Raw genomic sequence first — 127,279 nt, forward strand, 5'->3', positions numbered from 1 at the left:
TACGCGGAATATTATTTTAGTTCATTCTATAACTTTTTAGATCGATCTAATAATATAAAATATATATAACCTGCATCTCTACTCCTGAAGTTGGACACCTAGTCAGATCTTTCTGGCCGTCCGGACCCAAAAACAATAGGACCCATGGATTCTTCTTCTTAATCCCGACACCGATCAAAGCACACGACACAAAATTGTTGCTTCTGAGGAGATAGATCACCCACCTGCAGCACAACTACTCGGAAATCCGAATGAGTAGATCAAACATTCCTACTCCTATACCTGGATTAAACAACTGAGCAAGTTATCTCGATTAAGAATTGGGGATGATCCATATTTGCACGAAACTAAACTGGCTCTAATCATTAATACGTTATGATCGGGATGCAACTGTTGCAGGGACAAAGAGCAGTGTTAAGGACAATACGTATGTGTGTGTGTGTTATCATATGTTGCTTACACTGATTGATTCTCAGATATTCAAACAGCATCAGGGGCGGAGCTCAAGCTCGCCGTTGGTGTCCGCCAACCCCAGCGACTTCGAAAGATTTCAATAAAAAACATTATTTATTAATGTTAATAGTGTTAATGACTCTGTCCTCATTTATACTTAGATCCCGGTGGTTTCACGGTCTGGCTTCACCCCCGAACAGCATCCTGTCGTGATGAACTAATCTTCTTCGAAATACTACTCCTCTGCATCATAGTTGGCTTCCCTGGACCAAAGGTCATCCAGCACCTCGTCATTATCGATCTCAGAGTAGTCCATGTGCTCGGTGTCTTCACCGGACACAGGAACTTCTGTTGCATCAGAAACGTGAATTGTTCCAGCTGCTCCTGCATTTCTTATTGGGAGCGCTTGCGAGCGGCGCAAATCTGGGTCAATTTGCCGCTGGGTTTGGGCACAGCGGAAAAATTTGGCACTGGTTTGGCAACTATTGAAGGTAGTGTTTTTATATTTATTTCCAAAACTTATTTTTGGAAGTATATTTTGGGTATTTTTGGAGATATATGCTCTAAAGGCTCTAAAAGTTTGGATCGGATTCGAAAAAAAATCATGCTCATATCTTATATAACTTTAAGCTAAAAAAACTAAGCATCGAGTTGGGTTACGTACCCATATCAAATATGTGTGACATGTACGTACGTACCAACGCTATCTTAAGCTAGCGTTTCGATAATAAATGTACAGACAATATACGTACGTGGATATTCTGGACATACAACGAATTTATTTTTAAATAAAATTTGGAAATTTCGGACCGGGATTCGGTGGTTTGGCCAGTCAACGAATTTACTTTTAAATAAAATTTGGATACAACTTGATGGAAATTTTGGCCTATACTAGATGGTGGGAAGAATTGGGGAGATATGGTTAGAAACTAAGAAGAAAGACGGTGAAATTATACTGTTTCAGGATTTGATAACTATCATCAAGTGAGAGTGATAGAGGCACACAAGAGGTGTATAATTAAAATTTATTCATATTTTTATATCTAGAAAAGTATATGAATTTGTATGGACCATAGTTGTGGTATAAAAATTTAACTTCGATCAAATTTTTGGACAATTCGGTTTCGTTTCGGTCCTAACCGAAATGGACGAATTTCGATAAAATTTGATCCTTTCGGACCGAATCCCAAAACCTTGGGTGCGCGTGACGGCTCTCCATCCGGTGGGGGCGACGCCGCAGCAGCAGCGATACTCCATCTCCACGAGCGTGATCGCGTCCCCTCTCCCGACGACGTCCCGGAGGGAGCACGGGTCGGCGGCGGAGTCGAGGAGCTCCCTGTTGTTGTGATTGCTCAGCGTCTCCGGCAGCGGGACGTAGTGCGCGACGGGGTCGTCGGCGAGCGCGTCGAGGGGGAGGACGGCGCGCCGGAGGTCGGCCAGGCGACGGTGGAGCCGCGGAGCGCGACCGCCTTGGTGAACTCGAGGGCCTCGTTCTCCGGAGCCGAGGAGGAGCGGGTGCCGGTGCCGGTGCCGAGGAGTATGAGGTTGCCCTGGGACGCAACGACCCGGGGCTCCGAGGCGAACGCGGCGTCGGGGCAGTGGATGCAGAGGTAGGAGAGCGCCGGCGGCCTGGCGGCGAAGAAGGTGGCCAGGATGGCGGTGACCCTCGCTCGTGAAGGCGGACGCGCTGGTCTCGTTCGTGCGGTCGGCGATGTAGGCCCGCGCTGTGAGGAGGACGTGATCGGAGCAGGAGGCGCCAACGTCGGGCTCGGCCGGTGGGTGGAACGACTGCTGCTGCGGCAAGATGATCATGGCGGATGCGGCGGCGGCGGATCGGAGGGCGGTTGGGTGCACGGCGAGCCGGCGAGTGCTCGATCAAGCCGATCTACTACTCTGCTTTTCATACAGTGTCCCGGAGTTGGAAACCTCCACCCAATCGGACTCTGCTACCTCCGGACCTTTCCAGGCCGTCCTAGGCTTCTGGCCCAAACAATACGGCCCATAGCTTCTGTAATGTGACAACTTATCAAGCCTGACACCGTTCAAAGCACACGACACAAAACTGCTGTTTCTGAATGTCTCGTTCACCGGCAGAACAACTACTCAGAAATCTGAATGAGGAGATCATACATTCTTACTCCTATACCTCGATTAAACAACTGACATAAGTTATCTCGATTAAGAATTGGGGATGATCCATATTTGCACGAAACTAAACTGGCTCTGATCATTATTAAGTTATGAGATGCAACTGCTGCAGGGACAAGACACAAGAGGCAAGAGCAGTGACAAAGACAAATACATATATGTACATGCTAACAGGTTTCCCACATGAACAGCACAGATGTTGCTACACTGATTCTCAGATATTGAAACAGCATCCTGTCGTGAACTAATCTTCTTCGAAATACTTCTCCTCTGCATCATAGTTGGCTTCCCTGGACCAATGGTCATCCAGCATCTCGTCATTATCGATCTGAGAGTAGTCCATGTGCTCAGTGTCTTCACCGGACAGGAACTTCTGTTGCATCAGAAATGTGAATTGTTCCAGCTGATCCTGCATTTCTTCAGAAGATAATGTTTGGTTGAAAGTCCCTGCAGCAGAACCTCCCCCATTGTTGGAGTCCACAGCTGCAGCCCCGTTTGCAACCACCTGTGATTATGTGAAGGGAAAAAAAACTCAATTTCCTGCAAGGGCAATGCATTAAAAGGAAGATTTACACAAATAACGCTCAACCAAAATTCAGAGGCACTCCAGATTTCCTTGTAGGTGAAATAACAAGAAAGCATGGCAAGCGTCACAGAGGTCGTAAAATGAAATGGACCATATACCAAATAGCGCTTTAATTATGAACTACATTGATCTAGTCTCTACGTCACCTGAACAGTTTCTAAACAAGTACCATCATGCTCCTTATTGAAAAAAAAGAACCATCACGAAATTGAGCATTGAGCATTGAGCAAGACCTGAGCATTGAGCACACATACTAGGCAACAAAACATGAAATTGCATCTGAAACTGTGCCCTCAGACCTCAGGCTATGTTTCCCATACGCAAGAAAATTTAAACTACTGTGTATGTCTCCTTTAAGCCAGAAAGCCCAGCACCATTGCACAAAACTATAAAGTTACTGCAGAGTTCGGGGGCAAAAGGAATTCAGAGGTCGAAGTTTGGATCACGAAACCTGAGGCTAAAGAAAGAATATGTGAATGATCATCCAACACAAAAACTGGATCTCTAAGTTTGATTATTATTACAGAGTTCAAAAAAAGGCAGATTATAGACTTCCTCGTTCCTCCTCTATCACATGAATCATAGTGTATAACGGGCATCTAGTAGTACAACCAGTTCTTAGATACATAATAGCTTCTGTTTCAAGGAAATTTCAGAGCAACTTGCCTACCGAAACAATAAATTATTGTTACCACATATAACTGATGGTGAAAGTTAAAGCCTTTGGTCTAAAACTAATAGCGAAAAATTATGAAATTCAGCCATAACTTCCATCCTGATTTGTTGCATGTAGCCTCTCTAAATTAATTCTCCAGATATTGCTACCCCAAATGGTCTAAAATTGCAAATGAAAACTATTATCTTGATCTACATATCATAAATTGCAAAGCAAGACTAGGTTTCAAGTCCTGCAAGGATAACCACGACTGGTTGAATAGGTTGCTTGTCAAGATGATTAGTTAGCTTCTGGCCTCCTAGTCCTAGATAAAACGTATAAGTAACACTTGTACATCCTCTAAAACTATTCCAATTCGAATTAATGTACACAAGAATGTGAGTCACTGGATCAAGTACAAACAATTAGAGAACCAATAAAACAAGCACAATCAAGACAGAAAATGTAGACAAAAACAATATTCAGCAGGAAAGAAACCTCAGTCGCAATGGGCTTGTCGACCTCTGACCCCTTTTCTTCCGAAATATCTTCTTCTTTTTCCTCTTCCTCTTCCTCCTCCTCCTCCTCGTCTTCCTCTTCTTCTTCTTCCTCCTGCTCCTCCATCGCCTCCTCAGGGCCACCACCCACCCACTCGCTGGGGTCAACCCCTCTCCTAATCTGCTCCCCTCGTATCTTCTCCACGATGACGGCCTCCTCCGCCCTGCGCATCAGCGTCTCGGACCACCTCTCCCCAGGCCGCGCCATGGCCCTGCCGAGCGGGTCCTGGAAGCGGCCCAGGTACTCGTGGTGCAGGTAGGGCTCCCGCTCCCGCATGGCCTCCTCGGAGAAGTACTCCCCCTCGCGGACGAGGCGGTCGAGGTAGGCGCGGCGGCGGTTCCGCACCCGCACCGCGGGCGGCGGCGCCCCCGCCGCGGCGGCGCGGAGGCGGCGGAGGTGCCAGTCGACCTCGTAGTCCGGGCTGAGCGCGTCGAAGGCGGCGAGCTCGCCCGCGGAGAGCGCGGAACCGTACCGCTCGAGGAAGAGCGGCGCGTCGCGGGCCAGGAGGGCGCGGAGCTCCGCCCGGCGCCGCGGCGGGGAGGGAGGGCCCGCCGCGGGGGAGGAGGAGAGGAAGGAGGAGGGGAAGTAGAGGCCCTCGACGGCGGAGAGGCGGGTGGCGATGCGGTCCATAGCCGCAGGCTCCATGGCCGGCTGCTGGCTGCCGAGTGGCGGGGGGATGCGTGGCGTGGCGTCGCGTGGCGTCGCGTCCCGGCGAGGGGCTCGCCTCGAGAGGGTTTGGCACCGCCGGTGGCCGGTGGATTAGGCGGTGGCCGGGGACTGTGTTGGGCCTGGTTATGCTGCGGTTTGAGTGGGCTTCGGCTACCGTAATATAGGTCGGTTCCGCGTGTCAGCCTCAGCCCAACCCAGATAAGGCTTGATCTAGGGTTGATCCATCGTGTCTCTTTTTCACATTTTTATCTGCTGGACCACAGAATATCCAATATGTAAATACGGAATGGATGGTTCTCTCTTGCTATCGCGAACAAAGGCACGTGAAAACAAAACTAGTGTTGTCATGTTTGGCTACCGATCTACCTAAGTTGATCTCCCATGGATCATGAATCGCTAAAAGACAATTCCTTCGCAAGTTCGTACCAACCTTTAGTTTTCATCAAATCAAATATCATCTTAAACTCTATCTGTTTATTAAAAGAAAAGAATAGTTGTCCAAACACATTATGGGTTGACGTTGAGATTAGAGTGATGATGCCAACCTCCATCTCAAATGGGTTTTACCTTCTCGAAGACGTCACCTTTTTCCCTGCTCCCTCCTCTCCGGTGAGCATTTTGGATGAAAACTAAATCACGTTGGTCGGACGACGACGGCGCCTGTAGCTTCACTCCCTCCCTAGAGGTGTCATCTTGGAAGCTCTCGCTGGTGATGATCGTCGGCTCTCCTCGGAGATTTTCCACTTATACGCCTATCGTCGCTTAGTTTCCTCTACATCGTCCAGGTTGCGTTGGTCATCGGTTAGCGGACGCTTTGCCGCTCCTCTCTTCGCTGACGGATACTTTGTCACCGTTCTGCTCTGGCGGATGCTTTGCTGCCGCTATCATGTTGGTTGAAGATCGCTTCGGGCGGATGCTTTGCCGCCGTGGTTGGTTGGTCGGGTGGATACTTTGCCACATTTATTGTATTGTAGACCTTCGCACCTTTGATGTTGTAGTTTCGTCTAGCAGGTTCAGTTGTTTGTTTTAGCTAGGTTTGTGGTCTAGACGAGTCTCTTGTCCCGTTTTTCCTGCTGTTCTTGTTTGTTATTAAGATCATCCGCCGCTTCTACATATTAAGGTTTATAATGGCTGTATTGCTTTTCTACGTGCTCAGGCACGTTTCTGAAAAATACTGGTGCGCTACATATCTCAAAAAAAAAATAGAGGGGGAGCTCTTGCTTGAGGCGGTCAGCATGTGATCTAATCCTTTTTGGTACAAACCTTATCAACAGTGCCTTTAATTCCTTTAAATTTTCGCATGTAACATAATTGGAGGCATCCGTGTGCCTGGTTGCCTGCATCGCTCAACGTCAGGTTAAAGACTACCTAATCAGGTTGCCTATCTTATAGAATTTGTAGTTTGTAGTTTTATTGATAAAACAATGTATGAACTTTGCATTTCATTATGAGATGGTTTTCTTCAAGGTAAAATGTAGTAAGATCGCAGAAGAACACGGTTATACAGAAAACTACCAAAAGAAAATCCAAGACTTGCGAATTTAGAATCGGCATAGTGATCTGACTCAGGAATCCTAAGTTTAGTCGTGTTTGGCAGGAAGTACGGCCGTACAAAACAGCTGATTAAACTAACCACCCTTCTGCTAAACCGGATGTTGGGCACGGGATTACGGGCCGCAGCCTCGCAATCGCAAGTCGCAATCCTAGAACCGACAAGCCCCTCCACACCTCCTCCGTCGCAATCCCCAGCTCGCACACTCCCCCCTGCTCCAGCTCCACTCCCCGAGCAGAAAACCAACGCACGCGGCGAACCCGAACCCCCCTCGGGCCCCGCCCCCGAGACCGAGATCCCAGCCCGCCCGCCGCGCCGGCGAAGTCCGCGGCCCTCCCCTCTGGCCCGCGCCGCGAACCCGGCGGTGTCCCCCCTCCCTGCGCGCCCGGACCGCGGCGGCGCGGCGTGGGGCGCCGCGCCATGGGGTCGGTGTCGCTGAACGTGGCGTCCTCCCGGCGCGGCGGGCGGCGCGGCCTGGCGTGCCTCTGCTCGCCCGCGCTGCTCAACCTCTTCGTGCTCCTCTCCCTCCTCTCCACCAACCTCCTCGCGCTCCTCGCCTTCCTCTCCCCCCGCGCCCGCGGCCCCGTCCCCGTCCCCGTCCCCGCCACCGCCGACCGCTCCGCCTCCTCATCCTCCGCCATCTCCGCGCAGGTGGCCGCCATCGCGCGGGAGATCGACGCCACCCGCCTCGTCCCGCACCGCGCCGCCCTGCCGCCGGAGCTGCTCCTCTTCCTCTCCCCGCACGCGCTCCCGCTGGGCCGCGACGCGCGCACGGGGCTCACCCACATGCCGGCCTCCGTCGCGCACACCTGCTTCCGCTCCCCGCCCACGCTCGCGCTCCTGTCGGCGTTCGCGTCGTACGAGCCGCGCGCCGCGTGCCCGCGCAACGCCACCCTCCCGCCCCGCCTCCTCTACAAGGGATGCGAGCCGCTGCCCCGGCGCCGGTGCCTCTCCCGGGGTCCCCGCGCGCCGCTCCCGTCCTCCAACATGGGCGTGGACAGCCGGCGCTGGGTGAAGCCGCGCCACGACCACGAGTTCCTCATCGACGACGTCCTGCGGCTCGCCGCCGCCGCCTCCACCAAGATCCGGATCGGCTTCGACGTCGCCGGCGGCGCCGCCAACTTCGCCGCCCGGATGAGGGAGCGCGGGGTGACCGTCGTCACCACGGTGCTCGACAACGCCGGGAAGCCCATGAACGAGTTCGTGGCCGCGAGGGGCCTGTTCCCGCTGCTGCTCTCGCCGGCGCACCGCTTCCCGTTCTACGACGGGGTGTTTGACCTCGTGCACGTCGGGACCGCCGCGCTGGACGAAGGCGGGGCGCCGGCGCTGGGGCAGGCGGGGACGGGGGAGGCGCTGGAATTCCTCATGTTCGATGTCGACCGGGTGCTGCGCGCCGGTGGGCTGCTCTGGATTGACAGCTACATGTGCCACAGCGAGGAGCGGAGGCAGGTGGTTGTGAGGCTAATTCGAAGGTTTGGCTACAAGAAGCTCAAGTGGGTAGCATGGGAGAAGGCCGGCACGGGGAGCTCAAAGACGGCAATGTACATCTCTGCGGTTTTGCAGAAGCCGGGCAGGGGTTGAAATCGAATGGATGGCTTGTTTTCTTCATGATCTGATCTGAGGTATGAATGTACCATTTCCTTTTAATGAAATACCTTCTGATTGTTCATCAGCTCAGGCACGTTCGCCAAAAAAGGTATGAATGTACCTTCTGATCGTTCATCAGTTCAGGGGATTTGACTTGAGAAATGCATGCTGAATAGATACCACGGATTTTAGGTTGATTGTATTGTTTGGTCAGATAGTAACAATTGTTCATCTTTTGTTACCATGTAATGTAATAGTCTGCTGTTTGGTGGGAAACATATGAGGTACGATTTGGTGCTCAACTGGGGGACTGCAAAGTAGTCCCTTGATGTGTATTTCGCATTCCAGGCAGAAAAGTTGTTTGTCTGTCTGAAGCTATTTTTGTATCAGTTTAGTCTATAGTGTATTCTGGAGCTTAATTCAAATTTCAACGGATTTGATCATTTGCATAATTGAGTATCTACATTGGTTTCACTCTTTACCTTTCATCCAGTGCAAGCCAACTGAATTTTTGATCTGTCAGAGCTGGGAACCAATAAATGAACTTTTTGGAAAAAAAAACACTCCTAGAACTGTTCCTTCTCCGGATGCTTATACTTGACTATTAACAGTTTTGGTCAATCTAACTGGCGAGCAAAAGAGCCCAAGTGCAGTGAACACCATTGCAGGACTTGCAGTACATCAACCTCAAACTCGATTTGAAGTGGCATAAGCCAAATGCATATCGACCATGTCACCATTCTGACAAAAAACAAACAAGACAGAGGTAACTAATTGGTTTCTGGTCTAAAAGCAACATTGTTTAACTCTGTCCGCGAAAAACAAAGGGGCGATGGAGGGAGGGATTATCGGAAAGCTACCTTTAATTACTTCAATGCCACTAGAAATAGAAATTATAGTGATTCCTTGAGGGTCGCTAAAATTCTTCATTTTCCTTCACTGCAACTATTTTAAATTTACGTGTTCTTAGGGTGCGTTTGGTTGGGAGCCAACTTAAATGGAATGGCTCCCTTCTAATTTCTGAGAATAGAGCCGCTCCATTCTACGTTTGATAAGGAGAACGAAGCCGCTCCATTTTTTTTGTTTGGTTAGAGAGTGCGCTAAAGTAGAAACATTCCATTTTATATTTGGTAGGAGAGTCAGGTGAGTGTGGTTACCTCCTCCTTTGTTGGGGTGAACTTACCACCATATTTCAGTTAAAATGCACCGTAATTAACTGAGTTTCGACATTAACATAATACTCACCCAGTCACCAATTCGGACCAACCAAATGTGCCGTTACACCAAGTCCTAGGTCTGAAGGAAAGCAGCGCAGGTCATCATACTAGCATTGGGACCAATCGCGAATGGCCGCATCTGTGAGATGCTTGAAATGGTCACTGCAAGCATTACAATGGCCAAGTGCAAGGACAAGACAAGCGAGCAAGGATCCAAACAAGCCCCAAATGAGTAATCATCTTGAAAACAGAGATTCAAATATCAAGCTACAGCAAGGCAGGCGAAGATCAAGTGGAAGCAAAACTAACAATGGCCAGCATATTTCACCAAGGAAAGAGTACGCATTTTCATCACGCAGTTGATCAGCTACATTGTACTTAGATGACAATAGATGTGCGATACATCAAATTCTGGTAACTTCTGGGCATAACATGTTCACTTTCGCTAATCTAGGCCTTGATAGCATACTTCCTCATGGGGAAATACTTTTCACGCTTCTTCTCCCTCTCGGTCTTCAAAGAGAGCTGCAGGACAAAAGAAACCCATGTCAACAAACTGAAAGGAACAAAGTAGTTGCCCTACAGATGATGCAGTGCATCTCCATCTTACTGCAAAGAAAATGAATATATATCTAACTGACCAATTAGTTCAGTGGACATTATAGCAATAACTGAAGACCCCAAGCATGTAAGCCCACAATAATCAAGAACTTTAGTATCAGTTCAACATGCAATGGTGAATTGCATTTTCACACAGTTGATCGCTTCAAGAATTCAAAATTCTTACAGCTAATTTCAAAAGGAAAGACAACCACTAGATTGAAGCATACAGACTACTTTATGGAGGCTTTGGACATGCCATTTTGGGCAAACCATACAGTGACTAGGACCTATGACACTATCCAATCACAAAAACAAGAGAAAATGGTCTTTATGCATACCAGTTCACTAAGAACAGGAATTTTAGTTAATACCAAGACAGGAAGCCCCAATAATCATATAACCATGTATAGAAGTAATGGTAATGCTAGTTTGCCTCCATTCTGAAGCAAACGATCTGCTTTTAAACTGGTGTTGAAAGGTAAAGGTTGGTTTAAGGGTTGAACCTTACAATTGCACTAAGTTCACACCAAGAAAATATTCAAGCTACCTATCATTTCACCATATCATATAATTAAGAACATTTAACACATCAGTGCTAGAACAACACAATCAGTGCTATAATATCACAACCCTAACCGCAGTCAATTTGGAGACAGCAGGAACACAACCGCGGAACTAAATCACTGGGAAATAACTAGCAAATACGCCACACATAAATTCAGCATGTTGCTTTAAGCTTGATTCAATCTTTACACAGACTAAACACCGAATTTCCAAACAACACTTGCATCAACATACTTCCCTAAAGGATGTCCGCTCCATCTTTATACAGCGACGACAATTTTTACCTACATTTGCATCATTCAACGATTTCACGAAACAGAACATCCAGCAATGAGTAACTGAGCTAATCGCACCGCATCAACTTATCCAGATCGAAGTTTCAACAAGCAAAACAGTACGTGTAGGAGATGCGGGAAGGAGAGGTGGGCACGGCGTATACACCTGGTGCTTGGTGAGGCGCCTGCGGATGGCGCGGGTCTTCTTGGGGCGGAGGTCGAGCGGGAGCAGATTCTTCTTCTTGTACGCCTCCCGCAGCGCCGCCTTCTGCTTCATCTTAGAGATATATTCCTCTGCTAGAGCCGCTCCGTCCCACCGTTCCTCAACCAAACACCGATAAAAATGAAGCCGCTCCATTCCATCTCCATCCAACCAAAACAGTCCTAGTACTATATATAGGCCATCTGCAGACCGAGCCTGGCTCGGTTGGTAGAGTCTCCCGGTGGGGAGCTCACCAGCCCGGGCTCGAACCCGGATGTGCACGCGCATTAAGCCTCCGTGAGGCCGGGGCAGTAGCGAGCCCCTCTTTTTTAAAAAATAAAATTATAGGCTACTTCCGTCTTTATGCTGTAGTGCGATTATGTTGGTATGGCACCACGCTGCCAGCTGGTCCATGGACGCACCGAGCTGCACGACGATCTTCTTGGCCAAGGCAAGGCACACGGGGCGTGGTCGTGGTGACGTGGTGTGGCGTCTCGTGCTCCGTGCGCGCCGCGAGGTCAAGCTCCATTAGCCGTGGGGTCTACAGGCGGCGGCGCCGGCTCCCAGTGACGCGCTCGGCGTGACGACGTCCGGACGGAGGGTGCACGAGGTCTGCTCAAGCAGGCGGCGCGCCGAGGAATTCGAGCTGGAGCGGGCTGAAGGCGACCTTCGAGAAGAGAATTCTTCCGCTGCTAGCCGGCCATACGTCGCGCGCCCATGCTTACCGTAGTGGAATTTATTTCATTAACAAACTTCCCCGTCCTGAAATATAAGGTATTAAAAAAAATATAATGTATTAAAAGGTTTAAAACTTATATCCAAATATAAAGCAGCCGGTCATGAAACCATGGATACGCGTCATTTTCTCATCTCTTTAATCTGTCATAAAATTGCTAAAATACCTTATAGGACGGAGGGAGTAGTTACATTGACATCAACTTTACACATCAAGGTACATTTATTTTATTTATGCTATATATGAATACATAGGAGCCTATGTTATTAATCGGTAGAAGCCTGAATCAAATCAAATGGTTGGAGTCCTTTGCTTTGCTTCGAGGGTGGTCTTCCGGTTTTGGTTTCTGCGTGGAGAAATCGCAACCGGAAGGGATTGGATATTAACGTCATGATTCTAAATTGGGATTAGTTGTGAGGCAAATACAGTTTGTAGTTTGTATATTTCTTTTTTAAGATGCATTTATTTGAGGTAGGGTATGTTTCCTGACAAAAGAATTTGGAAGAAAAAAATTATAGTAAAGATAGTGTGCATCAGAGCTGAGAAGATTGGAAAAATAACTTGAATTAGCATTTTTTTTACCATACAAATTGAAGAACATACCTCTGATTCTGTTGATGATGAATAAATGTGGGTAGGATATTTTTGTCTACAGCTGATCGATACTGCGATTTTTAATTGTTGATGAAAGATTTGATCGCGCCCCAAGGTTTTTTAAAAATTCTAGCAAAGTACAGTGCCTACGGTGCTAGCAGATGATATAAGAATGAGTTATGAGTTCTGAAACTAAATGAGTTTCTTAAGGCAGGCATGCATATCCATAATGCTACTGTCTATATTGTTGTTGGTGATAATAGTGCGGCAAGTAACGGGTATGAAAGTATGCGCAGGAAGTGTTCAGCTTTTTTTCCTTAAGGGTATTGGCTGCCAAGATGATGGAGCACTGAATAGGTATTCCCTGTCTCTGTTTGGCCCCCTTTCGCGTGGCCCGTTGACTCTGCGGCGTTGAGCAAGAACTCCAGATCCTCCTTGACGTCCACAGTGCCCCTCGGGCTGAAGCTGAGGAGCAAGACCTTGTCGTTCTCCTGCCTGAGGTACGCCGGCTTCCAAGAGTGTACAAACATATAGTGCAACACTGCTACTATAATGGAACGCAGAGCAATTGTATGTAAATTATTATCGCAGAAAATGGCAGCGAAAGTGCACCTGGTAGTCTTCGCCGAACTCGTGGATGACGGCAGCCTTAACGGCCTCGGCGGACGCTCGGTGATTCGGCCTGCGCCGCGGCCTCCTCCACCTTGCCTACCGCATCCACATCCCATCTGCCCCCTCCGCCTTCGCCCCCGCCGAAGCCCAGCCCGAGGGACGCGAACCCGAGCGGCGCGATTTGGTTTCCGTGCAGGTGCACGAACCGTACGAACTCGACACACATCCGGTGGAGGCGCGACACGATGGAAGACGCAGAGCTCGGGGCTGACACGGCGGATGAGAGCGCGCGGGCGCGGGAGAAAGGAGGCATGGTGGGGAGGCGGAGACGACGGCGCCGGGGAGGGGCGCAGAGAGGAGTGGGTACGGGACGCAGAGGAAGGCGCCCGGGAGCGCCGGCTTGGAGGTCGGCTTGGGCATCGCAGGTGCGGGCGGCAGCGCAACGAAGATATAAGATTCACCGGCGCACAGTAAAGAACCGAGAAGGTTCCAACCACTCGAATGATGCCACGTACCCATCGTCCCCATCCGTCTCGCGACCAGCTAGCCACCGTAGGATGCAGATCAAACGGTTGAAATCATTTTCGCTGATGTGGATGGCCTGGTTGGCCACGGAGTCCGTATCTCCAGAACGAGGGGACACGGCGAGGCCCATGTCGTCGCAGTTCCTGCTCTCGGGTCGGTTGGATCCATCACGAATCGTCATATCAAGCAACAAGAGGACGACATTGACGGCTGTCCCAGATTGCAGGAACAGGCCGTGGCGTCCCCTGGTGTGCAGCCTGTACAGTCAGCGAGGTCGCACAGCTCAGCTTGTGTCTGCCGGACTCGCCCATGCAGCCGTTCGTCGACCACGTCCTCCGCCAGGCGCGCGTTTGCCCACGGGAGAGCATCCAATCGTCAGGATGGTCAAGCATGCTCCCACCCAGGGGCACATGAGCTGCAAGCAATGCGTCAGGACTCAAGTTAACTTGATTGGATCTGCACCCTCGTTCCTCTCTATTTCTGTTCTTATTTCTTCTGGATTGTTGCTTCGTTTGAGACTGAATGAGGATGGAAGGCAGGAGAGGATAATGTTGGAATATTTTCCTTTTATTTTCTTTAGGGGCATTCTGGTCATTTAATGTTTATATCCTGTCGCTATACCCACCCCAATCCAAACATAGCAAAAGAATTAAATTTTATATCCTCATCCCTAACCCACCATTTTATAACCCAATGCATTTCCCTTTCCCAAACCCAAGCCTCATCCAAACGCCACCTAAGTAGATGAGTTTCCAGTGGGACCGCCTTGACTGTGGGGCTACGAGGTCAGTGGCATAATGGGACGGTAGCACAAAAGGAATTGAAAATTTAAAACAATGGCAAGCGAGTTCGATTTTTTCAGTGGCATATAAGAGAGAGGGGTATAATTTCCAATGGCATTCAAAAAATTTTCTCAAAAAATCTTTACCCCGCAAAGAAAATTTCCTATTGTTATTTAAATCAAATAGGTATATCATTCTTACAAGATAGTATATTTAAATATCATTACTTTTATAGATATTTCTAGATAAAAGATTTTATACACAAAAGATATTTTCATTACTACGTGAAATGAGATAGTGTACATGTTTGATTGTGGTTATATGAAAGATATTTTTTATGCTTTGTTAGGAGAACTACAATGTGATTGGTTTTAAATATCCATAGAAACCCACTGATCAATAACTTGCTCATGGCTAAAGTCTTGGAGTAAGCACAACATATGTTGAGATACACATGTAAAGAAAGAACGGAGTTAGAAAGCTCAAAGAAAAATTCTATGAATGCTCACAACTTCCAAAGTATATGAAGATTGTATGCTCCTATGTGTTTATGATTTTTAGTTTTTTCATTGAATAGTTGATAAACCTTTATTTTCATTTAAAACAACTATTCACTTGCTAGGACCAACAGCACCAAGCAATGTACATCTCATCTTACCACAAGACAAACCTATAAATGTGGCCACCATGTATGACATAACAGTTTAATGTAGAGCATTTAGATCACGAGGGGGGTTGAGGTTCTTAGCACTTTCCTTGATAAAGTTGATGGGTCCTAAATGGAGTTCTAAAAGATAAGAATCCAGAGAAAAGAGGACAGGATGGATATTTTAAATTTATATTAGCTTCCGCCAGTAATAGATTCAATGATAAAGAACACCATGGAATTAAAAAGATAGCGGACAAATAAATAGGGTGCAAGAGACAAAACATCAACTATATTTATATAAGTATAAAAAAATAACACACAATATAAATATGGACATTGTACCCCACGTCTTAACTCTTAAGTTAGGAAGCTTGAACAACATACCTTCAGATGGTCTACACCATGCATTACGAAGTTTCTTTGATACCTCAGCAGTTCCATTCCAGAAATATTATAAAAACTCCCAAAATTCCTCGACCTCCCCTTCGCTAGGCGATTCTGGTATACATCATAAAAAACCTTAAGCATAAGCACCTTTTTTCTCCGGTCGGTCTGTTGTTGAGTTGGAGGATTATATTGATCAACACAGGTCACAAATTTGGCTTGTTCATTGGGACTTAGCGCCCTGTACACTCTCATTAGGTTGTTAATGAGATTGGAGCGGTTAAGTGCAGGAAGAAAAGCAATGTGGTTGCAATAAATGTGCTGAATCTCTCCACGGACTTCAAGTTAGCAGGAACGTCAGCAGAGATATTACGCAAAGGCATTGCAAAGGTTCAAAATGAATGGCGGGTCATTCTTGTTGCTATTGGTAGCAAGAGTATATCCATGTAGAAAAATATCAGCAAGGCGCTTGAAGTCTTTGGTCATAGTGTCATGATTCAGACCTGGAGAAGGTTTTTTTTAGAATTTGATATTCATGATGCCCATTTACAGTAAGCACAACCAGATCCGTCGCTTGGGAATTCCCAGCCAAAATGAGCCTCCTCTTGTGCATTGTTAGCACAAAAGCAACAAAGCCTTGGAAAAGGTTACATCCCTCTGCTGTGCACACAGGTGTGGCAACATTGGTATGCAGTATGAAAGCAACCACTTGCGGGTTGTTCACCAGAAATTCAAACAGCATCTCTTTCCTGAAATTATTATTAACGGTCAAATACTCACATATTGAGGGAACAGTAGACACATTTTCACTGCGAGTAAAGTAATTTTACTTTTCAAAAATAGGAAAATTGTAGCAGTTGACAGTAATTTCTGTCCCATGAAGGTAACTGTCAGCGGGAATATACCTTTTGAATGCATTGACAATGACACTTTTTGTCCTGACAAACAAAATAAATAAGATAATTAGCCACACCAAACTCTTAAGAGAATGCCAAGTCAGCGACGGTACCGATTACCGAAGCAGAGCAAGCACATGATCTTGTGCGGCTTTCGTGTGGAAGTTTGTCGTGTGGTCATCTGTGGGGGTTTTGGTGGGGTTTTGAGGACAGCCGATGCCTACGCCCAGTGGGCGTTCGATGAAACGCCGCAATGACTTCCGACCCTCAACAGCATATGGAGGTTTGGGATGGTGGTGGGGCAGCGGTAGCGAAACTATGCCCATGGCGGCACCTTTACTACTGCTGCAACCGGCGGGCTCAGGATAGTGACATCATGCTCTACCTACTGGGGTTCATACACACAGGCAGCGAGAAGACCACGTCCTGGGCAGCAGGGTAGGCAGGCTCGTCAGGGTGTACGGCCACGGCGGTCTCCTCCCTCTTTTCCTCCTCTACCCCACTTAGCGGCTAGGGCTGGCCCCAAATTTGAGCTGGGCGGGCGACGGTGATCATCGGCGTCTGTGCCAGCGATGCGTGTCGAGCATCCGACGGCCCGCCTCGGCCGGCGAAAAAATTGAGGAGCGCGAGCTATGCGAATTAGGATACATGTGTGATTCAGATTGATGTTTATGTAATGCAATAGTGTTAGTATCTGACAGTAGTTAGTAGAAGCAAAAAAATTGTTAGGTCGTCACCTGTGCCTATTACCGAATCAGTTGTTGCTCTAGTTTTTTGAGAGTTCATGTTATAGTCGATAAAAACACACATAAGACCATATGCATACAAAGAAAGTAAAACGAGACTCTTTAATCAATCCAACTTCCTAACAATAATTTGTATTTCCTCCGTTCCAAATTATAGGTCGTTTTGATATTTCTAGATGCATAATTTTTACTATGTATCTAAATATATACCATATCTAAATACATAGCAAGAAATATCAAAATGACCTATAATTTGAATCTACAATTTTAATTTGGACCTATAATTTGGAACAAAAGGAGTACAAATTAGCATGCCTGCAGTACAAACTACACTAATCCCAGTAGCTACAAGCTACGCTAAGTCTACGATGGTGCCGGCGTGCGAGAGCACGCTGCTGTTCCTGAAGAACCGGTCCACCATCGCCAGGAGCACGTCGATGGTGAGCAGGCTGTCGGAGCCGGCGCAGTGCGCGCGGCCGGCGGCGCGCTTGACGCCGAGCGCGGCGGCCACCTGCTCCAGCCCCCCGCGGATGCCGCCGTGGCCGCAGCACCTCGCGAGGTGCTTCACGTCGAGCACCTTGGGCCCGAAGAGCCCCTGGACCAGGGCGTGGAACCCGTCCAGCGTGTCCGGCAGCGGGCGGCCGCCGGTGAGCACCTTGGCGACGTACGCGAAGTCGTAGGCGCCGGCGAACGCCGCCCAGGTGAGCTGCCCGCAGCCGAGGCCGCAGCGGTAGAACCCGGCGGCAAAGTCGTCCGGGCGGACGCCGAACTCGCGCAGCGTGGCGAAGTCCATGCCCTGCGCGCGGAGCATGGCGATGGAGGCCGGCGCGTGCGGGTCGCGCGCGGGGTCGAAGCCCCGGACGTTGAACTGCCACGCGACGGGGCAGCGGCCGGCGGCGCCCGACAGCGCGAACCCCACCTGGAGCAGCTTGAGGTCGTCGACGTTCCTCTTCACCAGCGCGTAGCTCTCGCGCGGGCCGCGGAGGTAGCGCGGCGTGCCCGAGTCGTGCACGGCGCCGGGGAACTCCGTGTCCACGCACACGCAGGGGTAGTAGGGCAGCAGCGCCGCGATGTTGGAGAGCTCCTCCTCGAAGTTCCCGGCCCACACGTCCCGGACCTCGGCCTTGGCGGCGGCGGCGGCGCTCGAGGGCGAGTACACCAGCTGCGCGGGCTGCGGCGCGTACGGCACCATGGCGGGGTGGTACTGGGGAACGAAGTGCGCGAAGCTGGACGACGGCAGAGGCGGCGGCGGCGGAGGCGGCGGTTGAGGGTGGATGACGGCAGGGCCGCCATCGCGGGAGGGCATCGTCGTGGCTCAAGAGCACAGGTGATTCGCCCGAGTTCGCTTCGTGGTGTTGAATCGTGGCCGCCTCCTGGTTTTATGGTGGCGGCGCAAGATACGGGGAGGCGTGCCGACCTCGGATTGCCGAAGCGGACCAGGGCTAAGACTCCAACTCGGCTCCAACCCTGATATTTTTCCCATCCTGAAACCACAAACCGCAACCCGACGAGCAATCGGACTCCAAATCAGCAACGATCGGACTCGTCTAGGGTTTCCACCCTGCGACGGTCACCAATGGCACAATCATGATTCCATTGTACTATCAAATTGTTGAGCAGTCATCAATCACCAATGCACAGTCAAAATTACAACATCCGGTAGAGACACTTTTATCTACAAAAGAGCAGGAGCCTGTTATCTTGCAACAAACTTTGTTCCTAGTCCATTCAATACACGTCTACCACGAGAAGTTCTACGCTATCTTTTGGTGCTTCCGTATCACCCAATGCAATATACAAATTAAATATCCTTTCAGATGTCCAGGGCTCTTTCCACAAAAGATTTCGCAGGCATGATCATGGCTCAATCATCCAGGCCTACTCTGGTCCTCCTTGGCTTGTTATACAAGGTTCGCACGCTAGCACGAGCCTGGTCAACTGATTCACGGCTTGTGATTGAAAGGGGATCCATGTCATCGTTAATTGTTCGGTTTATCAACGAGATCTGTCTATGCTCCACCCGCGGTCTCCTTTCCCCAGATTCCGCACCATCTTCACTGGAATTAGTGCCATTGCCATACCGTCTCTCTTGTGCCAACCGACGTGGCCACTCTCTGATATCATCCACCTTAGCCTGCATGCCAAGAGCATTAGATTGATATCTTGGTTCTCTTGACCAGCCGCCAGAGTTCCTTTCTCTCTCAGCACTTGACGCAGAGACAGGGCGCTGGTCATGCAGACCTTGCCGTGACAGAACTTCTACTGCAGGGGCTTCATCATGCCCAGGAGGTTGGTCTCCAAGAATGCCACTTCCAACTTTCCCAGCAGATGTTCTTCCTTTAGACCTCTTGCCTCTGGATACTTTGCTCAGATTTGTTGTTTGGACATCAGGTAGCTTGCTCTTGCCTTCATTTGATGATCTGCCAGCTTCTTGCACAACTGTCCCTAGAGGTGTAAGGTTAAGCAGTTCCGGATCATCTTTAAAATTGAATGGACACTTTGCTGGGTCCATTTTTCTGAAGGTAATGGATATCCTGTTTTTAGAAAGTAGTGCATCAGATTTTGAATGCGAAGGTCCAATAAGTTCTGAAAAAATACAACAGATGAGCGCAAACCTTTTGGTCGGGACTGCTGGAACACAATGCTTTGCTACATCAGCACCATTGCCATTCAAGACAAGCACAGACCTGTGAATGTTCATATTTAGTAAGCTGCACATTTAAACTGATGGCCTTATGATTTATAAATACTAGTTTTGTGAACTGTACCACTAGAAAACAAAGATACTACTTTGAATATAATGTTAAATTACAGATATAACTGGCTCTGGTAATTTAAATAGAAACAAGATACACAAACAAAAATGAACTGTTAAAAATAGACCTTTGCAGCAAACCGCAGCAAAACAAGATCCGTAAAAACAAATCACTAGAAAATAGACCTTGGAACAAAAACTTCTGAAAAGCTACAGACCCAAAGAAAACAATTTTATTAAAAACTGTACCGTGCAGCAACAAATCATTCATAGAAGTCAAATGAGCTACTAAAGTCTTCAAAATCGTATATATTCACAACTTTCAAATGCAAAGAAATAAAATCAATTTTCCAACTATCCAAATAGTATATAATTATAAATAAGTGCAACTACCGTAATAAGAAATCAACTAGCAGAAGGAAAGAACATGGCAAGATATGTACCCGACAGGGAGAGGGATCGCGATTGAACCAGTGAATTCTCCAGGGGCAGAAGCTCTCAGGTTAGATCCAAAAAGAATGTTGCATTCGCTGAGGAAAGAAACGGTACAAAATGGCCGAACAAAATCATGGCTATCTATATGTGGTGGGATGCAATCTGCAGGTTCATATATATTTACAATGCAGCTGTCTGGTACACAAGTCGGCGGCAGAACCTGCCATCGTACCAGTCTTTTAATCATAGTTTTAAAGAGATCAGGCATTGGATCAGAAACAATGGTTTGTATAATGCCTGGTGGATTTCCATTCTTATCCTGCCACGAAGATTTCATTTAGATTCACAGATGAGGCTCAACAATGTTACATGTAGTTTACAAGATGATGGAATTCTCAGAGGAAAGTACCGTAGCATAATTGTAACAGCATCCAAATTGGATTGTTACCCGGCCTTTACCACGCATCCATTTTTGGGGTTCAGTGTATGTGCGATCTGACATGAAAGGAAACATAACTGGATTCAGACACAGAATAGAAAGCTAAATATGGCAAACAAACAACTGCAACTTAACAGTTTCATACAATCTACAATAATACTACATTAATATTTGAGTATCAATAGAAGAAAACATTATGAGCGTAATACTCTAACATTATTATACAGTTTGAGATTAGGAAGTATAACAATCGTAAAATTGCATTAGAATTAGGAGTCCGATTTATTTATTTTCTATTTCTGCTTTCACCTAAAATATTAATTAAGTTAAAACAACAACAGCAATCATTTGATAAAATTGGATTAATTTGATTAAGACATCATGCCACCCCACGAAGGAGGAACAGAAATAAATATAATGTGATTCAGTAAAAGACGAATTTATAACATCCACTAGCTTGACTTGTCACTGAGAAGTTTGTATGATTGTCTTCTCAAAGCTTGCCATGCAAAGTCAAGCTGTAATTACATGCCTGTTCATGGTGAATGTGTGGAGTCACGAAAGTCATCTCAATCTTATAAATACACAGTCTAGCACTGTAATAATATATTGGCTTCAGTTTGCACACTATTCTATATATGTAAAAATGTCCTTGGTGCCCCACGCTCCACGGAGTCAGATACACAAAAATATGGCATGTGCAATCAGCTCACACTAAGAGAAACAGGGTCGCATGAATGTGGACATTCCATTATACATAATGCATTTCTGTATGGTTCCAACAAAATATCTCATTTTCTGAAATATGAAGAACAAAGTGCATTTAGGGATTTATCTGAACCAAAGTTGAGGACAGCCCACTGCCCCACTCCACTACTAATATACTGCACTCCTGGTAAAAGTTGGATCCAGGGCTGGCAGAAATACAGTAAGGTGGGCATGTTTGTTTGCTTGCAAATGCCAATGTGAAAAACTACAATTGATCTACAAGCACGTGAGATAAGGAAAGCAGAAAAATGCGTGGACAATACTAAATGGTGCTGAATTAGTTATGCTAGAATGCTAAGGCTTATGGTTTGTACAAACAGGCAAGCACTGGTGTAGCAGTCTCATGCATGGTTTTTGAGGCGTCCTAGGTGTCAAGGTGTATCCCCAATGCCACAGGATGACAGGACACACAAAAAGTCCTAACTACACCTTGTCACCTAGGGGGTCCAATGGCAATGGACGCCACAACACGTCAAAAACCATGTTCATGAGTCATGTGTGTAATAAAACAAATATATAGGTTGCATTTGAAAAGAGAAATGATTTTCAATATTATTATCAGTTAGGTTTTTCGATAATAGTCATAGTCAAGGGGATAGTTCTGGTACAATATAGTTGACCTCATATGGTAACATATAACTGTGGAACTTTGAATTGATGAATTTTGTCACTAGCCCTGAGCTAAAGTTAACTTTATCCAAACATTTCTCCAATGCCTAGTCATTATGAAAATCCAATGACTTCAACCCCCGATTTCCGGGTCAAACCAAATCAGGCCAAATAGAAGAATCAAGTGACACTCACCTCCGAGCTCCCCACGCCTGCCTCTCTCCTGGAGGTCATACACGCATTCAACAATGCGCCGCTGCTCAGCTGAGCTGAACACACCAGCATGAAGCTCAAGGCCCTCAAGGATGTTGACGAGGCGGCCATTAACTCTCTCGAGGCAGATGAAATCCTTCTTCCGCACCACGTTCTTGAACCTCCTCTGTTCCCGCTGGTCCCTCGTCAGCTGCACCTTGGGCCTCCCAACCTCGCCCCCCTCCTCCCCGTCATCAGCCGCCGCGGCCGCCGCGTCCTCCTCCGCCGCCGCGGCGAGCTCGTCCTCCTGAGCCATGTCCGCCCACGACATCCTCGGTTTCTCCGCCGGCGCCGGCGCCGGCTGCTGCTGCGGCGGCGGGGGCGGGTGCGGGGGCGGATCCGAATCCCATCCGCTGGGCTCGAAAGGCGGATGCTTCTGGGGAGCGGGATCCGAGTCCCACCCGGTCGGCTCAATCTGATCGATCTGAAGCGTCGGCGTCGGCGTCGGCGGCGATTCCTCCTCTGCGCGGGGTTGGTTGGGCGTCAGGCACAAGAACTAACCAAAAAACCCTAGTAACACAAGTGTACGGCTACACAGAATCCCAAACATGGCGGCCGGCGGTTACCTCGCGGAAGCAAGGAGTCGACGCGGCCGCGGAGCGACTCGACGCAGGAGGGGCAGAGGCCCGCGGAGAGGAAGGGGAGCCAGGTGGTGAGGAACTCCCCCGCGATGGCCAGCTCCTCGGCCGTGTACCCCTGCACGAGCGCCATCGGATCGGCGCCGCCACCGCCGCCGCCGGAGGAGGAGGAGGAGGACGCCATGGCCGTCGCCCGCCGGTGGTGAGGAATTCCCCCGCTCTGTCTCTGACGCGTGGGCCCCTCGCCGCCACTCCCCTTTCGCCGCCGCCTCGCTGGCCTCGATTTCGATTCGACGCTTCGCCTTTCGGCAAAGGTTTGGGTGCGCTTCCGTATAGATAGCCTACCGGTTTTGCCGTACAGAGCCAACGCCTCGGCAGCCGCGTTAGGCTCTGGCGGGTGGGACCCAGAAATCGTAGCCGCCGGTGGCAGGATCGGACGGTTAGGATCTGAAGCTTTGACGGGGAGAGGAAACAGAACGTGACGGGGCTGACGGCTTCGGGACTGGCTGGCACTGAGTCACTTCGTCTGGTCTGCCAAGTATGGTGGCTTCGGCGGCGCTGCGCCGGCTCCGCTCCTCGCCGCGGCTCCGGCTTGCCGCCGCCGGCGCCTACCGTAGCGCGAGTGCCTCCGCCGTTGCCGTGGGGCTGGAGCGCATGGAGGACCCGAGCCGCCGCATCGTGGAGCTGGCCGCGGAGGGGCGCGTGTGGGACGCGCGCAGGCTGTTCGACGGGATGCCCGACCGGGACGTGGTGGCCTGGACGGCGATGGTGTCGGCGTACGCGCGGCGGGGGATGCTGCGCGACGCGCGGGCGCTGTTCGACCGCCCCGACGCGCGCCGGAACGTGGTCACCTGGACGGCGCTCCTCTCCGGGTACGCGCGCGCCCGCCACGTCGACGAGGCTGAGGCGCTGTTCGAGCGGATGCCCCAGCGGAACGTCGTCTCCTGGAACACGATGTTGGAGGCGTACGTCGCGGCGGGCCGGGTGGATGATGCTCGCGCGCTGTTTGACCGCATGCCGGTGAGGGATGCTGGCTCGTGGAACATTCTGCTGGCCGGACTGGTGCGGTCAGGGAGCGTGGATAATGCGCGAGAGCTGTTTGCAAGAATGCCAGATAGGGATGTGATGGCTTATACGACCATGGTTACCGGCATTGCGCGGTACGGTAATGTTGATGAAGCTCGAGTGTTGTTCGATGTCATGCCAAACAGGAATGTGGTTTCTTGGAATGCCATGATCTCTGGGTACTTAAGTAATGACAGGATTGATGAAGCGCTGGATTTGTTCATGAAGATGCACAGGAGGGATGTTGCTTCTTGGAACATTATGATTAACGGTTTTATCCAGAGAAAAGATTTGAGGAGGGCACGGGAGCTATTTGATGAGGCGCCTGAAAGGAATGTTGTCACGTGGACTACCATGATGAACGGTTACTTGCAGGGCATGCAAAGTGAAATGGCATTGGGTTTCTTTAACGGTATGCTTACGGCAGGTATCAGACCAAACAAGGTGACATTTTTGGGTGCTCTTGATGCATGCAGCAACCTTGCGGCACTCTGTGAAGGGCAGCAGGTGCATCAAATGATATGCAAAACAGCAGTTCAGTTTGATACTTTTGTCGAGTCCGCCCTGATGAATGTATATTCCAAGTGTGGTGAAATTGGGTTGGCAAGAAAGTTGTTTGATCTTTCTAGGGAGAAGGACTTGATCTCTTGGAATGGAATCATTGCGGCATATGCGCATCATGGTGTTGGCATAGAAGCTATACTCCTGTATGACAAGATGCAAGAAAATGGATATAAGCCTAATGATGTCACATATGTGGTGTTGCTCTCAGCATGTAGCCACTCTGGTTTGGTTGATGAAGGGCTTAAGATCTTTGAATCAATGGTTAAAGATAGGTCAGTTGCAGTGCGTGATGAACATTATACTAGCTTGATTGATCTTTGTAGCCGAGCAGGACGGCTTGATGATGCCAAAAGGTTAATTCACTGCCTTAAGATTAAGCCTGCATCAGGTTCTGTCTGGAGTGCCCTTCTAGGTGGGTGTAATGCACATGGAAATGTGAGCATTGGCAATTTGGCAGCTAGAAGTCTCTTAGAAGCAGAACCTGACAATGCTGGAACCTATACTCTCCTGTCTAACATCTATGCTTCTGCTGGTAAGTGGAAAGAAGCAGCACAGATTAGGTCAGAGATGAACAACCGTGGACTAAAGAAACAACCAGGATGCAGTTGGATTGAGGTGGCAAATAAGGTTCATGTATTTGTATCACGTGATAAGTCCCACAGTGAATCTGACTTGATCAATGGTCTGGTACAAGATATCCATCACATGATGAGGATTGCTGGAACTGTTCCCACTGACAATATGCTAGTTGATGAGGAGGTAGTGGCTATTTAGTTACAATCGGAAGTCGTTTCATTTGAATTGCAAGGATTCAGTCAAACAAAGTAACCTCCAGCATTCAATCCAGCCTTCTAGAGTTTGTTTGGCGTCCATAAAGCGGCTGTCTTGTCATCTGAATCTTGACTCCTCGGGTTCTGGATCATGCCTTGCCAACTTTGCTAATTTCTTTAGCACCTTCTGTCTCAGGTTATGGTTCTTCCGAACTCAAATTTTACTGCTAACAGATTAAATTTTCCTCTTTTGCCCATTCCATTATTTTGATTGTTTAGATTGTTATCACAGACGACAGATAACTAATAATCGTTTTTGCACTTCTCACACTAGTTTGGAGAATGGCCTTGTTACTTTTTTGATTCAGATTAATGGTACCAGTATCTTACAACAATAGAAGTATTTAGTGGTGACAGTCAGGAATTAGAGTTTATCACACTGGCATATAAGGAATTATATAATCCTAACTTATTGTTTAACACTGGTGCTCTCCTGCAGGTTGTCTGATTCACCTCCAAGAAACTTTTCTTTATCCTTATCCATGGATTTCAACCTCAGACTCATCTTTGCCGTGAAGTCCTTGGAAACAAGTTCAGCTGCTAAGGTGCTTACAATCATGGCATCATACCATGCTTACCAATCCTTCAGCATGCAGATGAAAGGCCATGCTTAGCTTGGACTTCCAGTCTCAGGCTCCAGTTGACAAAAGAAGTTTGGACACACCAAAAAGCAAAAACTTTCATGCAGATCTCCTGGTGGCAATGAACACAGTACTAGCAATAACTTCAGAAACTAGCTACCTTGAGCAGGTGAGGAGAAACTAGCTAACTTGTGCAGGTGAGGAGAACTTGCCAATCTCAAACATGCAGCAAAGAGTTCCGGAGCACTGGTCTTGTTGTTTTGGAAGAGAAAGGCGGTTTCATGTGCCAGAGTAATAACAATGGATATGGATATGTTTGCTCTGCTGCTGGTTCTTCAATTGATGTGCTGGAGATTTTTGACGTACGCACGCAAGGTGCCAAACAAATAATCCGCTATTCTTTGCCTTAGAAGGTATACTGTATACCTGCTTGTAATTGTAAATATTGCATGGACACATTTCAATGCTGCTTCTCATGTGATTTTGTCTTCAGCCACTCACTCATCTGGGCTCAGACGTGATCCTCAGGCCCATTCATTAGTGGGTGGATCACTGTCCGGCCCAACTGCCACATCAGCCCACCACCACCAACCCCCGTCCAACAACCTCTTCGAATAGTCAGTCCCACACAGACGAGCAACCACCCAGCCCACCCGCCGGTTGGTCACGCTCGTCCCCGATCCCGATCTCCGGCCGACGCCATGGCCGCCGCCGCAGGCATCGCGGCGGTAGTAGGGGTGCTCGTCCTCCTCGTCGCCGGGGTCTCGGGCGCGCGCCTCCCGGCCCGCGGCGCCGCCGTCCGCGGACCGGCGTTGCCGCGCGGGGGAGCGCCGGCCACCGCGGTGTTCGCGCTGGGCAGCTTCTGGAGGTCGGAGGCGGCTTTTGGCTGCCTTCCCGGCGTGATCCGCACCTCCGTTGGTTATGCTGGCGGCTCCAAGGCCAAACCCGAGTACCGCAACCTCGCCGACCACGCCGAGTGCGTCAAGGTGCAAAACCCACCCATTATTATAGTAGCCTATTTAGCCCTCTACTACTTCGCCTATGCATCGAAATGGTTCATTCAGTTCATGTGCAACCGTGTGATTAAAGAAATTGACGCTTGCTTTGTCTTGCGTGTTGACATGCTAGATCCTGCTCCGGTTTTTTTAATTGATTTAGTTGGTTCCGTTTTAAGTTTGGAAGTACTAAGCACTGAAGCGTTATGTGAGCAATGATAATTGGCAATGATAGGTTTCCGCTCTTGAATCATGTAGGTCGAGTATGATCCCCGGTTGATTCACTACAAGCAGCTTTTGGACGTGTTTTGGGCAAGTCATGATCCACGGGAGGTGTTTGGGCAAGGGCCAGATGTTGGCAACCAGTACAGGTAATTGAGTTATCGTCTCTTTCTGGTAAAAGTAATGCTTTTTTGCATGACTTGTCATGGACGTTTCGTCTATTGAGTTTGTGATCATCTTTGCTTGGTGTCCAGTGCCCATTCCATGGTAGATAATTTTTTGTTGCGCTACTTAGCTGATGCTATTGTCAGACTAAAGCCATCAATTTTTCCCTTTAATTTTGTTGTTGTGAAACTGATAGTAAATTTCATTGACCAACGTCCTGTGCTAAGTTTGTGGTAAGTGAATTTTTGTTACAATGCTTGCATGATGCTTCTATCAGATTAAAGCCACCATTTTTCCTTTAAATCATGGTATTCTGAAATTGATAGTGATTGGGTTGACAAGCATCTTTTTGTGTTATGTTGTATCAGGGCACTAGTATCCTAAGCAAATAATTTTCATGAAACATGAATGAACATTATGGTTGTTTTGTGATTGGATATGTCCAAAAGACATTACGACTAATTGTGGAGTCACTGATATGGCTGCAGATCTGTCATCTTCACTAATGGAACCATTGAGGCCGGATTGGCTGCTCTTAGCAAAGAAAAAGAACAAGCTAAAGATCGCAGCAGCGTTATTACCACACAGATCCAACCATTGGGGGCGTTTCATCCTGCTGAACCAGAACATCAGGTAACAATTCCACTATGCTTCCCTTTGAGGATCCAGATACATTGTATTCTGGTTTTGTTTATATTTTATGAGCTGAATTTCTATGCTAGAAATTTGAACTGAAGCGCAAGCCGTTCCTCCTGCAATTGATTGGGAATTTGCCAGAGGAGGAGCTCCTGACATCAACACTAGCTGCAAAGCTGAATGCATATGCTGCTGAGCTCTGCCCTGCGAATACCCAAAAGAGAATTAGCTCCAAGATTGATGAGATTGCAAAGAAAGGATGGCCCATCTTAAGGGAAATTTAGTTGATACTAGATCCTGGACTCAAATCGCTTGTTGCAACACAAGAGAGGTGCATGATTTTGCAGAAAACAATTTTAGGAATATTTCTTCTGTGCACCATTGCCATGATGGCCTCAGTCATCCATTCTTCACTTTGCTCACAAAGATTATATAGTTGTGCATAGCATGTGCATTGAAATTGTGACTATAGAAGCTGTTTGTGTTACCCCATTTGTAACCCAAATTCATGGTCCAAGCTTACTGAACCGACAGTAGTTGTCCGTTGTAATTTTGGTTGTTCATTTGTGAAAATATAGATATTTCGTTCTTATTCAGCAGAGCTTGTGCTGGTCGTGATTGAGGTGCATGTGAATATGACCATGAAATATTGGTTTATTGATGGGGAAGATTCCATGTATTCAATTTTTCTCCAGAAATTATATGACAGGGTTAAGTATATGTGTCTACAGAAAAGAAGAGCCTCTATTTTTGCTGAAAAAGCAGCTTCAATTGCATTTATCTGCCTCAATCTTAACTAGACAGTTCAAAAAAGAATTACAACAGCTAAAATGGTGCGACCTGTAATGGAAAAAATTGTTGCAGAAAACTAGATTTTGTAGAGCCGACGTCAAACTTCCAAAACAAACCCAAATGACGCGCACCCGTTTAACTTCCACATCATTGGAGTACTAGACATGCAAATAAATCCAGATCATGTGGCAATCCAAAAATGTACATCAATAACATCCAATTTCAGTTCCCTCTAAAATCTCAAATAACACTCGTGGTGTACGTTTGTTTTGAGACCAAATGAAATAGGAACGCAAGATCGTTGGGGGCAGAATTGCATCTCATGTCCTGATCAAAGTAACAAGTAGGTTATATAATAAGCCAAATACCAAAAATTCAGTTAGTTAGCAGCAAAATCTAAATCGTAATATAACTCATGAATAATAGGGTTGATTAGCATGCCAACCAAATAACAAGAGCGTGACTTTCCACAGAAGTAAAGTTCAAAGAGTGTGAAAAAATTGCAGCAAACCAGGGACCCCAGTTTCAGACTTTCAGTTGAAGCAACACTACATCAGGTGTGATGTTGGATGGTGGAACTCATGAGCAATGCCATACAACTGGTTGATTTGGTACTACCTCCTTTGCACCATCATGTCAGTACATGGAAGACATGGAACCAGTCTTCCCTGAGATCCTGCAAATGCGATTTTTCCAAATGCAGTACTGAATTACTGACTTGAAAAGCGAATAATAAATCCTAGAACCAAGCTCATCATTATAGCTGCTGCTATTTTATCTCTTTAGGTATGACACATTGCATTATGTTCATTCATTACAATCTGAAGCTTGCCATGTTTTTCCTAAAACCACAATTCAACGTTCACTTTAATTTTTAAGCCAAAAAGTTTTGTGAAACTAGCACTCATCACAGACATCATTTGTTTGCTTGAACTACCTGCTCTTGATTCTCACATGAAGCTGTCCGGTGCATGTTCATCAAATCTACAGCAACCACAAAAATTTCAGAGTTCAGAACGAAAGAAAGTTCAGGTTTCAGACCAAGAGACAGTTCAGAGTTCAGAACAAGCGCCAACATAAAAACGCACCCGTCCCCAAAATTATGAATCCTTATGTCGTAATAGGATAATTTAACATGATCTCACACCTTCCATCTTTCTCATGGTTATGAAGCCGATAAGCAGCTTCTGAAACTATGTTATATCTACACTGAAAAAATGAGCAGCATACCATACGTTTTTTCTCTGACTTGTGAAGATTTTAGAATCCTGACGTAGTTGCTCGTCGTTCTGCCGTTTGGGTGGCGGCTCTAGCTGGGAGCAGCATCCAGGAGCTGCCGGGCCGGCGAACGCTGTCGATCTCAACCATATACATACCGCCGCGTTTGATCATGTCAGACAGACAGAGGATGGTTGCGCCGAGAGGAAGACATGGAAGCGTGCGGTTTGTACGGGGTCTCCCACCGGGACTCCCGGGAGGCGGCGATGGAGGCGAGACTGCGCGAGAGAGGAGCGCGCCCTTCACTCGACGCGCCGGCGCCGCACCAATCCTGCGCCACGCCGCGCGGCGGTGCCGCTCCAGCTACGCCAGGCGCGCCCGCCCCCTTCCGGAGCCTAGCAGTGCCAGGCAGGCTGGCACATCCCGCGCCGCGCCGCGCGGCTGTGCTGGTTCCTCCCAGGTACGGTACGCCAGGCGCGCCGCTGCGTGTGGCGCAGCCTTGCAGCAACCACGGTGTGTGTTCACGAGATGAAAGTGATTAAGATATAATCCGTCCGTCCGATCGAAAGTTTTCAAACACTCAATAAACTCAATGGATAACCATTTATCAAAATCAGGTATTTGTATCCAAATACGATTGCTTAAAGTCGAATATGCAAATGAGATAGATATCAATATTTGACACATCCCACTATTCATATTTGAATTCGAATTCAAGACAAAATAGCTATCTGTATTCGTATTGGTATATATCCGATCCATTTTCATCTCTACTGTTGAGACTAAGAGCGTTAACATCAATCCTTCTATAAACGCTTCCACATCGGACGCACAAGAATGGACGAGGAAGTTGACAGTGGCGATGTGGCCATTGTATTGGGAGAAGCTTTAAGGTGGGGACCAATATTTGTTAGCCCCTTTAACTTCACTTACAAGAGGAGAAAGAAACCTGTGAAAACAGAGAAGAAGAGATGAAAATTCAGAACAAAGGGCCTCCAAAAGAGAAGGAAGAATAAGATGATTATAGAGGAGATCTTGCATGAAAGTAAGAGAATTTCGTTATTTTTCCCCTCAAGAGTTGTGTATCTTTATATGAGAGAGAAAGAGATTTCCCAGTCACTTAAATCAGCAATAATGTTTTATGTAGAAGAACAAAATGATTGTGATACAAAAACAATACAAAACAAGGGGTTTCATTCTCAAGATCCATAACAGTTTCCAAGGAGAACTTCATCTATTCCCGATGCTACCCTAAGCTATCTTATTTCCAGTGGAGTCGGTTTCCAGTTTCCTCTAAGTTCTCAATTTATCGTAATTTTTATGACTGGATAAGGTAGAGTTGTATCGCATGTCTTCCATAGGACAACCACAAAATGTAGATAAATTCTACAGCAATCTGGGGTTATATAACAAACCAGGGACCCAAAACTTCAGTTAATCACCATAAGAACAGTGGTATAAATAGTGTATGATATATAACCGTAGGCAATAGGGTTGCCTAGCATGACTATCGAGTAAGAAGTGTGTGACTTTCAAGAAAAAAGGATGAAGAGGGTGAGAAAATTACAGTGGACCAGGTACCAAATTTCAGCTGAACTAATAGTACAACAGGTATGTTGCTGAATGGGTAGAACTCATGAACAGGTTGTGAGCAGTTCCATCAATTTGCATGACCATAAAGTAACAAGTCAAATGTTAATTTCTTGTATGATGCTGAATGATACTCTCTCCATTGCAAATTAGTAGGAGGAGCGTGCCCTTCCCGCCGGGAAGCAGAGCCGGCGTCGCCGCTTCTACAGATCGCATCCACGTCGGACGCGGCAGAATGGACGGAGAAGTCGACGGTGGTGAACGTTCGAGAGACCGGCGGACGGTGGCTGCCGGGAGTTGCGTGGGGGCCAGGAGGCCGACGGTGATGTCCATCAGTCCATGAATGCATCCGCTCCATGCCTGCGTCAAGGCTGTTTCTGAAAGGCCAACTGAAATATTGTTTTCTGAATAAGGCAGGAACAAATTACAAATGTAGTGGTTTGAATTGAAATCTGGATTACTGGACTGGGATGCAGGGGTGGTGCTCTGTCTGTGTCATCAACAGGGCAGCCTTGCATTTGCACACTCGCACCTCTTATGCTTTCTACTCGATGTCTGGATGCAATAAACTAACTAAAAACAGTGGTTCAGCTCACATACTTCTTGCTTTGCCGTTTTTTTTTTTGAGAATAGGGCACGGATTCAGACTTCAGAACATTAACACCTAACCACAACTGTCCAAACGGGAAAAATGCTCTGTTACGACTTTCGCTAACGTGCGTCCAGTGCTGAAAAGAGCACGGAACGTTAGTTGGAGCTTCATTTGATTGGCTGATGGCCTGCCTGCAAGTTCTGAAAAAATATTCAGACTTTCTGCTTTCTCTAGCAGGGAGCGGGAGCATCCAGCAGGTGCCGGTGCCGGACCGGCGAACGCTGTCGATCTCGATCGTTTACATACCGCCACGTCTGATTCATGTCAAAGTGAGAACAAATTCAGACGAGACGGAGAGACCTGCTGAGAGAGAGAGAGAGAGAGAGAGAGAGAGAGAGCATGGCCGGTACTTTCGCTCCATGGCAACGAATCAAAGCGTCGGATCGGCCATGGACGGGGAAACGAGAAGCGTCTCAACGTGGTAATACTGTCAACTTTGTGCACGCACGCAGAACTAGGGAGCTCGCCGGAGGGCGGCGGCGAGCCGGCGAGGCCGGGGGAGGCAAAGTGGTGCGACGGGAGCGCTCGGCTCCTGCGGAAGAGGCATCCAAGGGGTGTCGATTGGATGGGTCTTGCTTAATCTCGACTGCGGGATGTTGATTGGACGGCTCTCAGGCACCCGTGGGGTGGACCTCGGCTTCAATCCGCCGCCGCTGCTTCTTCAATCCGCCGACGAACACCACGACCCAGACGAGGGACCTATATGTAAAAATATGGATAAATATTTACACACAGACCCCTGAATCGGATCGCGATTACTAATTGCGATCCAAATAAGGGGGTATATGAAAATATCAGGAGCTATTTTGCGAAATAGAAATCAGTTTTAGGGGTCGATTTGCAAAACATGTTGACCGTCATCCACGCCGATTCCGGCGCGGCGCCGGAGAGACGACAAGGCTTCCCTTGCGCCGCCCGTGCCCGGCCGGCGACGTCCTCCCGAGAAAGGCCGCCACGCCATGAGAAGCTCACGCCTATTCGCCGCCGCCGGCCTCGCTGTTGACGCCCAACCCACTCGCCGGTGCGCTGACTCCTCCGCGATCAGCCAACGCCACGTCGGCACGTCGCCACCGTCGGAGCGCCGCGCCACCGCAGGTAGGAGAGGGAAGCGACGAAGAGAGAAGCGCAGCCTTCAATCTACGCGGAGGCACCGGCACCATACGTCGCAGTTTCTTTCCCGGCGAGGCGCGGCGAAGAGTGCCGGCCGACGGCCGCTGGCGTTGCCGCTGAAACGGGACAGGACCACGTCCACCTCGGACGTACTAGGATGGATTCAGAGGTCGATGGTTGTGGACGCTCAAGGAGCCACCGGACGGTGGCTGCCGGGTGTTCATGGAACATGACAGGCGTCAGGCGGACGCATGGTGACTGTCTGATGTGTGAAGCTCAGTGTGTTTTCTGAAGAAGGCAGGAAGAAAGGGATGGTTCACAAGCCTACAGGTGGTGCTGTCAATGGGCTCAGGGTTGCATTGTGCATTGCGCCACTGTTAGAACTCAAATCAAAAACTTTCACAAACATCTAGAAATGTTATATTAGTAGATCAAAGCCTGCAATGTGGGCAACAAGATAACAGAAAGCAAATTAGCATTCATCTTGATCTGCAAAACTATTACACTAGAAGTGGAAACAAAACTTACCCATTTAGACATGAGAAGTTCAGATATATATGAAGTGTTTCATTTTCACACATGAAAATATGACGAAAGTCTGAATATTTAATTTTCAGCCCCCCGAAAACAGGCCACAAATCGTCAAGTGAGCTCCTGCTGAGATTTCTTTGGTTTTAACAATGACAGAAAAACAATTTTCATTTATGACTTACGACTGTTGTGAGCTCACACTTATGGTGTAAGTGAAATGAAACCGTAACTCCAGATGGTTGACTACCGGATAGAGTTTGCGCCGCATGTCCTGATGGAAGTAAGCAATACAAAACACAAAAAACTGTTGCAGTGGAATGGGGCTGTATATATAACAAGCTAGGGACCAAAATTTGACTTAATCAACAGCACAATATGTATGAAACAAATCATGAGTGTGATATAACCATGGAAAATAGAGTTTCAAGCAACGTGACCACTGAGTAATAAGAAAAGCATGATGTTTCACAAATAGTGAATCAGGGAAAATGCATGAACATACAATCCGAATGATAGAACTCATGAGCAAGCTGTGAGAAATTCCATAAACTAGCATGGCCATTACAGAACAATAACACTATGAAAATGGTACAATCGTATCACGGTTACGGGGCTCTAAATATTAGATTACGTGGCATGAACACCGTCGTCCTCGCCGTAAATGGAATACCGTCCTCCCCTGGTCGTGGCCAACGCCACCCGCCGGAGCGCCCAGCTTCCCGGCCGCACCACGCGGCGGCGCGGCTCCGGGAACTCCAGGTGCTCTGAATCCGAGCAGCGCGCGGCGCTTCCCGGGACGCGTGCAAAGCGGCAGGCGCCGTCGGGGCTGCATAGATGGACGGAGAAGTGGTGGTCTGGTGGGCGTTCGATCAGCCGGCGGACGGTGGTTGCCGGGTGTTCGAATGGGAGGAGGCAGGCGGCTGCACGGTGACGATGCGAATGGCGACTGCGTGCGCGGCATTAAGTGTTTCCTTAAGCGCTTGGTATTCTGCCAGGTCTACATGGCTGCAAGCTGCTTTGTTGCTTGGTCGAGGCTACAAAACATTTTATGAAAGACATGGTTGAATTTTGATAAACTAACCGTGAACAGAGACTGAATTTTGACAATTGATTTGGAAAGTTGTACAGTAGGAATGGTAACAAAAGCTACCAAGTTAGGCACGGAGTTTGATTGCCATACACCTTTAGAACATAGAAGAAAACAACCGATACTTAAAAATTCTCCACCACTTCACACGTGATCATTCAGAGCAAGTACTGCAAGGGGGGTGAAGCGCTTCCAGTGTGAGGCAGCCACACAAAAGAAGAAAAACAGATCAAATTATCTCAGAGCCGTGCCATCAGCTCCACCACCTACCAACTTCCCTCCGGTTTCGGACGGTTTTAGGGCCCTCATATTTTTTTGACGAAATTTCACATGTTACCATGTCAATTATACAGTTAGCCCTAACTTCCAATGTTCTCACGAAAGCAGAGTTGTTTTCAAGATCTTCTTGAGCCAGAATTTGGAGCATTTTGGGGTTGGAAACAAATCATATTTGAACAACTGCTCCGCGTTGAAGGACAATGGATCCTGCTCTGCTCTCCACGATGACAACAACGAGAGCCCATGGCATCCAATTTGTGGAGGGGTCGAAGGCGGTTTCTCATCTACCCTGCTTAATCATGACCGACGGACGCATCATGTAGAGCGAGGATTTTGAACAAAAGGCGGCATTTCAGTACCGACTACAAAGCCAGCCAATCATGTAGTATATCTTTGCAAGACATAGTACCCAGCAAGAGCAAACAAAAAAATTTCATAGATGCTGAGTGAGTGCTTTCCTGTGAGCTTAATTAGCAACCTGATCACCTCCTTTGGTGCACCAAATAATCATATTACCCTGGGATAGAAGAAACCCAAGTGTCTGATAGTCCATCAGGTTGATTGGCAGCGTCCATCTTCAGCAGCTCATAATCATAGTATACATTTGTTTAAAGGGCAAATGAAATAGTAGCAGGAGATGATTGTTTTGGGGAGAGAGCTGCATCTCATGTCTTAAGGGAAGTACAAAAACACATAAAAGAAAGGTTGCCATGCTACTGGAACTCCGGTTATATCAAATCAACAATGTAGTAGGTATAAATCATAAGCGATATAATACATGAACAATAAGCCATTAGGGTTCAACTAGCATGACCATCTAAGAAGAGCATGACTTTTTCTAGTCAAAAAGCAAGTAAGAAGAGGGTGAAGAAATTGTGCTATGATGAAAGGACCAAATTTCAGTTGAACTCATGAGCAAGCTGTGAACACAGATCAGTGCCATTACAAGCACGACTAAAGAAACAATGGCATGAAGAAAACAGTTCCCTCTACAGGTTATGGGGCCGTGCCATCAGCTCCACCACATGCCATCTTCCCTTCACTTTCAGACATTTTTAGGAACTAATATTTTGTCTTTTCTTTGATGTAATTTCCGACTTGCCGCAGGAACAAAGGAAGGTTCTCATCACGTAGAGTGAGGATTTTGAACAAAGGGTGACATTTCAGTGAGACACTAGCCACCGTTTGCCTTGTCAGTGACCTAATGAGAGAGCGTCTCAGGTTTCCGGACAGAAAACACTAGGTTCTTGAATACAGTCTCAAGGTTAAAGGCGACGGTGGTGAGCAGGGCCATGGCAGGAAGGATGGTGGGCTTGTCCTTGTCGTCACCGGTGGTCGTGAACAGTGTGTGGTGGCAGTGGAGGATAGTTGTAGGCTGTAGCTTAGATTTGAGCGATCAGAACTCATATACGATGTCTCAAGGTGGCTCCATGCTGTGCGTGTTGACGAGTCATTGTGACTAAAGTGTTTGTATTATTATATTATAGGGCTGGAATCCCTAAAAGATTTTTTAAAAAATAACTGCTTGAACTGGGTCACCCTTGGCTAACCGTTTCTTGCGAAATTCTTGTGGTTTATGTCAACATGCCCTGCAACAAAAGTTTGCTGAAGGGACATTCCTTTCCGAGTCGCAGCTCCACAACAGGGAGTAATAAAACTCAGGAACCTTGACGTCATGTCTTCTGCAAGCAGGGTTCAGAGACACGAGAGGAAGCAATCACCAGACATTTTGCAATTTCGAAACACTCACGAGTTACAGACCAATGCATACTATGTACACGACGACTGCACACGAAAGGGCAAAAATTGTTTCACCAAGGCTACTCCTACTTCAAAAACATTCTGAACAATCAGTGGCAGTCAAAGAAAGGTCTGGACTGCTAGGGCTGCTTCTTGATTCGTTTTGAAGCAGTTTTGGCCAGGGCATTGCATATCTCTCTCTTCCTCTTGGCGTTCTCGTCCATCTTCCCAGAGGCAACGTTGGCCTGTCGTTCCAGCGCTTCCCGCACAAAGAATTTCAGCCTCCATAGTGTTGTCTCGCTCTGCATCAGGGAGCACGGTTAAAGTGGACCAGAAGAAATAACCAAAATGGTTTGAGGGAACTCTCAAGTTGAAACGCATGGGGTGGTATTATTTCCTTAATTTCGAGCCACGATGAAAGAAACCAGTTATGGTCTATGGTCATTGAACAGAAAGAAAAGAGGGGGGGGGGGGGTGGTCAGTGTTAGGGAAACAAACAAAACATGACCTGAGCATCCATGTCGAGATCCACTTCTTGTGCAACAATTTCTAGTGCCTTGTTAAGATCGTCTGGAGACAAGTGGCAGAGACCTGCACCCAGTTTCCTCTTCTCATCTGTGGTCATTTTCCTACGATATCAATATATTAGCAACCATGTGATTCAGCTACGCAGGTATGATGGCATCGTAACATAAAAAATCAAAGCAACGGAAAAGGAAATTGAGCATTATAGCATATACCTGCATCTGTGGACCAACATTTTCCGGAGTTCCTCCAGCTGTTTATTGATCTGATTCAGCTGCAGATAAAGAAGAGGAAGTCTTGAATATCCATGGGCAAATAGGATAAGATCCTTGAAATCTAATACTGAGGCAATGAAGATTTGTCAACATTTATACATACTGCTTCTAACACTACATAATTGAACTGATATTAACCATCCCAACAACAAACAATGGATCGAAACATCATACCTCATCATCAGTATCTTTTGCTAACTTTGCAATTGCTGCTTCTCGAGAAGTATTGGAGGCTAGAACACCCTTTGATTCCTCTTCCTTTTGTCTTTTTTCCTACAAGCATATGTAGACAAATATGATGCACAGAACAAAAGATTCTGACATGCTTTTATCAAAGGCAAGGCAACTCATGTCCATAACAAAACAAAATAAGAAAGAAAAATGTATGACTAGAAAACTTTACCTCACTCTCAACTTTAGGAAGAAATTGCCGCCACTTCTCTTCAAATTTCTCAAGCAATGATTTAGCGAGCAAGTGGACAATATTCTCATCATCATTGTACTTCATTGCGTTTGCAAAAATTAATCTAACATCTGCATATATTTCTCGAACATTTTTGTAAGTAGTAACATCCTTCCCTTCCATTTTATTTTGAATAGTAGAGAAGTCCATAGCTTTGGTAATAATCTGTGAAGAAGATAAAGTAAATACATGAAAAGTACTGCAAATAAGTTTCAGGAAAACATAATTAAATAAATATTAATTGTCCCTATTAAGATTGTTTGGTAAGCATACAATGGTAAGCAAGCCAAAGAAGCAGCTCTAACTCAGGTCAGCTAACCAGCTGCAAAGAAGAAACTAAATATAGAGACATACATGCTAAATTTCAAGGATTCCACAATTTGAACTAAGCAATAAAGGGAACACTATAAGTGATCCGACCATTTAACAGATAGTATAGGTCAAAGACACAATTTCATATCTCATAAAACTGAACGTTAGCTGGTATATTAATTCCATTGATGGAATTCTGAATAGGAAAAAAAAAGCACTAGTGCTGAAGGAAAAACCACACACTACAATCGCTTGCTTCTAAGGTGTTATATTTATATAACACGAATATGGATGTGTATTGGTATCAGACAGATATGGATACATGGATACACAGTTTTCCAAAAACCAAAACATATTTTATTCTACAAAAAATAAATAATAAGGCATATATAAACATATGTAGGAGAGAATATGTACAATAGAGAATAAGAGGAAAATACAAGCACTAATGGGCCACAATAACTCCGAGCAGCCATCCCACTCAGTAGAGCCCAATCCACCCAAAAGCCGATAAAGCAAGCCCCTCCCCTCTCCCCTCAAACCCTAATCTATAGATTCCTTACTGGATGCCGCCTCCTTCATTCCTTCCCGACTACACCTGCAATGGAGCAACGCAGCAGCAGCAACTCTGGCCGCCCCCAGGAGCAAGGACCTTCCAGATCGAGCTCTATTTGTATGCAGCTCGAGTGCCAGCAAACCCCCCCCCCCCCCACCCCCCAACATATCGAGCTCTGCAATTAACCGGTGAAGAAAGCTGCTATGGCCACAGGTGCCGGACCAGCACAGCAAGAATAGCAGTGAGGGCAGGTGCAGGCATACAGCCTAGCCTGTTTCTCCTGCTTATCCTCTCTTCTCCCTCCCACTCTGGTAGCGATTGGCTCAGGTGAGCTGGGACATAGCCACGAAGTGACCAGTACATATCGGCTCACAAATCGAATTATCTCATATTTATTTGTCTTGATACTCCATGGATACTTATCGGTCAATATCCAGCGCATAACAGTATCGCATACGTGTACAATACTGATATGTATCCGATACGATCTGCTCAGCATAGATTTATATATACTTGTGCTTGCAGTAGAACATAAACGATGGCCAAAGTGGACCCTAATCAAGGTCGAGTCCGTATACCTCTACAAGATTTTGTATTGCGGGTGAATATCCAGGATTACACTAAATACATAACATCAATAGATTCACATTTTTACTAACCTACAACAATATCCCCTTGTAATCAAAATTACTATCGCAATATGAATTAACTACAGCAATAAGGGATAAAAATGCATGATCAGGCTTAGTCACTACCTTGTAATAGTCATGAAGGTGCAGTCCTACAACATCCACTTGTCGGGTTTTGTCCGGCTGCCCACCGAAGGGTATACCCAAGGTGGTAGATTTTGGGTTGGGGTGCGCCGAGATCAGGAACTCGAAGGTACAGACAACACAAGATTTAGACAGGTTCAGGCCGCAATATGCGTAATGCCCTACGTCCTGTATGATGGTTTGTATTGCCTTGATGTTGATCTGGTGATCTTATGTTTCAAAGGGGTCCCTGCCCGCCCTTATATATCCGGGGGGACAGGGTTACATGAATCCTAGTCTGATACTAACTTAGGAATCGTACTCGAGTACAACTCGAGTAGTTTCCTTCTGTATCGATTAGTTCTACTCCGCATGCGGGTAGAATACAACATAAATAAGGTACAGGACACGTCCTATCCCCTAGCCCAATACGGACTCCTTGATGTACACAGCCCCGTGGCCCCGGGTCTGATAAGCCCCCGAGCTCTTCTTAGCTGAGTACTGCGGACTCTTTGAGTACTTCTGAAGCTGTCCTCGACTTCTTTCAAAGCTCCGTCTTGAAATTTCTCTTCGAGTACTCTTCTGACTGCATCGAAGCTATAAGGTGCTCATGCCCCGAATCCTTTCTTTTATATGGGGTGCGATGAATAATCGCACGCCATATGGAGTAGCCCCCGAGCCTTAGGTTGAATCAAAGAATCAAGCTGAGGGTCAAACTAGCTTTGAATCTTTCCTTCTTATCCTTCGAGTACTTTCGAAAAATAAGTAGTCGATGCCACGTGTCCCACAGCCCCCGAGCCTTGAGTCCAAATCGTTTGGAAAAAAGGATCCCAAAGGACGTGGCAAAAAAGTTCCTTTTGAAAAAATAAAGTCTAAGAAGAGACAATTAGCAGAAATTAGATTCGAAACCCGAAAAACCTCTTTTTTCAGGACAACCAACCCAGAAAAAATGGTGAATCGGGTAACGGCCCAACAAATCTGCCAAAAAACTGCCAGTATCCAATTAATTCTATTGCGCGACGCTTCATCTTACACACAATAAACCACTGCCTGAACGCTGGTTATTTAACCCCGCGGTCGGTTAGGGTTTTTCCTGTGCCCTCAGATCTGACGCCGCCACCAGAGAAAAACAAAACCCCAATTAGAGTCTGACCTGCCCGAGCCCCTCCGCCGCCCAGCATAGTCGAAGATCTTTGAGCCCGCCGCCACAGCCCCTGAGCGCTTGTGAAAACAACTCGTGGCTGAAAAGATTCGAAATGGCTCCGAAGAAAAACAACCAAAAGGACTTGAAAGAGGCGCAAGCAACAACCGGAGAATGGTCAATTAGTAAGTGTTCTCGCCATAATTTAGCAAATTTGGTATTGGGGGGTCTGCTTCAGGAAAGGGATCTCATCCATTGGCGCCTTCCTCTTCGCGATCCATTTCCCATGGAAAACGTCGATGAGATCGTTTCTTTCTGCTCTTTCTCTGAACGGGGATTCGCCCTCCCCACTTGCTCCTTCTTCCGTGGTCTTCTCTACTTCTATGGGATTGAGCTGCAACACCTCAACCCCAATTCGATCTGCCATATCTCCATTTTCATCCATTTTTGTGAAGCTTTCCTCGGAATTGAACCACATTGGGCTCTGTTCCGCTATCTTTTCCGCGTGAAGCTCCAGCCCACCTCAAAAAATCCTTCTGCAATAGAGGGCGCTGGAATCCAACTTAGGCAACACGCTAGTGACAAATATATATCATACAAATTTCCGTCAAATGTCCCCGGGTGGAAACAACACTGGTTCTACATTGCGAACCATGCCCCCCAACTCCCTATGCGGTCTGGCAGGCCCCCTGTTCAGCGTGGCGAATGGACATTGGAGCCAAATGAAGCCGAGATGGACCAAGTAAAAGAACTGCTCGAGTTGATTGCCGCGCACAAAGAGACAGGGGTAACCGGAGCATCAGTGATGCTATCATTTTTCAAACGCCGAGTCCAACCCATTCAGCAGCGCCATACCTTAGGATTCGAGTACCTGAGTACTGAAGACCCATCCCGTATGTGCGCAGAAGAGCTTGAGGACGATGCTGCCCTTGTGCGCGTCAGGCGAATTCTACTAGATGTGGATGCCGTCCCATATGTTCCAGCAGGATTTACAGCCCAGAATCGACCACCAGCAGTAAGTGTTCGACTTCTCGACTTCTTCCTTTGATCTGAAGAGTTAATACTAACCGATTGTCTTGACACAGGATTCAACAGCGTTGTATCGGAGTTACCCACCACAACCCGATCTGCCCCGGCCTTACCATATGCTGCCCAGCGCCGCCGCCAAAGCACGGAGGGAACAAATTGCTGGCAGCGAATCAGCCACGGGCAGCCAGGTAGTTGGGGAGAGGGTGCAAGCCGACGACTCCTCCGGATCATCCGTGGAATGGTCCGACGACGCACCTCTAGTTCCCCGGTGGCGCCGGGAGATGCGGAAACGTAAAGCCAGCGCCGCTGACCTCGCCAGGTAAGTATCTGTTGAACAATAGTGGCGAGTTGCTTTGCTGAACACCAATGACAACTTTGTCTTGCAGTCCCTCGTCTTCCTTGCCCGGCTCCCAGCGCCAGAGGGTAGCCGAAATGCCCCCCACCAGAAAAGATGCACCAGAAGCCGAACCCAGAGAGGTTGATAAGGCCGATCCGTCTCCTTCTGTCGCAGACGATGGAACTATCGCCGTGGCAGGCACAATGTCGGGGCAGCTCACGCCCTCGACTGAAACGGCGCCGCCGCCGGCAATAGGTGCCACAGACATCGCCGTGCCAGAGCTGCCAGCCTCCTCATCCTGTACGCCAACTCCTCCAGCCACGAGTACCGTGGTAAAGAAGCCGTTGAAGCTGGTGTGGAGGAAGCCGACAATGATCCGATCCCAGAGGTAAGTAATGCCTTGGACCTTGCCTTTAGCTACGTGTAAGAGTCACAGTAAAAATGTTGTGCTTTTGACTTAAGCAGATCAACAGCTGCGGTGACGCCAGAACTCGAGTTGGCGCCACCAGCCCCCCAGCTGTCGCCTGGACAACCCGACGTGTTAGAGCCAGCAGGGAGGGTAGATGTAATCATGCTTGATTCGCCACTACCCGAGCCCCAGCACACAGAACCCGAAGCCCCCAGCAATCAGCAAGTCGAAACGACCACTGCCGTGCCCGTCGACGGTGCAGGTAAATGATCCCACTGCCTTCTGCCACAATCATTGCTATATGAACACTTGCCTGTTGCAGGGACCCTGTAGCCGTCAGCCTTGGAGGGTGCGGGTGCTTCTTGCGAGGCACCCGGGTTGCCAACCCCTGTAGGGGAGAACACCGATATGCTCCAAGGGATGCAGCTCCCAGGGGATGATCTGAGCCGCCTGCGCCAAATGATCAAGGCGATCGACTCATTTGCTCTGGTAAATCTTGTCTAAACCGCTGGTAACTGTATGCTTAAATCAATTTTCTCTGACGCCCAGGAACACGTAGGACATGAACCAAAAATCTTCAACGAAGCTGGAAGAGTCCACCAGGCGTATCGACGAGCTGATGCAGGAGCGAGCCGGCTTCGAGCAGAATATCATCGAGCTCCAAAGCCGACTCAAGGAGCAGCAGAAAACCCATAAAGGTATATTGAATTCAATTCTTGAATTCATACCCATAGTCGATGGCTTTGTGACCTGAAACCTGCCTATCATCGCAGAACTTAAACAACTCTTAAATTATAAAGAGGGATTGCTTACTGATTTGAAGAACATGCTATATCGCCGCGCAGATGAAGTCGAGGGTCTGCGGAAGATGAAGGCCGACATGGAGAAGCAACTCGTCGGCTGCCTCCAGCAGATCAAGACTTTGGGCGAGGAGAAAGAGCAGCGCCAGAAGGAACTCAATGATTTGAAGGTGGCAGCTCAAGAACTCGTAGAGATGGTGGATCCCCGGGAAGACGGTGCTGAAGATGGGCCACCACTACTTGATCGACTTCGCGGGGCGCCACAGAAGATCCTCAACTTTGTCACCGAGGCTGCCACATCTTACGTGGGCCATGCCCTAGGCCTTGTAAAGTCCTTCTGGCCAAAGGCTCGGCTAGAAGTACTCGCAGAGGGTGCAGCTGCTGATTGTACCGATGAAAGCTTCCGCGAGTATTTGCTAGAGGTCCGGCCTGTGGCTGAAAAAATTGTAGGAAGCATGGTCGAGGATTGAACCGTTAGTGCTTAAGACTTTTGTAATATAAGAAACCATGTTTGTTCCTTTGTAGCCTTATTGTGCAGACTAAGAGTCCCATATGCTTTGGAGCATAGGCGTGCTACCTCTGAGTGCAGCAACTCAGAGAGTAGCCGATTTAGCCCTTCGCGAGAGCTCATCGGGTGAGCTAGATAAAATCCCGCCAAAAGGGATCCACTCGGGCCCGGAACGTGCAGTCTATAGCGCAATGACTAGGATGCTCATGGCAAACAGTCGAAAACTACCCTGAGGTGTAACCACCGCAGGAGTAGCCAAACGAGTTAGATGGAACCCGAGCCAGACGGGCCTAACCAGTTTGAAAGAACACGATTAGCATCGCGACGACCCATGTACCACCGGCAAGTAGTCGATTTTATATAGAATTTGAACGTGGTCAGAAACCGTATTCAAGAATTTGCATTTCGGGTTGTGTGGCACAAAGCCGCCAAATCGACCCAGAAAAGGAAAACTTGTCATTGACGCGTACAGAAATTGGACACGAGACTGCTTAGGGGTAGAACCGTCGCAGGTGCTGGATGTTCCATGAGTTGGGTACATCCTGACCATCGGGGTGCCGAAGTTGATAAGATCCCGGTCTTGTAACCCTCTTGACGATGAAAGGCCCTTCCCATCTCGAGTTAAGCTTGTGCAAACCCGACTCGTCCTGAACGCGACGAAGGACAAGGTCGCCAATGCTAAACGACCTTTCCTTAATGTTGCGATCATGATATCGCCGGATTCCCTGTAGGTAACGGGCTGACTGAACGAGAGCAGAGCAGCAAGCCTCTTCGACAGAGTCCAACTCCAGCTGTCGTGCTTCGTCCGCCTCGCCCTCTTTATACATCTCAACCCTTGGGGATTTCCACATGATATCTGCCGGGAGAATTGCCTCGGAGCCGTAGACAAGAAAGAACGGGGTCTGCCCTGTGGCTTTTGAAGGTTCAGTCCTCAGCCCCCAGACTACGTGTGGCAACTCGTGAATCCACTTCCCGCCCTTTTTGCTGTTAGCATCGAAAAGTCTCTTCTTGAGGCCGTCGATGATCAAACCATTCGCCCGCTCGACTTGCCCATTTGCCCTTGGGTGAGCCACCGAAACGTATTTAACCTCGATGGATGAGTTTTCACAGAATTCCCAGAATTGGTTGGCCGTGAAATTTGAACCCAAGTCAGTGATAATAGTGTTGGGGAAGCCGAAACGATGTAAGATGTCGGAGATGAAGTCGACCACCCTGTCTGGAGTAAGCTTGGCAATCGGCTTAAACTCGATCCACTTGGTGAACTTATCGATAGCCACCAGAACATGAGTAAAACCTCCTGGCGCCATTGTGAAGGGCCCAATCATGTCGAGGCTCCAACAAGCGAAAGGCCAGGAAGGCGGTATAGTGATGAGGGTGTGGGCCGGGACATGAGTTTGCTTACCGAAGAACTGGCAGTTCTGACATCGTCGCACCAGATCTTCGGCGTCGGACACGGCGGTAGGCCACCAGAAACCAGCTCTGTATGCTTTGCCGACCAGAGACTTTGACGCGGCATGGTTACCACACACGCCCTCGTGTATCTCCCTCAATATGTCTAGACCGTCTTCTGTTGTGACGCACTTCATGAGTACTCCGGATCGTGCGCCGCGCCGATAAAGTTTGTCTTCGACTAGGACAAACCCCTTGCTCCGTCGCATGAGGCGGGCGGCGGCAGCGCTTTTGGGGTCCGTCCCGGCCGGTAAGATGAGATCTCGGATGAAGTCGACGAAAGGTCCTCTCCAGTCCTCACCGACCAGCAGAACCTCCCGTTCTGGCTGTACAGAGCCAGTGACGGTGGAAACCGGCAGTGAAGGGCTGATGGATGGGTGCGTCAGCTCCTGAACGAATACCCCTGCTGGGACTTGTGCTCGGGTTGATCCCAGCTTAGATAAGGCATCGGCAGCGACATTGTGTTCCCGTAGCACATGATGAACTTCTAGGCCAGAAAATTTGTTTTCTAGCTTGCGTACTTCTTGAACATAGGCTTCCATGGTCTCCTTGTTGCAGTCCCACTCCTTGTTGACTTGCTGAACGACCAAGAGTGAATCGCCATATACAAGTAGTCGCTTGATCCCTAGTGATATCGCCAAACGGAGCCCGTGAAGCAACGCTTCATACTCGGCTTCATTGTTGGATACCTCCCAGAGAATTTGGAGGACGTATTTGAGTTGTTCGCCTCTTGGGAAAATGAATAAAACCCCAGCGCCGCCGCCATCGAGCTTGAGAGAACCATCGAAGTACATGGTCCAATGCTCTGGCTTGTCAACTGGTTTTGGAACTTGATTTTCCCTCCACTCTGCCATGAAGTCGACTAGAGCTTGGGACTTGATTGCAGTGCGTGGCTTGAAGTCGATCGACAGAGCCCCCAGTTCCACTGCCCATTTTGAAATACGACCCGTGGCATCTTGGTTGTGTAGGATATCCGCCAACGGGTAGTCTGTGATCACGATGATCTGGTACCCTTCAAAGTAATGGCGTAATGTCCTTGAAGTAATCAATATGCCATAGAGAAGCTTTTGGACCGCCGGGTAGCGCACCTTAGACTCCGAGAGTATTTCACTGACAAAGTACACGGGCCGCTGCACGCCAAAAGCATGGCCTTCCTCGGAGCGTTCGACAACAATAGCACTGCTAATAACGTGGGTAGTTGCCGCAATGTAAAGTAAAAGGGTCTCACCCGGCAATGGTGCTGTGAGGATCGGGGGCGACTGTAGGTGTTGCTTGAGATCCTGCAGAGCCCGCTCGGCTTCCTCTGTCCAGTGAAACTTGTCTTGGCACTTTAAGAGTTTGAAAAAGGGTAATCCTCTCTCCCCGAGCCGGGAGATGAATCTGTTGAGAGCTGCCATGCACCCTGTAAGTTTTTGCACATCTTTGATTGTGGCTGGTGCCTCCAAATCAGTGATGGCGGTGATCTTGTCAGGGTTGGCCTCGATGCCCCTGTTACTAACTATGAACCCGAGCAATTTGCCTGACGGAACACCGAAAACGCACTTGGTCGGATTAAGCTTCCATCGGTACTTCCTTAGGCTGGCAAAAGTTTCCTCCAGATCCGTGATGAGGCCCTCGGGACTTCGGGTTTTTACGACCACGTCATCCACGTAGGCCTCCACGTTCCGGTGTAACTGATCAACAAAGCACATCTGAATTGCCCGCTGATAGGTGGCACCAGCGTTCTTCAACCCGAAGGACATCGTCTTGTAGGCATAAGTCCCAAACGGGGTGATGAACGCGGTCTTAATCTGGTCTTCTTCCTCGAGAGCGATCTGGTGGTAACCTGAATAACAATCAAGGAAACATAACAGTACGCAACCTGCAGTTGAGTCGACTACCTGATCAATGCGAGGGAGCCCAAAGTGATCCTTTGGACAATGCTTGTTGAGATCGGTATAATCGACACACATTCTCCATTCTTTGTTCTTTTTTAATACAAAGACAGGGTTAGCAACCCACTCTGGGTGGATTACTTCTTTAATGAATCCAGCCGCGAGGAGTTTGGCTATTTCCCGTTTGATAGCCTCCCGTTTATCAGGGGCAAAACGACGAAGTCGTTGCTTCTTTGGTATAGCTTGTAGGTAAACATTAAGACTATGCTCGATCAGCTCCTTGGGTACCCCTGGCATATCCGATGGCTTCCATGCAAATATGTCTCGGTTAGCCCGCAGGAAACTGACGAGCGCGAGTTCCTATTTGTCACCCAAGCCTGCGCCGATGATGGCTGTCTTGGATGAATCGCCTTCCTGGAGCTGGATCGTCTTAAGAGCCACCTCGCCCGTCGACTTGACGCCTGATTGACTCGACTTCTTCGTCGGGATGTCCAGCTCGGCTTGAGAGAGTTGCTGTGCGGCCGCGAGTACTTCAGCGGAAGCATCTGGCATGCGGGAAGTCGATGCATACTGGATGGCCTCTTGGTTGCAATCATAGGACTTCTTCAAGTCGCCTCGGAGCGTGAGAACACCGTTGCGTCCTGGCATCTTGAGAAGCAAGTAGACATAATGCGGCACCGCCATGAACTTGGCGAGCGCCGGCCTCCCCAGTATAGCGTGGTAGGAAGATTCGAAGTTGGCCACCTCGAACTTGATGAACTCAGTACGGTAATTCTCCCTCGTCCCGAAAGTGACTGGGAGAACGACTGTTCCAAGCGGATGCGCGGCATTGCCAGGAACAATACCGTAGAAAGGAGCCTTGCTCGGAGTGAGCTTGTTGGTAAGGTCCAGACCCATCTTCTTCAGCGTACTGGCAAAGATAAGATTGAGTCCGCTCCCACCATCGATAAGAACCCGAGTAAGCTTGACTTCTGCGACCACGGGATCCAGTACCAATGGAAACTTCCCAGGCTCGGAAAAACTGGTCCATTGATCATCGTGGGAAAACGATATGGGGACCTCCGACCATCGTAGTGGTCGTGGTACCGCCGGTTCAACCGATAGGATCTCTCGTAGCAGCAACTTCTGTTCCCGCTTGGAGCAAAAATCTTCGTCACCGCCAAAGATGACATTGACGGTTTTGGAAGCATCCTGGAACTTAGGCGTCTCTGATTTGTCTTCCTGTTCCTCGTCTTCGGGCTCTTTGCCCGTCGACTTGTTTTTCTTGCCGTTCCCAGGAGAGCCAAAGGTGCGCTTGAGCTGAAAGCAGTCGATCGCTGCGTGTTTGGAGTTGACACACCACGGGCACTTCTTCTGCAGGAGTTTTTCAAACTGCTCCTGCGTGGTCAACTTCTTGCCCCGCGAAGGACGTTCCACAGCCGCGACGAGATCGTCTGGCTTGCGTTTTCGGGAAGAACCCGAAAAGTCCCGCTGGCCTTTGTCAGCCCGGTTATCGTTGTTGCGCTTCTGGTTGAGATCGGTACGTCTTGGAAACCTCTCGCGCATCTTCTCTTCTTGTTCAGACCAGTCGTGCATCATGTCGCGTAGACCTGCAACCGTCTTCGGCCTGTTACGCCCAAAATCACGATATATACCTGGGTCAGTGAGGCCGTAGTAGAAGCAGTCGATAATGTCCTCTTCCGAGATGTTGGCGATGGTGGCCCGCACATCGAAGAAACGGCGGGTGTAGGATCGGAGGAGTTCATTGCGCTCTTGCTTGCACTGGGCGAGGTCGTGCCGAGTTCCTGCTCGAGATATCGCCCCCTGGAAGTTGTCGATGAATACCTTCTTGAGGCCTTCCCAGGAGTCGATGGAGTCGTTAGGGAGACTTTCCAGCCAAGTCAACAGTGCAGGCTCCAAAGCCATCGGAAAGTAGACGACTTTGGTAGTGTTGGAGCCGCCAGCCACCTCAATGGCAGTAGAATAACAGCGGAGCCATTGTTGGGGGGCCTGCTTGCCGTCGTACTTGGTAATACCAATTGGCTTAAAACCCTCCGGGTACTTGTACTTGTTGAATCTCGCAGTGAACGCAGGGAAACGATCACTGCAGTCAGCGTCGTCTCGCTCGGCTACCTCGCGTTCCCGTCGCCTCGAGTCGAGGACTGACCGGGCATCGCGCCCCCCGTTGATCTTCTGACGAAGATCAGGTTGTTGACGTGGAGGGTTGGGCTGCCTCGGGTTGTTTGCCGGAGGTGGCTGCCGCCTCCCACCGGTGAGCTGGCTTCCACCCACGCCATCATTGTTGTTGCTGCGTTGGGGTCGCGGAAGATTACCCGTTGTTCGACTTGGGGCCTGGCTTCGGCTGTCTCCGACGTGCTCGTGCTTGACGAGCGATGCCGGAGCCTGCTGGTCCAACTGGACCCACGCCCGTTGGGCATAGATGAGTGCTTGTCGGACGTTGGGGTCGTTGCTTCGCTCGAGTAGTGCTGTTACCCGAGCAATGTTGGCCACAGGAGTCCTGAAGCCACGTTCATCCGCCGCGGCGAATTCGGCGTCGAGTTCGCGCTGTGCAGAACGTATGCGCTCGTTGGCGCGCCTTCTGCGAACCGCACGAGCTCTATTCCTTGCACGTCGCGCGTCACGCTCAGCGTCGTTCTCGTTCTCGGCTTCAGCGGTGTCTTCATCCTCTGATATGCCATCAAGTGCGCCAATGGGGATGAGGGCATCATCGTCCCCTTCTTCCGCCATCAGGACTTGGCGAGTTGCGAGTTCTTCAGAGGGGGCTTCGACTAGCTCAGTCGAGCCCTCGGATATGGCAGCCAACGCCCTGCCCTCCTGAAAAGGCAAAGGCTCAAGATGGGCTACCAATCGGTCTTCATGTCCGAGTAAATCGGACAGGTTCATCCCCCTCCAATGAACAATTCATCCTTCGGAGGTGGTGGTGATCATCAGCCCGCAAGTGGCCAGGTGATCCTCAGCCTCCCGACATGCGGTGGCCTCGGAACCTCCATCCTGAAGCAAAGAGTCTAAGTCCTTTTCCAACATGGAAAAAGGAACAGTAGAGACAGACGCTGCCTCGGTTTCCCTGGCAGGGTCAGAAAACGGCAACTCATCGAGATTATCGACAAAGTCGTCGAGCCTTGCGGCAAGTGTTTTTAGCTTGAAGGTGTCGTCGATGATGTGCCGACGGAAGCCGCCTGCGCCGTTAGCAACGCAAACCCACGAGCCAAAAACAAAGGTTGTGCCCTCAGGGAGCACGGGACTGGGGAACTTGAAAAGAACCATGGAGTTCTCCAGCGGATCTCTGATGCGCCCCCCTACCTGGCGCGCCAGCTGTCGGGTTTTGTCCGGCTGCCCACCGAAGGGTATACCCAAGGTGGTAGATTTTGGGTTGGGGTGCGCCGAGATCAGGAACTCGAAGGTGCAGACAACACAAGATTTAGACAGGTTCAGGCCGCAATATGCGTAATGCCCTACGTCCTGTATGATGGTTTGTATTGCCTTGATGTTGATCTGGTGATCTTATGTTTCGAAGGGGTCCCTGTCCGCCCTTATATATCCGGGGGGACAGGGTTACATGAATCCTAGTCTGATACTAACTTAGGAATCGTACTCGAGTACAACTCGAGTAGTTTCCTTCTGTATCGACTAGTTCTAATCCGCATGCGGGTAGAATACAACATAAATAAGGTACAGGACACGTCCTATCCCCTAGCCCAATACGGACTCCTTGATGTACACAGCCCCGTGGCCCCGGGTCTGACACCACTGGCTCCCGAAATGGCCATGCATCATTATCATCGGTGATCTGTAAGGATGAAAATAAAGAAGATTGAGTGCGAATTACAGACTCATGCAGCAAACTATTCTCATGTCAAAACTTTTTCCTTAAAGAGAAAGCCATAAACTTTGTCAAAGTATCTGCAAGCTCGATATATGAGGTATTTTAACTTAATGCACGTAATGGACCTTGAATACAATCAATCAACAACAAAGATGTGTTTATGCCTCAATAGAATATGTATTTTAATTGCCCAAAAAATCTTATCAATAGCACTTCCAAAAGCTGCAATCGCATACCACCTTCACTACTTAAGAACCTCAAGTAGAATTAGAAGAACCTCATTAGTATGTGCCAAGAGTATTATTCGCAAGTTCACCCAAAGACCGTAGAAGTAAACCTATAATCTAAAACATAGGCGATCACAATGATAATAATCTAGGTCCTCACATGTTTCATTAGGAATTAGGATGGTCTGATCTATCAGGCATTCAGGCCGTTTACAGTTCTAATTGATCAGATTTCTAGAGCTTCCTTCATGATGCAAGAATACTGAGCTACACCAACAAGCACTAAGATAAACAAAAGTGCAATGAACCAATTCGAGAAATATGACCTCTCGTAAAATCACGCCCAACTGGCGCATAAGGTCGGGCATCCCCCTCCCGTATGCCCTGTGCCTGCCGCCCTTACGCCCGCCGCTGCCGTGCTTCTTGCCATCGTAGAAGTCCACCACCTCGTTCACCCGCCTCTCTAGCTGCAGCACACATCGCAATAACCCCCAATCTCAGAACGGCTGCGCCCAATTCTTCTTGCGCGCAAAAGAAACTCACAAATTTCCCCGAATTCCCCCAAAAGCACATTCCGATCGACGCTTCCCCCACGGCCGGATCGCCGCTTCGACGCTAGGCGGGACGGGGCTAGGGGACGAGGAAAAGGGGGTTACCACGTCGGTCTTGGAGACGAGGTCGTCGACCTGGCGCTGGAACGCGTCGACCTCGGACTCCACCTCGGGGGCCAGCGCTGCCTCCGCCACCACTTCTGGCGCTGCTGCACCGTTCGTCGGCGTCATCTAGGGTTCACGGCCGGGCACGTGGCCGGCGGCCGCCTGCGACTACAGCCGACTGCGCCGCTCTGACGGGACTCTATTTTCTTTTCGTTCTTTTTTGTGACGGCGCATGATGTCGATGATGATGAGCATATGGGCCAGCTGAAGCGGTGAAATGGGCCGTGTATGGGCCATAGAGTGGGCTGGACACGACAAGATGGCTTTGGCACCTGATTTTCGCACCTCTATATTTACAACCAATTTATATTGGAGATATTTTTTTTAGATAAATGGAGATATGGTTGTTAAGTTATATTAGAGTTATAGGGATTTTTTGAGTAATTTCTAAATATATATTGTGTAACTAAAAAAATCATGCGTTAAACTTCTCTCGAATACTTTTGCTACACTATGGTCTGAGTGTTAAACATCTAGAAAATATTAAAATTCTTTCTAAACAAATCTTTGTGAAAAGGGAGTAGCCTGCATGCTCACAAAATCGAGTGCTAGAATGTAGGAAAATATCTATGTGTTGGCTGTCAACCGGATACCTTGGTATTCTTTTCGTCATATAGGATTTGTGTATTTCTCTAGGTGTATTGTGATCATGGATGCTATACTTTTTTAGAAAGGATTTGTGTATTTCTCTAGCATCCCCGTTTGGAACCTTAGAATTGAATTTTATTATAACAATCATAATTTAGACACAAATCTATTAAGTTTATATGATTATAAACAGAATATATTTGTATACTATTGTTGGCCATACGAGAGAGATACTTATGTGCTATATTTCTACTATAGATGAGTGAGCTAAAGAGCGTGCTATAAGTTTGTTGGTGTATTGAAAAGTGGTTGCAAAGTAGCGGCATGTCAAATTCTAAACCAAACAGCCCCTGCCAAACTAGAAGCTAAATAGTCCGAATTAACATTTGTTGGGAATATTATTTTGGCCAGAACAATTGATGGCCCATGAAAATTATTAGACGTCATGTGCATAGTCTATTTTGGAGAGCATCCTTGAATTAAAGAATGAGGTGCATCCAGTTCTGTACACTGGCAGCATCAATCGAATACATGAAAGGTACATTTGTATAAATACTTTTTTGCATGGATATGCTTTTTATTTCAATTAATCGAATGCAATTAGCACGATAACTATTTTAATAAATAATAATGGAGCTAATCTCTGGCCTCCACACTAAATAAGGATGCACATAACTATTTTATTTTTTAAAATATAGGATTTGAATGATATTGGACCTAGTCATGCATCCACAACTCCATAACTGCAACAAATGTGTTGGTTCTAAAGAATTGCAGAGACTTCTTGTAAAGTAGTAATGGTACCAAGGCCCATATACTGTATGCATCACGACTACAGGAAAAATTGCGGTCCATAAAAATTATTGGGCGTGTGGTAGCATGTTGACAGTCCATTTTGGACAGCAAGCTGAATTAAGGATGAGGTACATTCCGTACCTGCACAATAGCACTAGCATGTTGCCATATTATCGAATGGTACAAGAAGAAAAGAACATTGCCGATAGACACATTACATGGATGTGGCAGACCTGCATGCAGATACTGCACTACATAACCCAGTCAAGCCTCGGCGGGCTTAACGTAACTCCACTTATGCAATAGAGTATTTCAGATAAACTCACAGAATAATCCAGTTGCCAAATGACTGAAGCTATGTGCCAAAAGCCTAAAAGTGTCACACAATAGTCAGGCCTGAAATGCTACGCAGACTAAATTTTGAGACAAACTCGCCAAAAAGAAAAACAATCAAGCAACACTGGTGTTGAAAAATTACACCAAAGATATGGTAAGAGGCTATAGCAGAATGTCCTTCATAAATCATAAGTAACTGAAAACCCAGGACACAGAATACATCATGGGATGATCAAAACATTTTCTTCTATTTACACTGGAAATGAACTTGCACAGATATTTAGCACCATACTTTCAGAAAATGAAAACAAATTATGCTTCTTCGCCGATATTTATAGATATCTAAGCAGCTGGATGACCAAAAGGTAATACAACACTCAGTGCTTGTCATGAAGCCCATTGTGCTAAGAGCATATATGAACTCTCTTGGCTTTATCAAAAAGAAACATATACAGCGGTATTGTTGATTTGTTATTGGTTTCAGATCAGGAAAAATACTCCGGTTCCAATGCTGACAAGTAAGAAGACTGGGTGCTAAACTGGAGAAGACTTTACCATTGATGAAGTCATGAGATAGGAGCATGAGGATGGCGGTTCATATTGAACCTCAGACCAGAGCAGTGGAGATTCACTTTCCTGCAGGCTAAAGTTCATGTGCTGAAGTAGCTGATGTAGAACAATACAAAATTGAAGCATTATCAGAATGACAATTTTGCTCCCAAAATCAGCAGCAGAAATCAAGCACCCATATGATCCTCCAAGAATTGCATGGATTCATTCATTTTGTTAAAGGCTTAAAGAGCATAACATAATCAGAAGAAAATGCAAATGAAGATACTGTGAGATCAAAGTGCAAGCATTCTTATTTCTGACCCAAGAAAAATAACAATAGTAACCTCAGTCAACCTCTACTTTGAGAATCACAATGATGAGCTACAAGGCAACAATCCCAAAATTCAAGCTCCAACAGAGCAACAGGGCATTTGTGCTGTTTCTAAGGCTGCTGCTTGGGATCACGGTAACCAGCATCCACCAGCACCTTCTCCTTCTTGGCAAGCTCAATGTCGTGATCAACCATCATCTCAACGAGCTGCTGGAACCCAACCTTGGGCTTCCATTTGAGCTCCCTCCTCGCCTTGGTCGAGTCCCCTTTAAGGCTGTCGACTTCCGCCGGCCGGAAGTACTTCTTGTCAATGACCACATGGTCCTTCCAGTTGAGCCCGGCATACCCAAATGCAGCCTGCAAGAACTCCTCTACGGTGTGTGACTCCTCTGTGGCGACGACGTAGTCACCTGGCTGATCCTGCTGCAGCATGAGCCACATTGCCTCGACGTAGTCCCCAGCGAATCCCCAGTCCCTGGCGGCGGAGAGGTTGCCGAGGAAGACCTTGGTCTGCAGGCCGACCTTGATGCGGCCGACGGCGCGCGTGATCTTGCGCGTGACGAAGTTCTCCCCGCGGCGTGGGGACTCGTGGTTGAAGAGCACGCCGTTGCAGGCAAATAGCCCGTAGGCCTCGCGGTAGTTGACGGTGTACCAGTGCGCGGCGACTTTGGCGGCCGCGTAGGGCGAGCGCGGGTGGAACGGCGTGTCCTCGCTCTGCGGCGGCGGCGTGGAGCCGAACATCTCCGAGGAGCCGGCCTGGTAGTAGCGCATGGGCTTGCGCGCGAGGCGGACGGCCTCGAGGAGGCGGAGCGCGCCCGTGGCGGTGACGTCGGCGGTGTAGTCCGGGATCTCGAAGGAGACGGCGACGTGCGACTGCGCGGCGAGGTTGTAGACCTCGTCGGGGGCGATGGCGTCGAGCGCGCGGCGGAGCGAGGAGGAGTCGGAGAGGTCGGCGTAGTGGAGGCGCATCGGCGGGCGCGGGGATGAGGGCACGGCGTGCGGGTCGTGGTAGATGTGGTCCAGCCGCTGCGTGTTGAAGTTGGAGGAGCGGCGGATGAGGCCGTGCACCTCGTACCCCTTGGAGAGGAGCAGCTCCGTCAGGTAGCTCCCGTCCTGCCCCGTGATGCCCGTGATCAGCGCCACCTTCCGCGCCGGCGCGAGGGGGCGCGGAACCGGGGCGGGCTCGCCGTCGCCGGCGGCGGCGGCGTCGCCGTTGGAGTGCGCCATTTGGGAGGGAGGGAGGTGGGTTTGGCCTCGGGTTGGGTGGGTGGGGGGGGGGGGGGGGGTCAGATCTGAGCGGAGAGATGGGAAGCAAATTTAGGGAGGCAGGGAGTATTTGTAGGGCCCGCGTGCAGAGCCGAAGGACGGGGGTCTTGGTCCACTCTGATGCGCAACATGGGAAGAGGATGGATGGTTTTTTAATTCTCTTTTCCATTTTGACGACTTGTCAACGAATCATGGGAATTCGTAGATACTAGCGGCCTGTTTAGATCGGGGCGCGTAAACATAAAAAAGATTTTTCAAAAAAATCTTATCAATTTGAAATACTAAATGAAGTCTATTTACAAAACTTTTTGCACAGATGGGTTGTAAATCGCGAGACGAATCTAATGATGCTAATTAATCCATGATTAAGCAATAATTAGCGGATGGTTACTGTAGCATCACTGTTGCAAAATATGGATTAAGTAGGCTCATTAGATTCGTCTCGCGATTTACAGCTCATCCATGCAAAAAGTTTTGTAAATAGACTTCATTTAGTACTTCAAATTAGCAATATTTTTTCGAAAATTTTGCGTTTACAGCTTTTTTGCGTTTTTGCGCTGGGAACTAAACATACCTTAGGATTCAGGGTCCGTTCATTTCACCTCTCTAAAATCCGAAATATCTAAAATTTAGAGACCCGGCACCGAACAGCCCTCTAATCCAGCATGTAATAAGACCGCGATTCTTTAGAGCGAGTGAGCACTCTAGAATTTTTAGACCTCTCTAAAAGAAAACGAACACATCCTTAAACTTTGATGGCTGGCCCTCGTATCTCTGTCTCCACCCACCACAGTAATGGTGGCTCTTCAATCATAACACTTGACGTTATGGCAAAGCAAAACGGCAGTCGGCAGTCGAGAGCAGCTGAAGTTTGCAAGAGAAAAAAAGGAAGCAGCTGAAGTTGCGACATGCAGCGAGCCGTGGAGGGGGCAGGGGAGGAGGGGAGGTGAGGCGAGGCGAGGCGCCTCGATTTGACCGGCCGCCTGGAGCGACGCTCTAGGACTTGGCTTCCGTTCCGTTCTGCCATCGTCCCAATGAATGGACCCGTTGCCAGAGGATTCTACTAGTACTTTTCTACTGCCACGAATTAGCCAAGGCCAGGGCACACGGATACTACGAGTGGAATCTGTAAATTGCAGACGGGGCCGATCAGATCTGCCCACGGTTAAACTAAACAGTGGTGCAGGGCGCAGGATCCTAGATGTCCAGAACGCCGGTTGCAGAAACCAAGAAGGGCTCTCCGCTCTCCCTCTCGCCTTCAACTTTCATGAGACAGCGTTGCCAAGGCACATGCCATGTCAAAGGTTCAGAGCAACAAGCTGAGTGCTGAGATGACGAAGTGGAAAAAAAAAAGAGAGGCTGGACTAGGCAGTGTCATTCTCCAGGCACGTGCCATGTCGGAAGGCTCGAAGCAAAGCCATTAGCCATGGCCAGTGGCCTCCATTGATCCAACGTCGGTGGCTCGGTGCCAAAGGTCGGTGCGATGCAAGCGGCCACCTGTTCACAAAGTTCACAGCCATCATGGTTCAGAGCTCAGAAGCTCATCATATGTACAGTGTTTCTAACGGCACGGCAGAGTTTCGTTCCCCGGCAGCTCCAACCGTCGGTGGCTCGAGCGGTAATCAATCCATGAATCAATTCCAATTTCTTATTGTACTTATTATAATTCTATTTTATTATATTTAGTTCTCGGTGGAATGAATTTCGATGTTTTGTTTTGTTTTGTTGTAGCTATCATAATTTTTTTATTATATCAATCATTTTCAATCCAGAATAAATGCACGTGTAACCGAACGAATCTAAGGGTATGTTCGTTTCACCCCTCTAAAATCCGAAATATCTAAATTTTAGAGATTCGGCACCGAACAGAGAATTCCATTTACTCTTATCTTATCCTTGCTCTAATCCGGCCTCTAATAAAACTGCGATTCTTCAGAGAGTGACCGAGCCCTCTAAAAATTTTTAGAGGTGTATAATGGGAACCAACGCACCCTAAACCGTAAAGAATCACTAGAGTGCATAGACGAGGCGCTGAAAAGCAAGGTCTTGACGGTCAGTCGGTCACCTCACCTGAACAAACCACGGCACCTCATTTTCCAGATCATTTCTTTTCTTTTATTGCTGTCTAACCCACTCGGACCGTCCATCCATTCGATCGACGGCCCAGGCTCATCCCCTTCCTCGAAATCCTATCCTCCGCCGCAATCCTCCCAGGCGCGCACGCGCGCAACTCGCCCGGCGGCCGCCGCCACCGCCGCGCCGCCGGTGCGACCTTCCAGGGACTAGAGCTCGCACCCGCCCTAGCCCCTCCACCGACCTCAGCCATCTCATTTTCCAACTCTGGTGATCTTCTTCGTCACGCCTTCGCCCCCGCCCTCCTTCCTCGTCCCCGGCCGCACCCGCCGCCTGCTCCCCCCGTGTCCCGGAGTTGTCGTCGGGATGGCGGCGTGGCCTCCTCGTGCCGTTATAACAGTTTTTGCTCCCAGTCCCAAACTCTAGCAGCAGCCCCTTGTGTGTTCGCTCCTGGTCCTTTGCCACTCGCCGGAGATGGCGCTGCAGGCCCAGCAGCTGCCTTCCTTCTCCTTCACCTCCCCATCTCTCTGGACCCTCCGCCTTAGCTGCACTCCCAAATCCCCCCAGTTTTCCTCCAGATGCTTCGTTCACTCCCATTCCCAATTCCACACCCCGCGGCCGCGAAGGTACCCCGTCGCCTACCCTCCGCATCTTTCCTTGGAAGGACAGGGAAACGAAGGCGGCGACGACGATGACGGGGAGGGGTCGGTGGAAAGCTGGGGCGGACCTGCCAGCCCCTTCCGAGATGATATTGATGGGGAGGGCGGCGACGCCTCGGAGGACGAAGAAGGGCTCCAAGAATCCGACGAGGATGAGAAGGAAGGCGGAGAGGGGGTTGGCGAGTGGGACCCGCCTGTCAGCCCCTTTCGAACGCAGCGCGAGGAACCGCACTACCAAGAAGAAGAGGGGGAGGAGGACGATGCAGGAGGATGCCAATGGTTGGATCCGACCTCCTTCTTGCCAAGCCAAGAAGGGGTGGGCGGCGTTTGCACCACCACGACGGCAGCCATGGAAGAAATCCTCACCTTCGCGAGGACGGCGGCGGGGGACTCAGTATTCACCGAGTTCTTGGCCGGTTACAGCCACGAGGACCTCAGCGAGGGGGCCTGCGTGGAACTGATGAGAAGGATGTCTGAAGAGGGGCTGGCATTGGGCTGTGTGCACCTGTTCCAGTGGTTGCGGGGGAAGCAGCCGGTGCCGGTGTCACCACAGGTGTGGTTGGCAGGTATTGTTGCGCTTGGGCGGTGCCAGATGGCTGATGAGGTCTTGGAGATTGTGGCAAGGTTACCTCCTGAGAGCGAGTTCCGCGAGGCAGTTGTTTACAATGCCGCGATATCTGCTGTTGCCTGCTGTGAGAGGTGAGCATTCTCTTGAATCTTGATTGGTGTCAAGGACTTATAGTGCTATTCTCTATGCATTATTCATACCATTCAAAAATGATTAGTTTAAGGTTTGTTAGCACATGTTCTGTGGATTTAGATAATCACTTAGATGAAGATTTGTGGACCTACATGACAGCTGACTAGTCAGTACTGTTGAATGTTAGGAAAGAAAATTTTGATAGGTAATAACTAGGACTATCTCTACACTTGTTGCACAAATTTTTCTTCCTTTTTTAATTGGTTTATATAGTCAGATACATATGAATGAGATTCTAAGTAGACAGTTGCGTTCAAGTTTTCGAAAAAGTTTTGGAAGTGGAGGATGAATTTGTGTATCAGGTTGAAAGTTTAAGAGATGAAGAGAAACTTGCTCATGAAAAATTGGGCAGAATCTCCGTCCAGATTGAGGAAAAAAATGGGCAGAAATATACGTGCATGGTCGATGAGCTCAAAATTTAAAGATTAGTAAAGCTAGATCTGAGAAAGCATATATAAGCCAATGGTCAGTGAAAAAAGATAATAGGGTTATACTTAATTTAAAAACTGCCTTTCTCTTGCTTGATAAGTCCATTAAGGAGGATCAATGTTTTAGGTGTTTTTGTGTATTATTTAATCAAGCCTTTCTTTTAGGAAGATTCTTGATTACTTCAAGCATTATGTATTAGTAATTGCTGGTGAATTTGTGCCTGTTGGATGGCTTGAAAAAATGTGATAATGAATTCCAGGTTGGTGTTGTTAGGTAATCAACAGGATATGCAAGTCAATTCGATTTATCTCACTATTTCCATTTTTATAGAATCTGAGCAACATATATGGAATAATATATAACTGGAGATAACAGACTGCATGCAGAAACATTGTTTAGTAACTACTTTATAATGATGCGAGCACTCTTCAGATCAAGTAGGTGACTACATTTGTAACTAATGATGAATAGGTGTGGCAGAAAATGTGCTGCATTTCTTCTTTGTATTCGTTATTTAATGTTCAATATGATAAGCATGTTTCTACTTTTCTTCAGATATGATGGTGCCTGGAAAATTTTTGAGCTCATGGAAAAGAACAATGTCCAACCTGATCACAGGACATCCTCAATCATGCTTAATATTATGAAGAAGACTAAGGCATCTGCTAAGGATGCATGGGAGTTTTTGCAACGGATGAACAGAAAAGGAGTTAACTGGAGCTTGGATATTGCTGCTGCTTTGGTCAATATCTTTTGTTGTGAGGGGCTCAGAAAGGAAGCTTTAATCATCCAGTCAGAAATGGAAAAGAGAGGAATTGCATCAAACACAAGCATATATAACATGTTATTGAAGGCATTCTGCAAATCTAACCAAATTGAAGAAGGTGAGGGGCTCTTTGTTGAGATGAAAGAAAAAGGTTTGCAACCAACAATAGCAACTTATAATATCCTTATGGATGCTTACAGTAGAAGATTGCAGCCAGAAGTTGTTGAGTTGTTACTTCTGGAGATGCAAGATTTGAGTATAACACCAAATGCTGGATCATACAATTGTCTCATAAGAGCCTATGGTCGGCAAAAGAAAATGTGTGAAAAGGCTGAAGATGCTTTCTTGAGGATGAAAGCGGATGGCATTAAGCCATTATCTTCTTCATACACGGCACTACTCTGTGCATATGCTGTTAATGGACTACATGAAAAAGCTCATACCATATATATGGATATGAAAAGAGAAGGACTTAAACCTACGTTAGAAACATATACAGCTTTAATTGACACTCTTAGGAGAGCTGGTGACACAGAGAAGCTAATGGAGACATGGAAAACTATGATTGATGAAAAGGTTGGCGGAACAAGAGTCATATTCCACATGGTACTTGATTGTTTAGCAAAACATGGGTTGTACCATCAGGCAAGGGATGCTATATATGAATTTGGAAAGATTGGTTTAAAGCCTACTGTCATGACATATAACATTTTGATGAATGCTTATGGCAGAGGGGGACAGCATTACAAATTGCCCCAACTCCTGAAAGAGATGGCTGCTCTGGAACTAAAACCAGACTCCATTACATATTCTACAATGATATATGCATATGCCCGTGTTCGTGACTTTTCAAGGGCGTTCTATTACCACAAGCAGATGGTTCGAAGTGGGCAAATACCTGATCCTAGGTCGTACAGTAAACTGTTGAATACTTTGGATGTGAAGGCTGCAAGAAAGAATATAAAGGACAAGAGTGCAATACAAGGGATCATAAAAGGCAAGGCTGGCTTAAAACCTAGGAAGGAAAAGAAAGACGAGTTTTGGAAGAACAGAAGAAAGCGGTCTATGCTGAACCCAACTTATGGACACCAAAGAAAAAGATATTTGTGAATTTATCTTCGGTGTACATTCAATTGTGTTCAAGATTTACATCCTATTTCATGGTCCCTGCATTTTCACTCTTGAAAGTTGAAATGTTAAGTTGGAGCCTGTGTTATAGATATGCATTTTCCTTTTCTGCTCTTCAGAAACCTGAATCAACTTTAAGGGTTTGTCTTTGAACATGATTGGCCTCAAAAACCATTCAGGTAAATGAACTACATCTGTTTGTTATTTTTATCCTGAAAAAAACTACACTTTTAAACTTGATGGTTGGTCATTTTGTACCACAAACATTGTGAAATGACCCACTTAAAAAGCAATATCATTGTAACCTTATTAAATGATGAATGACATCAACTTGAACTGTTGAGTTTGTAGTCACCTTTTGTTGCTGTTATCAATCTTATACAGTGGTGTTTTTTTAACTAATTACAAGCTCCTCTTTTCCATGTTATTTGATATTTTAAGAATTGAAAACTGTTGCTTTTTTTTATATCTTTAGGATTTCAAGAAGAGATGTTGCTCATAAGTTTGACACTCCATATTTCGCAACTCCTAAGTTTGTAACAGCTGCCACATGGTAATCATGTGTTTTTCTAAGGGTCCATTTGGATCCTAGAAAATGAATTTGATTATAGTAATTAAGTTATAATTCTAATTCCGAATGGAATTGAACTCGATAGAATCTGATTCACTTCTAAGTTTGTTTTTTGGATAGCTGAATATGGAATCGATCACCAGCACTACAGTAAATACATATGCTTCTAAGTTGATCAAACAAAATAGTGCTCTCTCTCTCTCTGTGTGTGTGTGTGTGTGTGTGTGTGTGTGTGTGTGTGTGTGTGTGTCTACAATAAATTGTATGTTGAACTGCAATTTGATTTTATCTTGACAGGTTCTTATATAGAAATATGGAGAGGATGTCTACAAATCAAAGACAAGCAGAATCTACAGTCTGAATGCAATGCTGCTACCTCCTCTCACTGAAACGAAAAAAAGGTGCAAGTTTGCTACACAGGAATTTCACTCATAAAACTTAAATTGTTGTGCTCCAGAATTTGGAGCTAAGAGCACCAGTGCATTGGTTTCAGTCTTCAGAGAACAACAGAAATACTCTAGAGTATAGTATTTCAGATGGCTCTGCAGAGTTTCCTTGACAGCTGGTGTCAAAAAGAGTTTCCTTGACAGCTCCAACTGTCAGGGCTATCTGCAAAACGAAGGCAAAGAAAACAATAAGTTGAAAGAGTATGAAGCAATCATCTTGAAAAACAGATTGAAGACACAAGTACAGTATGCCTTTATCTAGGAAGCACGTATAAAATCGTGCCAGTGAAATGTAAGGATTTATAGAGTACTCATACGTTTTCATGTTTCAACTGGAATTAGTCATTGCCGTTTTCCAGATATGAAGTGTATGGTGAGGACGGTGTTGGTGCAATTTGCATGCACGCATTGACAGCTTGTACTCTGGCATTCAGAAGCAGCAGCGATGCATGAAGTGAAAGATGGAAAATTCTAAAAATTCTTACCAGAGGAACCACTAGCAGGTGGGAATGTGCATTATTAGAATCCCTAAAGTATAGTTGTGCAGGCAACATCCACAGATCAATGTGCGAAATGGCATCTTTCCTTGATTTGAGAGTCAATGAGTATACCTTCCTTTGCCCTCCTGTAATGCATGCCTGTAACCTTTGTTCTTGGAGGAGTCTCCTAGATTCGGACTCTTCCTTTAGCTCCATTCAGCTACTAGCCTACTACTGATGAGTACTGAGTTCGTATATGTAGTTCAGATCTCTGGATCAGCTATCTGTATCATGCCGACTTGTATCATCAGCTTTCCTGCTTTGCCCTTATTGCATTTGATGGTCCTTTTATTCTTGCCAGATAAGACAAATTGATTCATATCATGCCGATTTGGCGTCAGCTTTCCTGCTTTGTCTTGAACTGTTTGAGATCTTAGTGACAGTGATACCTTATTACCTTTGATGCTTGAACTTTTTTAAACTATTAAATTTTGTTCTGTACTGGCTTATGTGTAATGCGCTGCAGACCACAGCCTTTTTTTTATCCAGAAAAATGCTTCAGTAACTGAAGAAATGACTTGGCAATTGTGCATTCAGTAACGAGGGAAGTCAAGCACTTTGATCCTTGGCAGTGAGTTGAGCATTCCCTTCTGCAACAGTAATAACTCGCCAAAATATTAAATCTCTCCCTTCTTAGGAGGTTTTAGTATCTTCAGGCTTACATGCTTACTCTGCATAAATGAGGTCAACTGATCTCATTCTGACAAAAAAAAAAACAGGGCCAATCGTAGGACATTCAGTGGTTCACCACTCTTAAAAGTATTCCAACGTGACTTGGCTTCAGTGAACCTTTTGGGCATTCTTTTTTCAACACAGTTCAGTCTGCAGTGTTGGGTGCACATTCAGTAGTCTCTCTTGATTCACAAGGAAAAAACATTCAAGAAACTGATTATAAAGTTCACAAAACAAGCCAATATCGAAATAATTACCAGATCAGTTGAGCTGCTTGTGCTTGCAACAAGCACCTCATCCTCTTTAGACGTGTGTTCAGCTGATTGCTTGAACCAGATGAGCCCTTAGCACCAGTTGCAATTTCACGATGGCAAATATGTTGTTCGGTTTTCATAATACCTGTACAAAACAAGTAGGCACATGCAGCAGACTGGATCACCACGGTGCTCTTCAGCTTTCACAATCCTCTCCTAGCTAATGGAAATGATCACTAGGAAAGGCTGAAACTGAAAAGGAATGCTGGAGTGCACAAAATCAAGAGCTCAAAAGGCAGATCACCTTAGGAAGAAGGACTACTAATTTCCATAAGAAGCTCAGTTGAGGGTACATTTGTAACTTTGCCCAGATCATTTTCTTGTACTAGCTCAGATGAGAAAGTGCACTTTTATCATTAAATAATACTGATGCTACCCTATTACATAATGTCTTAGAGAAAGTGGTAAAGACTGTACCCAAATTATAGAACAAATTGGAGACTGGAACACAGCAAGATAACTAGTCAGACGCTCGGGAAAAAAAAACTAGAAAGATACACATTACGAGTGCTAGTTAACATAACACCGTAATGCACATCAGTCAAAACTATCTTGCATTGATGGTCAGATATCACGATCCAGTGGACAGAAAAATGATTATATATCTTCAGGAGTCCTCTTTAAAATATCCTCCGCATCGATGATCCATGAATAAAGGATGTGACCAGCTTCTAATCAGCAGCAGGGGTGTGATATGACCTGCTTCAATTGGCAAAAGAGGTGGCTCTGCAAAGCCCTTCAAATGCTGACATACTTCACTGGATTGAACTCCGAAGAGAACTGCACAGTTTAATTATACCAATTAGAACGTTACTGGTACTATGCATTACAAAACAAATTGATAGACTGAGGATGCATAACTCTATATAGCATGATCACTACAAAGAAAATCAGTACAACTGGTAACCTCCAACACAGTCAGATAAGAAATAGTATGTGGTGGAGCTGAACAATTATTCATTCATATCTTCTAAGTAAAACATATGAAGTTGAAAAATAAAAGATGCATCAATTCCACACTTTCTTATCTTGTGGCTCCAATAGACACTCTGTTTGCTGAACAACTAAAACGACTTAAACCAAATGCACTTAGCGCAACTTCGAATAACAAACAAAAGTTCAGTATATATGTGATGCTATTATCATATCATTCCTCTGACTCTCAAGTCATTTCTTGGTCTACATTTGTTTTGTTAAAAGTCATATCAGTTTCCTTTGGTCATTTGTCCTCTGACTCAATTTAATTTGTTTACTTTTCAAAAAAATCCAGCAGTTGTTCCCAACCTAATTTTCCCACATGGCATGCAGAGTAGTTTATTATGCATTAGAAGTGCTTCAACTTGATGTCAGACAATCTATAAACACAGAATAACAAAAAAACTAGACCATGGTTGGACACATTCCCTTGGCTGTCTTACGGGAGGGGAGTACCGAACCCTTTAGGGAGGTACTCACACAACCTAGCTTCGAGTCCAGGCACTTGAAAGCAGAAAGCATCATAACAATTTCTAAGCTAATGGTGGCACCTGGTCAAAGGCCTCATAAACACGCAACTTCAGTTTCTAGAAGCACACCTGCAGTGTTCTGAGGTAGGATGAATGATGACCAAGTTCCTAGAAAACATGGGCTATTTTACATAAATGATGTCCTCCTCATCAGGCTCGTCTGCATCCCAGTCACCATCTTCTTCTTCTGATATATATGAACCTTCTGCATCTTCCTCTCCATCTTTTCCTTCTTGTTGCTCCCTTTCCTCCTTTAGTTTGTCAAGTATAGCAAGGATCTATGAAAAGACAGATATAATTAGTCAATATTTTCCCAGTACATACAAATACCTGAAAAAAGATCATCTGTGGCAATACACCTCCTGCAGCGCATCAAATTGTTTGTGTTGATATACAATTTCCTCTGACAGGCCTTATAGTTCTGATATCCCCATAAAGCATAATGATGATTCTAATTTTCACCAAAAATAACAATGCACATGCTCCTTGTCCTTTGAGTTTGAAGTTCAAAAGAGAAACAAACTACTATCCTGTATCACAATTAGTAGGGGAAGAAATACAATGATGAATAAGTGCTAAGTATATATTTCCTACGCTCACGCGAGCATGTGTGTGTGTGTGTGTGTGTGTTTGGGTGTACGAGAGTTGCTGAGCACATGTTGTGGTGGACACATGTTGGGAAACAGATTCCCGAATACTGAACAATCATATAACAAAAGCACCTATCTGAGTTCAAAGTAAAGAACCACTGATAGTTCTGGTCTGTGATGGCAACAAGGAACAAGTACCGTGGACAGCAAATAAGGTATGTTCAAAGTAATTATAAGTTAATTGTGGTCCCAAAGAAAAAGTAATGAAAAGGAATGCACAACAGAATTCGAAGCATCAAGAAATCGGTATATTCGAATCCAATATACATAGATAAATATGTATCCTACCCTGCTTCCACGCTCCATGGACTCATCCTCGATGAACCGTATCTCTGGCGTGAGGCGCAGCTTCATCCGCTTGCCTATCTGGCTCCTGACATACTTGGTCTTGGCCTTGAGCCCCTCAATGGCCACCTTCTTCCCCCTCTCGTCTCCAAACACGGACACGAACACCTTGCACACCTGCGCACACCGGAACTCAGCATCACCTGCGCAAGCCGATCGTCATCTGGGCGCGCGAGCGTCGGGCGACCTGACCTGGAGGTCGTTGGAGAGCTCGACGTCGGCGATGGTGGTGAGGGAGGAGAGGTAGCGGTCGGCGCCGAGCGCGGCCTCGGGGAGGACCGCGCGCTGCAGGACGGGGTCGCGCGTGAGCATGTCGGCGAGCTCCCGCTGGATCTGCTTTGCCACCATCCGCACCCGCCGCTCCTTCGCCATGCACCGCACCGCGCGCAGCGACGAGGGCGGCGGCCGCAGCGACGACGGCGGGACCCGCGCGAAGGTGAGAGCACGAGGCGGTGGCGGCGCCAGCGGGCGGCACGGCAACATCGCGGCGGGAAGCTTCGATCGGTCGGGAGCGCGGGTGGGAGTGGGGGAGGCGAAGGGGATAGTGGTGTCGGGTCGGGTTGAACAATATCTTCGTCTTTTACTCCACTCTTGATTTTTTGAATAGTCTTTCAAATAAACTCTTGATATTTTTGATAAGTAATAAACTCTCGAATTGAACTATATCCAAGTAGTGCTACAAAGTTCTTCAAGGCTTTATGTGAGAGCATATCTAATAACTAAGCCGTTGCATTTTTCATTTTATTTAGATACTGATTTTCCATGTACTCAAAATTCAAATCGCATTTAAAAATATAAGGAAGTTTCATTTAAAAAAATGCTGTAGGAATAATTCACAAAAAGTTTGTGAAAACAAATGAGCTCAGTTCCCGGATCTAAGCCCACTACTACTTCCAGCCCGTTCTCACAGATTAAGCGCAAAAGTTCCAGCCCATTCTCACAGATTAAGCCCAAAAATTCCAGCCCATTCTGACAGACTTAAGCCCAAAGCGCAACCCTCTCGTTTCCCCGTCCACGAGTCGAGCAGCAGCAGCCCACGCGCCACGCCGCTCAGAGCGCGCTCGCTCCCGCCTCGCTAGCCCCTAACCCTAGCCGCCGCCGCCGGCGCCTAAACCCTCGCCGCGCTAACTCGCAGCGACCTGCCGGCGGTGATGGCGAAGGAGAAGAAGCGGAAGCAGCCTGCCTCCGACGCGGCGCCGCCTCAGGGCGACGAGGGCGAGGGGAGGAGGGAGCGCAAGGGCAAGAAGGCGAAGAAGGATAAGGCGGAGGCGATACTGCCGTCGCAGATCAAGAACAAGGACAAGCGCAGCGAGCTGCACGCCAAGCTCAAGCGAGAGAAGAAGGCCGAGAAGCGCAAGCTCGCCCGCGAGCGCAGCCAGGCCATCCGCCGCGCCGAAGAGCTTGGGGAACAGGCAAGCAAGCGTTCCTCGAGCTGCCCACGCCCCCTGTAGAGTTTGGAGGTTTGGTTTGGTTTTGATTGTCTCGGGTGTTTGCAGCCGCCGGAGAGGCAGGTGCCGCGGACGATCGAGAACACCAGGGAGCCCGATGAGACCGTGTGCCGGCCCGACGATCAGGAGGTTCGTATGGACTGTCATATTTGATTACCTCATTAATTTGAATGTTGTGAACCAACCGAATATTGAACTGTTAGTTTTACCAAATAATGGAGCGAATCTTAAGCATCCATACTTTGTTTTTAGACTTTGACTTGCCATATGGTTAAGGCCAGCAGTAAGGTGTCTATTGTGCACTGTCGAGGTTAATGTTTCACTTGTTTGTGAGGCTGCTCGCCTGAAGAACCTTTTAAATCTGTTAAATACTGAGCATGTTGCAGTAGGATGCGGCCAAGCGCAAGAGACGCCATGCTTAAACATAAGGCTATTCAGATACCAGTGATATGTTTGATTTGGTGCAAAAGCGTTGCAACTAATACAATACTTTTGGGGATTCGATGTTTAGATTACTAACGTCAAATGTATTAATAATGACAATGTTCATAATAAAAAAAGTCACAGAAAATTAAATACAGAAGCACCATCCATCCATTTGAAGTTAAAATGTTGAAGCATAAGAGTGACAATGAGACAAAGAGAAACCTTTATGTTATATACTGTAGCAGAACAACTATGCTATCGGCTTTGCCTTCCCTAATGATTCAGTCTAGTATGATTGTGCAAGTGTGCAGCACCATCTTATGTGCGTGAAACTGCATGTGCCCGTCTTTATCTTGTTACTAAGTAATTGTTAGCTGTTCTTGTGCATTCTGTTCATTGTTCAACTTGATTTCTTTTTAATACAGTTGTACTTTCTGTTGGATAGTATTAGGAATCTCTATTAGTCTACTGTCTTTGTGGGATGAATGATCATTTGGATCACTATATCATTTACTCAATCTAAAATTTTATATTCTATCTTGGGAGTCGTGCTGTTTGCTGAATGCTTTACTTGGACCATTATATCAACTTTTATCCTCTCACAGTATCTAGATTTGTTAATTATGGAACAATTTTCCTGTCTGCAGCTTTTTGCAGGAAATGATGCAGATGAGTTCAATGATGTTCTAAAACAGCACATAATCCCGAAAGTATTGATTACCACATGCCGCTTCAATTCAGGGGTATTTGTTTTCTGTGCTTCTTATCCCCGCTTCATGAATTTTCTTCTCCATATGTTATTTTGCTGGTTTTAATTTTGTGATGATTTCACGTTCATGTAATGTTGCATGATTTAACAGTATACTTTCTGCTTGCATATGTTCAGAGGGGACCTGCCTTTATTGAGGAGCTAATGCAAGTAATACCGAATTCGCATTATGTTAAAAGGGGAACATATGAACTCAAGAAAGTATGCTATTTTACTGAGTTAATGTTCTATTCAATTGTTTCTGTGAGGCACCTTTCCACATGCATTCAAATACATTTCTTTTCAGATTGTGGAATATGCAAAGAATCGGGATTTCACCTCACTTATTGTTGTTCACACAAATCGGAGGGAGCCTGGTATGAATTCATCACATTGGCGCTAAAAGTTGGTGAGCTTAAGCTTGCTTGTTGACATCTGGTTTGTTTTTATGTGTCAGATGCTCTACTTATCATTGGATTACCTGATGGCCCCACTGCACATTTCAAACTATCCAAACTTGTTCTACGGAAGGACATAAAGGTACATGTTGTTCAGTGCTCTATTTCCTCTTATTTGTTATTATCAGTTCTGTAATTTGTTTTCAACAGTTTTGGTCATGGCAACTTACTAAACACCTTCGTTTTGTCAACTTTTGTTGGATCGAAACCTTTTGTGAAAGGCATTGGTCAAACTTGTGAGCTTAATGATGTCAAGTCTTGCGTTTTACCGAGTTATTTAGGATTCTATTAATATGAGTACCTGCGCGTTCAATTTGTGAAGAACAGAACTTGTTTAATAGCTTGAGCAGTTGAGCCACTTTCTGCCATAAGAAAACTGCTCCTGGAGCCTGTGATGATCCCTTGAAAAGCTCCGATTTGTTTCTATTTTTAGCTTTTAAATAGATTATATTAGAAATATGTAATATACTCCAAATAAAATACTAGTTTTATGCATGAATACACATATACATATTTTTGGTCCGGCCAGGTGACTAGGCCTGAACCCAGCACAAATCAGAGCAGACCAGGCTGCCCATGAAGTTTGCTTTTCTAAAGAAATGTGGAAATGATTATTGGATTTTGCTGCCCTTATCACAAAGTAATGCTACTTGGTCATTCGGAGGATCTATACATCAATTGTTATTTACTGTCTCAAATCCCAAAAACTGTTTGTTTGCTATTTGAATTGGAACCACCTCTGATGTGTTCGTGTTGTGAACTTGACCCGATGAGCACGTTTTTCCTTGGTCTTTCATTAAGCATTATGCACAAGATTGTACATAGTAGGTTATATTCTTGCAAACTTCTTTTCTTGAAATGCTTTTACAAGTTATTAGGGTCTAACTCTACAGAGTACCTAGATGTCCTTCCTTGTTTCATCGTCAAGTCCTTGGATAACAGTCTTGTAAATTTTCAATTTTATTGGGAGAAAGGGCATAGTACTGTTACACACAAGAAAGCAATTGTTTCTAAACAAGTCTTATATAAACCACTTAATTTTGAACTCCCTATTTCATTTGTTGTAAGGAAGGCAATTTGGAACTCAACAATACTCTACATGCTTATTAGTGAAAGGATCATGCATGGCACAAAGATGAATTATATAAAATTATTTATTCATGTGGTTCATAGCAGCATAACGACTTTGCCATCATCACACCATTAACTTTCAAGACAAAAAGGTGCAAGAAAATTGTGCACCAATCAAGATGCCATCAATTACCCCATCCTCCTTGTCTCTAGGTTGTCCCTAGCTTGCCTTAGGCATATGAGTTTTGTGCCCAAAAATCAAACATGCATATGGCTATGTTCGGTGCCATATGGCATGTCTGCTATAGGCTGGTCCATGTCTCTTTCTGACAAGACATGTCCTTGTTTTAATTTCCTATGCTTTACAGCATTGTATGAAATCATTGCGCGGATGAAGTGGTTGATAACCAATGCCTTCTAGATTGATGCCAAGCTGACAATTCTATACCAGAATGAACATCTTTATGAATGTTGTCTCTGGATTTCGCTAGCCTACTTATTTCAGTAGCTCATTGTATATCTAGATTTGTTTGTTATGCCTATGCGATAAGCGTGTTTATTTTGGGGGATTCGGCATTTTGGTTATGTTGGTTTACTTTTTTGTTTGCTCCTTACATTACAGAACCATGGCAACCCTACCAGTCATAAGCCAGAGCTAGTGTTGAACAATTTCACTACACGCCTCGGTCATCGTGTTGGAAGGTGATTTGAGAACTTATACTCTTTTTTTAAATGAAAGGTGGCCTGTTGCCCCTTTCCAGTGTTTTATTATTTCGGTCTCTTTCTATTTTCTTTACATGTGTCTGTTCCCTGATTCATTTTTTCAGGATGATACAATCCCTCTTTCCCCAAGACCCCAATTTCCGTGGGCGCCGTGTTGTGACCTTCCATAATCAGCGAGACTACATATTTTTCCGTCATCACAGGTGCACATACCAAAATGCAATTAGGAATAAGCCTGATTGGGAGTTATGTTTTGTGAAAAAAATTATGCATGTCTACACAACTGTTGTACGCCTGGGTGCCGGTCTAGTCATCTAGTAAATGATTTTTTTTAGTAAACACTAGTTTGACATCGCCTTAGCTCATAGGCAAGCTGATCTGTGGAATTTCTTTTATTTTTAGTACCTGGTAATGTGTTACAGCTAGCATTTTAATTTTTGTTATGGAACGTACACTAGGTACATCTTTGAGACAAAAGAAAGCAAGGTTGCTTCGAAGGACAAGAAAGCTAAGACATCTGAAAGCAAAAGCCAACCTGAGAAGCAAGTGATTTGTCGCCTTCAGGTACGGCAGCTTATAACTTTGCACCAAAGAGTATGTGACAGTTTTACTGCAAGCATTTTTGATTTAGAAATCAGAAATCAAACAACCTAAGTGTCAGCTGCTTCAGCTCTTGGTTGCATGGTCACTTTGCGCTTCACTTTTTTATATAAAAAAAAGGAATATATTGAAACAACACTATCCACAATGTATCCTCATCTTTCCCTGTAACTTTCCTGAAAACATCAACATGGGGTTGAGCATGTTTCTAGGCTAGCCAGTCCTTTTTGAGGTCCTATTAATAGCTACTGTCTGTTATGATGTCTTGCGTGTCAGATTTTACCATATCACTATCCTGCCAGTTGGACGTTAGCAAATGCGATATATTCCTCAGCTGCAGCAAATGGGATTCACTTTAGATCCACTGCTCTGCATTATTGCTACGGATGATTTCAGCAGTAAGTCCAAACTGTTTTTGATGGCACAGGAATGTGGTCCTCGCTTCACTCTGAAGCTGCTCACCTTGCAACATGGGACCTTCGACACGAAAAGCGGGGAGTACGAGTGGGTTCACAAGGTACTGTCGCTGCTCATTTACCATGTCACGTCCACACAATACAAAACTCTCTGATATTTTGCTGATATAAACAAAACGCTTGCACAAATTACAGCCGGACATGGATACAAGCAGGAGAAGATTCTTCTTGTGATGGAGCATGGAGACTCTGATGCCCAAACGGGTGGAGTTGTTCTGTTGAGTCTTTCAAATTTCTGTAGAGAGGATGCTACGTTCGCACGTAGAATCGATAAAATGGATGTAACAGACTTTGATGCAATGATGCCTGTCCAAGCAATTTTGTGGATCCAACCAAAATGAGCTAATAGAACTTTGTTCCCGTCTTCATTTTCATCTAACATTTGGGGTGAAATGGCGCGAAAGGCGCACATTGTTCTTGTTTGGTCACTGGTTCCGGCGCATGATGTTCTGAAAATCAATTCCATGCAAAGGTCGTTGTCGTCCATTCAAGAGCCGGATGACACCTCAATTGTTTCTGTTTCACACTCTGCAGTCACCATCTACCAACAACTTATCATTGGATGCCCCCATGTTCGTGCCAAGAAAGAACCCTGAGGTTGCTGTCAGCTCCACTGGCTCCGTGGCGCGGTTGCTGCCGGAGATCAAATTCCTCCCCGTGGCAGGTCTACATCTCCATGAATGACCTGAGAGCTTCGGAGTCTCAAGTTAATCCGAAACAATGCCTTGAACTAATACCCGCCCGGCAACCTGTAGTACCAGTTGATGGATGGGCTGATGGGTGGTGGTCCAAGACTCCACCACCAGCAGGCAGCAGGCCGGCGATCCATGGGCGCACGCACGTACATCCGTGCAGGCCGGAGCGTACGACGGCGCGTGCGGGCTGCCACCCTTGCGCTCAGTTATGGCCACCCGCCTCCCCTGTTCCTCGGGTGGTCCGGCTCCGGCCGGCGCGTCGTCCGTGGCCACGGGCGCCCGCACATGGGCTGCCCGCCCCCGTGCCGTGCCCCCGGCGGCAGGGCGCGGCACGTTACCTGCCCGGAATTCAATGGGTGGCGCCTCGTCTCGTCGCCGGTCACTGCAGGTGCAGCCCTCTCTGCTCCTCAGGCACTGCCTCGTACCAAGACTGGGGCTACACCGTTCACGGGTACGGATCTGACGACGGATACGGACCGGCGGGCGGCGGCACGCGATCACGGCAACCCTGATCCCCGGCGCCCACAAGGTCGCATGTGAAACCGTGGGCGATTCTTCCCATCCCATCGTCCACCTTCTTCTGGCGCAGCGCGCCGCAGGTGACGTTCCTGGCGAGAGCGACAGCGCGCAGGTGGTGGTGCCAGGCGCTGCCGCACCCGCAACTCCGGCTGGCCCGGGCCTCTGGCGTCGTGCTCGGCGGCGATCCAGCGAGCGAGAAACCAGCCGCGCGCCCGTGACCCGTGCCAGCGGATCCGGCTTCCGGCATGGCACCCCCCCACTGCCGCATCCGGATAAGGCGAGACGGGGGGGTCGCCACCGCGCCCGCCCGTCGCCGTGCCCAGCCACCAGGTGCTGCGGCAGGACGCACGCGCGGCGGGGCACGGATGCCGGATCGGTTGGTGGATCGGCATCGGCTGGCAGGGGTCGGCCCGGCCGCGCCGTACGTCCCCGCGGCAGGGGGGTTTACCAGCAACTCCCGTGGCCGTGCGTGCGCGGGGTCCCAGCCCAGCCTGCCGGCGAGAGCGCCCAACCTCGTTTCGATCGCGCGCCTCTGAAAGAAAAAGTTGTTGCGCTTGCTGGTGAAAAAGCGACTCGATCGACACGGGAACGGAGCGGGTCCGTGTGACCCGTGCATCCTTAAACGCCGCGCGCGGTTCCCCTGTCTCCGGAGTCCTGCATTGCCGCTGCTCTCTGCACTGCACGTATACCATGCTAGTGCTAGCTGCTGCCGGTACGCGTAGGCATGCTTGCTTGCTGCTCGTCGCACCCCAGCAGCATGCTTCACCGATCGCATGCTGCCTGTGCCTGGCTAGCAAGACCGTGGCCAGCAGGAGCACACGGCGCACGATCGCCAGTGGAAACCAGCCCGGAGAGCGACGCTGCCGATATCCTTGATGGATCAACACAACCTAACCACGTTCCTTCTCCGGTACCTGCTCTGCTCCACACGACGACGGCTCAATCAAGCCCGACTGAGAGCTGCACGCCACTGATTCTCACTGTCACCCACATGCATGCTGCATGCAGGGGCTGCAGGCACGTAGAGAGCAAGCTAACCATAACAGGAACATCACATCACATCATCACCGATCATTTTTTTTTTGGCAAGAGAATTGAATCTCAGGAGAGGAAAACACACATGTATGCATCTGGTTGATCGGTCTCGGCTGGTTGCAAGCTCTGATGATCTGGGCAGGTACCCGGCGGGCAGCTTCTTTGCATGTACAGAAAAAAAAAGATGATATGCGTGTGGAGGCCAGGAAGTAGAACCCATCACAAACAACGTACACGCAGCAGCTAGCAGGCCAGGAAGAAGCTAGACACTGCTAGCTAGCTAATCATCGAAGCTAATGCCACCTCTCGATCTCAAACAACCTGATCGTCTTCCCCGCGCGTCCTCTCCATCTTCTTCTCCTTCTTCGACCGACGGTTCTCTCCAATGGCGGGCGGGCGCGCGCTAATATAATCCTCCGCGCATGCACCACTACTTCATCGTCGTCTTCTCTAATCCTCTCCATATTTACACACACCATTAACCTCTTCACGGTACACGTGTGATTACTACATACTTCGCCGGCGAGCTATAGCTAGCCGGGCCAGCCAAATCAATGAATCGAACGAATAGCCACAGGCGCACGCGCGCTTGCACTGCCGGCGGGTGAGGCGGCGGCGGTAGCGACGCGCGCGTGCAGCGCTCACCGGGCGCCGCCGCAGGCGAGTGCGGAGGTGAGGGAGCGGAAGGCGACCTCCTCGCAGGGGAGCACGAGGATGCCGCCGGCCCCGGCCCCGGCGAACCCGAACTCCTCCTCGGCGCGCCGCAGCAGGGACCGGAACTCGGGGCGGTCCAGCAGCGCGATGGGCACCACGAACCGCCGCCGCCGCTCGCCCACGTACACCGCGAAGTGGCCCCGCGGCACGTCCGACGGAAGCCCGGACGTCTCCTCCTCGTCGTACTCCTCCTCCTCGTACGACCCGCTGTGCTGCTGCTGCTGCTGCCGGCGACCCAGGCTGGAGCACCGCCGTAGGATCTGCTTCAGACCCGACGCCGCCGCGCCGCCCTTCTTGATCGCCATTGCCCGGCGAGTCTCTAGATTGATCGGTCCGCGAGCTAGCTGCCGACGACGGACGGAGAGCGAGCTGAGCCTGAGGCCTGGGCACTCGACTTGAAGTTGGAACTCGGCTGGCGACCGACCGGTGGTGGTGGGCGACGGCGAGCGGGGTGGTATATATAGTGGCAGGAGAGGGATCGGCGGATGAGAGAATTACAGCGCATCGGCCATGGTTGGTGGTGGTGGGGGTACGACGACGAGGGGGGAGCGGGCCGGGGGGGACGGCAGGGTGGGCCCGGGCGCCCGTGGGCTTGCCGGGCCCTGGGGCCCGCACCACCTGTCTCCATGTTTTTCACCGTACGCTGTGTGTACTACGTGCAGGGGAGTCTCAGGAGTCAAGCCGGTATTCATTGGCGTGGTAAATTTGAAACCCATCGAGCTCGAGAAAAAAAAGAATCCGTGGTGTACCGGCCGGATCTCATGGTGGGTACCTGATCGTACGTACTGCCTACCTAGGGGTAGGGGACCTCCGAACCATTTCTCTCTCTCTCTCTCTTCTCTTATACTTTGAGATCTTATTAAGGCTAATCTTATCCTTTTGCAGGTTGGCCTCCCTCTAAGTCAAAGGTTTAAACTTAATGTAGCGTTGTCATTCCTTTATTATTGTATTTCTTTTCAAATGCGATCCCACTTTATCTGAAGTTTCATCATTCCTTCGTCTGGTTCGTTTTTTCACCTTTCATTTACCGGTATAAAAAATGAAATATCAGCACCTTTTGATTCATGTTTCCTTTGGAACGCAGGAATGTTTCTCGATTTCATACAATTACTAGGATATTTGATTTATTTGAGGAGGAAAAAAAAGCAGAAGGGCAAAAGGGTCAAGTGACATGCTAGATACATGAAAAAGAAAATAGAAAAGATAGGAAATATATCAAATGGCAGTTTTACAATATCGATATTAGTAATGGCAGAGCTACGAAGTGCCATGTTTGGAGTTCTAAATTTGCAATTTTCTCCATCATCATGGTGGAGTCCAGGATTAGAATTAGAGGGTGAGGGGGTTGTTCTTTGGTTCTTCCTCCTCCATCTCCACCATTTAATCCTCTTTTTCTTCTCTTTTCTTTATCTTCCTTCTTTACTTTTAATGGAGGCATTGGGCAGTAGGGGAGGCTGGAGCCCCTTTTTACAACATCCGTGCCTTGTCGCCATTTCTTTTTAACTTTTTTTTTCTCTCTTGTCAATTGTAATTCTACTTTACATCAAGCAATGATGGATATAAAAGGCAACCATGAAAGATGGGGAAGAAAAATCATACACCCTTTTCTGCTCCCAGCGCGCGCACACACACGGTGGCTTCGCAATGCAATTCCCATGAAAGAGACTGCAGGGTCAACCGATCCAAGGTGTAACGCAAACACCAGTGGCCCCTAGCTTAGAGAGAAAAAAAAACTAAACAATCGCGTTGACATTTTGAGCGAATGGGAGTTGAGAACTGAAATCTCAGCTCAGCTCATGCAGCGTCGAAAGTGCTCCCTCCACATCTGACTCATCAAGGGCAGCACCCAGCATGGCCGCCGCGACGCGGTTGTCGCCGCCGCCGCCGCCGCAGCCGGCAGACACGCCCGATCGCGATCCACGATCCCCCGTATCCCCCTTGCCCTGGAGACGTACCCATCGCCACTGTGCCGGAGGTGGCGTCGCCGCCTCCTCCGCCACACGTCAACCTATCTGGTCACTGGTCAGGCAGATCGATGCAGCAGGGTTGCATGCATGTTGCCAGGGCGGAGATGATGGAAATAGAAGCCCATACGGGAGATCCATCGGTCTGTCGGAAATCCAAGGCCTTTCAAACGTGGGAATTGAATTCCTCTTCCTGAATTCTAGAAGCCTTGCATTGAGGGGTTTTTTTCCCTGTATTTTGTTTGTTTTTTATGAAGTTGTCCTGTTCCAGATAGGATTTAATTTAAATTGTCGGTTTTTGGCCCATTTGGAGCGATGAATTCAAGTTAAAAACTTTTTAGGAAAAAAAGTTCCTCTGAAGATAACATCAGAATGAAAAGGAAAGCACCTGCAGAAGCACACAATAAAATCTTAACCGGTTAGTGGATACAAGTGTATCCAATTTTCTGAATGTTCTTCAGCCACGAATACACCACAGAATCTCCTCTTTTTTTTCTTTTTTTTTTTGCCCCCAAGCCTTGATCTTGGCAGATCAAGCACAAGCACATCTATCGCAACAAATGTACAATCTTTTGCCAGAGCAAAAGTAACTAGATTAAAGAGCGCCGCACTTGCAGAGGCAACCTATGGCAGTCATCCCTAGTTGCTCCAGTTGTTGCTGATGCATCTCATGATAGGCGGCAGATGGAGGATATGATGCTACGCTACGATTCATACGGGTGGCCATCTTTCGAGCTTGGCCTTGGACCATCAAAGATGGATGTGCCACTTGCTGCTGCTTGTTCACACTGTGCAATGAAGAAGAGGAAAAAAAGAAGAAGAACAAGAAGAAGAAGAAAAGGATCCCATGACTTGCAGGAGATCAGTAGTCTCTGCAGCTAGCTATAGCTAGCTTTTGATACCATCCGTTGAAGTTTGCAGGGCATCAGCAGAGTGGTGTTGAGCCGAATACGCAGCATTGGGGCTCATGCCGTCCGTTGCTTTTGGTATTTTAGTACCTCAATTATGCGCCACACTAGCTCTCTTGTTTGTGTGCGTCTTTTTTTAGTTGTTTAGTTGATCAAGAAGACTTCTGCGTTATCACATGACCAGGCTAATCAATCACCTACAAGTATATTTTTTCAGGGCCCTAATTGAAAAAGGAGGAGTAGTTGGGACTGGGATCCAAATAAAATCCTTAGAACTCCTCGAGAAGTTATTCCCCTGCTCCAAACAGGCTGGGTGGGAACAGCCGGTGATACTATATATGGTAATTTCATAATTCCCAACCTACAATTCCTGATACCAAAGTCATCATAGAAACCGCAGCGAAAAATCCATGTAAAATACCATCATGAATAGCAGTAGAACTCCCGCTCTCAGCCGGAGAAACCAAGCTGTGTGGATGGTCCAACAAATATCATGGCAGCATGCACACTCTCTCAATACAAGGTGATATTTGGATGTTTCCCAGATATATAGTATCTTTTTTTTATGTGACTATGGTCTGTGGTTAGTGATGGTACAGCAGGCAGCACTCACCAGCGCCGGCCTGTCAGTCAGCTGCTCAACAAGCTTGCATGGGCACACCCAACACAATGTTGGCATGCACTTCTCACAAAAATGGCCGGCCATACTATAATAATTAAAACTTTACTTAATCAACATTTTTCAAATCCCCTAATCATCATGAAGGTGAGCCAGCTCCTCTGCACAATCCTTTTGAGTGATGCTGATGCTGCTTTAGCATGCATGCATCACATACTGCCACTGGCATGGCCATTGGCCATGCATGGTGGTGAAGTGAATTCACCTGGGATCTAGACTTGGATGCATTTGCCTGGCCTTTGGTCCCTTTGGCTTCACCAAACCTGCAAGTGGCCTGCGTAGCGGCCATGCCCAAATCAGGACCAACAGTGCCCGCGAGATTTTCAGGAAGATCGCACGCCTGCAAGCTGCTGCTGCCACTGTCCTTCGGCACCAGCAGCAGACGCGTGCAGGCGATGGTAACAAGCAAGCAAACAGACAGATCGACAAGGCACCCACCTAACTGATGAAGCTGGCCAAACAGGAGCTGCGTCCTTCCGATCGTTGCATGCCGGCCAGGGACGCGTTCTTCTTCTTCAGAGCTGGAGTTCAGTGTACTCCTGAAGATCACTGACGGGCATAGCACTATAGCAGGCGGTTAGAACATTCAGTTCACGGACTCGTTTTTCAGGTTGTCATCAGATATAGGACGGGTTAGGAGTTGGAGCTGGTTGGGACGTACAAATCAGGCCGGATCCGTCGAATGCTGGTGTCTGGGATCGACAGCGAGTGCGGTGGAGTCGTCGCCGCCCGGCCGTCGTCGTCGTCGCCGGGAAAGACGGCACGCTGTAGCCACTGGCCACTGGGACAGTGACACCGCATGCAGATGCTTGAAGCTTCGATGGATGCGTTTGAACACCAAACCGGCCCATGGGTAAAGAGTACCAAGAAGCTAGCTGCAGCCTGCAGGTGGGAAGAACACCGAATCGTCCCACGGAGCAGAGGAAAGTTTCCTGTACAATCCCTGCAAAATCCCTGTGCTCCTCCGGCCGTGTTGCTTGCTTTGAGCAGTTCAGAGACTGCAGCAGCTGGTGAACTGCTACTGACTTCTGAACTCTGAAGAGACGTGCAAGCAATCTGAAGAGTCTGAACCGGTCGGTTGCCTGAAGACTCTCAATCGACGATTCAGGGACGCGGCCGGCACTTACTGACCACTTGCTGCTCGGGCCTGCAGCCAGTAGGGCGCGCGACCGGGTCCTTGGCCATCGCCTGACCGGCCGGCGACGCATGCCCACGTCGACGGCGACGTCTGAGCTTCCACATGGCGAACTCGGCCGGTGGCTCGCCGCCGACGTTGACGGGAATCATTGCAGGTGAGGGACAGCGCCCGGACAGCAAGTCGCAGGGGCGCCCCCTCGTGTGCGCGCCGCGACGGTCGCGAGCTCGCAAGTACACGCATGGCGTTGGCGCCCGATCCCTCAGCCCGCCGCCCGGCCCATCATTATCCCCGAACTGGTTTAATGAAGCCCCCCAACTAATCTCCCGACTAATCATCGCGGCCGTTTCGTCCTCGAGATCCCAGCCATGGAGTCGTCGAGACGTGACTCGCGAAAAGGCTCGCTGGTCAGGTCAGTCGCCGGTCACATGATTGAAGGCGGCAGGGAGGGGAGGGGGGCTCCCTCTCGCTCTGGGACAAGGGGAAATCTTGTGAAGGTTCCTCTTGTCCTTGCGGGCAGACCAGGCTGGAAGACGAGGACCATGCCACTGCCGTGCCGTGCATGGATGGATCCATGGCGAGCGAGCGAACTCGACAGGGTCCCATCCTAGGCTCCTAGGCTAGGCCGGTGGTTGGCATCTGTGATGTGACCCCCTTGATCTTCTCGGTTTTCTCGTAGATTTGCAATGTCGCCCAACGTCAAATTGTTGGCAAGGAAATGTAAATGCTGGAGGCCCGGGCATTGGTTTATGTAGAAAGTAAACCGTGGACTTCTTCCGAGTGGTAAATGTCAAAATTTCTGTCGGCAGCTCAAATTTTAGAGTCACCAACTCACCATTGTAGTAGCCATGGGCAGTTGCTATGCCCAGACAAGGCAAATAATCTTGCACAGTGTACTACCAACCACTCTCTCGTGCAGCCACCTATAGAGGCCAGTCGAAGACTGGAGAACAGTGAAGTGCACCCGTATAGCTTGAGGTTCCTTCACTTTCTGTATTCTGTTACGTTAAAAAAAAAAAAGTTCACAAACTCAGTTCACAGAGATCAGAAAAATACGAGCCATGCCGATGCACCAAGCTCAGTTCACAAACTTGTCCCAGCACTCCAGCAGAATTTGGTGTCATTTACCGGAAGATTTTCGTCATGTATGATTACACGCAAAAAGAATGCAGCAAGACAAAAAAAAAAGACAGCAGCAGGTAGGGTGAATGGGCCGTCCAACACAGGTTTCAACTGTTGACGGATGCTGCCTGTCTCAGAGTCAACAGGCATATCACAATTCCTAGTCAACAAAGGCCAATGTTCATAACTGTTTGCAGTCTCAAAAAGAGTTGGGAGAAGAAAAAAAAAAGTTGGGAGGCTTGGGTGGGACAAAGCGCCGGGTAATTTGGGGGAGGTGTTCAGGGATTGGATCCCTGTTGGAGGGGCTGACTATGACCCTAAATTGTTTTCGTTTGCTATAATCTGGTGGTCTTCGTGGCTGGCTCGTAACAAGATGCGGATGGAGAATAAATTCTTGAAACATCCAAGTGATGTGTTGTTTTCTATTTCTTCCAAAATGCAGAGATGGGGGATTCTCTTAAGACCGGGGGACAGGAAACGCTTTGAAGAGGCGAGGAAGGTGATGGAAGACTGGGTGAAAGATTTCCTCGAGAAGTTAAGGCAAAAGGACGCGATGCTGGACGCTACTTCTCTTTAGCCTTTTGTTTGCCCTTTTTCTTTTCGTTTGATGCCGTCTGTATCACTGTATGGTTGAGGCTGTGCCCTCTCTGAACTTTTCTGGTTAAGCTGGTCGCACCAGCGTGCTGCCGAGTCTGTAATAACTATTTTGCTTTCTATAAAAGCAGGAGCAATCTGGTTCAAAAAAAAAAACTTGGGAGAAGCAAACCTAGACGACACACAACCGCATCAGGTATCACCATGTAGCAAAAAGACGAGGTCGCGTCGAGACGGTTGTTCGATGGGCCGGCGGCCCGGGGTCGAAGTTCCAGCCAGGTCAGAGTTGCATGGGCTGGGCCGTGAAGTTGTAATGGGGAATCCTGGAGCTGACAGGTTTTTCTTCGAATTTTTTAAAAAAGGTTAAAAAATTAAATTCGAAAAATGGGTGTTGTTTTGGAAATTTTTAAAAAATAGGTACCTCCCGCCCGATCAACGAGCGGGAGGTGTGGGGCCGGAAACCTCCCGCCCATCCAATGGGCGAGAGGTTCCAAATTTTTTCTCAAGCCCCCTCCCGAGAGCCTCTTCGCGAATAAAAAACTTCTTCTTATTCGCAAGGAGGCCCCTGACACGGCCGCGGGGGCATCCCGCCGCCCAACAGGCGGGAGGTCCTGGGCCCGTACAGTGCGGAGGGGCATCCCGCCAGTTGGGCGGGCGGGAGGTTCCCCAGCCCTTATATAAGCCCCCTCTCCCCCCAAATTTCCATTTTATTCAGCAAAAATCAGAAAAAAAAAGGGAGGAGAGGAAGAGAGGAGAGGAAGCGGTGAAGCCCTGTTCACACGTCGGTTTGGAGGTATATTCTCGTTCTAGTCGTATAATTACTTGAAAATAGCTATAATCTAGGAAATATTTCTTAGGTTAGTTATATTTTGAATAGTTTTTAGTATTTTCAATTGTTTTTAGAAATATTTTTTAAGATAGTTATATTTTGAATAGTTTTTAGTATTTTTAATTATTTTTAGAAAATATTTCTTAGGGTAGTTTTATTTTGAATAATTTTTAGTATTTTCAATTATTTTTAGTATAATTTCTATTCTGAATAGTTTAGAATCTGGAAAAGATAATCTAGGAATCGCTGAAACTTAGGGTCGTTGTGTATTAATATGTAGTATAACTAGTTTATTAATAATTGACAGATATATCTTCCGAGAAGGGTACTTTTAGTATATATTACGGAAAAGGAAATATGATTTATGGGCCGAATATGGTAGATTTAAGTGAATTCAACTGTGCGGTCAAAGGAATTAGCAGACCGTACGAGAGGTCATTTGAATCCTTATGCAACTGGTTAATGAGCGGATTAAGGATTAATCAGAAGACATACTCTGTGAGTGTTCAGTGCGTCATAAATTGTACCACTCACGCTTTGATCTGGGAGCTGATGCCACTTGCAAGCAACGATGACTGGTTAAATTATCTACAAAATGCAAGTCATTGGCAATGGCCACTGGTACTTCTTGTCAGTGTGTACCAGAAGCCTTTGATAAACATCAAAGCTGCTGCGGGGGATGAAGATGTTGATGAAAAAGTTGAGAAGCCAAACATTGAGGCAGGTGGCACCGCAGCACCTCAATGCGTGGCTGATGAGGGGGAGAACATAGCCCGTATTGTTTAACAGCTGTGAGACGAAGATCGTGAGTTCGATAAAGCAATGAATACCGATTCGTCTGATGATGACGAGGATGTGCCTGAAGAATGGGTGAGCAGCAACTTCAGTCATCTTGTCATAGATGAGGGACCCAGCGTGCCTTGGGATTGCAGGGAGAACGAAGTTGTCCAGGGTGTGAGGTACCAGTCAATTGATGAGGTGAAGAAAGCTGTTAAGTGTTGATTTTTCTCTCTTATGTGAGAGTTCAAAACAGTCGAGTGCAAGTCTCGTAAGTACGATGTGGTATGTGTGAAGGAGGGCTATCCGTGGCGGGTGCATGCCTATAAGGGCAAATGAAAAGATTATTGGGAATGCCCAATTGTCACTCAGCACACTTGTCATTTGCCGAGCGTGCAGAAGTCCTATCACAACCTTACATCGCAATTTATTGCAAACGAGATGTACGGGATGATAGTAGCCAACCTGTCATTTGAGCCAAAGTCTATTATCAGGCATATTCAGGAGAAGTACAAGTATACCATCTCGTACGGGAAGACGTGGAGTGCAAAACAGAAGGTGTTAGAGATGAGGTTTGGCACATTCGAGGCTGCATATGATAATAATATTTCTCGATTGTTGGCCGTCATTTGTCAGAGAAATCCTGGAAGTTATTGTGACCTAAAAAGTCTAGACAGAGGACAAGGGCCGCCCTTCATATTGCAGCGGGTCTTTTTCAGCTTGAGTCCATGCATTAACGCATTCCAACACTGCCAAGGGTTGGGTAATACAATATAGGGTACGTACAATTATTTTTAATTAATTTAATTAAATCATATATGATTATCTCTAAGCATTGAACAAATATATTTCAGGCTCAGGATCTCCACCCTCTAGCTGGGCAGTACGAGGTATCGCGCTGCCTGGAGGCATATGTGTTGTGGTTATTCGGCTGGGTTCTTTTCTGCAACTCTAGCGGCAACTATGTGGACAAGGTTCTCATCCAGTACGCGCGCGCGATTGCGGATGCGGAGCCGGACCAGGTACCTAGGTGGAGCTGGGGATCGGCAGTGCTTGCTGCCACGTACCGAGTCCTTTGCCAGGCCTGTTTCAAGACGGAGAGGACCGCCGTCATCACATGTTGTCCACTTCTGCTGCAGCTATGGTCGTACGAGCGATTCGCTATAGCACGCCCCCTAATCAGCGAGGAACCTTATCCGCCCGAGATGTATGGGCTGTGGCACGAGGACAGCCCCACGATGGGTTCGCTTTGAACGGACCAACGGGTAAGCTCTTTAATTTACTGTTGTACATTTCTGTACATGCAAAGTACCGACGCAGTTGCGTAATTTTGCAGATGAGCTGAGCACATCGGTAGGTCCGAAAAGCATACCCGCAGTTCGTATCCAAATTTGATCGATTGAGGCCACAGGATGTCATCTGGACCCCGTACACCGCTGCGGTTGTCCATACACGTGCGCCGTACGGGTTGTCCTCCCTGTGCATGCGTGACGAGGCGTACTAGCTCACAAAGGCCAACCTAGTGTTCGATATTATCGTGGAGCCGTACTGCGTCGAGCGAGTGATGAGGCAGTTCGGGCGACGACAGCACTTCCCTCTCCTACCGCGAGCGTTTCAGGCCGTGCCGCGCAGCGTACATGAGTAAGTTTGTGATAACTCGTTTTCTATTAATTATGTAACCGTTATCATGAAATAATATTATCTTCCAAATGTTTGCAATAGATATTCACGTAGGGGATATCATGCCAATGAAGTCAACTGGGTTGCCAAGCTGCAGGAGTACGTAGGAGGGTGGCTAGACGCACCTGACGATGTGTGGGACGAGCCGCATCCACACACAGAGGCGTCTTATGGCCCATACCTCCGCTGGTACCTCACTCGCACGCGTCCGTACATCACTCTTTCACGTATTGATGACGCGGAGCATCAGCACCCGCCGACCATCTTGAACACGTATCCCTTGTACCGTGATCAGGCGCAGCATGGCTCGGTACATCTTTCGCAACTTTAATTATTAAATCTTTTTTAAAAAAATCGATAATAATATTACTCCGCTTCCCGCTACTCATGCAGATCGATCTGATCAACTGCGCGGAGGTCGAAGCTGCATCTCAGATCACGTTGTTTGAGCGTGGAGTACATGTACAGGAGGTACGGTACAAAAAGAGCTTTCGTCGGATTCATGACAACTTGACGCGAGCGTTAAGTGCACTGACGTGTTGCAGCAGAGACGACGTGGGGGCCTCCAGTTCATCTCATGCGTCCGCCCACGTGTACACAGCTGGCCCATCGACCTCTGCAGCACCGTACGCAGCGTCCAGCGGTACTGCCGCCAGTTCGAGCTGTAAGTCCTTTATAATTGCCATTTCGATCAACTTTGATTTACACGACTAATTTCGTTTGTTTTTATAGTCATGCACTCGACGGCAATGGGGTCTCCTCCTGCAAGAATGGAGCCTCAGACGTTTGGTGCCTATGCTCTAGGAATGTCTCTCTCGTTGGGTTCGACACCAGCTGCTCCGTATTCTCAGGGCTATACTTAGCATGCGTGGTCGATGGGAGCTCCTGCACACGGTGGTCTGTTCGGTGTGCCGGACTGGGACGGCGGCTCCGTCAGTTTGTCGGAGTTGGAGGGCGGCGGCGCCGGGCCAGACATCATTGGCCACTCTCAGACGTATGACGCGCCACCTCCACAGTCCCAGGATGACCCGTTTACGCCAGCGCCTCCTCCACCTCGTCCTCACCATGCTCCAGATGCACTCACGTACTCGGAGGGGCACATATGTCGACGGCCATAGGACTAGGGGGGAGGACTAACAGAGCGCGAGGACCGGAACAGGCGGAATAGATACTCCTGATTCGGTGGACTTTGTATATTTAAACTATTTTTATCATACTATTTTATTTTTAATATCTTGATTAATCGTACTGTCGTGGATTCTACGTTGCAAAACGTTATCGCTTAACCATCTTCGTACGAGTTTTAGATACCGTAATATTCTTCGTAAAATTGAACTAAAATTTTTTAAGTATACAAAAGAGTATGGTGAATAAATCTTGTATTTGAAAAAAGTATGAATTTTAAATAGTTTCTAAAACATAAATTCGAATAAAAAATAAAGAGGGAACCTCCTGCCCGTTGGGCGGGCGGGATGCCTTAGAGCACCTCCCGCCCGTTGGCCGGGCGGGATGCCTTATCCTCCCGCCCGTTGGTCGGGCGGGATGCCTTAGGAGCCTCTTCGCGAATAAGAAAAGACCCTCGGGAGGGGCCTGTGAAAAAATTTGGAACCTCCCGCCCGTTGGATGGGCGGGAGGTTTCCGGCCCCACGCCTTCCGCCCGTTGATCGGGCGGGAGGTACCCATTTTTCGAAAATTTCCAAAATGGCACCCTTTTTTCAAATTTAATTTTTTAACCTTTTTTCAAAAAAGGTCGTTTTTCTTCCGCTAGGCGCTCGTCTCCTTCGCGTGCAGCGTCTGGCTTCCTCGCAGCTGCTGTCGAGTCCTGCAAGGCCGAGGAGAGAAGCGCTGGGGGGAATCGACAGCTTGATTCACACAGTGATGATTGGTGGCTGTCAGCTATGCTCTGCTTCCTCGAAAAATATGATGAGGATGATCTCTGATTTAGTTCAGCAGAGTAGATCGAGTTAGCTGCTTCTTGATTAATGCCCGCCAATTATGTAATGATGTAATCACCTCGTTTTGATACCCATCAGGTTAAGAGGCAATATATTCACATACTTTTGTAACGCATTTACCGTTTTCTTTTCTTTTTTGTGAGGACAACATTCATCGTTTTTCCCCAGGTGAGTATCAAAAAGTTGTATTATGACCTACCAAACATTCCACAAATGAGCTGCCGCTGCGTTCACCATGAGAAATGAGAACTAGCCATGGCCATCAGAGTTACAGATAATGCATGGCCATCATCTACACGTACCAAAGTTTCAGCTCACAAATTTATCCCAGGAGACACTGCCATTCAATATTTCTTGACTGGAAGATAGGTTCGTGCAAAACAAAAGGATCACAGCAGCTTGTAGGTGAATTGGCCGTTCAGCACAGTCATTTACTGTTTAACTGATGCTCCCTGTCACGGAATAGACAAGCATAGTACAACTCTTTCACAATTATTTGCAGCGTCAAAAGAGATGGGAGAAGCAAAACATAGTTGTTTCTGCCATATTTCACCGCGCACATCCATCAACATGTAGCAAAAAGATAGAACCATACGGTCAGTGATAATAGGCATGCCTTTTCCCTACAAAGAAAGAAGGACCAGGAGACATGAACAATGTTCTCTTAGTCCATAAGCCACCAGAATCCTAGAATATACACAGCAAACTGCTGATTAGTAGTCCATCAGTTGCAAGCCTAATGCAGACACTTCAATGGGATACAGAGATACACACACCCTATATGTTAAACGGTTGTTGTGAGATTGCATGTTCCAAGATCTTCCTTACAACCAGGTACATCAACTTTGTAGCGTATGCTACATTATATGTGCCCAAACTGTTGTCCAGGACCTGAACATAGAAGATATATTAAAGTTCATCATCAGTTAGGACATACAACCGATCGGCATAATCCAAAAAATAAAAAGATCAATTTTACGAACCAGAAAGAGCTTTTGATTGCTGGGGCATTCCTTCTATCATGGTTAACTGCCTTCTCAGTTTGGCAATGTGAGCCTGCACCTGGAGAGAGTGGATTACAATGTCAAAACACTGGATGTTTGATGGATTAATTATTTATGTTCATGCAAACCCTATGCGGTCAATATGGGAACCTTTTTTTTGGGTAAAATTGCACAACTAAAACAGTAACTGAGATGGAAGCAATCAGTGCAATGACTTCCAATGTGAAATTTTACAATCTTGTTTTATCACAAAAGTCTGAGAGGAAGTTTAGATCCCACAACTCTGTCTGGACATATTTACTAACTGGAACTGAAAGGACAGGAAAAAAAACTCTCCAAACAAACAGGATAGTTTCATAAACCCTTTAAAGCTTGAGTGTAGAGCTGGTGCTTGTGCATGGAAAGTAGCAAGGCACACAAGCAGTATGTTTACCATTTTTATGCATGTCAGAAAGTAAGGACAGCTGCTAGCTATAAGTCTCACCTGCTGCCGAGCTGCAGCTAGTTTTAAAAGCTCATCTGCCTCAGAGAAATTCGAGAACCACTGGCTCAAAGGATGATCCTTAGTATCACCACGCTTCTTTTCAATTTCCATAGAGCCTAGATGAATAGTAGTTAATAGGGATAATTTGGTATTTTCTATTGTGAAATATAGGAGTACCAGTTATAAAGACATATACCTGGCGGAGGCAAGGTTATGCCAGGAGGGAGCCTGGGCACGTTAGCTGCTGGATGATTTTGCACACGCTGAAAAAAGGCCTCTGTAGGCTCAGGGAAGACAATTTCATCATATGTTTCCACAACAACTGGCTTTTTGGTTGATTGTGGCCCAGCTTCTTCTTCTGGATACAGCTTAAGCTGATGAAACCTGCATCACTTGTATAATTAACTATGTGCTTGCGGCATCCAAAAAAAAATTATGTGCTTGCCCATAAGAGAACAACTTTAGAAACAACAACTGTTCAACTTACAGATCCAAGCGCTTCTCACAGACATCGCTGTGGAAATAAAGGGTTATGGCTATTTCAAACTCTCCCCATCCAGATTCAGACAACTCGAAAGGTGGCTGCTCTACAACTCTTGTTGGGTTTTGAAAACTTGGGTGAAGTTGAAACACCACACGCTTAACTATGACACTCAGGTCCTCGTTGTTTGCCGAACGGACATAAACAGTCCACTTGTGAGAGTTGTACCTAAGATTAAAAAATGAAAGCACACACATGGCTGTTAGGTCTCATTCACTACAGGTAAATATATAAAAGCTGAAAGCCTGAAACTATATCTACATTTCAAAATAACAACAGCTATAAAGCATTCTGTGAAACGAACTAAGCAAATGTATTCTGAGAACTGAGAATCAAATGCTTACTCGCTTGCCTTTTTACCAAGCCAGAAAGAAATGGTTCCATAGACAATCGGGAAACTGATCTCCACATCCTTGAGCTTTTTATTCTGTTCAAAGAAATTTTGCCAATAGCTCACATCAGGTATAATCGTATAAACCAACAGAGCTTACTAAGCAATAAGGTCTGGCAACTAAGAAGAATATACTAAAGATGAAATGGTTTTCCATGCTCAAATAGTCAAATCATGTAGGTTTGTTAATCTCAGTGAACATCTTTGAATCAATGGACGATGACCCTTTGCAAATGATCAGTTCTTCTGCTTTTGTAACATAGAAAGCATGTGGCCATTTATGTTTCACCATCCTATCTAAGACTAGGCTGGTGATATACATGAATAGACTCGTAAAATTCTCGACAAAACATAGCATGATGGGATGTGGCCAGTCGTTCTGACTGATAAAAAGGGGAGCGTCCAACCTAGACACGAGTAAAGCAGAGGCAATGCATAGCAGAAGAAGCACCTTGGAAACATCCATGGCGCCGCCGGTGACCACGCAGGCGGAGCCGAGCGGCGGCGAGGGTGGTACGGGCGGTGGCACGGGACAAGGACTCGAGCGGCGGCGATGAAGAGACGGCCCCGGCGCGGGCGGGAGGAGGGCCGGCCGGCGGTTAGGATGGGGCGGCGGTGGGCTAGGGTTCGGCCGCGAGGAGGACGCCGCGAGCCGGTCGGATCGGGTCGTCGGGTCCAGTCGAGACGGTTCGAGTTGCGCGGCTCGAGGGCGTCCCAGTGGGCTCGACGCGTCGGCCCGGGGCAGCTCAAAGTCGCAGGGGTTGTTGGGCTGTAAAGTTGTGGGGAGCCCATAAAAGCGTGTGGTGGGCTCTTGTTGGTCCTAGCAGGCCCATTTGGTCTGGGATTGCTCAGTACTAACTGCGGGGTGCCTACTGCCTCCTCTGTCTAAAAAGAAAAGTTACTGTGGCTAACAACCCAACACCTCTAAGAAAACAACTTCGGATATCGCACATCAGGCTCTGAAACATATGAGACCTCAGTGGCAACGCAATCGGCTCGATTCAGCTCACTGCGTCCAGTGCTTTACCGTGTTGGAAAAAGCAAAGACCTACCGTTTCAGTTCACATTCCCTGCTTGCTTTGATCTATCCTGCAATCCCTCTCCACTGACAAGATGCTTAAAAATTACTGTGCCATGCTAATGGTAAGCAACTGCTTGCAGTAATAACGGAACAGTGAAGTAGGCAAGTAGCAGCTCCAATAATGGACGCACGCCCTTGGCTGGCCGCGAGCCTGCAGCCGCATATGGATGGCCCGCGCCATACGCTGACCGCCGGCCGGAGAGGGACGGGGCCGATCCGTCGCCGTCGGCCACGAGCCGCCGTCGTGCCTGCCCGCGCAGCCCGGACACGCCACGCGCCGCGCAACGTGCGCCCCAACCCGAGAGGGGCGTCGCCGTTGCTTCAACTTCAACAGCTGGCGTTGAGGTCGCCGCGACAGCCTACAAGGGATTAGAAAACGACGTGGGCTTGACGCTTGCTAGCGGCTGGCTCTGCAGTCGTAGTCGTAGCAGCAGACAAACACAAGCAGGGGACGAGCAGTTCGGTCAGTCAGCTCTGCAAATTCGGCAACCTTCGGAAATCAGAACTAGCTTGAAATCCAGAGTCCTTTGTAAACTTCAGGATTGAAAAATCTGAACTGAATCTGAAGGGCCTTCGGACATCAAATGCCCCCTTTTTTTTCCAAACACGACCTCTGCGACAGCGTTGTGAGTGGACCAGGGCTTCCCATGGAGGGGACCAGAGCATGGATCTGATCTGACCTGCCGATAGCCAATAGCTATCATGACATCTCGATGCTTGCAGTGGAGAACTGGAGATGGTTATCTCAAGTCTCTTCTTACGGCTGCACTACTCTCTACAGGCCGGTATCATATCAGACATCAGCAGGCAGCCAGACAGGGAATGTCATGCTCATGGTCTCATGGAGTCTCATGGTGGACGTAGCTCTCTGTCCGGGACGGCAGAGAGGCCCACATGACATGGCATGGTCTCTCTGTTCTCTCCATGCAGCTTCATGTGCCAAAGCTCATGTACCTGCTGCTGGTATCTTCTTCACAGATCACATGACCACATCTCTCTCTCTCTCTCTCTCTCTCTCTCTCTCTCTCTCTCTCTCTCTCTCTCTCTCTATCTCCTGATCTAATCTAGTACTTTGCAACGCAATTATGCAAGAAGGGTGCAACGTAAGCGACACTTTTCATGCCGTGATGTTGCCGCTGCTGGCTTTGGTCCCTCACGCCCCACCCTTTCCTCTCCTCATGCGATCGGCTCAACCGCTCAAGTACAAGCACACGCAACTGCAACGATGTGCCCTCAAAAAAAAAACAAACTGCAACGATCTGTGTTCAATTCCCAACCTGATCGTGGATTCATGGGACACTCTTCCTTCTCTCTTTACCCTTTTTCCATGTGATAATTTAGGTGCAGAGAGCGCCCTTTTTTCTTCCAGATCCGACCGTGCACGTGTGCATGCATGGTGAAGTGTAATCTGGTGCCTCGCTGCGAGATCATTGCTCTTGGATTCCAGGAGATCTTGCCAGAGTCCTCCATGACCAGATCAGGCACATACGCCTCACCTGCTAATTCTGCCATCTTCTCTGCACTGTTGCATTGCTCAACTCACCCAACTTGCACGAGCCAAGAGACCCGGCCTCCTGATCACAAGCGCCAGATGACAGGTCTGGTCTGCTGGAATATAATTTCGTCCACGACACAGTCTCTGCATTCAGGATACAACCAGTTTTCAGCAGAAGCACAAACGGATGGATCCCAGACAACTTTTGTTTCTGGCGTCAATCTTGCTCTGCGCTCTGTAGGCTGTAGCTAAACCTAAACAGAAAACAGTGCTAGTAAATGGCATGTTGCGAGAGCATCGAGCAATGAGCCAGGAAGAATCCAAGGAGAGGTCAGCAATCCGCGCTGCACGTATAGACAGCCTGCGCTGCTTATTCGCGCCGGCCTTCACGTCCCAGAAAGTACAGGCATGAGGCATGACAGACTCAAGATGCTTAATCTTTTTCTGAATGAAGCCAGAGGTAGCCAGACAGCATTTTGTTCTTGTTTCATGCAGGTCACTCTGGTCAGAACAATATCAGATGGAGCTTTGGAAGCTGTCAAAATACAATGGTAGTTTAGCAAGCATATTGCATATACACAAATTTAAGTCCATCATTGCATAAGAACATCTGCCTTGGCCTTTTTAGAGAAAATCATAACTCTTTAAGTTGCAGAAGAACATGGCATAATTCATCCATGACAAGAAACGCAAAATAAAGCAGGTGATCATTCTATCTGAAGTCCCTTTTTTTTGCTTTGCTGAGATCCTGCTCGGGTCGCCCCAACCACCGGACGTACAGAAGCTCAAGTCCACTAAGCATTGCTTCAAAGGTTAAATCTTTTCTTTCCCCTCCTGGCGAACTGAACCAGTACTATTCTTCTGAATGAAAAAGAGAACTGGTTTTGCTTTACCTTCAAGAGAGGTTGACTTAAACCTAGGAATAATGTAGATGCATAGAATTATAGGGCCTAGTCCTAGGTTTCTCAGTTTAATCAGTACTCACACAAGCATGATCCTGATGACGTGAAGATGAAAAATGATGTGCACGGTAAGCATAAAATAATTACTAGATGAGAATGAGACTGGGATTTAATTAAAGGGACCGACGAACTCAAAGGCGACAGGGATGCATGCGCTCTTGTGTTCAACATCATATCTGAAGATCCTCTCTTTCTTGAGAGAATGACTAGATGAGAATGAGACTGGTGACGGTGGATGTTCTACCAGCCAAAGGGATAAGCCTTTTGGTGTGACACTAGTAGTACGGATGATAGGTCTCGCAGCTCAAGCTAGTAGATTGCAAGCCAAGCAAGCCAAGAAGGTCGGTTCCAGGCTCAAGGTCAAGGCTGTCTACCTGCTCTTCTGCTGCAAATTTCTCTGATGTTCCGATACAGGGGTTCGTGACACCGTGAAGGACAGTACAATTAAATTCAGGGTTGCTCTGAACGAACCGAACCCCAAAAGGGAAAAGATGATTTCTTGCTTGGGAACTCCCCTACGAAACCAGTAGATCGATGGAAACATGGCACCCGACTGGATTTAACTTCTGCAAGACGCACTTTGACTGTATCAATAATAACAATGGCGCGATCCCGCTATTTTCTCTCAACAAGGTCAGAATAAAATAATTGTGATGTGACTTCAACGGGAAAAAATAATAGCCAAGAATTCCAAATCTCATTCTGTTCTTTTTATTTTTTTAAAAAAGCCAAAAATTCATGCTGTTTCTGGCAGTGACACTGCATTTATCATATGGTGATTTTGAGCTAACCCCATGCATCTTTGACTGATAACCTATCAACTGATGAAGAAAGATTAGAAATGAAGAAAGATTGCTCCAGTTTTTCCAAAAAACGCAAAAAGGATCTCAAAAGGTTTGCTTCAATTTTCGAACCATTCCCCCTCCATCGGCACCCTGGATTAAACTGATCAAATCCCATGGAGAAAGGGCCCAAACGCATAAAGAAGCAACAGTCGTCACTGCTTTTGACACCTCTCTTTCCCCACTCCCAAACCCCACACAAAAAAAACGTTTGCCAACCAAATTCAAACGCACCCCCGCTTCCCGGGCCCACCTGCATAAGCACCCGGCCACACGGGTACATGCCTCGGCGGCACGGAACAGCCTCGCACGTCGCCGCTACCCACCCGACCAACCCACTGAACTCAGGGCCCCGCGGGATCCTGGGCCCAGCGTAAAGTGACTGGGGTGGAGGACTCGGGGGACACAGCTCGCGACACGACCCGACACAGCTAAAGGCTGCGCTCCCAAGTCCCACCCCTCCTCGCCTTCGTCCTCGCTCGCTCGCCGGCAAGCCAACCCCCCCCCCCTCTCTCACGCTGTCGGTGGGCCCCGCGGCGCCCCCGTCCCTCCCCCGCATTTATCCCTCGCCGTCCGTGTCCTCCCCTCCCCTCACGTCCCCCTCGTGAATCGTGATCTCGCCGTCTCGCTCACCGCACGAGCACCCCGTGAGGTGGTGGTGGTGGCGGGAGCGAGCGCTAAATGGCGAGCAGCGGTGTGCGGAACGGGGGGCCCAGGATGAGCGCGAAGCTGGACCGGCAGGGCGCCGGCGCGACACCCAAGGCGGCGGCGGGGAAGCAGCGCCTCTCCTCGGCGGCCGGCGCGTACCGGCGGACCAGCTCGGGGCCGCTCCCCGCGGCGGGAGGGCGCGCGTCGTCGGACGGAGGTGGGTGCGGCTCGCTCTGGCCCGGCTGGCTTCGATCGTGCGGGGGCGGGATCCGGATTTGGATTTGGTTCTGCGGGGTTTGGATGGGTTTGGGTGGGTTTGGGGATTTGGAGCTGTACCGATCTGCATTTTGTCAGCTTCGCCCTGCTTTGCTGTTCCCAAGTCGCCGCTACTGAATCTCACGCGATTTTGCTGGAGGGTTTTACTCTTTGACGCAAATGTAGCTGCAGATCGGTAGTACGATGCCATTTTGGTTGGTAGTGTTGTGCCATAGTGCGATCGGCCTGGTGAATTCCTTTCAGATTTTGGGCTGGCGAGTTGAGCGATTTGCGTGCGTGGGTGCAAAGTCTGTAACGTATCTGCAGAGCAATTGCACCATTTCGAAACTGCTGCTGTGCGTTTCGGTAGGTTCGTGTGATTGTTCAGCTACCGCTTGAATTTTCCCAGATTGGAATAGCTATTTTGTTGACACGGGAGACCTTTATTGTTTTGGTTTTAATATAATCGTGTGTACCACGCATTTTGTTTGTTGCATCTTCGTGGTGACCATGTGCCCCTTGCCCCCAGTACCCAAGCACGACTAACCATCTCAATCCACACTGCAAAAATCAACATAGCTGTAGAGAATGATGAAGAGCACTAGTTGGTAATTGTGAGTTCCTACTGGTTTTGTTTGCAACTCATTGTAAGTTACCTTGCAAATGATGACACCTGGGTGAATGTAAGTATGGGTAGAATAACAGTTTATATTGAGACATTCAGTCCTTATGTAAGGGATTATCCTAACTCCATATGACACCAGTAGCAGTAGCACTTTCTTAGTATTTACTGGGTGTAATTTTGCAGTGTTACTTAATTGCTAATGTGCTAATGTGAACTGCATGCTGAGAGCAGCTTGCTTTTGTGGTTATTGTTTAAAAATTCTCCAAAGCTTGCTTCTGAAACGTCCATGCAGCATTTTTATTTTTCTGTTCTAGTATGTTTGGTTTTCTAATGTGCTGTCAGTTTTTTTGTTTGGGGCGTTTGTGTGCTGTCAGTTTGTGATTCCTGTGGGATTGCATGGTTGGTTAGTTAGTTAACTCTACTGCAATGCCTGGAAAAGTACCCTACAGAAAATTGTTTCATGGTAGCTGATGTTTCAGAAGAATTACTTGTGGTAATGATATTGATTAGTAGAGTACAATATGCCTTGTGCTGTAAGCCTATATTGTCATACTTATGCGATATGATCATTCCTAGTATTTTTTTATTGAGTAGATTAAACTGCCTCATTTCTTAGATTTATTTTTGACTGTGCACCTGGCATACAAATTGTCTCTCATTGTTTGTGCATAAGTGATTGAACTGCATCTTGCAATCATTCTTTTACTGCATGTTGTGCATTGCCTAACATTGTCTTTACAAAGATTTGTGAATCGATTGGTTGGTATTGTGAAATTATGAAGCATTCTTTGGGCTCGCTTTGCTTTCTGGAAGTTTTGATTTGATCTATAGTGTCTATATTTTTGGTTGACTGAAGAATCTTATTCATCCCTGTTCCTAGCAGTTTCTAGTAGAGTAAGAGTTGCTGTAAGGCTTAGGCCCAGGAATGCGGAAGAGTTGGCGGCAGATGCGGATTTTGGTGATTGTGTTGAACTTCAGCCAGAGGTATGACTCGCTTTCTCTTTAGCATGATATGAAAAAAAATCCGGTATTTTTTGTTGTCTAACTTTATGAAAATTTGTTATGAAGCTCAAAAGGTTAAAGCTTCGTAAAAATAACTGGGAGTCAGAAACATATGAATTCGATGAAGTTCTCACGGAGTTTTCTTCACAAAAGAGAGTGTATGAAGTTGTTGCAAAACCAGTCGTGGAGGTATATGAAACTTAACCTTTGTCATAACTTTGCAGTAAACCTTTCTGTCTCAATTTGATGTAGTCTCAAATTCATAATAGGTTAGTGAGACAAGGTTGCATATTGTTTAATGCCCCTTTTCCTTTTCCGTGACCGTGAATATTCGTAGTATGGTAAATTGCTTCATATTGAGGTTTTCGGACACAGAAGGAATCTCGAAATTGCCTAGAATTTGTGTTGAAGGTGTAGTATCGTTCATAGTTTTATAGTGTCTAGAAAGGACAGCAACTGTTCGGTCCCTGAAATATTTTGTTCTAGCAATACCATTGGCTTGATTACTTTTATGTCATCTTTACCAATGTAGCATTCTCTATGTTTTACAGAGTGTTATGGAGGGGTATAATGGCACAGTTATGGCATATGGCCAAACTGGTACTGGGAAGACTTTTACACTGGGAAGACTTGGCGAAGAGGACACTGCTGCTAGGGGAATTATGGTTCGTGCAATGGAGGATATTCTAGCAGATATAACACCTGAGATTGATTCTGTGTCAGTATCATATCTACAGGTTTGTGACGCAGGGCCTTTTGCAGTTTTATCTATTGATCTAGTATCTTTGGAATCCATTTTTGCTGTAACAATGTATATTGGGATGGTTGTTACAGTTGTACATGGAAATGATACAAGACCTCCTTGATCCTGTAAATGACAATATAGCCATTGTAGAAGACCCTAGGACTGGAGATGTTTCACTGCCTGGAGCCACAGTAGTTGAAGTTAGAGATCAGAAAAGCTTTGTGGACCTTCTAAGGGTTGGTGAGGCCCATCGGGTTGCTGCAAACACGAAGTTAAACACAGAATCATCTCGCAGTCACGCGATCCTCATGGTATGCTTATGTTCCATGAGTTTTCTTACCTATCCATATGCCTTTACAACTACATCATTTCTGGTGATGATATGGTGATATCCTTTGTGAAGGTAAATGTCAGAAGGTCTGTAAAAGGTAGGAGTGAAATGGATGTCAGCATTTCTGGTGAAAATGGGCATTCATCGTCCATGATAGGATCTTTACGACCACCTATTATTAGGAAAAGTAAGCTTGTCGTTGTAGACTTGGCTGGATCGGAGCGCATAGACAAGTCAGGTGAGTCTTCTTTTCTTAATGATATGCTGTCTTGCTACGTTCGATCTCACTCAGCAGTTGCATGTCCATGTAAATGTTCATAGGTCTCTTGTAATTTGCAAGCTTGCAACCCTGAATATTGAGTTACTATTTGCAGGAAGTGAGGGTCATACGTTAGAAGAGGCGAAGTCTATCAACTTGTCCTTAAGTGCTCTAGGGAAATGCATCAATGCACTTGCTGAAAACAGTCCTCACGTACCTGTTCGTGATTCTAAGCTCACGAGATTGCTTAAAGATTCATTTGGAGGTAAGATGTGTTGTGCTCTTTATACTTCTTTTACAAAGTACAATATGTTTATTGCATGTGTGGCACCAAAGAGAATCAGTGGGCTATAATTATAATGAACAATGGCATTAGGTTGTGATCAATTCTAAAGGCACTGTTCTATTTTTTCTTCATGTTTATTCTAGGAGAGCAATTTGACCTGCAAAATAAGTAAAAAAAAAAAACCTTACACTCCCTAAATTTAACTTGATTGCGTTCCGTGCTATCACCCAGTTAGATGGTGATACTCAGTTGTTTACCTCATTGGAACAATTGTAATTGTTACACATGAATATCCACACAATAATGCATTGTTCATCTCGGTATCAACATACTGAAATGTAGGCATGAGTGCTATGCCATTTTATGTACCCCAAAAAAATAATTTCCAATTTTTCACCAAAAGAAAGAAGTGTAGAAACTAGAAAGGAGCAATGTCGAATATCATACACTAGTATAACATACATATATGCAGTACATCAGGTATGTAGAATATCATACGCTAGTATAATAGTGTACGGATGCGGTTCTTATAGAAGGACTAGTGTGAAGTAATTCATTTGTTTCTTTTATCAAAAAGTACTTTGTCATACTAGTCTGTACTAGAAGAACCTTCTAAGAACATGATAGGAGAAAACATGTAAAAGAATATTTTGATTGGACATTATTCTCCTGAAATTTGACAATGGCATGATGTATTGAGGCATTGTGTACAGTGAAAATGACATTGTGCCATTGGCATAGCTAGGGGGGAAAATGAAAATTTCCCTAATGAAAATGTTGCCTGCCACATTTATTTGCTCTGATCACGGTCAACCTTCTGTGAAATTTCATAGGTACTGCAAGAACATCATTAGTTGTGACTATTGGTCCATCGCCAAGACATCGGGGGGAAACTACCAGTACAATAATGTTCGGTCAAAGGGTATGTCTGCATAGATACATTTAATAGTTTAGTATTTCATCTTCAAGTTATGAAGTAGTAACAATTTCTGAATTCTGATTTCACAGAATCGCGAAAATAATTGCAAGAGGATAATTAATGTTTGCTTTGTTTCATGTCTAGGCAATGAAAGTTGAGAACATGGTGAAATTGAAGGAAGAGTTTGATTACAAAAGCTTATGCAGGAGACTTGATATTGAACTGGATAAGTTGATTGCAGAAAATGAAAGGCAGCGGAAATATTTTGATGATGAAGTTGAGAGGATAAGAGCTGAAGCTCAATGTCGCATTGCTGAGGCTGAAAGAGAGTGCAAAATCACATTAGAGGTTTGTTTTCTGTCTCATATTCTATATACCTTTATGTTTTGTATAGAATAATTAGCCCTTTCACTTTTGTCTTGTATATTGGTGCCACATTTCTTTATAATTTTCAGTCACACGCCAATATAAATTCTGTGATGCAAACTTATTTTGTTTTTAGCTTGGCAAAACTGTAGCATGTTCATAATCCATACGGGAAACCCTACTGTAACATCAAAAAACAAACAAAGAAAAAAGTGACTTATGTTTTTATATTCTTTTGTCAATTCTTCTTGCCATTTGTTTTTTGAAGTCACCTTTGCCTCTGTAAAATTAATATGCAAAGGCTCAACACTTTTTATGTTAGTAACATAGATTGTTTGCATATTTCGTATATCCTAAGAGGATAAGGAGTGAACCTCTTCATTTGAAAGCTTCCTAAATTAGTAACTCTCTCTCTAACATGCTGGATTGCTGCTATATTTATCAGTTATCATTTTTTATGCAGAATGAGAAAATGAAGTACCATCAAGAATACTTAGACTCAATAAAAGTACTGGAGGAGAAGTGGAAAACACAGCAACAATCACCCAAGAGACAAGTAAACTTCTAATTCAGCTTTACAAATAATTAATCTCTTGCTGTATCCTGGGAAGGAATTTTTGGGTCATATTTTTGTGTTAATTCCAAATGTGATTTATCTCTCCTTTCATGTTGCAGATTAAAGAGGCTGAGTCCACATCCAGTGATGTCGGAGAAGCGCATAACTTACTGCAGAATGAGAAAATGCTACGGCAGTCTGCTGAAGATGAGGCCAGTGACCTCAAGAATCAAATAACACACTGGAAAAAGCTGGAGGTGCTGTTGGCTAAAACCTTTTCCTTTTCTTGTCAAATTATTGCCTCAATGTACTGATACCAAATTATTGCCTCAATCTTGTAGGCTACAGCTACAGCTGAGGTAGTAAAACTCCAGAAAATGCTAGACACTGAAGCTAGCCAGAAAGAGAAACTTGAAGAAGAAATAGGTGTTTTGAGAAGTCAGTTATTGCAGATGAGTATGGAAGCTGATGAGGTAGGTGCTACTGCCATTGCAAGATTTTTGTGGGTAGCTACTGCATTACTGGCTTGCACTATGATGCTACTCTAAACATAACTGTGATGTTTTCTCTTCTTCCATTTCTATTTGGTTGTATCAGACAAGGAGGAGTCTTGATAAAGGAGACGGACCAGGAAAAATATTTCCTGGTTTAGATTCTTTGGCGTCACAGACCCGAAGTTCACAACCCAGAGAGCAGAGCAACGGACCTAAGCAGCCAATCGCCAAACTCTCTGAACAAGGTATTTGCTCCTCATTTATCTGTTTATTTGAAAAACTGAACTCGAGCCAAAGTCCAGTAAATTCCAAATGGTTAGGGGTGCAAATTGGTGCCCCTAAGGATCACCACGAACCCACCCTCTTTAGTTCAAATAATAGTACTAATTTTTCATTTGTGCCACATTAAGGAAAGCTGGTCCTGTTAATTGAACTAAAGAGGATTGGTGGTGCCCCTTATGGGCGCCAATTCACACTGCTGACATGGTCTAGTTTTCACGTTCTTCTTTAGGTCTTCACATCTACCACCATCACAATCATACCTGAGTTCCGATTTCTGCTCTGTTTGACTTGTCTAGTTCCTGCAAGCAATCTCCAAAAGGAAAGTAAACTAATTGTTAGGGTTAAGGGCATATCACCCCAGCCCCCACCCCCAATGCTATTTTCTGTAGCGTATTTGGATGCCAAGATACTTGTGTAGACATTCTGTTGATAAATATATGAATGTGATGAATGGTAAATTCACCGGGGATTAAGATGACTTTATGAAAATGGTAGATTATGACTTAAGATAGAATTTTGTGAAACATCTTAAGCCTTTTTTGCAGTCTTGCCACCCGAGCTATTGATATCTGATATATCAGCAAAACATATGGTGCTTAAAGTTTCCCTTTCTCTGTTTTCAGTTGGGTTACAGAAGATATTGTCATTGCTTGAATCTGAAGAACCCGATGTTCGTGTTCATGCAGTGAAAGTTGTTGCAAATCTGGCAGCTGAAGGTGAGCATTGCGTGTTCATAATGCTTTTTAACTAGATATAGAATTCTTTGCTGTTCTTAGTTGAGTTGCTATCTGAACATATTTTTCGGTCATATGCATAATATTTAAGCTGCACTCATCTGCTTCGTTCTACGTATGCAGCCTGCATTTTATATCCTAGGCTGTACATGGCTTACCTATGTACGACTATTTGGGATTAAATGCATATCAATGGGGCCTCATTATTCCCAACATATTTTGTACTAGAATATTGGCGTTATACATTAGAAGTTTTACTTGGAAGCATACTGCTGGAATAGGGTTGTTGCACAAATGCCCCGATAGAGTTTCTTGGCTATATCTGCAGTACTTTATTTTACTTGACAAGCTGACAGCATTGCTTTTTAAAGCTAATCTCACAATCATCAATTAACTACCCCCAACCTTGCGTACTTCAGAGGCAAATCAGGAAAAGATTGTAGAAGCAGGTGGCCTTACTTCCCTCCTTGTGCTACTTAGGAGCTCTGAGGATGAGACAATTCGCAGAGTTGCCGCAGGAGCAATTGCTAATCTTGCAATGAATGGTCAGTGGACCAGCAGTGTTTTATAATTTATGGCAGAGATCCTTTGATAATGAGCTTCTCTCATTGTTATAGTTCATATATGCAGAGACAAATCAAGACCTTATCATGGCACAAGGAGGTGTAACCTTGTTGTCGATGACAGCATCTGATGCAGAGGATCCACAAACTCTAAGAATGGTTGCTGGAGCAATTGCTAATCTTTGTGGCAATGGTAACTCTAAATTTCTGCTTGTTATTCATGAATTTGGTCTGCTGTAAGATATTATACATTCCTCAGAGAGCTATTACTTTGGATGAATTAGAAGACAAAATCGAGACCTACATTCAGTCAGTGGCCTGCAAGATTGAACATAAGTTCTGTCAACATAACAGAACTTTAAGAATGAACACTCATAGGAACCTATTTTTAATTTCGATATGAAAAGTAGAAATCTATTTCTATGCTCGAGGTTATATCCTAGACCTAACCTTCTGCTTTTTACCAGACAAATTGCAAACTCGGTTGAGGGGAGAAGGTGGAATTAAAGCATTGCTTGGAATGGTTAGGTGCGGGCACCCTGATGTCCTTGCTCAAGTTGCACGTGGCATTGCAAATTTTGCAAAATGTGAATCTAGAGCAGCTACTCAAGGTAATGTACCTATGCTAGTACTATGTGCTCATTTTGCTTATTAGGGTTATATATAGGAGTACACGGGTGCAACGCAAGAAACAGGAGCTTTAAGGAAAAAACACAAGAAATAGGAAAGTGACTCTACTGGGACTGTTTTAACAGAGACCAAATGGCAAAAATCCAAATATTACATTTAAGAGAGAATCTTCAGTTTTCATATTGCCTTATAAATGTTTTATAACATCAAATTATCAGTGAACGACCAAAAACTGAAATTTTAATGCTCAATGGTTTGATACGGTCCTGCATTTTTCCAAGTTTAGAAATTTATTAGAATGCTTGGCTTGGAATTTTAAGAACAAACATTTCATGTTGTAAATATTTTTCAGAAATTTATTCTTGCATGTTATGGGCGAAATGATATATTAATGCAATTCCATGTATTTCTGTTGAGATCAGTTTTATCTGTATGTCTAGATCTGACCATTCCTGAATGGTTTTCCATGCTTAACCTGTTTTCCGCGTTTTATCTTTTTTTCAGGAAATAAGGTGGGAAAATCATTATTAATTGACGATGGAGCACTTCCTTGGATCGTAAAAAACGCCAATAATGAAGCTGCTCCAATCAGGCGCCACATTGAGCTTGCGCTATGCCATTTGGCGCAACATGGTCTCCCCCTTCCCACCCTCTACCTTCCTCTCACACTTGCACACATAATATTATGCTTACAGTTTGAGTTTGCTCCCCTTTGCAGAAGTAAATTCAAAGGACATTATCAGTGAAGGTGCCTTATGGGAACTCGTTCGGATTTCAAGGGATTGTTCTCGAGAAGATATAAGAATGTTGGCATATCGGACGTTGACATCCAGCCCCACTCTTCAAGCAGAGATGAGAAGATTGGGAATAAAAATGTGATAACAGAACAAAGTGCAGCTGGGTCTCACACGCCATGAAGTTACTTTTCTCGTGCACATAGGGGGTGGTGCCATTGCGCTGAATGCTGGTAATCAATTGCATCTTTCCTGATTTACCCAATTTTCGCAGGCGTATAACACGGGCACCAGACTGACTAATCAGGACAGGCATTGGTTTTGTACTGCCTTTCTCCTCGAGAGTTCAGTTTTCTTGTTTTGAGGGGGAGCTCAATATCTTGATAGCAATTCGTTTATTTGAATCCTAGCACCTGAGTTTACCTCTCTATGTAGTGCTTGCAAAATTATGTAAAAATATCAAGGCCAAAAGGAGTGTGTTCGCTGTTTGGGTGAGTGAGAGCCTGCATATAAGAACGCTTGGCCGTGAAGTATACACATATTCATTGTATAGTAGCTGATGGTTAACTTCTTACCGCAGAACGCAGATGAGTTATACGTACTTACTGTTCTTTCTGTCAAATTGATATTAAAAGTTTTTTTTACAGTCACAAGATATATGCTCATCGTTTTCCCACTTCAGGCATATATTTTATTCAGACAAGTAGCATTAGAGGGCACAGAAATACGAATGCTTATACAGACAAGTATAGCATTTAATTTGAAACAGATTCATTCTAGCTGGCTTTCACAAATTAGCTATTTCAAATAATCAAGGCCCATGCCCAAAGCTCGGTTTGTGGCGGCGGCGGTCTTCCTCGTCGCCGATGTCAGCTGCGCGCGGCAGTACCGCTGTAGCCTTTGCCCTCTTTCGTTTTCGACCGTGAGATGTTGATCGGGCGGATCTCAGGTGCCCAAAGGGTGGACTTTGGGTGAACGGTAAATAAAATAGCGTCCACCCCCGATCCCGGCGTCCGGCGGCCATGGCCACCCGGCAGCGAGCCTAGGGAGGAAGAGCAGCACCTGCCCTCGGCGACGAGAGCACACCCACCGGCCACCGCCGTCGGCTTCGGCATCAGGCACCACACAAAAAACCACGGCCGGGATGCACCGCGCACAGCGTGTTGTTCGAAGTGCCTTGCTACGCACGACGCGCGCCCCGGCAGCACAGCAACCGCGTGCGAAGTGCCTCGCATCCTGGCCCAGAATGCGCTCGTGAACGCGCGTGCGCAGCCCTGAACCATCAGCAGCCGAGCGGCGGAAGCCTGGTCGCCGTGCCGGCAGCATGATCCAAGCTTCCCAGTGGCCCGCACGCCGCGCAAGAGGGGGAACGGCGAAAAGAATCTGCTCTCGTCATCTTGATTCCCAGGAGTTCGTGGTACCAGCCATGATAGCTCGATTCACGGTGGGCGGCGGCGGCGGCTGTTCCTTCGGCGATGTTGGCGGCGGCGCGCGGCCATAGCGCGGCGGCAGTATGGTTCGTCTCCTCTATAACTAGTCTGGCGGTCTGGCCTGCTTCAAATCGCGACCGAAGGTTGTGGATCGGACGGCCTCCAGGCACCCCAGGGGTGGACGGTAAATGAAATACCGTCCACCCGGTCGGTAGACGAAATACCGTCCACCCCCGGTCCCGGCTTCCACGCCATGGACGCCCACCGGGGAGCTGGAGGGGGCGAGGAAGAGCAGCGCCTGCCCGCAAAGGATAGAACGCTTACCACCGCCGCCGGCTGCAGCACCAAGCCCCGCGCCGCGCGAGAGGTGCCGCTCGCGCCTGGCATGCCGCGCGCCTGCGCATCTGCATCCTGGTGTGCATGATGGAGCCGAAGGCGATGGCACCTGGCGCGGCCGTGGAGCTGGCGGACGTTGGGCGGCTGCCGGATTGCGTCGTGTGGAAGGGCCCGTCGTCGCTGGTGCGTCGCTGCCAGAAGCCACGCCAGGTAGGTGTCGACCCCGAACGCTGCGACAACTGCGCGCGGCAGCGGGGAGCGGGAGCTTAGCCTAGTGAACTTGACATCGAATTGACCCTGTTTGCGAAAGTTTTTCCCCCTTTGCTTGGTACTGTACGTGCCAAAAAATCAAATTGTTTAAAAATAACTGGATTGCATCGAACTACTATAAAAAAATCTCATTTGTTGCATAAGAAAATAACCAAATTATATTTGCTATCTAAAAATCTAAAAAAGTTAAATATGGAAGCATGTTGTTTTCACATGAATGTTTACAGAATTAGTTAGTTAACAAATTGACGAGGGACGTGGTGAGCCAGCGGGAATAGGAACGAATGCCTAGTCTAATTTGTTACCGATGAGAGTTTACATGAGTTTATTTGAAGCAGTTTCTCTCTTAGCCTTTTTCCGATGGTAACTTTCCCACCTATTTACATTCAATTCTGTTTTTTTATCAATTGGCAGGCTTGCGTACTTCTCCTTCGCCCTTTGCGGCTTAGCTTCCCTTTAATAAGTGTAATCACCTGCAATTGTAAAAAAATCATAAATAGATTATTTATTTATTAGTCGCAACCATGAAGCACCAAGCTTATAATAACAATCTAATAAAAGAAGGTTGGAGAAAAAAATACCATCGTCAGCATCATGGATAATAGGCTCCTCATGTAATTGTCGCTCATGACGAAACAACATGTTTGTGATATCTCTAAATGGTTGATGGCCATCTATTGCTAGAAAATATTCAATTGATCAAAATATATCATTTGCATAGAGCCATAATAAAAAAACCTATATGGATTATGAATCTCTATAAACACATAAACCTAAAATACATGGTTTCATATAAGCAACATATTAAAAATATATATCAAAAGTTAAATGAGAACAGCATCTTACCTTTAGCGGTGTCAGCAAAGAGCTCCATCTTTCGTTGTCAATGTGAAATACAGGGCAGACTGATTGGCGTCCTTGTACAACGGTGACAAGCAGCACGCTAGGACGCCGATCGTGAGGATCAACACAGGGTGACCAAATAAACATTCGAATGCATGAATGAAGGCAGGAAAAAAAAACAATGAAACGTTTGAATGGAGCACTCTACAAACTTCTGTGCAACATTGCATCCAACGACGAAATGACCAGCGCAGCTTAATTCGCACCTCTAGTGCCGGCTTCTAGCGGGACATGGGCGCTGGTGACCTCCAGAGACAATGGGTGCCGGTGACCTCCAGGACGACAGGCGTTGGTGCTGACCACCACATAATGTGAGATGTTGGGAGGGGCAGGGAGAATAGAGGAACGCTGGACGACTAGGGAAACACAGACTATGTGTTACACTGGTGACCTAAGATATGATTTCAACGCCACGATGAACATCATCTCCTACCTAACTAACAACATAAAACTTTTATCACTACAAATATTGCAACATGGGCAGGAGGCAGACCTTAGCGTTCGATGCGACGTCCTGTTGGATGGATTCCGATCGGCGGAGAGGTCCTATGTTGAAAGAAAAAAAATCAGATTGTGGCAGCTTCTTGGCGTGGCAGCGGCAACAATTGTGTGAATGATTAGCCATAGTGGTGTATGGCTTTATATGTACAGTGATGGATGGCAGGGAGATATTTTGAAAAGGCTTCCTACGGCCATAAGGGCACGGCAATTAGCTCCTTGATTGATTGATATGATATCTTGATTTAGTATGAAAAAAATTTATACTACTTAATTTATGCCCATTTATTTACATTACTCTATTTTCTATTTGTCTGTATGAGTGATTCATAAGTAAGGAAAGAAATATTCATAAATCGAGTTTGTGCACAAGGAAAGAAATATGTGGGGATCAATTTTTCCCTTAATTGTGCACGTTTTGATGTTGCAATTAGCTCCATGATCTATTAACTGGGATATGTTGATTTATTTAGTATGGAAAGAATTTGTGATACTTAATTTATGCCCCTCCATTTATATTACTGTATTTCCTATTTATGCATAAGGAAAGAAATATGCGATCAATTTTCTCCTTTAATTGTGCGCGTGAGGGTGCTTCATGTAGCGGGTACATCGGGTGGGTATGTAGAAGGCTTTGGTGACACAAGTTTTATGGGCTATTTTTGACTTGAGGTATCCATTTCAAAAGAAACTTCTCTCAAACTACCTATAGGTGGAAGAGGGCGTGTTAGCTTTTGGGTGGAAACATTTTTCTTTCATCAATTTCGTGGATTTCCACCTCTTTTCATCAAACCTTTGGTCTGGCACGATCTTCGTGAGGAGTACGGTGGGTCTAATCTTGGTGAGAAAGAGTTTTATTTCAACTTTTATTATAGTATATAGGTATACAGATATAGATAATAGATATATTCTTGATCTTATGCTAGAATTTTTGCTTGGCATATAGTATACCTCGATCCCAACCGAGCGTAGGTCTTTCGCGACGGGGACGGGCGAGACGACACGGATCGGACCTCGCCCCTCTCCCGCAGGGGCCTTCGGAGGCGGCTACAGATCGGCGAGCAGGGACATGCCTGAGTCCCGATACCAGCCGCCGCCGGTGATGACGCCGCCGCTGCCGCCTCCACCGTACGACTCGACTTCTCTCGCTTCCACTATTTTCTATTCTATCTGCAATGATGCTGCTGCATATTTGGCCGATCTGTGTACGTAGGTTTACGTATCGGTCAATCTAGTGTCAGGCTTACGTGATGGTGATCTACCAGATTAACGCTAGGGATTGGCAATTCCTTGGAAGGATTGGGATCGGTAGCGAGAGGACTCGTGGTAGATCCTTGCCCTGCCCTAGGGTGGAATCGTGGAAGGCTAGTTGTTTTTCAGTACCTGGAGGATGCGTATTTTTACCGCATGTTGATACTAGTAGTTTACATGCAGATAAGATATACGCTCACCATGTTTTTCCCCCTTCAGGCAGGAGAACCTTGTGGCAGGTTCTGCTGAGTCTGCATCTGCACCGGCTCTGCAAGACCCTGATGTTGCATGCCTGAGGAGTTTGTTGGCACTGCATCGTCTGAAGAACATAGAACAATGTCATCTGCACTAACACTGCAAGACTTTGATGATTCATACTTGGACAGGTTGATTGATGGACTCATCAACAAGATTTTCGAGGATGGGTCGACTATTGCTAGTCCACGGATAGTGCTACGCAACACCACCGGCGGCTCTCTACAGTCATCTTCATCCGTTTGGTCTAACATTTTGATCCGGCGTTCACAAAATCGCTTTAAGGTGGGGTTGGACAAGGTTTTAAGTGAGTTGATGGATGAGCTTAACGGAAGCTCTTCGGAAGAGTCGATCACTAATGGTCCACGGACGGTGCCACGCGACACCACTGGCGGTTCTCCATAATTATTGGTATCATCTACTAGGTCTAACTTTTTTATCCGGCTTCCTCCAGAATGCTTAAAGACGTTTTACATTAGGATGGACCAGACGGGATCTTTCTGGACTTACCCTGATGTGGGTGGACCATTTCACGGTGTGGATGAAGCTGACGATGCTATCAATCACTTTGTTGATGTACTACGACATGGAACCAGATATTCTTTTTTACTTGTTCGTTCATTTTCTACATTGCAATCAATAATTGTTGTATTAAAATATAAGTGAATTCTTCACTTTTGCTTATTAATTTCAATCTTTGGGTTGAACCGGTTGCTTATAGGTCTCGAGTTTGAATCCTGACGGGCATGATTAATTAAATAATTGTAGCCGACTCATTTTCATGTTTGAGACCTAAGGCAGGCTGCATGTGAGGGGGTGTTGAAGTATAAGTAAATCCTCCATTTTTTTCCTATCAGCTTAAATATTAGTGTTGGATTAGTTGGTGCATGCAACTCTACAGATTGTTAAGTATACTCGAAGTACTAAATAGCAACAACCTTTTGTACTTCATGCCTTGTTGCTACTCATGGGTTTCAAGTGATGGATATATTACCCTTCATGTATTATTAATGACAATTCTATCTGAATTAGGTGCAACGAGCACGCTGAATTTTCTTACGATAATAGGATAATACATGATTGTAATACTATCTTAATGGTCCACCACACAGAAGTCCCAATTCACTAAGTATCAAGAATATCCATGAAGAGCAAGATTTTGATTCAACCTTTTTGGGTTCTCTCTCTCTCTCGGTCTTGCTTTGCTTTTTTTTGAAAGATAGGGTCTTGCTTTGCTGACATCCTTATTTTAGGGACTTGCACATGAACTTGAAGATGTTGTGAGGAAGCAAATGATTTATGAGAATCATATGTGGTATTTTCATTTCAATTTCACAACAAAGCAACAGACTGATGATGGCATTGGAGGCAAACTATTCTTTGTTAAAGTATCACTTATGCAAAGACAAAACACATTCTAGGTTGGATGTTGCTGCGAGATCGGAGCTGAAGATAATGATGGTATTCTTATTTTTATTTACAAAACTCATCATAATAGTTATAATTTTAAATCAAATATTAGAGCATGAGGAATAATTTTCTATATTCTATACGTAATTTATATGTTGCATGTGGTCTTGTTTCTACCTGCTTATGCTCTATATGTTTCATGGTCACATGGTTTGGCAACAAAAATCATTTGACCCCGTGAATGTATTCTTGTTATAATGCCATTTGTATATTATTGCCTAATGATGTCCATTATTTATAAAAATAAGATTAGTTTATTCGTTGTTAAGTTCTAGTAGTTCATACCATTTATGACCTTGCATTTTATGCTTATGTAATGCTTATGTAATATTTTCTTGTACACAACTGCACTTCATTTGTACAATATTCCTTACAATATATTTAAACAGTGCTAACATCTATTTATGCATCGCTTGCCATTATGACACTAACTCTTACATTAGTAAACATATTTTTTTGTTGAATGTACAAATCATTCGCGATTTCTATCATACTAACACCGCAAGTTTTTCCCTATTATGTTATGATTTCGTTATTTATGTAGTATACATACATATGTGTAATATTTTAAATTGTTTTATTATGCACATAGCTTCATAAATATATTTTTCCCTTTAATCACTCTATTGTTATTAACGTTTGTTCGTGTATGGTTGATCAGTTATTTAACAGACGTGTTTTTTTCTTTGTAAAGATGGTGGGCATTGTTTTGGTTTTAGAAACAACAGAAATCTTTGTATGCGGCATCCTAATGATACCAATGCATATACAGGTGGTCACATAGACGGATGTTTGCGATTTGGTTTTCGGTTAACCGACTCTAATTATGTAGGACGACCCACTTTTAAGAGGTAGATTTTAAAATTTTTATGCTTTATTGCTAATTATAACTATATATGCTTTTCCTAATTCTAAAGGAAGATGAGGAAGATGATGACAATGATGATGACTGTTCTATTGATGATGACTACGAGGATGATGATGACGATAGCGATTGTTATGTTGACACCAACAACGACGATGATGATAGTGATGATGATTATGACGACGGCGACGAGGAGGATGATCATGATGAATAAGATGATGTGGAGGCAACCTATGTCATACGTATGGGTAGACCGTATCCTACATAGGAGTTAAGTTTAAGAAAACTTAGGATCAATGTATGAGTAAGTCTTATCTTCCACGATATTCTTTGTGGCTTGATGTTCCTTACTTGATGATACAAGTTTTTCATTATTCTATTTAGAATATTTAGGATATCTGTGTGGTTGAAGATGGCTAGTTTGTGCTGAAATATCTTTTATGTTTATTTTATTTTTGGCTTATATGGTTTAGCCGTTTATCTATTGTGGAAAAGTATTGTTTTTATTACAGCTAGAAAATAAATGGTTATTTCTCGGAGAAGAAATGAGACCAACGCCAATAGCTTATAAGTTGCAACATCAGCATATATGGTTGATCAAATCTACTAATTAATGAAGGCACTGAATTAAAAGTAAGAAGGGATGAGGAACACAAGTTCTAAGCGATATTTTGAGTTTACTCGTGCTTTTCATGATGAAGTAAAAGATGAACGAAAAATGGGAATGAGGGCCTTTTAGTTGTTCCTAGTTTTGTGGGCCTCATTCACATTATGCTGGGCCGGTGGATTATAGGCTCCCTCTTATATAGATATTTCTGAAGTAAGCAATGATTATTTCAATTAGAATCCTAATAGGAATTCGGACAAATCAATTGAAATTCCAATCGGAATCCGGACAATCAAAACCTCACGTTGTCGCGGCACGACCTGTACACGGAGTGAAAGATCATAAACCTTGTGATCTCATATAAATTCGGGTAAAATTTATATTACCCGTAAGAAAGCACGGGCACTGTGCTAGTATAGATAAAAGGAAAAAATGTGTCTCTTAGTCAGGATCTGGAATGCGAGCTGGTCTAATAAAAATATTATTATAAAGGCAATATACCGATGATGTCTTATGGATAGTCTTATGCATTTTCATTTAATATTGAGATGATTTAATAGATATCCGGTACAATATAGTAGGTTGCATTTTGGAGTTAGTGTTCTTATTATATACTATCTCCATTTCAAAATATAGCGACTTTTAGATTTGTTCAAAGTCAAATATTTTCATCTTTGATCAATAATATCTTTAAAAGTAATTACTTTTAAATAGAAAAGGTCACATGTTATGATAGTTGGTTTCATTATGAATATATTAGTATTATTTTTATGTTGTTAATCGTTATGGTTTTTTTTACTATCCATAGTCCAAGTTTAAAATATTTGGCTTTGAAAAACCTAAAAGTAGCTATATTCTGAGACGGAGGGAGTAGTAACTTTCTAAATAGCAAGGCAACAAATCGTGCAATGACACGAATATTATCGTACAATCGTAAGTTATAGTTTATGAGGCGGTTGCTTCATGAAACAACGTGTCTTTCTCTTGCCTTCCAGTTTATAACCAACATAGTTAAAATTTCTATATGGAGTTGTACGAGAAAAGGTATGAGTTTATTACCATACCGATCGGATTCCAGGGTAGAACCCAAATTAGGCTGGTGCCAGTTGAGAGCTTCAAACACCAGGTTTTTCACGCCATGATCGCGACTATCAGGATCGTATTGTAGCTGTCAGGATCGCAGCGTGTAGAGACGATCATACAACGATAGACCGTAGACACCGCCTAACCACCAGCTCGCAATCGCAATCATCGTGAGGCCCGGTACGTCCCGGCCCGTCCACGCGCGCGGCGACCACCGACGGCGAGCGGCGGGCCGGGAGGGTCGGTGGCCATGCGCGAGAGAGCGCGAGAGGCCGGCCGGCCGGAGCGCTGCCGGCGGCTCATCTTCAGCGCGCTGCCGCCGGAACTACAAAAATCCCCCCGGCCTTACCGACCGAAACCGCCTGTCGCTAGCGTACGCCCAGGAACACAGCAGCAGCATGGAGGTAGCCAACGCGCAGAGTGCTCTCGCACTCCCGGCGCCGGCAGGCGACAGTCGCGTGGCGCGTCGTGGCGCGCCGTCACGGAACGCCTGCCTGCCTGATCGCGTCAAAGATTCGGTCGTGGCCGATCGGCTCCAGTACCCACCCAAGGGACAGAGACACGGCCCTGACCTGGCTCACCACCCCGCGGGCGTTGTCGGCACGTACGCCAGGACGAGACAACCAACCGAACCCAGCCAGCGCGGGCGTCCGAGCCGGGCAGCGCCCCGGTGTTCCGGGGTCGCCACGCGCGTAGGCGTGCCCGCCCGCGTATGGTGGCGGGTGGGGGCGCCGGCCGCGCGCGTTCGTCAACCAACCTGACGCGGGGCCGGCCGCCCGGCCGGGCGGTGGCAGCGGCGGTGGAGACGTCACGTCGCGCCGCGCGCTTGCGCCCGCCCCATCATCCATGACCCACCTCCCCCTCCGATCCGTCCCGTAATCCCGCACGCGGGTTGGCCCCGTCAGCGTCGCGACCCCGGCTTAAACTAATGACCACGCGAGCGCCCCGGCTCGGCCCCCCGGCGGCGGGCGGACGGCGACCCGTCCCGTGTAACGAACCGTGAACTAGCTCGGCCGCGCGCCGCGCGCTCGACCGCCGGCTACCGAGAATTCAGATGTGGACGGGCACCTGCGACCGCCGGCTAGCTAGCGGCCCGGCCGGCCGCGGGCCACCTGCATCACGGTCACGATGACATGGACACCACTGTTCCCAGGCGAGCCGATCGAGCGGCGGCGCCCGCCGCCTGCCTGGAAAGCGACGTGGAACGGCCGCGCTCGCGACGACCGGCCGGCGGGCGGGGTCGGGTGGAGTGGTGGGGGCGGAGATTAATAAGTAATGGCTAGTAGTCAACGGCTCGGCGCGGCGTCGTGTGCAGCTCGCCAATGGATCGTGTTCTCCCTTCGCCTGCCTGCACGCAACAGCAGGAGCGCAGACTACGGCCTATCTCTAGGCTACGACTGCCAGGCCCGCCCGGCGCGGCATGCCGGCGTGCAGACAAATATGCAGGCAACACGCAGCTTCTGGCCGAAGTTACATGTCGATCGTGCACGACCTCGCCGTGGCAGAGCCCGCAGGCGCCGGCCATACATGCCCGAGATGCATCCAAGAGCTCACACCACACGCTTCGTCGCTAGCTCATCAATGCCGTGCGCGCGTGCGCGACGACGCCGATCGATCAGGCGATCGCTCTGCCGGCGGAGACGAAGACGAGACAAGACGAGGCCACATCTGCTGTCTGCGTCACAAGCAAGGATCATGCCCGGATGCAGATCGAGCTGGTGGCCGCTCCAGACACACGTACATGTTTCATGTGTGTGTGTGTGGGTGCAAGGCATGAATGCGTCGCACGCGTCTCTCTCGTACGCTGGCCGGCCTGCCTCTCTGCCTGCTCCAAAGCTGAGCGAGGCGGCGTGCACACGCCGCCATCGATCGGATCGATCGATGGAGCCTGCCTGCCTGCAGTCACTTCGCATGCAGTGGCCTGGCCGGCCGGCCGGCGGTAGGGGTCCGGGCCGCCGCGGCCGCTGTTCGACACACTGTTTCGCGGCCGACGCATCATTCATTGTAGGCCCAGCCGGCCTGCCTGCCTGCGTCGCCCTGCGCCGCGCACGTCCCCGCGGCCGGCCCGGCCCCTCTGGCGGTCTGGTCGGCCGCCTGCCGATACGGCACCGGGAGAGGCCGGCCGGGCAGGCCGCCATGGGCGGGCGACGACACGCCGAAGCTGCTGCAGCGCGGGCTGCGCTACCCCATGCGTGGCTCGTTTTGTGATACCCGGCCAGGGCGCCGGCTCGCCCATTTTTGGGACGCACGCGTGCGTCGTCGTCCTCCTCGCGTGAGGGCGGCAGGTGGCCGGGGATAAGTGGCTTCTTGGATCGAGCTGCTTGTCCTGGACGACCATGGCCGCATCAATAGCAGCACACTCTCTCTCTCTCTAAGCATGAGCTTAGCCTATGCCCTCCCACTCCCAGGACAGTTTCATGGGAGAAAGAGCCCATTTTTAACTGCTGTGGGATCGATAAAGCAGACCCAATGAACAGATTATGTTGTTGTCTGAAGATGCTTGGGAGAACATTGGAAAAATTGCATGCATGTATCGATGTGTCGCAACAATGTCTGTCAGATCACTGTGTTGTGTTTTGTCTGGCGTCACATGCCTGATGCTGCATGTAACCACAAGTGGCCCAATGCTAGCTAGAGTTCTCTCTCGGTCCCTGATTATGCATAGTTTTAGTTCCATCCGTGGCGCGTATCAACGCGTGTGCAAGCATGCTCTGCAGGTTGTTCATCAGCCCCAGGCTTGGATCATGAGCTTTTATGTTGACCGTATCCCTTGTACTAACCAGATGTACTTCGTCGTCCACACCTGCATGTACGGACTTCGGACTTTGTTCAGAAGATCACAAAGAACTGTATCCAAATTTCTTGCTTCTCTTTGATTTTTAGCTAGGGCAGAGCACCACTTCAACTTCGCTAGATTGCGCCTTCTGATTTAGACATCCATATCTTCAATGGTCATATGGTTCCTGAGACAGGCCTTTATCTAGATAATATTGCAAATAAATTGTGCTTACAGAGAGAGATATAGCACTTGGGATTACAGGGACAGGCCTTCAGTACTCCCTCTGACACCACCAAAAGTCTTTTGAACCCCGGAGAACTTCCCTAATCCCTATAAAGCTATAGTGCCCTAAAAAAAACTTTCATGCATGCTATATATTTTTGTTGGTGTGGTCAATTTGATGGTGGACCATGAGCTAGTCAGACATGGGATTTTTTTTTTTAGTGAAGCAGCCATGGGATTTTTGTACTCTCAATTTTTCTATGCATGAATATGTTACAAACAGACCTACCTAATGAAAAGTCAAAAACAAGCAAATATATCACAATGTGCAAAAGTGGTTCCTTAGGATCTATGGGGAAAAAGGGTGAAAGCTATAGTGGTCATTCTTGAGCAAATGCTGATCAGAACTTATTAGGAAGTCATTCAATAATTGTTGTCAACTTCAGCACATTGCACATGCATGAAAACAACCATTGTGGGCGGGTGCAAGGGGGCCAACAAATGTTTTTCTATATATGGATGATCAACTGAATGACAGAAGACCATAGTTGGAATCAAATGAAATTAACCCCATCAAGTCATTTCCTAAGTCAAACTCTTAACATCAAATATGGCTCTCACGGCGTCTATGCCTTTTATCCATGGACAGCGACTTTTGTGTAGTAAATAAAACTATGTTTCGTGCTTAGAGGTCAGGTAAGAAACTTCATCAGGCTTGTTCTTTGGAGCAAGACTTTATCCCACATGAATTAGATTTTTTTTTGTCAACAAATCTGATCAAAAAGTAGCACATGTCTGAGTATCTCCACTAGGCAAGCATGACAGATTATCCTATCAATTTATTTCGACCAAAGACTGTATAATTTATGACTGTTGATTCTAGAATCAACAATCCACATCAATATTTTCTTATGTCAACAAGCACGCCAACATATTTTTTGTGGCTTACGTGTCTTATTCAAATAGATCATTCCTATTTCTCTGTATGAAACAAAGAACAATTGCAACATATCCTTGATCTTTGTTATTCAATCTCTCTTTCTCATGTAAAGAATAAATCTCAAAATAATAATTATCGATGGAGAATTGAACATCGATTCCACCATATGATATATTGAACGGCTTATTAAACATCTATGTTTTTTCAAGTTAGAAAATAAATATTTATAACGGCGTCGTTGAGAGAAAATTTCTTATTTGACATCGGAAGATGATCCAATTCCTTCCTTAGATCCTGAATAAATGTTACCGCCTTATATGACTCCGAGTTTAATTTTTGTTCCTCTATGACCTTGCCATTCATTCCATCTCACATTTCCATTAGCTGCTCCTGACCCCATGTCAGAATTATCAAAAACAGACAAAATTGCCCTTGGCACACATTCGCATCGACCGAATCAAAATTGCCCCTCCCGTGCGTCTCTATCTCCCTCTCGTTCCCATTCCCTCCCTCACTGTTCCCTCCTATCGGGCACAAGCCGGCGGCGCGGAGGCCGCGGGAGCCCTGGCAGCGGCGCCCAGCATAGCGCCACCAGCAGCGCCGCGGTGAGCCTCGCCATCAACACAATGCGAGCCGGACAGGACCGCGAGGGAATCGAGGCTTTCGGTCGGGAATCTGGCGAGCACAACAACCTTGGAGAAGGAGAAGGAATCCCTAGAAATTTCGATGGACTTCATTGAGCTCAGCTTGAAGAACTGGGGGAAAGAAGGTCGGGGAGCAGCTGGAATCAATGCCAGCAAGGTGAGATGTCCCATATGGGGCTGGCCGCATGGTCCATCCAGCAGAGGCCGCGAACGCCATGGCCGAACAGCGCCATGGCCAGCGGCGGAGGCCGGGGGCGCCCTGGCCGACATCGAGAAGGCGGGGGCTCCCTGGCTGCGGTGCGGAGGCCACCAACGCCATGGCCGGCGACCCGAATGGCGCCATGGGCTCCTTGGGCACGAAGGACATCATGGCCGAATGCGCGGTCGAGGATTAGAGCGGCAATTTAGTCTTTTCATTATCCACTTCACAGCGTCTGTGCACCAAACTCACGGTAGTGTATTAGAAGGAATAAAATAAAACTCAGGATCATATAAGGCAGCAAAACTTTTTCACGATTAAGGAAGGAATTGAGTTATTTTCTGATATCAAATAAGAAATTTTCTCTTTATGTAACTCAAAGGATCTCAAATGATTCAGACTATCTATCTTGATCTGAAATGATTCAGCCTACCATATCTCAAAGTTGTTTTCCAGTATGTTTGTATTGGCAATTAAGCATTCTGAAATCTCTATCTCTTATAGCATTTTTTGGCATTCCGCAGCACGGATTTGACAAGCAAAAAATGATTCGGGATGGTTAATGAGTGCCTAATTAGCATTGGGACGTATCACCACTCTTTCTCCATATAATCTCATAGCTAACTTGTGTATCTATCTCTAAGGTCGTCCATCTCCATCATGGTAAATTATACCTCTTTAGGGAGAGCGAAGCATTCTAAAATATTTATTTCTTAGTGCTCTATGTTCGCATGACGGCGTGAACATGTGATAAATAAAAAAGATCTTTAATGGTTAGTTAAGATTGGGTGCATTGTCACTCGATCTATCTATGTGGATCTCTTCCATCATATGCGTCTATCTCTAAGGCTAATCCCTTAAGTATATTTCACTCTTTAAAAATAGCTTAGCATCTAAAACAGCTTAGCATTGCCAAGCAAAAAATGATTCAGGAAGGTTAATGAGTGCCCGATTAACATTCAAACGCATCACCACTCTTTCTCCACATAATCTCATAGCTAACTTGTGTATCTATCTCTAAGGTCGTCAACTTCCACCACAGTAAATTAGACCTCTTTATTTAGGGAGAGCCAAGCATTCAAAAATTTGTATCACTTAGTGCTCTATATTCACATGACAGCATAAACATGTGAAAAATAAAAAAATAAGGATCTTTGAGAATCGGTTAAGATTGCGTACGTGCGTTATCACTCGATCTATCTCGTGGATCTCTTCCATCATATGCGTCTATCTCTAAGGCTAATCCCTTGAGTATATTTCACTCTTTAAAAATAGCTTAGCATCTAAAACAGCTTAGCATTGCCAAGCAAAAAATGATTCAGGAAGGTTAATGAGTGCCTAATTAACATTCAAACGCATCACCACTCTTTCTCCACATAATCTCATAGCTAACTTGTGTATCTATCTCTAAGGTCGTCAACTTCCACCGCAGTAAATTAGACCTCTTTATTTAGGGAGAGCCAAGCATTCAAAAATTTGTATCACTTAGTGATCTATATTCACATGACAGCATAAACATGTGATAAATAAAAAAAATAAGGATCTTTGAGAATCGGTTAAGATTGCGTACGTGCGTTATCACTCGATCTATCTCGTGGATCTCTTCCATCATATGCGTCTATCTCTAAGGCTAATCCCTTGAGTATATTTCACTCTTTAAAAATAGCCTAGCATCTAAAACAGCTTAGCATTGCCAAGCAAAAAATGATTCAGGAAGGTTAATGAGTGCCTAATTAACATTCAAACGCATCACCACTCTTTCTCCACATAATCTCATAGCTAACTTGTGTATCTATCTCTAAGGTCGTCAACTTCCACCGCAGTAAATTAGACCTCTTTATTTAGGGAGAGCCAAGCATTCAAAAATTTGTATCACTTAGTGATCTATATTCACATGACAGCATAAACATGTGATAAATAAAAAAAATAAGGATCTTTGAGGATTGGTTAAGATTGCGTGTGTTATCACTCGATCTATCTCTGTGATCTCTTCCATCATATGCATATTTCGATATCTAAGGCTAGCCTCTCGAGTATATTTCACTCTTTAAAAACAGCTTAGCAAGTAGCATCTAAAACCTCTATATCTTTGAGAAAGATATACGTTAGGATACATATGCATCTCTAATGCCATCCTCCACCACAGTATACTTCTAACAAAGTTAAAGCAAGTAAAAAAAAGATTGTGAAAATGTCTATCTCTTAGTGCCCGTTTGGCATTGCAGACGAATGTGCCAACCAAAAGGATGACATGGTGCATGCATTGCCACTCTATCTCTACCATCTTCAAGCCAATGTGTCTATCAATTGAGGTTAGTTCAAGGGTATCTCACTCTTTAGAAACCACCTAATTAAGCATCTGGAAAGAAATAAAACCTCTACCTCTTCGGTCTGGTTTTGGCATGACGGCGCCAATGTGCAAAAGCAAGAACAATTCGAGGACGGTTGTTAGCCGGCGCCGGGCGTGGCTGCAGCTGCAGGCCTCGATCGAGGGTCAACACAGGGAGGGAAGGAGAGGCAGGCCCGGCCCGGGCGCAATCAGACATGTCAGCGAGAGACGTGGCCACCACCAGCAGCCCAGCGGCCGCGATCAGGATCGGACAGACAGGGACGACGACTACCCCCGGAACCCCCGTGGGCCCACCCCGCGGGCCCCACCTCCCGCCCCCAATCTACGCGCTTGTCTTAACCCCCACCCCGCGCGCATCGTCGTCGGCCCGAGACCGAGAGCACCAGACCACCCACACCTCCCGGCCGGCAACCCGCCTGCCTCCCCTTTGACCGCCCGCCACCGTCCCGCGACGCGCGCGCCTGCTCGGCGGCGGCGGCTAGGAGCTCGTGCGGGGATTGGAGGAGGCCGCGCGGCTGGGATGGATCCCGTGGCGGCTGCGGCGGCGCACGGCGGCGGGCACCACTTCGCGCCGCCGCCGGCGCCCTTCCACCCGTTCGCCCACCACTTCCCGGGGCAGCACCCGGCGTTCCAGCATTTCCAGGAGCAGCTCATGGGCGGCGCGTCGGCGAAGCAGGAGCTCGCGGACGACAGCAACACCATCAACAGCGCCGGGAGCAACGGCAGCGGCGGCGACGGTGGCGCGGACCACCACAACCAGCAGCAGCAGCTGGCGGCGGCTGGCGAGGAGCAGCAGCAGCAGCAGCCTCCCGTGGTGATGCGGCGCCCCCGGGGCCGCCCCGCGGGGTCTAAGAACAAGCCCAAGCCGCCGGTGATCATCACGCGGGACAGCGCCAGCGCGCTGCGCGCGCACGTCCTGGAGGTCGCCGCCGGCTGCGACGTCGTCGACAGCGTCGCCGGGTTCGCGCGCCGGCGCCAGGTCGGCGTCTGCGTGCTCAGCGCCGCCGGCAACGTGGCAAACGTCACCATCCGGCAGCCCGGGGCCGGGCCCGGCGCCGTCGTCAACCTCGCCGGCCGCTTCGAGATCCTCTCGCTCTGCGGCTCCTTCCTCCCGCCGCCGGCGCCCCCGTCCGCCACCGGGCTCACCGTCTACCTGTCCGGCGGCCAGGGCCAGATCGTGGGCGGCACGGTCGCCGGCCCGCTCGTCGCCTCGGGGCCCGTCGTGATCGTGGCCGCCTGCTTCGGCAACGCCGCCTACGAGCGCCTCCCCCTCGAGGACGACGAGCCGCCGCCGCAGGGCCTGGCCGGCCAGTCCTCCTCGCCGCCTCCGCAGCTTCCATTGGGCGCCGGCGGGCACCCTCACCCGCCGCCGTCCCTCGCCGACCAGCTCCCCCACAGCCTCATGAACGGCCTCCCGCTCCCCGGCGACGCCTACGCGTGGGCCGGCCCCGGAGGCGGCGGCGGCGCCGGCCGCGTCGCCCCGTACTGATCGATCGCCGGACATGGGAGAGAAGCAGGGAGAGCAAGCAAATTGAACAAGCGCCAGCGCGCTTCGTCGCCATCGGCATACATGCAGCATGGTACAATCCATCGATCGAAGCTAGCTAAGAGTCATCCATCCATCCATCTCTCTCCCCGCCTCTGCTAATCACCCGGCCTCTCCGTCCCCGTGCTGTTCTTCCTTGGTGTAATCAGTCCGCCATGGATGGTTTGGTCAAATTACCCAACCCTGCCTGTAGTAGTGTAATTCCGATCCCCGTAGTGCTTTGGAACTGTTAATCCCTGCGGTTAATTTTCTTTCACTTTCACCTTCACCTTCACCTGATGAGCAATGCATGATCCATCGATGCATCTGTAGAGAGAGAGGAGTTGAGGAGATTAGAAGTAGTAGTGGTGCCAGCAGAAGCAATTAAGCTTCTTTTAAAAAATTGTTTTAATCTGTCTCCATCAGTCCTTCTCTTTGTCTCAGCCGATCTGGAGATCGAGACCATAGGGAGCTTCGTGCGAGATCAAACGGCCGGAGCTGAGCTGCGTATTTTATGGGGGGTGATGGGCGAGTTCGTTGTTGTTTCTCTTGGGCTGTTCATACCGTGCACGCAGATGTGTCAAGGGGAGTGGCCATGGCCGGGCCAGCAGGTGATGGATGGATGGATGCTATCACATGAGCAGCTAGCTAGCTAGCCAACCACTTCACCAGCGGGCGAACGGGGACGGCGGCCTCTCTCTCTGCTCGCGAGCAACCACTTCACCATATGTGACACGCACGCTGCAACACTTGCTATATTTTATGTTGTCTCGAGTGTCAACCGGATCGATGGAGCCGGGAGGGAGATTAGTCGAATAGTCGTCGCCACAGGGCTCAGGTGTGCTTGCATTGTTCTCTTTGGACTCCGGGCCATGTGTGTGCTTTGCTAGCTCGGGTTAGCTCCAGTCCCTGGTAGGGTAGTTAGCCCGTGATGATTAGCAGGGTGTGGGGATTATACATACTAATCAGATTACCGAGGCAGAAAAATATATACGGGCGTTTTTGGTGCGTATAGTATGCACACACTGGTCCCCAAGGTGTGCCACTTGTGCCCATTCAAGCAATTAGGAGATCTACTTGGGGGGGGGGGGGGGGGGGGTTGCTCTAAATGGTGAACATTTGTTTTCAATCAATCAATATATATAAACGGCCGTCGTCTGGTGTCGGTTCGGTTAGAAAAAAGGCGAACACCCCCTTCAACATTCCCCTTTCAACATTTCTAACAAACAGACGGAATTTTTGGAAAATACTTCAATCTCTATCTTTATCTCTACTACTTTTAAAGCAAGCAATAATTCCTAATCGGAATACAGACAAATCAATAAGAATTCTAATCAAAATCCAGACAAATCAATCAGAATCCCAATCGAAACCCAAACAATCAATGCCTTACGCGATCACGGCACGTGCAATGCATAAAGTGAAAGAGCACAAAGTTGGTGGTCTCACGTAAGTTCGGGTAAAATTTATATTACCCATAGCAACGCAAGGGCACTGTGCTAGTATTTCTAAAGTATATTGGCATACATTTTTTTTGACATTTCAGAAACCATGTCAACCATATACGGAACCATGTTTAAATTGTTGAAAACCTGACAACAGTTTTTTGAACCTACTAGTTCAGCATTTTTCTAAAAATATTTCAATTTATTTTTGAAAAAATTAATGCAGGGGTTTTTATTTTATTTTGGTAAAATTCTGTATCAAAGGAATACAAATTTGTTCAAGTATAAACTCATTTGTTATTATAAAGTTGCTAATAGATTTACTCTTGTAGGCTTTGATTGTACGTAAATCATTAACTAGAAAGATATCGATCGATCCAGCTTCTTGGGTGCTTCGTATTAGAAATCATTACTTAATTATAAGCTCATTAATTGATCCATTCATTTTATGATTTAAGTAGCTCTACTAAAATCTTTATTTGATTCGACCAGATTTCATGTCTAAATTTTAGATTTCTTTGCAAAACTAGCATCTTCATCAATAATTTATTCCCAAAATATCCTTGCTCATATATAGATTTGGGGGGGTGTAAACATCCTTTTTTCTAGAAAATAGAATTTATTTCAAAAAATTGTCGAAAAATTCTGAAAACACACCCCACAGATATATAGGATGACCTTGTCTAGCATGAAGCCGGATTGATTAGTACCTGCTCCAGGCCCGGCCATGTGAAAGTTCATGAGAACTTTTGGGGGGAATGGTATGTAGGTCTTCCAAATTAACTCTATATATATGCGCGCACGTCTAGTGGCGTCTAGCGGCATGTGCGATATATAGAGGTGCTTAGACAATTTGCTTGGGTAAAAGGAAATATTTTTCTTTTATTTGCCGAAGTCATATACTCCATCCTAGCATTTTCATGATAGATTAGGGAGATAAGGAAATGACGCATTTACCCCTAGTTTGGTTGTCATTTTGCTGATTTTATTGCAAGCTGGGAATAATTATTTTCTAAAACATACTAAGATATATTATATTTAGGTTTAAAAACCCTTCCATGCTTTATATTTCATGACAGAGGAGTATAAGTGTGATGTACTAGGGGTGTGTGTTCAACACTAGTTTGCATTGGATGGATTTACTTATTAGCGATACAACAACATTCTCTCGATCTTTAAGCAACATGGATGCCTAAACATATTAAACAACGCCGCCTCTGAATTCTGATACGATGAAAAGCCTGATCGGCGATCTGCCGAGCGATCGAGCATAGTTGCATCCGATCCGAGCATTTCCTTGACAATCCTGCGGCACGCAGTTCGTGCGTGCTGCTCCGGAAGCACGAGGCACTGTGGCATGCATGCACGGTTGGGAGGGACTAGGTCAGTGGGCATGCCTGCCTGCCTGCCTGCTGCTCGTTGCATCTCGCAGCCGCAGGCAGGCATCTGCCGCATGCATGCAGATGCAGGCGAGGGAGGGAGGGGGGCAAATGATTCCGGTGGCCGCATGCATGTCATGGCATGCCACGATCTGCGGGTCGCTTGCTATGCTGCCTGCCTGCCCTCCCTTTTACTGCATGCAACGGCGACGCCGACGGGGAGGGGAGGCAAGGCCGCAGGCAGCCGAGCGCCGAGTTCGAGGCTGATGCAAGGAACAGTGGCAGCAGCGGCAGCGGCTGATGCCTATCTCCATTCTCCAGTGGCAATTACCAGGCATGGACGACATGGATGCAGCCGCGCAGAGGTGAGGCGAGGTATGGGCGGCCTGATGAGGAATTGAATCGAGGAGCTGATGAGGCCTCCATCCATGCATCGAGATAGGCTAGAGAGAGAGAGATGCAATTGCAGGAAGAGGTAGAGAGGGAGGGAGGGATGTGTCGTGTGATGCGATGTGTGTGGGTGTGATATGTGTGATGTGAGAGATAGAGGGGGTAGAGAGAGAGAGAGGGAGGGAGGGAGGGAGAGTGCGTGTGCGTGGTGGTGGTCAGGGGCCTCAGGGTCACACGTGCACCTGGCGCCTTTTCGAGGCAGCAACAGTTGGGAAGGTATGGCGCGCAACAGCTAGAGAGAGAAAGCAGCGGCAGCAGCAGCTGTGGGGATGGGATGGGACGGCCAAAAGACGGGAGGGCGCAGGCGCTGGCCTGGCGAGCCTCGCGCTGCCACTGCCACTGCACGCGCGCGGTGCGTCGTGTTGCCGTGCCGCGGCCGGGCGGGCGGCCATGCGTGCGCAGCGCATGCATGCCGCGCCCGCACCCGAGGCGAGGAGCCGAGGATGGCCGCGGTGGCGCTGGCAGTGGCAGTCGCGAGCGAGACCTCGTCCTCGTCACGGTCGTTATAAAATTCTAGAGCAACGACACAGGGCTCGATCGGGGAGGGACCAGGGTTATGTGACGGTGTGTTCGTGGGGCAGAGGTTTGAATCCATCTCCATAGCTAGGAGAGAGAGGGGGAGCTCCAGGCACCAGTTCTCCGAGCCGGCGAAATTCCCGTGCTCGATCAGTCTCTCTTACAATTTCGTGTTACCTATTTGCAACCACTACACCAAATTACTACCGAATTTCCATGCCGCTCCGCTAGGTTTCTTCAAGGATCGTCATGGCTCTGGACTTTGCTACTAGCAGGGGCCTCAGTTTGGTGTGCAGTGCAAGACTGACTCAACAGCTACCTTGCACGCTTTGCCCGTTGACACGGCTACACGTGTGACCACACGTTGAACTTTCCTCGGCATGTCCGTATGGGACTAGCTCAGGAATCATTCTCTTCTCTTCTCGTTTTTTTTTTCTAAAAAAGAAGAGAATCAGACTCGGGAGTCGTTTGATCCCCGATGACTATATAACCTACCTGCACATATGCTGATGCAAAAAATACGACTATACGAGCTGCTGACCTGACGCAAACGGACAAGCACATTTCTATAGAGAATTCATAAAGTCAGGTGTCCTCGATCGAAGCTTTGCTAGTAGTCGTATAGCATGGTCTGACCCAATAGAATACAAGTTTACACTGCACTTTGTCAGGCGTTGATACAGGTCTAATTCGATCGATAACGCACACTTTGATCCGATCAACGACAGTTCCTTGTCACTGACGCCCAGGGATCTCACGAAAAAAAACAATTCCTGGACCTAAATCTTTCTGCTGTGCTGATGTAAAACAAAAGGAAGAAGGGGGGTACACCAGATCGTCTCTTGGATTCTGATTCAATTATCCCATCCAGATGATGAACACTAGCTACTCTCCCAGAAAGAAAAGAAGACCGTGAATCGAGCAACGACCAGGGCGGTCGGTCAGCGATCGATGACCATGTGCGCTGCCATGCGATCCCAGAGGAGAGATCTGGTCCGAGATAGATAGATCTCCCTGGGCTCGCTCCTCTCTCTGCATGCGAGTGCTCAACCAGCTCTGACTGCTGAAGCCTTGAAGGAGGAGGCCGGGGTACCTGTAACTTGTCACTGCCTGATGACTTGCCACGCCACGCCATGGCCGCGACGGCGACGGCGACGTCTGCTGCCTTTCGCTCTCACCCCCCCCCCCCCACCCCCCGGCCCGGCCGGCCGGGCCGATCCACGTCGTCGTCGTCGTCGGTCGGTCGGTCCATGCACATGTCCGACAAGATGGTTACAGTATAAATTTCCCGGGTCCCTTTCACCTTTACGTACGCGTACTTGGTAGCAGCTAGCAGTATTTCAAACCTGGTGAGAGCCCATCGATCGATACGTCGTCGTCGTACGTGTACGTCCGTTCCACGCCGGTGTGGATGGATCGGTCAACGATGCGTGCGCTGGCAGCAGGCGCACGACGGCTACTGCTGGTGCCCTGACAGATGAAAGTGTCAGAGCTCATCAGAACGTCCCTCTTGGTCAGTGTAGTCGTAGCAGATCGATCGGTCGATCTCTGAAGGAGAAGAAAAAAAATACTGAAAAGAATGTGTTGCTGTCTTCAGTGCTTATAGCTAGCTGGAGAGCTCCTGTGTACTCGTACTGGTACGTACTCCGGCGTCGTGCACGCAGGCGTCATACGTGCTGCGTCGCGTGCGTATCCACAAGTGCTGAAAACGAGGGCGCAGCTGAGATCAGATTCAGATCAGGTCCTCGATCGTCAGCAAAGAACGTGTATTCATCATTCGTGTCTTGACCAACGAACTGAACCTCACGAGATGGAGTCCCGTACTCCCTTGCACAAACTCAAACGCGTTCCAAAACTTTTGTTTGGCACACGTGAATTCTTCATGGATTCAATTTTGTTGGGTCCTCTTTTGTTTTGTCTGTAACGGAATTTTCCTTTTGCGCGCGTCTCTGAACGAACACGCACTGTGTACAAGTTCTGTGGCGTCTTCTCGCTCTACAGGCAACTGGCTTCTTGTCTGAACTGACAAGGGTCGATTGGATGGTTACCATTAACCCCCCATCTCGGTAAGTTAGGGAGCGTTAAGAATATTTGCGAGCAGGATTGTTCCCTCCTCGCTATCTGAGTCTGACTGATGGTGGCACACACGAGGACAAGGATGGGAATAAGAAATCCAAAGCTGGAGGAGGGTGTCTAGTACACAGTAGCAGAGAAGAGATAGCCTAGCTAGCAGGTGATAGAGGCAGCACTAGTACATCCTAGGACTGAGA

The 127,279-nt window shown here is 47.2% G+C and overlaps 16 protein-coding genes and 1 long non-coding RNA gene across 23 annotated transcripts; 8 read left to right on the forward strand and 9 right to left on the reverse strand.

Annotated features, from left to right (window-relative positions):
• Positions 1-2,654: 2,654 nt before the first annotated feature.
• Positions 2,655-5,172, reverse strand: LOC112888428 (coiled-coil domain-containing protein 97). Its single transcript, XM_025954640.1, has 2 exons — positions 4,341-5,172; positions 2,655-3,106 (listed from the first exon to the last, which is right to left on the reverse strand). Exons 1-2 carry the CDS (start codon positions 5,043-5,045, stop codon positions 2,846-2,848), a joined length of 966 nt encoding a protein of 321 aa, XP_025810425.1. The 5' UTR covers positions 5,046-5,172; the 3' UTR covers positions 2,655-2,845.
• Positions 5,173-6,877: 1,705 nt separating this feature from the next.
• LOC112890040 lies at positions 6,878-8,582 on the forward strand. The gene has a single exon (XM_025956865.1). It carries the CDS (start codon positions 7,042-7,044, stop codon positions 8,200-8,202), a length of 1,161 nt encoding a protein of 386 aa, XP_025812650.1. The 5' UTR covers positions 6,878-7,041; the 3' UTR covers positions 8,203-8,582.
• A 1,282-nt stretch (positions 8,583-9,864) lies between these two features.
• Positions 9,865-11,145, reverse strand: LOC112890117. Its single transcript, XR_003228259.1, has 2 exons — positions 11,034-11,145; positions 9,865-9,950 (listed from the first exon to the last, which is right to left on the reverse strand). It is a non-coding gene; the product is annotated as an uncharacterized LOC112890117 (long non-coding RNA).
• A 5,968-nt stretch (positions 11,146-17,113) lies between these two features.
• LOC112888757 (probable CCR4-associated factor 1 homolog 11) lies at positions 17,114-18,440 on the reverse strand. Its single transcript, XM_025955080.1, has one exon. The coding sequence runs from the start codon at positions 18,297-18,299 to the stop codon at positions 17,346-17,348; it is 954 nt and encodes a 317-aa protein (XP_025810865.1). The 5' UTR covers positions 18,300-18,440; the 3' UTR covers positions 17,114-17,345.
• Positions 18,441-18,589: 149 nt separating this feature from the next.
• LOC112888756 lies at positions 18,590-23,139 on the reverse strand. The gene is made up of 6 exons (XM_025955079.1): positions 22,818-23,139; positions 22,195-22,713; positions 20,593-20,678; positions 20,192-20,502; positions 19,609-19,680; positions 18,590-19,527 (listed from the first exon to the last, which is right to left on the reverse strand). Exons 1-6 carry the CDS (start codon positions 23,011-23,013, stop codon positions 18,858-18,860), a joined length of 1,854 nt encoding a protein of 617 aa, XP_025810864.1. The 5' UTR covers positions 23,014-23,139; the 3' UTR covers positions 18,590-18,857.
• Positions 23,140-23,294: 155 nt separating this feature from the next.
• Positions 23,295-27,794, forward strand: LOC112888755 (pentatricopeptide repeat-containing protein At2g35030, mitochondrial). The gene is made up of 4 exons (XM_025955078.1): positions 23,295-25,424; positions 25,728-26,282; positions 27,123-27,235; positions 27,740-27,794. The coding sequence occupies exon 1, from the start codon at positions 23,370-23,372 to the stop codon at positions 25,230-25,232; it is 1,863 nt and encodes a 620-aa protein (XP_025810863.1). The 5' UTR covers positions 23,295-23,369; the 3' UTR covers positions 25,233-25,424; positions 25,728-26,282; positions 27,123-27,235; positions 27,740-27,794.
• On the forward strand, positions 26,541-28,483 carry LOC112888758 (peptide methionine sulfoxide reductase A5). The gene is made up of 4 exons (XM_025955081.1): positions 26,541-26,855; positions 27,123-27,235; positions 27,740-27,884; positions 27,974-28,483. The coding sequence occupies exons 1-4, from the start codon at positions 26,571-26,573 to the stop codon at positions 28,169-28,171; spliced, it is 741 nt and encodes a 246-aa protein (XP_025810866.1). The 5' UTR covers positions 26,541-26,570; the 3' UTR covers positions 28,172-28,483.
• An 8,372-nt stretch (positions 28,484-36,855) lies between these two features.
• LOC112890916 (transcription factor GTE1-like) lies at positions 36,856-51,806 on the reverse strand. 3 transcript variants are annotated; one of them, XM_025957794.1, is made up of 8 exons: positions 51,693-51,806; positions 51,062-51,103; positions 39,773-39,808; positions 38,090-38,314; positions 37,861-37,959; positions 37,627-37,685; positions 37,395-37,515; positions 36,856-37,188 (listed from the first exon to the last, which is right to left on the reverse strand). In XM_025957794.1, the coding sequence occupies exons 1-8, from the start codon at positions 51,732-51,734 to the stop codon at positions 37,027-37,029; spliced, it is 786 nt and encodes a 261-aa protein (XP_025813579.1). In that variant the 5' UTR covers positions 51,735-51,806; the 3' UTR covers positions 36,856-37,026. The 3 variants fall into 3 exon arrangements, with proteins under 3 accessions (XP_025813579.1, XP_025813580.1, XP_025813581.1); XM_025957795.1 differs by lacking the exons at positions 39,773-39,808; positions 51,062-51,103; positions 51,693-51,806 and adding an exon at positions 38,902-39,392; XM_025957796.1 differs by lacking the exons at positions 39,773-39,808; positions 51,062-51,103; positions 51,693-51,806 and adding an exon at positions 39,025-39,390.
• LOC112890917 (proline-rich receptor-like protein kinase PERK13) lies at positions 42,117-43,301 on the forward strand. The gene is made up of 5 exons (XM_025957798.1): positions 42,117-42,258; positions 42,326-42,664; positions 42,742-42,947; positions 43,008-43,174; positions 43,245-43,301. Exons 1-4 carry the CDS (start codon positions 42,221-42,223, stop codon positions 43,016-43,018), a joined length of 594 nt encoding a protein of 197 aa, XP_025813583.1. The 5' UTR covers positions 42,117-42,220; the 3' UTR covers positions 43,019-43,174; positions 43,245-43,301.
• A 2,745-nt stretch (positions 51,807-54,551) lies between the features above and the next one.
• On the reverse strand, positions 54,552-55,947 carry LOC112889537 (GDP-mannose 4,6 dehydratase 1-like). Its single transcript, XM_025956233.1, has one exon. It carries the CDS (start codon positions 55,909-55,911, stop codon positions 54,796-54,798), a length of 1,116 nt encoding a protein of 371 aa, XP_025812018.1. The 5' UTR covers positions 55,912-55,947; the 3' UTR covers positions 54,552-54,795.
• Positions 55,948-58,046: 2,099 nt separating this feature from the next.
• On the forward strand, positions 58,047-63,717 carry LOC112890910 (pentatricopeptide repeat-containing protein At5g50280, chloroplastic). 3 transcript variants are annotated; one of them, XM_025957787.1, is made up of 4 exons: positions 58,047-59,381; positions 60,427-61,944; positions 62,241-62,318; positions 62,634-63,717. In XM_025957787.1, the coding sequence occupies exons 1-2, from the start codon at positions 58,498-58,500 to the stop codon at positions 61,745-61,747; spliced, it is 2,205 nt and encodes a 734-aa protein (XP_025813572.1). In that variant the 5' UTR covers positions 58,047-58,497; the 3' UTR covers positions 61,748-61,944; positions 62,241-62,318; positions 62,634-63,717. The 3 variants fall into 3 exon arrangements, with proteins under 3 accessions (XP_025813572.1, XP_025813573.1, XP_025813571.1); XM_025957788.1 differs by lacking the exon at positions 62,241-62,318 and having other exon boundaries at positions 62,634-63,074; positions 63,142-63,717; XM_025957786.1 differs by lacking the exon at positions 62,241-62,318 and having other exon boundaries at positions 62,634-63,682.
• Positions 63,718-64,601: 884 nt separating this feature from the next.
• LOC112890912 (probable ribosome-binding factor A, chloroplastic) lies at positions 64,602-67,373 on the reverse strand. Of its 2 annotated transcripts, none has more exons than XM_025957791.1 (4): positions 67,000-67,373; positions 66,751-66,924; positions 65,834-66,090; positions 64,602-65,087 (listed from the first exon to the last, which is right to left on the reverse strand). In XM_025957791.1, the coding sequence occupies exons 1-3, from the start codon at positions 67,288-67,290 to the stop codon at positions 65,935-65,937; spliced, it is 621 nt and encodes a 206-aa protein (XP_025813576.1). In that variant the 5' UTR covers positions 67,291-67,373; the 3' UTR covers positions 64,602-65,087; positions 65,834-65,934. The 2 variants fall into 2 exon arrangements, with proteins under 2 accessions (XP_025813576.1, XP_025813575.1); XM_025957790.1 differs by having other exon boundaries at positions 65,882-66,090; positions 67,000-67,370.
• A 435-nt stretch (positions 67,374-67,808) lies between these two features.
• On the forward strand, positions 67,809-73,136 carry LOC112890911 (ribosome production factor 1). The gene is made up of 11 exons (XM_025957789.1): positions 67,809-68,219; positions 68,304-68,384; positions 69,329-69,424; positions 69,568-69,651; positions 69,737-69,806; positions 69,887-69,969; positions 71,581-71,660; positions 71,786-71,884; positions 72,140-72,245; positions 72,709-72,798; positions 72,893-73,136. The coding sequence occupies exons 1-11, from the start codon at positions 67,959-67,961 to the stop codon at positions 72,929-72,931; spliced, it is 1,089 nt and encodes a 362-aa protein (XP_025813574.1). The 5' UTR covers positions 67,809-67,958; the 3' UTR covers positions 72,932-73,136.
• Positions 73,137-75,509: 2,373 nt separating this feature from the next.
• Positions 75,510-76,136, reverse strand: LOC112890151 (auxin-responsive protein SAUR50-like). The gene has a single exon (XM_025957027.1). The coding sequence runs from the start codon at positions 76,023-76,025 to the stop codon at positions 75,648-75,650; it is 378 nt and encodes a 125-aa protein (XP_025812812.1). The 5' UTR covers positions 76,026-76,136; the 3' UTR covers positions 75,510-75,647.
• An 11,657-nt stretch (positions 76,137-87,793) lies between these two features.
• Positions 87,794-90,474, reverse strand: LOC112889496 (transcription initiation factor TFIID subunit 14b-like). 2 transcript variants are annotated; one of them, XR_003228124.1, is made up of 8 exons: positions 90,235-90,474; positions 89,737-89,819; positions 89,339-89,560; positions 89,048-89,235; positions 88,852-88,967; positions 88,347-88,425; positions 88,140-88,254; positions 87,794-88,050 (listed from the first exon to the last, which is right to left on the reverse strand). XR_003228124.1 is itself a non-coding variant. In XM_025956177.1 (7 exons), exons 1-7 carry the CDS (start codon positions 90,247-90,249, stop codon positions 88,226-88,228), a joined length of 732 nt encoding a protein of 243 aa, XP_025811962.1. In that variant the 5' UTR covers positions 90,250-90,474; the 3' UTR covers positions 87,837-88,225. The 2 variants fall into 2 exon arrangements, 1 of the variants encoding a protein (XP_025811962.1); XM_025956177.1 differs by having other exon boundaries at positions 87,837-88,254.
• A 4,220-nt stretch (positions 90,475-94,694) lies between these two features.
• LOC112889495 (kinesin-like protein KIN-UB) lies at positions 94,695-104,245 on the forward strand. The gene is made up of 19 exons (XM_025956176.1): positions 94,695-95,028; positions 96,575-96,675; positions 96,760-96,882; positions 97,245-97,430; positions 97,528-97,749; positions 97,842-98,007; positions 98,144-98,293; positions 99,148-99,236; positions 99,378-99,581; positions 100,063-100,155; positions 100,275-100,412; positions 100,497-100,628; positions 100,753-100,894; positions 101,555-101,647; positions 102,085-102,210; positions 102,296-102,421; positions 102,696-102,839; positions 103,363-103,491; positions 103,577-104,245. Exons 1-19 carry the CDS (start codon positions 94,845-94,847, stop codon positions 103,735-103,737), a joined length of 2,709 nt encoding a protein of 902 aa, XP_025811961.1. The 5' UTR covers positions 94,695-94,844; the 3' UTR covers positions 103,738-104,245.
• Positions 104,246-120,214: 15,969 nt separating this feature from the next.
• LOC112889949 (AT-hook motif nuclear-localized protein 18-like) lies at positions 120,215-121,637 on the forward strand. Its single transcript, XM_025956756.1, has one exon. The coding sequence runs from the start codon at positions 120,215-120,217 to the stop codon at positions 121,181-121,183; it is 969 nt and encodes a 322-aa protein (XP_025812541.1). The 3' UTR covers positions 121,184-121,637.
• The last annotated feature ends 5,642 nt before the right edge of the window (positions 121,638-127,279 follow it).

This window comes from Panicum hallii, chromosome 4 (assembly GCF_002211085.1).
Source record: "Panicum hallii strain FIL2 chromosome 4, PHallii_v3.1, whole genome shotgun sequence".
Lineage (NCBI taxonomy): Eukaryota > Viridiplantae > Streptophyta > Magnoliopsida > Poales > Poaceae > Panicum > Panicum hallii.

Coding starts and splice junctions, on each gene's coding strand:
- LOC112888428 (XM_025954640.1), bottom strand. CDS start 5,045: ATGGAGCCTGCGGCTATGGACCGCATCGCCACCCGCCTCTCCGCCGTC. Junction 3,107..4,340: donor ACAAGCCCATTGCGACTGAG/GTTTCTTTCCTG, acceptor ACATAATCACAG/GTGGTTGCAAACGGGGCTGC.
- LOC112890040 (XM_025956865.1), top strand. CDS start 7,042: ATGGGGTCGGTGTCGCTGAACGTGGCGTCCTCCCGGCGCGGCGGGCGG.
- LOC112888757 (XM_025955080.1), bottom strand. CDS start 18,299: ATGCCCTCCCGCGATGGCGGCCCTGCCGTCATCCACCCTCAACCGCCG.
- LOC112888756 (XM_025955079.1), bottom strand. CDS start 23,013: ATGGCGTCCTCCTCCTCCTCCTCCGGCGGCGGCGGTGGCGGCGCCGAT. Junction 22,714..22,817: donor CGACTCCTTGCTTCCGCGAG/GTAACCGCCGGC, acceptor AACCCCGCGCAG/AGGAGGAATCGCCGCCGACG. Junction 19,528..19,608: donor CCAGCAGTCCCGACCAAAAG/GTTTGCGCTCAT, acceptor TTCTAAAAACAG/GATATCCATTACCTTCAGAA.
- LOC112888755 (XM_025955078.1), top strand. CDS start 23,370: ATGGTGGCTTCGGCGGCGCTGCGCCGGCTCCGCTCCTCGCCGCGGCTC.
- LOC112888758 (XM_025955081.1), top strand. CDS start 26,571: ATGGCCGCCGCCGCAGGCATCGCGGCGGTAGTAGGGGTGCTCGTCCTC. Junction 26,856..27,122: donor ACCACGCCGAGTGCGTCAAG/GTGCAAAACCCA, acceptor TGAATCATGTAG/GTCGAGTATGATCCCCGGTT. Junction 27,885..27,973: donor CTGCTGAACCAGAACATCAG/GTAACAATTCCA, acceptor TTTCTATGCTAG/AAATTTGAACTGAAGCGCAA.
- LOC112890917 (XM_025957798.1), top strand. CDS start 42,221: ATGCGGAAACGTAAAGCCAGCGCCGCTGACCTCGCCAG. Junction 42,259..42,325: donor AGCGCCGCTGACCTCGCCAG/GTAAGTATCTGT, acceptor TTTGTCTTGCAG/TCCCTCGTCTTCCTTGCCCG. Junction 42,665..42,741: donor ACAATGATCCGATCCCAGAG/GTAAGTAATGCC, acceptor TGACTTAAGCAG/ATCAACAGCTGCGGTGACGC.
- LOC112890916 (XM_025957794.1), bottom strand. CDS start 51,734: ATGCCCGACCTTATGCGCCAGTTGGGCGTGATTTTACGAGAG. Junction 37,960..38,089: donor TTCCTAAAGTTGAGAGTGAG/GTAAAGTTTTCT, acceptor ATATGCTTGTAG/GAAAAAAGACAAAAGGAAGA. Junction 37,189..37,394: donor ATCTCGACATGGATGCTCAG/GTCATGTTTTGT, acceptor TCCCTGATGCAG/AGCGAGACAACACTATGGAG.
- LOC112889537 (XM_025956233.1), bottom strand. CDS start 55,911: ATGGCGCACTCCAACGGCGACGCCGCCGCCGCCGGCGACGGCGAGCCC.
- LOC112890910 (XM_025957787.1), top strand. CDS start 58,498: ATGGCGCTGCAGGCCCAGCAGCTGCCTTCCTTCTCCTTCACCTCCCCA. Junction 59,382..60,426: donor GCTGTTGCCTGCTGTGAGAG/GTGAGCATTCTC, acceptor ACTTTTCTTCAG/ATATGATGGTGCCTGGAAAA.
- LOC112890912 (XM_025957791.1), bottom strand. CDS start 67,290: ATGTTGCCGTGCCGCCCGCTGGCGCCGCCACCGCCTCGTGCTCTCACC. Junction 66,925..66,999: donor AGCTCTCCAACGACCTCCAG/GTCAGGTCGCCC, acceptor CGGTGTGCGCAG/GTGTGCAAGGTGTTCGTGTC. Junction 66,091..66,750: donor CCATGGAGCGTGGAAGCAGG/GTAGGATACATA, acceptor GTCTTTTCATAG/ATCCTTGCTATACTTGACAA.
- LOC112890911 (XM_025957789.1), top strand. CDS start 67,959: ATGGCGAAGGAGAAGAAGCGGAAGCAGCCTGCCTCCGACGCGGCGCCG. Junction 69,425..69,567: donor CATGCCGCTTCAATTCAGGG/GTATTTGTTTTC, acceptor GCATATGTTCAG/AGGGGACCTGCCTTTATTGA. Junction 72,246..72,708: donor AAGTGATTTGTCGCCTTCAG/GTACGGCAGCTT, acceptor TTGATGGCACAG/GAATGTGGTCCTCGCTTCAC.
- LOC112890151 (XM_025957027.1), bottom strand. CDS start 76,025: ATGGCGATCAAGAAGGGCGGCGCGGCGGCGTCGGGTCTGAAGCAGATC.
- LOC112889496 (XM_025956177.1), bottom strand. Junction 88,426..88,851: donor TAGCTGCAGCTCGGCAGCAG/GTGAGACTTATA, acceptor CACTCTCTCCAG/GTGCAGGCTCACATTGCCAA. Junction 88,255..88,346: donor GCAATCAAAAGCTCTTTCTG/GTTCGTAAAATT, acceptor TTCTATGTTCAG/GTCCTGGACAACAGTTTGGG.
- LOC112889495 (XM_025956176.1), top strand. CDS start 94,845: ATGGCGAGCAGCGGTGTGCGGAACGGGGGGCCCAGGATGAGCGCGAAG. Junction 98,008..98,143: donor GGAGCGCATAGACAAGTCAG/GTGAGTCTTCTT, acceptor TACTATTTGCAG/GAAGTGAGGGTCATACGTTA. Junction 100,895..101,554: donor CGCCAAACTCTCTGAACAAG/GTATTTGCTCCT, acceptor CTCTGTTTTCAG/TTGGGTTACAGAAGATATTG.
- LOC112889949 (XM_025956756.1), top strand. CDS start 120,215: ATGGATCCCGTGGCGGCTGCGGCGGCGCACGGCGGCGGGCACCACTTC.